At 38.3% G+C, this 114,100-nt stretch overlaps 1 protein-coding gene across 4 annotated transcripts; it reads left to right on the forward strand.

The window, feature by feature from the left end:
- Window positions 1-231: 231 nt before the first annotated feature.
- On the forward strand, window positions 232-79,277 carry LOC101740789 (phosrestin-2). Of its 4 annotated transcripts, none has more exons than XM_012692577.4 (11): window positions 232-494; window positions 41,907-41,957; window positions 45,781-45,948; window positions 49,742-49,862; window positions 50,888-51,035; window positions 53,191-53,344; window positions 64,546-64,607; window positions 66,699-66,762; window positions 71,666-71,774; window positions 77,633-77,774; window positions 78,010-79,277. In XM_012692577.4, the coding sequence occupies exons 2-11, from the start codon at window positions 41,926-41,928 to the stop codon at window positions 78,552-78,554; spliced, it is 1,545 nt and encodes a 514-aa protein (XP_012548031.1). In that variant the 5' UTR covers window positions 232-494; window positions 41,907-41,925; the 3' UTR covers window positions 78,555-79,277. The 4 variants fall into 4 exon arrangements, with proteins under 4 accessions (XP_012548031.1, XP_021205269.1, XP_062528403.1 ...); XM_021349594.3 differs by having other exon boundaries at window positions 53,194-53,344; XM_062672419.1 differs by lacking the exon at window positions 232-494 and adding an exon at window positions 4,778-4,843.
- Window positions 79,278-114,100: the final 34,823 nt, after the last annotated feature.

The raw sequence follows: 114,100 nt of genomic DNA on the forward strand, positions 1-114,100 counted from the left end.
TCGAAGTACCTATTACAATAAAACGGCAATTTCATACTTTAACCCCTAATAGAGATAAAAAGGCCGGACTGTTTTATTACACCGAAACCTTTGTCTTATCATTTAAATGGCCATATGGCCCGGGTTCACATAGGACGGCGAACTAATTCGTCAGCATGTCGATATGTGTTTATCTGTAATTATACTTGTTGCACGTTCTAACCTAGGGCTTTCAGACGTCGCTTTCAGTTCAGTTGGTTTTGGATAACAGCGGCGGCGTGACGTGCGCTAGCGTACGCTAAAAATATAATAAAGAGTATAACTTATAACTTATCGAAAAATTCAATTCGTTTGTGATTCAGGGATTTGAATTGTGATTTTATTTCGTGTATATAACATATTTGTAATTGCATCGAGATGTCGCTGTTTTCAGTTCGAGTTCTGGATGTGATTTAGTGTGTTTTTGTGTCGAAACTTTTTGGTGGTGTGGTCGAGTACTTTTCTCTTAATTACAGGTAAGATTATTAGTTTCATATATCGTAAATTAATTTATTAATGCGTAATTTTTACCTTTGTGCGTAACGTAACGTTTGTGTGTTTCGGTAGGCAGTGGCTTGGCTCTGCCCCTGGCATTGCTGAAGTCCATGGGCCACGGTAACCGCTCACCATCAGGTGGGCCGTATGCTCGTCTGCCTATAAGGGCAATAAAAAAAAAACGTAATCAAAACGTAATCATGTTTAACAGAATTAAATAATAAACTTATTTAAAAAACTATATTTTAATATTGAAAAAATGTAACGAAACGGAAAAAAAAACTTGCAAAAGCTTAATACACTATTAAATTAGTATCTGTGTAATATCCCAGCTTAGATATCTGACCTCACGAAAGCTTTTATTTGTCACGACAAAGCTTCATCCAGGTCTAGACTAGCACGGTTACTTGGAAACATTTTTTTCTTTATTTTTGTTTTTTACGCTTCACATATTATACTGTTTTGAATATTATAGTATGTACAATGCCTTCCACCAATAGGTGTATTTTCAGGTTTTTCTAGGAGGAAATCATTGTATTTGAGTAGTTTACAGTTAAATTAAAAAAGAAAAGAAACTAACTGCTCCAGATATTATCCAAATAAAATAATCGACGGTATTATGGTTGAAATAAATCACTTTACAAGTGCGATTACAAGCTTTGATAGCAATCCTGTCAGAAACAAATACATATTGCACTATGTTATTAATTAAAAAATATATATTTTTAATTATTCATTAATTATTAATTAAAATGTATATAGTTTTATTAATATAAAGTCAAGAATACTCGAGTTTGTAGGATGACCCTAGGCGTAATGTCTTGTCCTTCAAAAGGAATAAGATGGGAGTCCTCAACTGTAATCAGCCTTGCTCCTACCATTGCTAATGCTCATGAGCAACGGTGACCACTCACCATCAAAAGGGCATTTAGTCTTCACGCACAGATTAAAGACCCTTATTACCACTGAAAGCAGAGTGATCAATTCTTTAAGTACTTTTAATACTAATATGAAAACTCAAGTAGAGCAGCGCTGTTTCCTTTGAAATCAAAGGCTAGTACATATTTTAATGCATAAATTAGATGACACATGTCATGTGTTTGTGGAGTTGTCACTCTAAAATGATCCTTCAGATGTAAGCGTTAAGATCCAAATTACACATTCAGATTTTGGATAGCAACTTCAAAGGCTCAGGAGAAGTTTTGTCGCAAGGGACAAAAAGCATTAGATTTGTTTCTATATAAAAGTTTTGGATATGTTTTTTATAAAGCAATAAACTGACAGCGGAAGCGTAAAGGTGATTTCTGTTTATTTACTTAGTCATTTTGGTTAGAATCTTGACACTGTTCAACTCCGTATCTAAAATCTCCTAATCTTCAAACTCATATTTAGAGATACACTTATACATATTCGTATTAGAAAAAGTCCCGTAAAAATGTATAATACGTATATCAAAGCCAAATAAAATTTAAGAATCATGGCTATCATGTCATATTCTTCTAATTGCGAAACTTTTTTTTTATTTTTTTATTACTTATATGGGTGGACGAGCTCACAGCCCACCCGGTGCCAAGTGGATACTGGATCCCATAGACATCTACAACGTAAACCCACCTTGAGATATAAGTTCTAAAGTCCCAAATATATAGGTAGTTACAACGGCTGCCCCACCCTTCACACCGAAACGCATTACTGCTTCACGGCAGAAATACGCAGGGTGGTAGTACCTATCCATGTGGACTCACAAGAGGTCCTACCACCAGTAAAAAACTTCAATTAAAGTGCAGTGTCTAAATCTTTATAAAAGATATCGTATGCGTGTTTGTATCTCCGGTATGAAGACACAGGAAAACGTAGCCTGAAGCTGTTCAATAAGGATAATTTGTTTTTATTTGATAGATTATGCTTTATTGTCACTATTGAAGCAATTTATTTATTTTTATTTATTTAATTTACTTCAGATTTTACATCCATATTACACGTCTTCATTACATTGCATTAACATTTCATTTATACTAAAATTAAATAAAAATAATAACTAATCTCGGACTAAAACAAAAACAATAACAATAATAATAAAAATAAAAAATCAAATAATAATAATAAAAATAAAAAATCAAATAATAATAATAAAATAAAAACTCTAAATTAACATGAAAACTACCTTAGTCCAGTCCAGATCCATCCGGAATATGAACAAGATTTATTTTATTTTTTTTTATTGCTTAGGTGGGTGGACGAGCTCACAGCCCACCTGGTGTTAAGACGAGACCGTCATCACCGCCCTGTCTACGGATTTCAATAACTACGGATTCACCCAGTTACGGTTCACCGAAGTCTTTGTTCAGTTTTGCACTCCGTATCTAAGGAAATACAAAGTCGAACACATAAAGTGTATCAAAGTACATAGTTTGTATAAATTACGGAGGACCACCATGTGTGTGTTTTACGTATGTTTGATCTTCTGTTATAGTACAATTATTTACGTTCAGATTTGTTTTCACTTTTGATCCCGAAATTTCCTCAGATATAATATTAACAAAAAAAAACACACACACACATTTATTTTTATTATCCGGGACGAAATAGGCTTAGCGCTTTCTGAATTCAGAACGACGATAAATCATCGCGAGGAAAATGGACGTTCACGTGTTTCGGCGGACAAAAGTGGATCATAAGATTATATCGCCAAGGGGTGTTGAAGATTAAATCATTTGTAAGGGGCTTAAGCCGGGAAATTTTGGAATGTGCCGAATTTTCGAGCTTTTAGAAGTGAAAAAGTGAAGTTTAACTTTTTTATTTTGCTTGTATGGGCGGATGAGCTCACAGCCCACCTGGTGTTAAATGGTTACCAGAGCCCATGGACATCTACAATGTAAATGCCGCCGCCCATCTTTGAGATATGAGTTCTAAGTTTTACAACGGCTGCCCCACCTTTCAATCCGAAGCGCATTATTGGTTCACAGTAGAAGTAGGCAGGGTGGTAGTACCTACCCGCGCAGAGTTACAAGAGGTCCTACCACCAGTAATTACGCAAATTATAATTTTGCGGGTTTGATTTTTACCTACGCGATATTATTCCTTCCCCCTGGAAGTCAATCGTGAACATTGCCTATAATAAGCGTAATTTTCATTTGTTTATCACAGCAGAATTATCAACATTGTTGGGATATAGTTGTAGAACGAATTATGGCAGTTTGTAGTGAGCCAAACTTATGCGGTTTGAAATTAGGCCCCGCCGTCAATTAACCCTCTTTGTTTTAAAATCCAGTACGTTGGTCCGACCAGATCCGCATCGTTCTTGATTACACATTTCACGCCCTTCACACCGCCAGAGACAAGAATAGATTTAGAAAGATCGTGCGTGCGAAGGTGATACAAAAGGGGTGGTAACTACCCTCAGCAAAAAGGGATATGACGCAAGGAGGAGGAGTTTTATAACCCAGAAGTCAATGGTAGTCTGCTGAGTTTCTCGCCGGATCTTCTCAGTGGGTTGCGTTTCCGATCCCAGGGTAGATACTGCGAAGCACAGCTCTTGCTATGGCTAGTGTCAGCAAGCTCGCTAGGTCAGAGCCCTGTGAGCTCACCTAATCGTTCGGTGAACCTAGTATAACTAACTCCTTGAGCTTACTAGAATAGCTTAAAAACAAAAAGAAGTCAATGGAAAAAAAAAAACTAATAAATAATATTGGTTTTGTATTAAATGCGCCGATAGATATGAAATTGGGTATAGTTTATCTGGAAAATTGCTCATTATCTGATAACGGGCGGAGGGCAAAACTGAACAAAGACTTCGGTGAACCGTAACTGGGTGAATCAGAGTTATTGAAATCCGTAGACGGTGATGACGGTCTTGTCTTATTAAAAACACGAATCTTATTAGACCTTATAGCTACCTATTATATTTGTCGGAGAAGCCACAATTATTAACACCATCGTCAGACATCATAGGGGCGAATAAGGTGATCGAGCTAAGAGAAATATTGAGTACACCAATCACGTTTGTTGTCTTAGAACAATTTAGAAATCTTCTCTTGACGTTAGCAAACGAAAACGAATGACAGTTCTTAGAATGGAGGCACCGCTCTTCAAGAAGTCTACCCGATGATATGTAGGCGAAGTAAAATGTCCCTTAGAAATAAGGTGTCACTCTACAAAACTTGCATACGCCCCGTCATGACCTATGCAAGTGTAGTGTTCGCTCACGCGGCCCGCACTCACTTAAAGTCATTCCAAATCATTCAATCCCGTTTTTGCAGGATAGCCGTCGGAGCCCCGTGGTTCGTCAGGAACGTCGACCTCCATGACGACCTGGACTTAGAGTCCACCAGTAAGTATATGCAGTCGGCGTCAATGCGCCACTTCGATAAAGCGGCACGACACGAGAACCCTCTCATCGTGGCCGCCGGTAACTACATTCCCGATCCTGCGGACAGAATGGAAAGCAGTCGACGTCGCCCAAAACACGTCATCTCGGATCCTCCCGATCCACTAACGGTGCTTCTAGGTACTTCAAGCACCGGTCACCGTTCTCGTCGAACCCGTCGCTTGCGACGAAGGGCTCGACGAGTAAATTAACTCCCAGACACAGCCCACTGAGTTTCTCGCCGGATCTTCTCAGTGGGTCGCGTTTCCGATCCGGTGGTAGATTCTGCGAAGCACGGCTCTTGCTAGGGTTCGTGTTAGCAACGTCATCAGGTTTGAGCCCCGTGAGCTCACCTACAAAAGTTAGGGTTACGCTGATATAGCCTCTCAAGGCTCTCAGCTTAGGTAGGAAAAAAAAAAAAACTTCAAGAAGGCTGATTAGTAAGTGTGTAATGGCGTCTACGCGCCTCCATTGGCTAGGCTCTGTCGTAGCACGAAGTTAGCCGAGTTCCGACGATACCCCAATCGTGCTGCCATCTCCCGGGAATCGTGCTACGTTTCGTTTAGCTACCAAACTAATGACCGTCTCCGACATATTTATAAGTAGGTAAAAACATAACAGTATCCATTTCCTTTATTAGCTATTATAGCAAAAGACGAGCTGGAGTGCCTTTTTTCCACTTTTACAAGAAAACAAAAGAGAAACTGCTAAACATAAATCGTATCTCCGACAGATACTATCCAAACGAGGTTTGTGGAGAGTGCTCAATGGTAGGCAGTGGCTTAGCTGGGTCCACGGCATTGCTGACGTCCATGAGCGACAGTACCCACTCATCATTAGATGGGACGTATACTCTCGACGTATAAGGTTTTGACCACTTAACAAATAATAGCAGTGATTTTTATTAAAAAGAAAAATAACCAATAGAATAACTATAGAATAATAAATAGTGAAAACATTTTCATGCGTTATAATTATTCGTTATTCGTCGGAGAGTTATTTGGAATTTCAACCTTTGTCTTGATTTTAGGCCAATTACCTCATCTAAGCTTAGTGCGTTAGTTTAAGGGCCCTACCGAGCGTGCAACACTGGCATATTTAAGTCACAATCGGGCATCATCGGACGCAATCGGAATTCCTGAATGCGCAGGTGTCACTAGGTATCAGTCAATAAGATTCGCGCGCCAATTTAAAGTATAACATTAAAATAATATCTTCGTAACATAATATAATTAGTTACACCTAGTGATTAGCTTCTTTTTCTCCGTTTGCTGCTAAAATTTTAATACTGTAAAGTGTTTATAAAATAATGTGTTTGACTTATTTATTTTGAGTGCAAATTTCCTCCTAATAGGAGAGTAAATAACAAACCACAAAGTAGATATTGAAAATGTCTATGACTCGTCAAAGCCTCAGATAATACTATGACATAGGTTAACTTAATACTAATTTATTGTGAGGATAAATTATATTTCGACTAAACAGAACAAAGGAAATAAAAAAATAAAAAAAAACCTTGAACTCTTTGTGAACTGATTTTGTATATTTAAAAAAAAAAAAAATTCCTCAACACAAAACATTAGAGATATTTTATAAAATTTTACAATTCTTTCAACGCTTTACATTTTGTAGAGAAATACTTTCAAATGTTGTCATTCGAACATATCAAATACGCTGTTTTCCGAATTACAATCTCATTAATACTATACAATTTTGTTGTGAACCGTTTAGCATTTGAAAATACATTGGAATCGAATGTTTTGTACGAAAATTTATGGATGTCAGCTCACGCGGGTAGGAATTATGTCCTTCTCATTTCCGTCGCTTGAGTGTCTCTCCGGTCTCAACTTTTATAGCGGCATCCACGCTGTCACTCTTGTTACCACTAAACAACAAGTCTCTCAATCTAGATAAATAAATTTGCGTATTAATTAATACCTTTTCAACGAATGAGTATCCTTTTGACTACAATCAGACTGATCGAGTCGAAATTCTCGCTCAAATTTTTAATTTTTAATTTTTTTTTATTTTAATTTCAATTTTACTGGTAGTAGGACCTCTTGCGAGTCCGCGCGAGTGGTTACCACCACCCTGCCTATTTCTGCCGTGAAGCAGTAATGCGTTTCGGTTTGAAGGGTGGGGCAGCCGTTGTAACTATACTTGAGACCTTAGAACTTATATCTCAAGGTGGGTGGCGCATTTACGTTGTGGATGTCTATGGGCTCCAGTAACCACTTAACACCAGGTGGGCTGTGAGCTCGTCCACCCATCTAAGCAATAAAAAAAATTGGTTATAGTTCTTTTAATACCTAGTATTATAAATATATTATTAGAGTTAAATTGGTAATTCAAGCAGAACGAAATGCGTTTTTATTTTACCGAGATAAGGAGATGCTGGTATCACTCTGTAGTCTATAAACTACCACTCAATTTGTGAATCCGTCGGTACGTAAAATCACGAACGATTGAACATGTTTACGTTTTTATTATATCAGAAATTCCCGGTTATGTCCGGGTCACTTACCATGATAAAATTTATCCGATGAGTTAATCCAAGTTGTAAAGTATTTTGTGCGAAATTCCTTTTAGAGATTTCTCTAGGCGCTTTAGCGTGACTGAGTAACAAACATCCAAATATATAAACACGCATAGCTATAATACAATATAACAAGCGCAGATAAAATATCGATTATTGTTTACACAATACTTTTGTGCTAAAAGCTTTGACAATCAAAACTGTTGCCAAGAATTGTTCTAAGTAAGATAATCCCATAATCGATTTACTGTTGGTATCTAATCTGAACGATTTATGATATTTGGTTGAGTGAGACCATTTCGTTCTATGAACTTATCCCTTCTGAGCTAACCCGAGACAAAATCGCCTTTAGAAATGTTTATAATTAAAGGGGTTCATATCAAGATTATGATTGTGAACAAAATTTTGAATTTAGTATTAATGGGGTTTAGTTATTTATATAGTTTAGATATATTATCAGATTATTTGTCCACCCATTAAATAGTAAACGCATCTTAACAAAAAAAAAACACAAAACACAGGCGAAGTAATAATCAGCGGCGTATTGCGGGACACCAGCGCACCGTCTGGGGGGCTTGACGGGCTGCCGTTCCGAGACGGCCGACTAGACGTTTCAGAGCCTTCGATTCGCCTCGAAGGCTCCGTCGGCTGGGCGTCCTTGGGGTGAACTGCACCGTCTGGTTGTAGTGTTGACCGCGGTAACCCCCTTACCTCATCCGGGTTCTGACCTCGGAGGAAATTGGACGCTTGGGTGAAGAGTGCAGGGGAGTTGTTTAGTGGGTAGGGCCCTGAAAACATCCTTGGGCCCGCGGTCTCGAAGTCGCGGACCAGTCCCACATACCCCGCACGCCCCTTAGGCGCGGGGACTTCGCGAAAGGTGAAGGAATAATAATAGAAAGTATTAAAAATAATGCCGCGAAATGATCTAAAAAACATTTTTCGTTCCTATTCTAAAGACCTCGAGGGGTTCCATACTAGATTCACCGGGCGAGTAGGTGAGTTCACGAGCCTCTATTCTGTGGGCGTTGTTAATACTAGCCCTAGCAAGAGCTGTGCTTAACAGGTTCGACGGGAACGGTGACCGAGCAATCTAAATTGGACACGATTATCTTTTTCCTTTTCAAAACCGTTTTAGAATACATTAACAATTAGTACATTAACAGTATGTGCACCCCTAAGACGGCCATTAGTGTTCCATCAATATTTCCAACAAGACTTAAAAAATAATCGGACTAATCCAAATTCATTGGCTTTGACTTATTCGCTGAAAAAGCAATAACGATATTCCCCAAATGGAATTTTTTTTTTTTATTTTTTTTTATTAGGCTCACAACACACATCACAAGCTAAAGATACACAAAAAACACAAATAAAAAGAAACAAAATCTGGCTTGCAACATAAGACATGTGCGCACGACAAAACAAGACATATAGTGCTGAATTTATATAACAATGTTCCTTACAATTATGACAAAACAACACAATAACAAAAACTAATCTAACGAATAATGTAAGGAAAAAAAAAATTATTCACAATATAATACATTAAACAATTACATTAACCTACCTATTAATAAAGTGGAGGATGCCCTTGAACATTTTTCTAAACGTAACTAACCTACAAGTAAAAATATCTAACTCAGGTGACGACCTTGCCAGTTCGTTATAGGTACGACACATTCGGGTAATGGGATTATAGTAAGATATATTGTTTTTGTAAATTAGCAATGCAAACAAATTGTTTTGGTTGACCCTCCGAGCACTAAATTTAATGTTTAGTGAAATCTGAGATAATAGTTCAGGCGAATCCAACAGAGAGTGATAATATAATAATTTCAACATGAAAACAAAACAAACTGTCAAAACAATTTAAAACATTTCTCCTCATAAATGAATGAAAATCTCTTAACTGATGTTGTGAAGTTCCGTTTTGACGTCTTCGAAAGATCCTTAGATGGTGAACGGGAATTTGGAGATGACAAATAAGTCGCAAGTGTAATATGATGTAAGATAAATTATTAAAAAAAAAAAAGCTACTTATTTAAATAAACTTGAGAAAATGTGTGAGTACCGTCAAGAACGGCTTTATTATGAACTAGCGATCCGCCCTCGCTTCGCTTCGGAAACATTAAAACACACATGAAACCAAAAAAATTAAATAAAAAAAAATTAAAAAAAAGTAGCCTATGTTCATCAGGGACAATGTCGGCTTCTAATGGAAAAATAATTTTTCAAATCGGTCCAGTAGTTTCGGAGCCTATTCGAAACAAACAAACAAACAAATCTTTCCTCTTTATAATATTAGTATAGATTAGTATAGATATGTATACAAGGAACTACTATTTTTAATTCATTGCTTATTAATAACATATATTTATACAACGTATATTGATACGATCCGATAGTTTGGAACTTCTGGGACTACGGAGACTTCGGTTCTTGCTGTGGTCCATGGGGAGTGCTATGAGGATTGTTTAAGATAATCCCATCATCTAGATTTTACCATCGCATCGTCCGCCACCGGAGTAGAGTTCATCCATTGGTCCACCACCTGGAGCCACTGCGGTCATCCATAGTGCGTTTCCGAGATATTTTTTGCCACGTACCATCCAGTTTTGGAATGAGCTCCCCTCCACGGTGTTTCCCGAGCACTACGACATGTCCTTCTTCAAACGATCCTTGTGGGGAGTATTAAGCGGTAGGCAGCGCCTTGGCTCTGTACCATTCGCGTCTCGTTCTGGTAACCACTTTCCATCAGGCTGGCCGTATACTCGTCTGCCTTCGAAGTCAATAAAAAAAATTAAAAAACGACGGCATGATTTGACGAATAAAGATAATAAATAATTCATATTGAGTGCATTTGAACTGTAAAAACTTGGATGTTTTTGACCCAAGACAAGAAATTGTCCACGAAAATGGCTGTCACACTTTTAATTTTCAAATTGCGAGAGTGAGTCTGTTCATTACGTTTTAACTCAACCTGTTACCGTGAATTTTTATAGACATGTTGTAAAACATACAGAATGGGGCGTAGGGTAATTTCATCAGAAAAAAGCACCTATTCTGTAGAGAATTATCTCTACAGAATAGGTACTTTTTTTGCTTTTTTTACAAAAAAAGCTGCGAGTAAAGGACATTATATTGTTATACTACGATATTTATTTAAAATTTTATTAATCATACGACTTTTTTAAAAATAATAATTAAAAAATATATTTTTTTTTAAAATACTGCACAAAAATATGTTGTCGCTGATGGCGGCGTCTAAGCCACCAGTGGTTAGGACTCCAGAGTGAGAAAACCCCTCACAATACGCGCCGTATCGAGGATAACTGCCTTCTGTATCAAGCCCCAAAACCAGCTGAATAACGAAAGTTTCTCAAGGTGCTGATCGAAACTTTTCGTGTTCTTTGAAACCGTGTTCTGACACAGCTATTGGAACTATAATTAACAATAATAATAAGAATAATTACAACAATATTACTGTTATTGTTATTGTTATGCCGCATTATAATAACTTCGAGGGGTTATTTTAGATTCATCGGGCTAGTAGGTGAGCTCACGGGGCTCAACTGGGAGCCCTAGCAATAGCAGTGCTTCGTAGAATCTGCCACCGGATCGGAAACGCGACCCACTGAGAAGATCCGGCGAGAAACTCAGTGGGCGATTCTAGGGAATAGTCGAACGAATATCGAAGGATCTAGTAGCATCTAGAACGTTCGAGAAGTACAACGCCATCTATTGTCAGATAGCGGAAACACACAATGCTAGATTTTGGTGGAATATTCTCGACGATTGTAGGTTTTTTTTTTTTTTCCTACCTATGCTGATAGCCTTGAGAGGCTATTTCAGCTTCACCCTAACGTTTGTAGGTGAGCTCGCGGGGCTCAACCGGAGAGTTGCTAACACTGACCATAGCAAGAGCAGTGCTTCGCAGAATCTACCACCGGATCTGAAACGCGACCCACTGAGAAGATCCGGCGAGAAACTCAGTGGGCGATTCTAGGGATTTCGTCCTGACTATAAAAGCGTTGCACAGATGGCACGCAGTTAGTGATCGGAACTACTCGAAGCGAAACAGCGAACGGATCACTTGAAGCGAAGCGGAAGACGCGAATTGAAAATTTTAAAGTGTTTGTGAAGTGTTCAAAGTGTTGAATACAGTTTTAAGTTGTACTTCGGTAGAGTTTTATTTATCCCGAACCGCAACGCGTAGCAATATTGAATAACGTCTGCCTCACCCTTCAAACCGAAACAACAGTACATAAACAAACTTAATAAAAAGTAACAAAAAAATATTTACTTTAATTTTTTTCTCACACAATATTGAACTGTATTTATGTAGTATACTAAATGTAAGCTGTTAGGACTATGTGATACTTCATTTATGGATCTTGGTTTGGTCTAGAAAAAAAATTCCACTTGTTTCTTTCCATAGTGTTTGCCTCCCAATTATTACCACACATGCGTCTCCATCTATGGCATCCAATCACTTGACTTCACGACAATCATAGTTTTTTGACCTTCTAGCTTGCAATAAAAAATGCTAAACATTTTCCTAACAAAGCATAGATTGCATAGTGATGTATTAGCGGTCGCTATGCATGTGCCATGATTATTTTTTATATATAAACTAGCGACCCGCCTTCGCTTCGCTTCGGAAACTGTAATTTATTATTGATTTCTCCACTATTTAATGGATGTTATTATACATTCCTCATTCCTCTTCAATCACTCTATCTATTAAAAAACCGCAGCAAAATCTGTTGCGTAGTTTTAAACATTTAAGCATACATAGGGATATAGGGACAGAGAAAGCGACTTTGTTTTATACTAGTGATACAAACATGAGTACATCAATACAGTAATAACTACATCAACTTTCAGTCAAGAAAATTCTTCCTTCGAAGTGACTTCATAGATTTACTGTTTACCAAAATCATTCTATCGGAAGGTTTCAATACACGTGCCGTTTCAATTCCCACAATTAGAAGCAATGCTTGTTCAGATAATGAAAATTATTTTACCAAAAAACTAAATATATTTAGGCGTTTGCTTCGAAAGTTTATTTTTTAAACGTGTTTACTCATATGTGAGCGTTGCAATAAGTTAGCGTGGTAAATGAGGAAAGCGAAGTGGTTATCCAAACAAAAAGAATCTAGTTGATGTAAAAAACTAAATGAATGTTTGATCATTTAAAAATTTAGGAATCAACAAATCTTAAATTTCCTGATTTAAACACGAATCTGTTGAAAAGATTTTACTGTTGTATGGAGTACATTTCGACCTAATTTAAAAAATAAATTTAAACCGCAATCTATTGCCAATATTAAAACAAATCGTCAGATTTAACGAAATGTAGGTCATAGAAACAATATTAACCCAATCCAGATACTGTTATTCTATGAACTAGAGGTCCCGCAGTAGTCGAAATTCGACTATAATTCACTAGAATTGTAAGTTTTTACACTATTATGATTGTATTTTATACTTCTATAATCACAAATTTCGCCAAGACTACACTACACTATAAAAATATTAACAAAGACAAACAATATTTAATGTATTCTCAATTTGACAACAGACGTCAAGAACAAAAGTTTGACAATAAATAGTATTTATGCGTGTGTGTGTCAAATACATGGTATGTAGTGTGTGTAATGTTTTCTTTATTGTTTTAATGTAGCTTTTATGCTTTATTTAAAAAAATTATTATAATTGTGCACTTCTTCTCTATATTCTCTATAAGTGTGGAAAATTTCATACTCCTCTGTCCGCGCAATTTTCGTAAATAGGGATACAAAATTTTTTTCTTCACGTATTAATATATAGATAACTATCCGCAAGTGACGTGTGTTTAATCTTCTTTAATTTTTACGTGTTTTTAGTTAAGTTAGCTACAGGTATGTTAATGTCGCTATCCACCACGCAGAGGACAGATAAATATGGAGGAATATAGTTCGAACTCAAATGCCTAAAGGTCACGCCCTCAGCACTGAGGAACATGATACTGGAAGGAGGAGGAAGATGTGAATCTACTGGTTAAATACGCCCTTTACCTATGAAATTGCGTTTCAGTATACAGAATGTTTTAGTTTTTTTCATAGCTTATGTGGGTGGACGAGCTCACAGCCTAAAATGGTTACCAGAGCCCGTAGACATCTACAACGCAAATGCCGCCACCCACCTTGAGATATAAGTTCTAAAGGTCTCAGTATAGTTATAACGGTTGCCCCAACCTTCAAAGCGAAACGCATTACTGCTTCACGGCAGAAATAGGCAAGGTGGTGGTACCCGTGCTTCCAACCGAAACGCATTACTGCTTCACGGTAGAAATAGGCAAGGTGGTGGTACCTACCCGTGCGGACTCACAAGACATCCTACCACCAATAATTCATTTGTTTTTGAATTATTTTTATTTCGTAAATTTTAATTTTATTTTATCACAAAACCGCATTGAAAAAAAACCCAGCAAAATTAAGTGAAAAGATTCAACAAAAATACCTTCATTCTCTTCTTCGTGAATGCCTCATTAATTTTCATTCATGAATTACTAAGTCTATTCACTTGTCTAGTCATGAATATATTTTTTTAATGAAACATTCGCACAATGAACACTTTCAGAGGGAAGAATAAACGGAAATGCGGAGATCGATAGTTTGTTGGTGTAGTTCGATATAGAATAAATAACCTTGTCGTAATATCTCGAAACATTTGAAGTTAAGCTATTTTGTCGTGAGTACTCAACGGTAGGCAGCGGCTTGGCTTTGCCCCTGGCATTGCTGAAGTCCATGGGCGACGGTAACCACTCACCATCAGGTGGGCCGTATTCTCGTCTGCCTACAAGGGCAATATATCAAAAAAAGACTTTAACTAGAATAAACTCTCAGATAAATATATCTATAAACATATATTTTTTAAATGAACATAATTTATGTTAGTATCTATAAAGTAAGCCCATTTTAAACTAATGTATATCTTCATATCCCCGGTTATTAATTCTATAGTGCCAGATAATATAACTCATCGTTCATCTACCACTAAATCTGATCTGTGACTCAGAAAACGTCGAAGCGATAAAAAGTATCAACGTGATCGAAATAAAAGTCCAGACTTGTACTAAACGTTCGTACGGAGTCTGCATCGAAATTATTTAATCAAAAAACATTCATAGCTTCCACGTTTTGTTTCATTGTCTCCCATATATGGCGCTCTGTTGTAATTGGCATTCTCTTATATATAGATAGACTGTGGTTCGAAAAATGTTTAAGGGTTTTTTGGAACGAAGTTCCTTATGGGACGACGCGGAGGGGTACCTAACCGGGAAAAAACGTCCGTAACGTAAGATGTTTATTAGTAAGCACACAGTGTACGACTTAACTTTGTAATAACGTACAAATTAGTAATGCACACAGTCTACGACTTAACTTTGTAATAACGTACAAAAAATAACATATTTTTTTATCATTCATTGACCACGATCTCAGAGCGTTCGTTTGCGCAATACACTAACTCTTATGCAAACAACCGTGAATGAAGTGTACCACAATAAGTTCGCACGTTACCGAATGACCGTGGGTTGTTGCGAAGCCTCCAATTTTATTTTCTTTATACCTCGAATAGAACTTAAAATTAATATTTTTATAATAAGGAACTTCGTTCCTATCCGGTGTCCCACGACACCACACATCTTTTTTTCTTGCAAAATATTCCACATGCGTTAAGTTTATATTGTTCGTCTTCAAAGAGGACAAATATTTTTTTGATTCACTTCCACGGCTTTGATTTGGAATACTCCAGTTTCGGCTAAAATTGTTGTGTTGAAATTAAAGACAAAGATTATTAGAATCACAATGCATGAACATTGGTTCAAGGGATAATGGAAATCATTATAAATGTTGTCTAGAAAATAGGATATATGACCCTAGCTACTTCAAGCTACTATTACAACTATTAACTACTTAAATACTATTTTCTGTACGGAGTAGTAGATAATAGTAGAATTAGGGACACCAAATAGAGAGGGTAGGGTTATTGCAATAATAACACCTCAGAGTACACTTAACATTTTCACAGAGAAGTATGTAAGCTTCAATGCTGAATTTATCGTAAGCGTCAATCAACAGATCAATTTGATGTAAATAAATTCTATAATTTATTACGATTGGCTTATGATTTAATATTAGATTATTAATCATAAAGAAAGAATGATATGAATTTTAGTTTTCAAAATGTAATCGATTCTGACGTAGCATCTGTTTTCAGCATATGATTTAATTTAAGAATTAAATTATAGTCATATAGATATTCGACCATACTAAGATAGAGATCAAGAACCTAAAAAAAAGACAAGAAACTAAACACGCAGTTGTATTAAAACTAATTTATAAAAAAAGAAGACGCGTGTGATTTAATTGATCATTAATTCATCTAATGGATAATATTTATTTATATATTATATTTTTATATGTGTATATATATTTATGTATATGTATTTATTTTTTTAAGTACAGGTATTTGTATCTATAAATATTATGTATGTTATATACATATACACATATTACGTTTAAGTAATATCATTATCACACTACACCTACCAAGGTTCATCTCTGCTACCCCCTAAGGTAGACTGTCAGAGAATGCCTATGGCATTAAGTCCGCTTTTATACTGTCTAGTATATAAAGTTATAAATAAATAAAGAAATAAATAAATTTAAACATCTGAGACATAATCAAGAAAAACAAATTGTAATTTAAGGCGAGTTCGTGTTAGTTTATTGTTTTAAGCGGAGAATTGCGAGTAGTTTCAAAATCCTTTATCGGTAATTGAAGGCCTACCTCCCGGCGATCAGTCAGCGTCAAGGACAAAACCGATCGGGAACATTAAGCCTGACCTAAACCGGAAATCTTACGGTGAATTTCTATATTTAATTTTTCTTTTGGCATGGCAAAATAGTTTATTTACCATGTCTGTTGTACGAAGGTGTTTCGGTGACGGTGGTGTGAAGGTCTTCAGAGATTGCGAGAGCCTATGAACGCTCAGCATAAATGCTAATACCGTTACGCCGGTAAGAGCAACGCCATCTACCGTCGAATATTAGAAACTTATATCAAAAGAACTAGTAAACTCGAGAACCGTCGAGAAGTACAACGCCATCTATTATCGAACAGCGGAAACACATATTGAAATGACTCGACTTGTCAAGAACGTTTAGATAAATCTAGGGATATCGACTATAAAAGCGTTGCAGAGATGACACGAATTTAGTTAATAACCGGATCTACTCGAAGCGACACAACGAACGGATCACCCGAAGCGAAGCTGAAGAAGTGAATTAAGAATTTTAAAGCGTTTGTTAAGTGTTCTAAGTTTTAATTTGTACTTCGGTAGAATTTTTATTTATTCTGGGGTTCGGCCCCAGCGCGTAACAGTACCAGTAGAGACTTTGATTGTACAAAGGCTGCCTCATCCTTGAAATCCCTGCTTCTGGACAGAATTAGGCACGGCAGACAAATCAGGTAGTTAAGTTTCTAAGCTCGACATTATAATATTATGATTGCGAATAACTAATTTTTACAACTTTTCTCATTACTAAGCATTTGAAATAAAACAAATCAACCGTATGAGTAATACGTCTACGTAAATTTGAATCAAAACTAATGAAGTATTACGTATTAAGAAGTTTTACGAATTGAGGCCATTTAACAAATAATACAAGTCATAATACTAATACTCAATTGTTGGAACAAACTCGAAAGTTTGAAATACCAAGTTTGTATAATTCGAGTCCATAGAACCGTTAATTCATCAGGTTCGTTTACTTTTGAGTAGCTTTTAATTTTATATGAAGCCATATGAATTACATATATATGGGTATTATGCATAAGTTAGGTGACGTATACACACAATACATTCCAAGCAACTTTGAAGTGTAAGTATCTGAATTTGGATGAGTTATACATAGTTTGGTTGCGATAGCTAAATTCCATCGAAATAAATCCAACTTTATGGTCGTTCAATTCTAGATTTGTTCAGTTAATCTATTTCCTCCATAGATCTTCTTCTTTTCTTACCCTTGTTCCACATTATGTTAGATCAGCGCTGCAGACCCTCTTATTACCCATGAAGTAACCGTTAAGGATGAAACAATTAAAGTAAGCTCAAATGCAAAAAGTTAGGATTATCAAAAAGAATCAGTTTGTACTCGCTAATGATAATGTCTCAACTTCAATGCTAACAAAATCTTGTCGTTTCTGAGTTTATTAAGCAAAGCAAGGCATACCTTAATGCGTTCATCGCGCTGGAAATCGTTCAGTGTGCTTAGTGCGAGTTTTTTAACGTTCTCGATAGCGTAAAAGTTAACTCAAATCTGTATGGAGTTAGAACGTTTGCCAACGTTTGCCGCTAGAGGCGCTGTTCCAATTGCTTAGCTTTTACTGCGTTAACTTTTACGCTATCGAGAACGTTAAAAAAAAGACTTGTGGCACTCGGAGACTGCCGCGGTAAAGCTATTGCATAGCATTTTTTATGAACTTATGCAATTATAAATCGACAATAATAATTTAATATTAAAACAACAATAAAATAAGATCCGGCGAGAAACTCAGTGGGCTAACTTTCAATGAATCTGCTACATTGTGAGTATTCCATTTTGATCGCGCACTCACTAGAGGGCGCTACACGGGATAGAGACACGCCTTTGGATGCTAGTTCTAACTCTCATTTGCCCAGAATCAACGGTTTAGCTAGTTTATTTTTAATGCCACTCCAATCACTGAATGAGTAGTAGGAGTAGTAATAAAATTCTTCGACTAAGCGATAGAAAATAGCACGCCCAACGCATTGTAATGTGATATAATTTTCTATTCCATTCACACACATTTCTAGTCCACAATTCCGTTTGTCACCGATAGATGGTGGTTGACGCAAAAGGTGAATCGTGCTATCGAAATTATATCACATATTTTGATAGTACATAAATCGGTGTTTAGACTTCTTACTTTAAACACTACACAAGCGCAACGTGTGAATATGTTGAACGCGAGCTTCATAGTAGGCGTAGTGAGGGGTGGAAGGTTTTTTTCGTTACGGAATTTCACGATTCCGCACTCAAGCCGCGCCCAAGGCCCGCGATAAAATCTATGCAATAGCTTAAAACTCGCTCTAAGCACACAGCTCGCGCGGCAACTAGTTATCAAGATTTGACGCAAATGGACCAATATTATTTTGACGCTAACGATGAAAACTGTTGCTAATTAAGCGGCAGATTGAGCATCGTTGTATATAATGCGTTTTATATAAACCGTTCAAACCAATAAGGAGTCGTTTTTCTAATGTTTCTCGCCGGATCTTCACAGCAGGTCGCGATCGATCCGGTAGTAGATTAATTCGCGAAGCAAGCTCTTGATTTGTTAGATCTCCTTCGAAGCAAATCCCATCCCTCCTGGCTGAGCCTTTGCTTGTCCACCTGTCCTGGTGAAACTGGAAAGGTCTCGGGGCCACCAGTAATCCTTCAATCATAAAAAAAACAGTTTTAATGTTCACTCCGTACACGTCATTAATATTGTGAGCCGTTTGTGCGGTAGAGCTGTCGCAACGGAGCTCCTATTCCACAATTTCTAGTATTTTTATCGTGTCCATATTGACCAAAAAGATGCAAAATATTGTTACGCCGCGAAGAGTAACGCCATCTATCACCGAATAGTCGAAAGAATATCGAAGGACCTAGAAGCACACAGTACGCTCGAGAAGTACAACGCCATCTATTGACAGATAGCGGAAACTACTACTAGAGATGTGTAGAATATTCTCGATAATTCTAGAGATGAGGTTTCGGCTATAAAAGCGTTGTAGAGATGGCACCCAGTCAGTCAGTAATCGGAACTACTCGAAGCAAAACAGCGAACGGATCACCTGAAGCGAAGCGAAACAACCGAATTGAGAGTTTGAAAGTGTTTGTGAAGTGTTTCTCCATACACTAATGTGGAGAAATTTTATTTATCCCGAGCCTCAGCGCGTAACAATATGTAAAAAAAGAAAACACTAAGAATTCCATATTTTTTAAATAAAATTCATTTCGATTTAGAATTTATTGCTAGCCATACACATAAACTACATTCAAATTGCCAGTATTGCAACTCATATGCAGATATGGTAATAATACCAGGAAACTTCTTCATAAATATTTAGATGTAAAATGGACAGAATGAGGCCAAACGTTCATAGAATGTGTTCGTGAAATATTCATACAAAGTTTTTTTAATTGGACTAAATCAGTAGTGAATATTCTTGTTCTTTTTATACGCTTTTATTAGCTTCAGACGTATGTATTTTTGTAACGGAATCTTTGAACATGATTTTGACCCCTTTCAAAACGTCGGATTAACTCGAAATTTGGTATACTTATTAAGGACCGATGACAATTCAATATTTTCTGCTTTTCAGGATATTATCAAAATAATCCTTCTACTCATATCTGTTCATAAAATATTTATAATTACTTATACCATGCACCCCACGCTTTTTTACAATAAAATATTTTTTTCTTACACTATTTTTAATTCAAATTTATTTTCTATTTTTAGTTGGATTTTCTATAAAAGCGTATTTTGTTAGTTTTTTAAAACTAATATTTATTTTGTTGCTTGTTTTTCAAACAAAGGACACAGGTAGCGCCTGAAATATACGCTACTGTACATTTTGACACCTTTCATTAAAACGCAAAAGTCCGACGGACGTCGAGTAGATTAAAATTCAAATTTTTTAGCGCTTTTAGAGTCCGTTTGTGATAAAAAATATCGATTCTTACCGATACTGAATTACTGATTTAAATACATAGACGCAATCAGGCTCACAGCGCGCACTTTGAGTTTTATTCGCCTTCAAAAGGGATTATTTTTTATTTTTCCTCAAGTTTATTTAAAGAATGTTGTGTATTTCATCGGTTCTTGTCTATGTGATTTAATGACAATATTTGGTACCGGTAGGCCGGGATTTTTAATCATTAGGACATTTTTTAACACCCCTGCTCTCTGTTATTGGTACAAGCCAACAAAGCATTTCATATCGATATTTAAAATCGCACTAGTACCTCCGTGGACATTCAGTAATGAACCCAATCCCGAACTAATCATACTGTTTAGATTCACTTGGCTCATAATAAGCACAATTTATGTACATAGCGAGAATGAGGCTAAAACACGCACTGTGACTCACAGCTCATTCATCTTTTAATTCACTTCACCTCATAAACCCATCATGAATTAATACGGTTTGCGAAAACTAAACAGAATCTGCATATTTCTGCCGTGAAGTAGTAATGCGTTTCGGTTTGAAGGGTGGGGCAGCCGTTGCAACTATACTGAGATCTTACAACTCATATCTCAAGGTGGGTGGCGGCATTTACGTTGTATATGACTATGGGCTCCGGTAACCACTTAACACCAGGAGGCCCGTGAGCTCGTCCACTCATCTATGCAATAGAAAACAAAACAAAAATCCAATTGAAATAAACAAAGGTTACACAAAATGACTTATATGTGTGTAGCGTATTCCATTGTTTTAGTTTTTCGAGTCGAAATAATATATAGCAATGCGAGCGTGGCGTGAAATGTATTTATGGCTTGAAGTAGGTATGTTAATTGGTATTAATAATGGTTTGTACAAGGGCGGCCCGATTCCTTTGAGCCCGCGTTAAATTAGCAGCTTGTTTTGTTTCCAATATGTCCACGTAAGATTTCGGCTTGATCTACTGATATTCTAATAGTGACTGAAACTAAATTTGATTACATTATACTTTACGATAGGCAGCAGTTTGGCTCTGCCTCTGGCGTCGCTGATGTCCGTGCGCGACGGTAACCACTCACCATCAGTCGTCTGTCTACACGGACAATAAATAAATAAATACTAAATAGGCAATTACCTATTTTTTTTTTTTTTTTTATTGCTTAGATGGGTGGACGAGCTCACAGCCCACCTGGTGTTAAGTGGTTACTGGAGCCCATAGACATCCACAACGTAAATGTGCCACCCACCTTGAGATACAAGTTCTAAGGTCTCAAGTATAGTAGCGACGGCTGCCCCATCCTTCAAACCGAAACGCATTACTGCTTCACGGCAGAAATAGGCAGGGTGGTGGTACCCACCCGCGCGGACTCACAAGAGGTCCTACCACCAGTAATTACGCAAATTATAATTTTGCGGGTTTAATTTTTATTACACGATGTTATTCCTTCACCGTGGAAGTCAATCGTGAACATTTGTTGAGTACGTATTTCATTTGAAAAATTGGTACCCGCCTGCGGGATTCGAACACCGGTGCATCGCTTCAACACGAATGCACCGGACGTCTTATCAGTTAGGCCACGACGACTACTATTACTGTGTCTCACTCTTAATCTTTTAACCAGCACATCTGGTATGTAAAAGTTGTATCTACCTATACACTAATATATAAATCTACAGTGGTTTTAACGGATGTTCCGTTATAACTACTGAACCATGCATCTAATTGACTTGAAACTTGGTATCCATGTAGAAAATACATGTACTTAATGGATAGGCTAATATTTATATGAGCGTTGGACTCTCTACACCAGTTGCGGGGGCGTTAATGATGAGAATCTTTGTGGGGGTGAGTAATAATAATGTTAATTTTAAATGCCCAACGAAGCGGACGGGTAAAGCTAGTATAAACATAAAATTTATATAGATTTTTTGTTGATAAGTGTATGTTTGTTTTAGAGTCTAAATGATCTCTTACGTGCATTCATCGCTCGTTACGTGGCGCCGAACATCGTGTTGGCTGTTTCGTGTTTATTTGTTCGTGTTTTATTATAACACATGCTCACACTAAGTCGTGAATACGCGTTGAGAAATTCACGGAATTCACGTAAATTACTAAAAGCACTCTCGAATGAATGGTTCTGCTTGCGACTGTTTGTTGGCCTTGAGAAATGTGTACGACGATATATTTATCGTCACCGTGAATGTAACATGGCGTTAAGCTATTTTTATAAGTCTTATTTGTCATAATCCATTGTTTCCAATATGTCCACGTAAGATTTCGATTTGATCTATTGAGATTCTAATAGTGATTGAAACTAAATTTGATTACATTAAGGCTTTACGTTAGGCAGCGGCTTGGCTCTGCCCCTGGCATTGCTGAAGTCCATGGGCTTCAGTAACTACTTAACACCAATCCAAGCAATAAAAAAAATTACAAAATTATCGTACACGTGAGAAAATACGCAGGAAGCTATCAAGAAATAAAAGATTGCGTCAAGTCAGAGTAGATAATCAATTTCTCATACAGAAATCAGTAACGAATTAAAAAAAAGCGGGGTGATGGTACCTACCCGTCCGGACTCACAAAAAGTTCTACCACCAGTATTTTTTTATTAAAATTATTTATTAGTTATTATCTGAATATTATGCAGTAGGTACTGTTTTGAAACAAATACTAGAAAAAATGTTATTGAGATACAACAGTATTTTATTTTTATTGATGAACAAACGGAAAAAATCAATTTAAATTATATCCAGTAGCGACCCGCCCTCGCTTCGCTTCGGAAACTGTAATTTATTATTGATTTCTCTACTATTTAATGGATGTTATTATACATATAAACCTTCCTCTTCAATCACTCTATCTATTAAAAAAACCGCATCAAAATCCGTTGCGTAGTTTTAAAGATTTAAGCATACATAGGGACAGACAGATATAGGGACAGAGAAAGCGACTTTGTTTTATACTATGTAGAGATTGAACATGTCTAAAGAGCGGTTTTGTTTTCATGAAGCCAGTATACTAACAGCTTAGTGGGTTTTTCAGTAACACTTCTTCCGTCGGTCCAATTGATAATTGATATTCGGTTATCAAGGATTTTTTAAGACGAGTATAGCAGGCATAGGGGGGAAAGTTCGATAAGGCAATTAAACCAGAAACTGATTCTGACAGAGTGATCAAGAATATATTGGTAGTATTTATAGTATTTACTTAGACAGCACACAGCACTATCGTGTCTCTTCCTATTGATTGATTGAGGTATTCTCCAGAGAATAGGCGTCAGCACACCCCTCTTCGCATTTACTCGTGGTTGAACGTATTGTTATCTGTCTATTTCCGCCGTGAAGCAGTAATGCGTTTCGGTTTCAAGAGTGGGGCAACTATACTGAGACCTTAGAACTTATATTTAAAGGAGGGTGGCGGCATTTACGTTGTAGATATCTATGGGCTCCAGTAACCACTTAACACCAGGTGGGCTGTGAGCTCGTCCTCCCGTTTAAGCAAAAAAAAATTGTGAGCCCATATGCACAGTAGCAGTATTCTTCCTATTTGTGCTGTAAAGCTATGCGTGTCGACCTAAAGGGTAGGACTTCGATTTACGATTCAGAGTTCGACACCATTTTTCAAAGTTATATGCTGACCCATCAATATCTATCAATAGGGTCTATTATCTGTCCATTTAAAGTAGAAATAAAAGTAATCGATGCTAAATGTCCGTGTCCATGTCCTCCGATAAATCAGTCAATAAAAAAAAGGCTCACTTAAAAAGATCTCTAATAGCATTGCATATATCGTCTTCTTGCATTAAAACTGTATAATCTCAAAACTTACTAATTTTACAGGAGAGTGTTTTAAAGGTTTAAAACATGTGATATTTTTAATATTAATTGTCTTTATAACATTTATTTTTTATTTTTTACCAGTTACATTATCTGTCTTTTAAAGTAAGATAAAATTAACTATTAATTTTGTTAATAGTAGTGAAAACATAGGTAAATAAAAATAAAAAAACTAATACTAAACTACGCTCTTTTGACAGTATCTATGAGAAAAATACTGATGATACCAAATGATTCCGCATATTAACTCAATTTCGAATATTTTTGGAAATTGTACACTTTTAATGCGAAAAGACGATATTTATACTGTGGTCATCATCATCATGCTTTCCTATTACCCTCTGCTAGGGTGTAGGGCTCGAATCAATTTTTTCCATTTATATCGGTCTTGGGCAGTCTGTTCTAGCTCCTCCCACGTCATGCCCAAGACCCCTACCTAGCTCCTGCTCCACCGAGCGACGCCAAGTTGTTCTGGGGCGGCCTCTCTTCCTTTATACTGTAGTACAATAGCGTAAAATATTCAAAGTCCACGATGTACCACGATTACATTTAAATAAACAATAGGAGTGGAGTAAATGGAAAATGCCACGAGCGAAGGCTCTGTGCACTTCCGTCTTCCCGCAGGAAATCAGAACGCGGCCAATCGATAGCTTCAATGTTCAAACAAACAAAATGTATTTTTGTTTAGAAATCGAGACGTAGTTTTTAGTTCAAACTGTTTTACAGATGAATCGGTTTGTTAGGATCTATATTTAATTGTTTCGTTGGTGGATTTCTCTCTCTTTTTTAATACGCTTTTTTATTAGCTTCAGACGTTTTTATCAATGTTAGTATGTAACGGAATCTTTGAACTTGATTTTGACCCCCTTCAAAATGTCAGATTAACTCGAAATTTGGTATACTTATTAAGGACCGATGACACTTCAATATTTAAAAAAAATTAAATTCTACTAAAATAAATAAATAATAGCTTAAAAAAACTAAAAAATATGCTTTTATAGAAAATCTCACTGAAAAATAGAAAATAAATCTTAATAAATTTGAATTAAAAAAAGTGTAAGATTAAATGATTTTATTGTAAAAAAAGCATGGGGTGCTTTTCAGGATATTATCAAAATAGCCCTTCTACTCATATCTGTTCATAAAATATTTATAACTACTGATACCATGCACCCCATTATTTTGAACGAAGCTCCTTTACCCGTCTTTTGTTGTTGACACTTTGACAGATGAATTATCACGTAACGAAAAAACGTTTTGGTCTCTAGGCTTTTTGAAGTCGTCGTGGCCTAAAGGATAAGACGTCTGGTGCATTCGTATGAAGCGATGCACCGGTGTTCGAATCCCACAGGTGGGTACCAATTTTTCTAATGAAATACGTACTCAACAAATGTTCACGATTGACTTTCACGGTGAAGGAATAACATCGTGTAATAAAAATCAAACCCGCAAAATTATAAATTGCGTAATCACTGATGGTAGGACTTTTTTCCGCTGTGAAGCAGTAATGCGTTTCGCTTCGAAGGGTGGGGTAGCCGTTGTAAATATACTGAGACCTTAGAACTTATATCTCGAGGTGGGTGGCGCATTTTCATTGTAGATGTCTATGGGCTCCAGTAACCACTTAACATCAAGTGGGCTGTGAGCTCGTCCATCCATCTAAGCATAAAAAAAAATCGATGCGCTATTTATTAGATGCTGATATCTATAAATCTCGTGATGATAACGAAACATATAGACGAAATTTACAAAGACGAATTAATTTGAGTACCTACATTTAAATTGTGTAGGCATATTTTTTAACTAGCTGTACCCGTCCGCTTCGCTGAGCATTTAAAATTAACATTATTATTTCTCACCCCCACAAAGATTCTCATTATTAACGCCCCCGCAACTGGCGTAGGGAGTCCAACGCTCATATAAATATTAGCCTATCCATTAAGTACATGTATTTTCTACATGGATACCAAGTTTCAAGTCAATCGGATGCATGGTTCAGTAGTTATAACGGAACATCCATAAAAACCACTGTAGATTTATATATTAGTATAGATACAATTCTGAATATCACACCTATATTTTAGACAGTAGTTTTTTTCTAACCTGGCAGTTTCTGGAGTCCAACAAGAAAGTCTAAAACCAGTTACAGAATTCCACCCCAATGAAACATTAAATTCTTGAAGTATTTCCGCTATTAACCAATTAGTTTTGTTGATTAAATTTTTATTACCCACACTTTTGACAAACGACTTTTAATTCCATTTTCTATTTAATCCCCGAACCGTCTCTCTTCTGAGAACGGATAATTAGATTGTTTTCCGGAGGTTGACAAGGGACCGCAGGTTGGATCGAGTGGTATTGCTTCTGCGAGCAAGTTAATTCGAATTGACTTTGACCTTTACTTAACTTCCAGAAAAAGCGACCTAGTTTTACTTTTACACACGCCATTAATTTTATTAAATTAATTAAGGTATTAAAAATCTATATATTAATACGTGAAGCAAAAACTTTGTATCCCTTTTTACGAAAATTGCGCGGACGGAGGAGTATTAAATTTTCCACACTTATAGAGAACTAGCAAACCCGGCGAACTTTGTTCCGCCACACGGTTTGTTTCAAACACATCAACCAGTCAACTTCAAAATTCTACTATAATTAACACAATTAACCATAGAATATAATATATTACGTTTAGCTGTCAGTTGCGTTTTGTTATAGTTACCACGTTTTAGTGTCAAGTCCCACGGGAATGTGATAAAAAGTATACTATGTCCTTCTCCTGGTTCTAAGCTACCTCCTCACCAATTTTTAGCCAAATCAGTTCAGTCGTTCTTGAGTTATAAATAGTGTAACTAACACGACTTTCTTTTATATATATAGATATAGAGAAGAAGTGCACAATGCTAATATTTTTTTAAAATAATGCATAAAAGATACATTAAATCAATAAAGAAAACATTACACACACTGCATACCATGTATTTGACGCACACCCGTATGTATGCATAGGTACTATTTATTGTCAAACTTTTGTTCTTGACGTCTGTTGTCAAATTGAGAATACATTAAATATTGTTTGTCTTTGTTCATATTTTTTATAGTGTAGTCTTGGCGAAATTTGTGATTATAGAAGTATAAAATACAATCATAATAGTGTACAAACTTACAATTCCAATTAATGATAGTCGAATTTCGACTACTGCGGGACCTCTAGTAATTATTAAACTATGCTACTCTCTCATGGATACATAGCACGTGCGTATTTCTGCTGAGAGGTAGAGCTCTGGAACGATAAGGCAACTGTTATAAAAGACAATCAGGACTTTGATTTTATGCCTCAGATGGAGGGCCAAAATTCACTTAATGATATCTAAGGTAATCACTTAACATCATGTATAGATGTCCATAAATATCAATTTAAAAACTATACATAGTCAAACAATGTCTGAAGTCGTCGTGGCCTAAAGGACAAGACGTCCGGTGCATTCGTGTTCACCGATGCACCGGTGGTCGAATCCCAGGCGGGTACCAATTTTTCTAATGAAATACGTACTCAACAAATGTCCACGATTGACTTCCACGGTGAAGGAATAACATTGTGTGATAAAAATCAAACCCGCAAAATTATAATTTGCGTAATTACTGGTGGTAGGACCTCTTGTGAGTCCGCACGGATAAGTACCACCACCCTGCCTGATTCTGTTGTGAAGCAGTAATGCGTTTCGGTTTGAAGGATGGGGCAGCCATTGTAACTGTACTGAGACTTTAAAACTTATATTCTCAAGGTGGGTGGCGCATTTACGTTGTAAATGTCTATGAGCTCCAGTAACCACTGAACACTAGGCGGGCCGCGAGCTCGTCCACCCATTTAAGCAATAAATAAAAAAATACACCATAAGTCAATTATTTTTTAAACTATTAATATTTAAAATTTAAACACGAGCCTTCATTAAGACTATGCACAACATGATGATCTTTGATCTTATGATCTTTTGAATATTACTGAATTTACCTTAACAATTTATATATATTATACTTAATTACCTTAAAACTACAACAAATGAATAAATCAATAGACCATCAGAAAGGATTTTATATATAATCATGACTTTACTAATTCGGATTGGAGTTTCACTTATAGAAGAATTGGGAATGGAACAAGAACTTGACTTCTTTAGACAATAATTATTTTTTATCTTCAATAATTTGTGCGCTTTGAACTCTGTTAAGTTAGTAAAATTTCTTTGCCAATCATAATGATAGACGTAAATTATAATACAAAAAATAAGATACATTGTTTTTTTTTAAACAATTAACATGACAAAATCATTGAAACCACTGCATAAATTACTAACAAGGCAATTGAGTGGTACAAATAACCTGAAGGTTTTGTCAGTTATACTAATAATGAGGTTCATTTAATCAAAAAAATCCTTAGAAGGCTGTTCCTTACTGCGAGAAAGTAAGGTTAACATTTTACGTTTCATTGCCAAGTCCAATTTAATTGAGATTAAGTATTTTGATTGAAATTCTTAAAAGGAATGCCTCGGGGCTTTTTAAGAGTTATTTATTTTCTTGTCGTGAAAAGAGCTGATTGTTCTCTTTACTTGTTTTTTAAATATGTTTATAGAAGTTAAATTACGTTTTAAAATGAAATTTGCTTTAAATTAATGACTTGTGATGAACATGTTTATTTGCTCTTAGAATGTTTTTCCTAAATAGAATTACACTTCGCATTGATCTGGACTAAAAATTACCATACAAATCCGCTAGTTTCTATTTTCATAAATTATGTCGCTAGGAAAAAAGATATTTTTCAATAAAATATGAAACTATTATAGTAATCATACAGAGGAGGGCCGTTCGGATTGTCGATAATCCCACTCTCTCAGATCGTTTGGAGCCTCTGGGTCTGCGGAGGGACTTCGGTTCCCTCTGTATTTTGTACCGTATGTTCCATGGGGAGTGCTCTGAGGAATTGTTCGAGATGATACCATCATCTCGTTTTTACCATCGCACCGTCCGCCACCGGAGTAGAGTTCATCCATACTACCTGGAGCCACTGCGGTCATCCACAGTGCGTTTCCAGAGATCTTTTTTGCCACGTACCATCCGGCTATGGAATGAGCTCCCCTCCACGGTGTTTCCCGAGCGCTATGACATGTCCTTCTTCAAACGAGGCTTATGGAGAGTATTAAGCGGTAGGCAGCGGCTTGGCTCTGCCCCTGGCATTGCTGAAGTCCATGGGCGACGGTAACCACTCACCATCAGGTGGGCCGTATGCCCGTCTGCCTACAAAGGAAATAAAAAAAAAAAAAAAAAAAATATTGAATTAAAAATAGTGTAAGAAAAGATATTTTTATTATAAAAAAGCGTGGGGTGCATGGTATAAGTAGTTATGAATATTTTATGAACAGATATGAGTAGGAGGGTTATTTTGATGAATTCCTGAAAAGCACCTCACGCTTTTTTACAATAAAAATATCTTTTCTTACACTATTTTTAATTAAAATTTATTAAAATTTATTTTCTATTTTTTACTTGGATTTTCTATAAAAGTGTATTTTTTTAGTTTTTTTTTAACTATTATGTATTTATTTTTTATTTTTTAATTGAATTTCAATTTTCTCAATTATGTTTTTCCAAGTTTTTTTTTTAAATATTGAATTGTCATTGGCCCTTAATAAGTATACGAAATTTTGAGTTAATCCGACGTTTTGAAGGGGGTCAAAATCATGTTCAAAGATTCCGTTACAAACATACATAGGTACATGCATACGTACGTGTAATAAACGTCTAATAAAAGCGTATTAAAAACACGAATTCACTTCATATGAGTATATGAATTTAATGATATTCAACAAAAACACAGCGATTCGCTTCTGGACTTTGACCCGAAACCCCAAACGTCGATAAACTGTTTATTACTTGCGTTTTAAACAAACAAACGTCCGACCAGAGAATAATCCTAGATACAGACGTTAACGTGTATTCCTATCTCAATATAATACGGTTAAATTGTAGCTAAGCCGAGAAACGAGAAAAAAAAAGAGGAAAGTATAAAAATTTATGTAGTCAGTAAAAAAGTCGTAAATTTTGATAAATAAATAAAAAAAAAAAACAGCGCGTGCAAAGTTTAGAATAACCGCGGTGTCACGACTACACATTAAACTTGTATCGTGAAATCTGTTTATCCGGAGGGTTTATGTGTGCGTTATAAAATTTTGGCCCATAAATGTTATTAAAATACTACTATAATAACTACGTTACCAAAATAACTTTACAGAATTCGGTTAAGATTTCTTAGCGTTTGTTAAATAAATGAAAATTTACAATATTTGTTAATATGATTGTAAGTTTATTTTGATGGGCGTAATAATAACAGCATTCGTTGTATACACTGCATTATATCTTATCCAGAGTATCCCAATATTTGCTTTGAACGAAAATAGCGCCTATTATGTAGACTATACCGTTTTTTTAATCATCTACGGCCCCGACCTTTAGCATTTTCGGCCGCCGAATCCCACATAACCCTTGCGTCCCTGACCACAGGAGCTTCGAAATTTTCAATGTAAATTATGTTTTGGCGCGTAACGTACTCTACTCTGTTATATACTCTTCTATCAAAGACAAAGTAAAACATTAAGAATAGAGCGAGTGACATTGCCGTGACGTGTCGCTACTTAAGTACACCCTTTAGTTTTTTTTTTTTTCCCTACCTATGCTGATAACCTTCAGAGGCTATTTCAGCTAGCAAGATCAGTGCTTCGCAGAATCTACCATCGGATCGCAAAGGCAGCCCACGGAGAAGATCCGGCGACTTGAGGTACCTAAAAGCACCGTTAATGGATCGGGAGGATCCGTAATGACGCGTTTAGGGACATGGACTGTTTACCATTCGGTGCACAGGATCGGGTATGTAATTTCCGACGGCCACGGCAAGAGGATTTTCGTGTCGTGCAGCCTTCTCGAAGTGGTGCATTGATGCCGACTGTAGATACTGTTACGCCGGTAAGAGTAACGCCATCTATCGCCGAATTGTCGAACGAATATCGAAGATCGAGAAGTACAACGCCGTCTGTTGTCAGATAGCGGAAACACCATACTAGAGATGTGTGGAATATTCTCGATAATTCTTGGGATGAGATATCGGCTATAAAAACGTTGTAGGGATGGCATGCAGTCAGTTAGTAATCGGAACTACTCGAAGCGAAACAGCGAACGGATCACCTGAAGCGAAGCGGAAGAAGCGAATTGAGAGTTTTAAACTGTTTGTTGTAAGTGTTATAAGTGTTGAATACAGTGTTGATTTGTACTTTGGTGGAATTTTATTTACCCCGAATCCCAGCGCGTAGCAATACTTACTGACTGAGTCAAGCTCCAGGTCATCATGGAGATCTAAGTTCCTTAGGAAATATGTTTAGTTTGTATTCTTGTGAGGCTCATATATAAAACATATCCCAGATACGATTTACGTATACGATTGAACGTGTTTCCAGGGCGTGCCTCGTACGTGTTCGAATTACTACCCGAATTTAGATCAATATGTCTGTATTCGGTAAATAATTTGTTTTTCATGACTTCTTTTTAAGGGATAGATTTATTTATTTCCTTTGAATTTTCCGCGAGTCTCTACTAGACGTAATTTAAATTATTATTACGGTTTAATCTTGCGTTTTATTCTTTTTAATTAATTATTTCCGACTAAAGTGTTAAGTATTGGAAACATCGATATAGACCTTTCTCAAAAATATTTATATTTATTTCGATTTTGTTATTGCCTTCGTAGGCAGAGGAGCATGCGGCTCAACTGATGGTAAGTGGTTAGCGTCGCTCATGGATGTCAGCAATGCCAGGGGATAGCCATGTCGCTGCCTACCACTAGCTATTCCCCGCAAGCTTCGTTTGAAGAAGGATAAATATTATATATGTTACCGGAAATGTATGAAATCAAGGAATTGTATACAAATCCTAGGAAATGTGTACAATTCCGATACTATTTAGGAAATGTATAAAATATTGTTTGAAAAACTATTTAATGCATAGATATCCTAGGAAATGTATAAATTTCCTCGGAATTGTATATAATTCCAATATCGTATTAGGAAATGTATTAAGTAAATGCTTTCTGTAATAAAACACGTTGTTAATAATATTTTTTTATTATAACACTTATTGAGACAATCGAGTAACAGTCATACCGTAAAATAATAATAATATATTCATATTATCTTACTAATTAAAACTTCTAAAATCAACTATCTATTAACTTTTAACGTATCACAAAATCAACTTATATATTTTATTCTTATAAAATCAAATTTTCATTTGGCAAGTAATCAGTCTGATAATTAAGTAATTATAAATGTCAAAGTATAAAAGTAAATCTTTATATTATAATACTTGGTCAGTCCATATAGCTATTTATTTTTGCAGGGTAAGCTCGAATGGCATTTGGAAGTACATCATACTTTATTTTTAAAACACAGACATCTTGATGTAGCACAGTTTTTCTTGCAAAGGCACTTCTTAAATCCCTGGCCGGTTCCAGTGGATTGCAAGTTGGCAACTGAGTAGTGCAAGACTCGTCCCGTTGTCCCCGCGTACCCATCAATATTTTAAATGTTTTACATTTCCGATTGCTATTTAGGAAATGTATAGATTTCCTAGGAAATGTGTAATGTGTAAGTATAATATAATTTATTTCACACATTTCCGTGCGATTTTAGGAATTACATACATTTCCTAGGAATTGTATACAATGACGGATTACATACATTTCCGTTAACATATATATATATAAATCTACAGTGGTTTTTACGGATGTTCCGTTATAACTACTGAACGATGCATCCGGTTGACTTGAAACTTGGTATTCATGTAGAAAATAAATGTACTTAATGGATAGGCTAAAATTTATATGAGTGTTGGACTCGCTAATAATAATGACAATAAATAATAATAATGTAAATAATAATGTTAATTTTAAATGCCCAGCGAAACGTTCGAGTACGGCTATATTTAAAAAAAATATTTTTACAATTATGTATAAACAAATTAAAAACAACAACATTAAAAAATTTAAACAAAAAAATATAGATAAATGTATTTAGAGGTAAAAGATTTATGTATAATCCAAAATGGCCGACCATGTCATACAGTATCGAAAAGTGATTTATAATCATTGAAAGGATTATTAATGTTCATTAGTTTCTGATATTAATGATCGATCGAACAGTGTTGACTGTGCGTTGTTTAATCCTTTTGCCTGACTGTACATTTAATTTTAGATTAATATGAGCTAGAAGCTACGGTCAGAGCTTACTGTAAACTAATGGTCCCGCAGTAGTCGAAATTCGACTATAATTAATTGAAATTAAATGTTTGTACACTAATGATTCTATTGTCAAAGACTATTTATACTTCTGTAATCACAGATTTCGCCAAGTCTACACTATAGACAAATATTAATAGAGACAAACAATATTACTCTTTTTTATTTTTTTTAAGGGATTTTATGACCTGGTAACTGAGACCTTTAAGTCATGTCTTATTTTAATTTATATTCATATTTTTATAAAAAATTATATTATGGAGTGAAATAAAATGAAGATGATTAATTTGAGACATTAATCAACTGGGATGAAATTAAATGAAATGAAATGAGATGATTTGGGATGAAATATACTCTCAGTAAAATGATGGTCATTTACTAAGATTTTTTCAGTGAACTTTTTGGAGGATCCCGAGAAGTTACGTCCAGCGGTTTTGTTTCATTTTCCCACATTTGTGCACTTTCACAGATATTAAACAGTTAATAAACCACCATTATTACACATCTGTACCTCAGAGGTAAACAATAGTAACTCCACATTTTGTCGAAATTAAGTTTTTTATACCATTAAAATCGCAAGAACCAGTTCTACATAATGGTATAAAGCATTAAATCCTACGTTGCCTATGAAAAGAGATATACAATGATATATAACATTAATTGCACAAATATTAACAGGGTATAGGATCTCAAATGATGTTGATATTTTTTGCCTCTAACCACAGCGCGACGTTAATGCTGTTCATTGGATATAATGTTCTATACCTCTTAAAAAACGCGGGGGCGCTCGCGATACACGTGAAACTGTCGTTGCTTTGAGCGTATAAAATAACGCAATTAATTGTATAAAAGTGTAAAAATAATATGTTTTCACGTGGAAAATTACTATGTAATCTTGCAAATCCCGGAGAACAGTGTAATGCAACTCCTGAATAGTAAGTGCTCTTATTATTACTTCCATTATCATGAACATATTGGGTAAATAATAGAAATGTAAACAAGTGGTAATTGCATGCTTGTCGTATAAGTGGCGAGTGGCTGAGTGGCGAGCTTTCTCTCATATTGCCCGTTATTCTTTTCTTCGAACAAATTTTAATCCAACCTATGATAGTGCTCAGTAGTTGTTAATGCCTCTCGCCGTCAACCTTCTGAGACTGACCGGGCTGAACGTTGTTTAGAACTTAACGTACTTTTAGCTCCATCTCAAGAAAAGTGTACGATCGGTGTTGCTACTGATAATGGATTCCAACTTTCAATAACTGTTTTGCTTACTGATATTTCTAAAAATTTCGTACCATCTACAAACTTTCAACACAAAGGTACAGTTAAGTTTATGAGCTGAAGTTATGAGTTTATGAGCTAAAGATTTTTCACCATTAGATGAAGAATATATACCAGACACCGATGTAGACGCTACAAAGTGCGAGTATGTTGGAAACAGGCAGGTAACTATACCAGAAACAAGTAACTCATCCATCGAAGATGTAGAAAATATGATAGAAAACAGAGAAACCCAATTACTCAATCAATCAGTTAATTCCTTTAAATCCTTTCCTTCCGTTAATTCCTTTAAATCCGTTAAATCATTTTAGCGTCTGCACTATACGCTAAAAGGATTTGACAAAGTTGAAGCGAAAGAAAGCCATGGTGCCAAAAAAATTCTAACTGTAGATCTCCAAAGATGTTTACCAACACTCTATTTGACTATAGCCAAAGTTTCTATTACAGAAAGCTGTGGACTCAGTTCCAAAAGATAACTGGTGTTTTATGTGGGACGAAACCGTGGCGGGTTGAGGTGGAAATGAAATGGCATCAGGAATAGTTAATGTTTTTAACGATAGAGCGTTGAAACAAGTAATCTTATGGAGCGACAATTGTGCGGAGCAGAATAAGAATGTATACTTGATGGTGGCTTAGGTACTTCTGGATATTGACTCAAAAAGAGCATTTGTAAATAATAGACCACAAGTATTTACTAAAAGGACACACATGGAAGTGGATGTGATCAACTCAATAATAGAACGAGAAAAGAAAAAGATCCAAGAGTTTCCCATTGTTACTCCCTGGCACAGGCAGTAGGTTATTAAGAGCTGTTCAAGAAATAATAAAAGTAAAATGATTAATATGGAAACCGATCACTTTAAGGATTTTTCTGCTTTTTGTGAAGGATCATTAACTCCTTTTGTTCACAGAAAAAATCGAATGCAGGAGACACTGTGCCTTATTCAGCTATAGTGTGGATGCAGTTCCGAAAAAATTAGATGGGTTCATTTGACCAGGAAACATTCTAACAAGTCAGTTTTATTAGAAACAAAGGAAGAGCATGTTCGATGTCCGCGACGAAACCTATTGGAGAAACTCGAAAACCCATTTCAGGACTGAAATACAACGACTTACAAAAATCGTTGCAGTGGATTCCATCTGTTTCATGAATATTAAAATAATCTTCCATGAGCGGAAGTTCCTGACTTGTCTGAAGCCTGCGAGTGAGCTATTAGTCTCTTATAAATAATCAGATAAATAAATATTTCACGCACTGAGTAAGCACTAGTGTAAGTACGTACAGATCGTATGTCGAACGGATCCGTAGTAGGTTCTCGAACGAAATCGTATTATCGGCCATCTAAAATGGATACCAAACGTAAATAGAGCTGTTATTGTGTCCCTTTTTCTTGCCAGAGCTATTTCTCTTTGAGTTTTGAACAAACGTTGCCGGAGTAAATCGATTTTAAGCAACAAGCACGTGCTCTGAAAGCCTTATATATTGAAGACAATTTTCAAAACAGAAAACAGAAAAATCGTCCTTTGTAAAGCATGTTTTGATGCATGTGAAAATGTGTCCTGTTATGCAAGTTCTTTGTATAATACATCTGCCTCATAAAACCTAAATTGTATTAGTAGACTGATGTGATGATATTTAAGATGTTTTATTTGTTACTAACTGACCCGGCAGACTTCGTAGTGCCTAAGCCTAAACCTTTGTATAAAATAAATTTAAAACAAACAATCCGTCCGACGGGGGGCACATCAAAAGAAAAACAAAATTGTTATTTTTATTTAATTCCGAGCATTTTCATATTTATCTACCTTTTAAACCTTCTCTGGACTTCCACAAATAATTCAAGACCAAAATTAGCCATATCGCTTCAGCCGTTTTCGAGTTTTAGCGAGACTAGCGAGACTAACGAACAGAAAAAAAATATATATATATATATATATATATATAGATTACTGGTCACGAGCGAAACTCTTAAAACCCATCTGGTGTTGTGGTGGTACCATAGCCCACAACGAGCCGCCCCCCACCATGATACTTAAGTTCGAAGTCTCAGTAAAAACAAGATCAACACAAAAACATGTTTTAAAAAAAAAATGGAAACTAAAACAAATTTTCAAATTCACAGTCGTAGTTTTTCCGTGCTTTGTCATATTTTCGAGCAGATATTTTAATTAAATGAAATACTGATGAATGTAAATGTGATTTTTGTTATATTACTGAAGCGCTTACAAGGGAAAACAATTTAAAGTTGTCAAATATGTATCTGATGATAGTCTGATAATTAATAATTAGTTATAATTATTAATATTGGTTGATAATTAATGTATTAATTGGTTGATTTGATAATTATGTATTACGACATGAGAAATAAACCTTCGACATTTTCTTTTTCAATTACGGTTTTGAATATGCTCTGATAAATCAAAGTGATCTAATCATCGCTTTATTGCTAACGGTAAACTGTCTGCGAAAACGATCAATTTCCACCAGATATGATGTCTCTAAAAGGAGTTTCCCATTGTCTTTCCAGAACTACCACACGTCCTTTTTGAAGCGAGTCTTCAAAAATCGTGAACAGCAACTTGACTGTGTCTGTGGCGTCACTGGCTTAATGTCTATGACTTCTACGGTGAAGGAACCACATCAAGTAGTAAAAATCAAACCTGCAAAATTATAATTTGCGCAATTACTGGTGGTAGGACGTCTTGTAAGTCCGCACGGGTAGGTTCCATCACCCTGCCTATTTCTGCCGAGAAGGAGTAATGCGTTTCGGTTTGAAGGTTGGGGTAGCCGTTGTAACTATACTGAGACCTTAGAACTCATATCTCAAGGTAGATGGCGGCATTTACATTGATATAGACATAGATGTCTATGGGTTCCGGTAACCACTTAACAACAGGTGGGCCATGATGTCGTCCACCCACCTAAGCAATAAATAAATAAATAAATTAAAAAATAATGGAGACCGGTTCCAAGCAAGTGGTCTTCAAGGAAATTATCTCTGTGTTACACTACGAAATGGTGTTCAATAGCTTAGGCTGAGTTTATTAGGTAGGACGATTATCAGTCGCTACTAAATCAAGCAGCACAATAAATTAATACAGGAGAAAAAAAGAAATAAAGTATTTTTTAATCGTTCTTCTATATGAGTCGACTATTATCAAAGCCGGCAATCTGACTTTTGGACAATGATTGGTAAATCAGAAAAACGAATTATTGACTTTGTATTCCATTGGCAGTCACAAAACTCTTCGGAACGAAATCTTAGATAATTAACAGGTTAACTATTAACCTTTATTTAGTGCAGGTTTTGAACCGTATTCTTTGAAGGAGACGATTATATTCAAATCAATCTGTATTGACATATCAATAAATTTTTTTTGTCCAAATGCACAGATTGCCACCTTTGATAATAGACGACTCATATGTCGATGCTTATACCGCACTAGTAAATTGCGTTCAAAGTTTATTATTGTTTTCCAAATGGACATTCCGTGGTGCCTTCAAATGTTGACTTCCGCTGAGAGTCGGTTAGGAAACATTTTCGTGAGAATCACGTTTCCGCTCGAAAGCCCCTGGGAAAACCGTAGGAATTGAATTTCGTATTATTCTTTAGACGGTAACCCTTAATTGAAATAAATAACCAGAATTTCTTCCAAGATATTACCTACGATGCCCACGTCGATGTGGTTTCGCCATCTTGTTTCTCCTAGTGATTTCTGTTAGCAAAAACTAAAGAAAATATTTCAAATTTTAAATTCTATATTATACCTGTTAGGCTGATAAGGTTGTGTTTTGAGTGGCTTGGTATTTGAAATAATAAATAATAGTTTAAAAAACTAACAAAATACGCTTTCATAGAAAATCCAACAAAAAAATAGAAAATAAATTTTAATATATTTGAATTAAAAATAGTGTAAGAAAACATAAATTTTATTGTAAAAAAAAGCGTGTAATAATTGAATGTGGATTGATGAAATTGGATAACACCATCCTGTCTAATTCTGTAGAAAAACAGTAATAAATATCAAAATCGAAGGTTTAGACAGAGCCATTGCGAGATTAAATTTCGATAATAATTATTTTAATAATGCCAAGACAGATTGATACATTGACAGGTCCTTCCTTTGTGAATAAATTATGACACCACAAAAATACTTCATCTTCCTTATCTCTTTGATTGTGTTTAATTTCGCTTCATCGTCGATTTGAAAGTGGTTATTTTAGTAACATTGAGGCCATGAATCACTTGCAAGGACGTTAGGCGAAACGCGTAATGAAAATTTAACGCTACAAGCTACACGAGGTTGGCGAGTTATTCGCACTGGAGCTTATTGACGCGCGTTTATTTTGTTTTCTAAATTGATTTGTTGCTGTAACGCTGTGTGCCTTCCGATATCGGATTCCGATTTTAGTGGAAACTCTAAAATTAGAGAAGCTGAATGAATTTCGTTATTGTATCCGGAACGATTTGAATTGCATTTTTTTTTGGTCTTTAATATTGTTTGACTTATTGTAAAAATAACGTTTCATTTTAGAGTTTATTTATTTATTTATTTATTTGTTAAGTTGCACCAACAAAGTGATCATCAATACAAAACATTGAACAATTGACAAAAGTTCATGGCAGATGTCACCTCAATTATAGGTGCAATCGACAATGCATAACATAAAAAAAATATATTATACAGCTAAGATTTGATTACATTTCATTCATTGCTTAAGATTAATTTATATTTAATTGGGAGAAAATCCGCGACAGATTTTTCCTGTAAGTTGTGAGACAATTAGAAAAAAACATCTATTTCACTTAAAATTAGTTCAGCGCAATCGGACAACTCCGAAGGAACATTGACGGAGACCGCGCTACCGTGGACATTATTGTAGTCCCAAAGGATTCTGTTTAAGGGAGAGTAAGCACCTAAATTCGAACGAGCGGGCTTTCTTATAAACGGTTTATATTTCTTCGTTCTGGGTTAATAGATTAGGTGTATCGGTTATTCCATGAATTAATTTGCACAGAAATATACCCCCCATTAGTTTCCTCCGGTTAAAAAGAGAGTCTAAATTAAAGTGGCAAAGTCGAGTTGCTCGATATGTTATTAAATTTATGTTTTGCGGTGGACTAGCTCACGGCCCACCTGGTGTTAAGTGGTTACCGCAGCCCATAGACATCTACAACGTAAATACCACCATCCACCTTGAGATATGAGTTCTAAGGTCTCAGTATAGTACAACGGATACCCCACCCTTCATACCAAAAAGCATTACTGCTTCACGGCAGAAATAGGCAGGGTGGTGATACCTTCCCGTGTCGACTCACAATACGTCCTGCCATCAGTAAAAACCTCACAATACCTCCTACAGCCAACAATTTAAACTAAAATATTATTCATCAGGTTGTAAGTTATTTGTGAACATGTAGGTATAACATAATTTTCTTCAGTTTTCTTGAGTTTTGGACATAATTAAAACTACATTTACCTACGGTTTTAAGGACTTTTGTGTGAGTTAGCACAGTATTTAAATTTCGCCTTAGTCGTCCGTGACCACTATAACTTCTTCTTCCTATTCGTACACTCTTGACAGAGTGGTCATGGTCATGCATCAGTCGGATCCTGCGATACCGATGCTCTCGCGATGCGACGCCATGTGGCACGATGTTTCGCAGAGTGAGAGCAAACATTTATGTTGGAGTGAGTCACAGATTTTATTAGGTCGGTCAATCGTGTTGGAGATCGTCCGCAAGATCTTTTGCCCTCGACTTTCCTTTGCATCACCAACCGCTCAATGGAGTCCTCATTACGAGTGATGTGCCCGAAGAACTTGACGATTCGTAATTGGACTATTGACGATAGTCTCTCCTTTATGTTGAGCTCTTTCAGGATCGAAATGTTGGTACGGTGCGCGGTCCACGGAATTCTGAGGAGACGTCCACTATAGCTGTAGAATACCTATTCATAGTTTAGAGTATTAAACCCAAAACAGTAAGCTGCAAGTGGCTGAAGGTCTAGTACAACCAACCATTTCAGTAATAAAAAGCAGCGTTTTCCGTGCCCAGTGTGCACGGTAGCTTAGATGTGAAATATTTAATAAACTGGGTCGCGGCAGGTGTTTCGCCAAACGCCGAGCCGGGTCTCAACTTTTAACCTGGAAAAAGCCGACCTTTGTACCACTAGCCTTTACGTGTCTAGCTGCCCAACAATTTATTGTATCACCTTTTCAAACGCTTTTTTTTTTGTTACTTTCATGTTTTTTTAAGGCGAGCTACAAAAGGCCGTTTTTCTTGCATTTCATCATACCTTTTATGTAGATGCTGGGTCATGACAAGCATTACAAAAGCAGAGTATGTTGAATCGAAGATACAGTCAAATTAAGAACCTTTTTCGCGCTTAATATGGATAACAATCTACTGATATTTAAACGTTACAGTATCGCATATTCATGAATAGTTTTATTGAGATCCATCTACATTTTACTTAGTAAATTTGCTGAAGTACTACGATGTAAAGCATAAAAAGATATGTATTCAGTGAGTAATAAAATTTTCTTACGACCCGCTTTCAGCCAGAAGACCATAGTTTTATTAAGACAAAACCCACCTTGAGGCCTAGTGTTAAAGTCTCAAATTCCATATTACCTGAAATATCCACCCTTCACGCCGCAACAAATAAATGCTTTGCCCCAGAATAAGGCATAACGGTAATGCCTATAACATTGTGAGATTAAAATAGATCCCAGGAAGAGTTGCGAATTTACTAATTTTGCTTGTCTCAATTTAATTACACATTTTCCGGCCATTCGAACATGTTCCTTGTGTCTTAGATTAAATCTTGCACAGATAAAATTCGAATTAATTTTTTTTTTGTTGTTCAGCCCGTTCTGTTATTAAAATTTTCAAATTGAAACGCCACGCTGCAACAGCTTGGTCGTTTAATATTTTACTAGCGACTGAAAGATCATTGAAATGAAAAATCCGGAGAATGTTTTCATCCCAAAACTTTTCAACGATATTACTTGACAAACAGGATTGAAGATGATAAAAACATGTTTGCTATGTTAATTTTTTTTTTCTTGAATTTTTACTGCCAATCGTTTTCTTAGTTTTTAAATTCGAATGCCTATGTAATTCGAAATACAATTCGAAATTTAAAAAGAAATTTATTTCGGAAACAACAAAAACAATTTCCAAATTTGAAACTGCTTTTTCGAAAACAATGATACAATGTATTATTATCTTGTTCGCAGGTTACGGAACGTTTTGGACATGACGTCTGACAACGCATTGAATTCGCAACGGTAAGACATAATTACAAGGTCTATTTCAGTACAGCGGTGTACCTAAAATGTTGGTTCGTTGGACAACAATGGTGTGTTCGGAAGCATTCAACGCGAAGCGATCCTGGAATCAATATTGCTCGGGATTCCGATACGTGTTGGTATTGGTGTTTATTTAGAGCTGGTATCCCTAAGAACGATTGTAAATGTTGTGCTTTTATTCATTCGTGTTCCGTTTTTAATCATCTCGATATGTTTTCATGTAGCAGAATTATTTATTTGTTTGTTGAAATTAGTTTAATGGCATAGCATGGTAATTTTTCGTTAATATGTTATTCATTTTAAAAATTTTATTAGTCAGAATGGTGTATGGTGACCATGTGCTATGGTTTACAGAAAAAAAATAATTAAAATATTGATACTTTTTATCTATTATAGTATTTCCTTCGGTTGTAACGAGTCCTAACACAATTAACATATTGAACGCCATGATAGACACCATTTGTCAACGGCATATTTTTCCTTTGGACAGCACCGCAAGTAAAATATCAAGAGTGATCTAAAAATCGCTGAGGTGTTATTTCGCAAATATTGTCAAAAAATAGCTCAAATATAATGAGCAACTGATGGAAACAATGAGCACTCATAATTTACCGAGAGATTTCACCGTCACGATTCTCCTATTTATTTATTTATTTATTGGACCCTAGAACCGACTTAATGGCGACCACTAGGTCGATTCTACGTCCACTGTGACCCACTGGGCTAAAGTCTAGAATTAAAATTACTTTTAGTCTTACGTTTTTTTAAATATAATATTATTTCCCAAACACTTCACAGTTTTTGTGATTATTAACAATCTACATTAAGATTAAATTCATCCGTAAATGTACTTTTGATTAAACTGTTACGCGCTGGGGCTCGGGATAAAAAAAAATTCTACCGAATTACAAGTTAACACTGTATTAGCACTTCACAAACACTTTAAAATTCTCAATTCACTTCTTCCGCTTCGCTTCAGGTGATCCATTCGCTGTTTCGCTTCGAGTAGTTCCGATTACTAACTGACTCCTCCCATTTCAGAGTAGAGTATTAATAAGAGTATTAATAAACTATAAAAAACGAAACTCTCTTTTTACTGAATTATAAACTTCACTCCATGATACTGAAAGACACGGAAGAAAAATACTTAACAAAAAAACTAAAGGTCATCTAGGACCGTATCCTCCTTAAATATCTTCGCGGCATATTTACGGGACATATACCGTGCAAATAAAGAGCTTTTACTGTACCAAGATATGTCCGGGCCAGCCAAGCATGGTTGATACCTCTCATATAAGAAAAACAGTGCTGCTACGAACGGTCATCTATGCCAATTAACTATACATCTATATATCATATTAATAGCTGGCTGACATAATGTAGCATTCATCATTCAAGACAAACTCAAAGCCGAAAGTAACATCATTCTGATGACAGCAAAAAAAATCTCTAGAATGTTCCGCGCCAAAATTCCTATGTACCTACCATATTCTCAGTAGGCAGCGGCTTTACTGGGCCTTTAGCATTGTTGCTGTCCATGAGCAACGGTGACTACTTACCATTAGTTGGACCATATACTCGTCTGCCAGAAACAAAAGGCTGGTGTGTGTAAAGTTATTGACCATTGCTTGGGAACAAGATATCATGATCTTAAAATTCCAAGGATATTTTAGCAAACACACACCGATTTAGAGCTTGGGCCATTAAATCATTGGGTCATACCCTTATATAGGGTCGGTTCCGTAGAAGGGCTAGACATATCCAAGTGATACAAACTTCAGTTTGGGGCCAAATTTACGAAGGCAATTAGCCAGATTGATGGTTCGCGGTTTGATTTTCTTAGTCATTTATCAGAGGGCCCGCAAATTAGGACGGGGTCAAATAAAATTGCAGGTAAAACGATAGCCTCCCACAAGGTAGACTGATGACCTGTTGAAGGTCACGGAAATCCGCTGGGTGTGGGTAGCGCATGACCTGTCATTACGGAAAACCTTAGGGGAGACCATTATTCAGCAGTAAACGTCATGGGCTAATAGCACTAGTAGTGGTATTAATAAAAAAGCTTTATTTATTTGTTATTGCATAGACGGGTGGACGAGCTCACAGCTCACCTGGTATTAAGTGGTTACCGGAGTATCTCAATGTTGTCACTCACTTTGAGATATTGAAATATCAACTGTATTATGAGTCAATCTTCGAACCGGAATGCCTTACTGCTTCACGTCGGAAACAGGAAATATTATATCTATAACTATATCCACCATGTAAATGCTGCCACCGACCTTGAGATATGAGTTCTAAGGTCTCAGTATAGTTACAACGGCTGCCCCAGCTTTCAAACCGAAACGCATTACTGCTTCACGGTAGAAATAGGCAGGGTGGCGGTACCTAACTGCGCGGACTCGAGCGTATCTTAAATTTTAGAACTGTTCCAGTGTATAGAGTTACATTGTATCTATAGTATTATTTGATTGTGTGCTGCTAACTCATTTACTGTAACAAGTACCTAAAGCTTTTTAGTGGCGAACTTAAGACTAAACAGGGCAATTCTAAGCTCGTTTCAGATGTTCTGTTGTATGAAAGATATTTTACAGTAGGAAAAGTTTATTTGTCTTTCAATGGTTTTTTTTATTGCTTAAATGTATGGACGAGCTCACAGCCCACCTGGTGTTAAGTGGTTACTGGAGCCCATAGACATCTACAACGTAAATGCGCCACACACCTTGAGATATAAGTTCTAAGGTCTCAGTATAGTTACAGCGGCTATCCCACCCTTCAAACCGAAACGCATTACTGCTTCACGGCAGAAATAGGCGGGGCGGTGTCTTACCCGTGCGGACTCACAAGAGGTCTTACCACCAGTAATTACGCAAATTATAATTTTGCGGGTTTTATTTTTATTGCACGATGTTATTCCTTCACCGTGGAAGTCAATCGTGAACATTTGTTAAGTACGTATTTAATTAGAAAAATTTGTACCCGCCTGCGAGATTCAAACACCGGTGCATCGCTCGACACGGATGCACCGGACGTCTTATCCTTTAGGAAATGTGAAGGAATGGTGAAGTACATACATCTGTTCTACGGCGAAATTTATTTATTTATTTATTCAATTCAATACAAAGCCAGGCGTACAGTTTGCATCAAAACGCCTAATTCGTTAACACAAAAATGAATTACTAAAATTTTTAAGTATTATTATTATGCTAAAAATAACATTATTTTAGACAAAAGTATTTCCAAATTATCAGCAAACACGTCAGTATCCCGGATTTCTGACAGAAATTCGTTTAACACCGCAATTGCCCGGGCCGTTTTAGAAATTAGAAATGTACGTAGTATTAAATTTTATAACCGCTTTTTAAGTTATAAGTGTATTTGTTATCATTTATTTGTTGTAAGCACTGCCTTAAAATTTATTTTGAAAGGACAAATTTAACTTTTTAAGGAATGTTGATGAATGTTTCATGCTGTCAGCGCATGTTTATTCCAACTATGTAAACGAAAGGGCTGATTGAGATAAAATATTTCTCACAAAACGGATTCCGGAATTCCGGATTCTATGGACTAGTATTAAATTCGTTTCCATGTTTATCAATATATTTCTTAAGCTAAATTAGAAAATAAGTTGACAGAGAGAGAGAGAGAGAGAGAGAGAGAGAGAGAGAGAGAGAGAGAGAGAGAGATGTCTAGATAAAATTCCAAATGTGTCTAGTTGATATTGAAGTATACCAATTCGAATTTTTTTAAATTCCTATAAGCGATCACACAGGGTTGTCAATCTAACTTTTATTATTCACAGGGTGTTCAAGAAATCGTCACCCAACAATAAATTGACCTTGTACCTGGCCTCGAGGGACTTGGTGGTTGAAAACGGCAGCATCGATAGGATCCAAGGGGTGCTCCACGTGGAGGCGGATTGCTTGGAGAACAACAAGAAACTGTATGGACAAGTCACTTTGACATTCAGGTATTTTGATTTTTGGCTGGACACTTTTGGATTCCGTCGCCTTTCGGACGTAAAGTAGAGCGAGCCTTTAAACGTGAACTCGGTTTTGGTGCATTTGAAGAACCAACTCTTTGGGTCCACAATATACACTACCACCAGTAATTACGCAAATAATCATTAGCCGATTTATTTTTCATTATACGATGTTATTATGTTTTAAAACCTAGTCCATCCATAAGTTCTGTTACAAATGTAAATGCATTTTTTTTTAAAATGAAGTAATGTAATATTATTAATATTTATACTTATATATTTATTAAGATCTCAGTAAAAAATTAAACAATATTCCATTCGAAATGGCCACCTTTGGCTTTTATACAGGCCTTTAATCTGTTTGGCCACGAATCTATGGATTCACGCACTGTTTCCATGGGAAATTTTGGCACTGCTTGCTTCAAAGATTTTTCAAAAGACTCAATATCGCCGTGTCGTTTAGAGCAGACCATGTCCTCTAAAAGTGACCATAATTTGAAGTCTAAAGAGTCTGAGGTCTGGGCTAGACGAGGGCAGTCTTCAGCTCTTATAAAGTCCGGAACGTTAGTTTCAAGCCAGGCTTGGGTAGTTCGTGATTTGTGACCAGGTGCAGAGTCCTGTTGGAAAGTGCACGGTATATTTAAAAAAAGTGTAGTGCTGAGAGGTTCCACATGATCCAAGACTGTATCTTGATAAGCTTTGGCTGAAGTTTTCACTCCTTTTTCACGAAAATATAGTTTTGTCACTCCTTGATTAGACACGCCCCTCCAAACGAACACTGGCGCAGGATGATGATCCCTGATTTTTTCTGATCTTCGACAGACGAAGTGTTGTTGTATCTGTTAATAGTACGATATACGAACATACGGCTGATACCAAGCTTTTGAAGTGTCTGGAATATGACCGACGGCTCCATACCCATTTTGTGAAAGGCGATCACTGGAATCCTATTTTCTTTAACACCCCATTCCGTATTGTAATTTGATAATGAACACGAAAAATTATGTGAAATGACGCTAAATCGAAAGAAGTTTTTAAAATAGCATCGTGTTCCATAGTTGAAAAAAAAGAAAAGTTTTTATGTAACAGTATTTATGGCCAGACTAGTTACCTATATTGTGTTCCTTCATCGTAAATGTCTTTATTGTCGTACAATACGTAATCCAGCAGTCTCGCAATACTCAGTAAAAATACCACCGGCCACTTTATCCATGAAAAGATTGCAAAAAATGAAATTGTTTTCTCAAGATAAATACAAAAACTCATCATACATATCACTTCAACAACGCCAAAAAAAAAAAAGAATGCCTTTATGAAAAATTATCTCTCGAATATCCGAAATACGCGTCTTGATTTATACCTTCACTGTTTTCCGAATCTAGGGGCGTACATTTCTCATTATTCCATAACGAATCCGGGATTTGCGCGATTCAATTTGCATAAATTGTCTTTTAAGATACAGATCCCGAACGTCTCAAGTATAATGCGTTATGAATTTTAGATTTTAATTAAACATTTTAAATCGTCAATCTCTGATCCAGAATGACATTCGGTGTGAGATTCTGCACAAGGCGCTGTTTAATTTCGCGCGGCCCTAAAATATTTCACGTTCTTGGATTGCGGAGTTATTTCTTATTTATAAAATCACATTGAAACACTTTTGCTGTACCTTTTTTCTAGACGTTTACGTGATTGAATTCCGTTTTGATTTTCTTTTTTTTTATTTATTTATTAACGATCACGCCACGTTAACTGGTCCCGTGATAAGTTCGTAAAGAACTTGTGTTACAGGTACCAGATAACGGAAATAAATGTAAGATTTTTATTATAGACATACATATATTTAATATACATCCATAACCCTGGAAAAGACATTTACATTTATCATACAAATATCTTCCCTTGGCGGGATTCGAACCCGCGACCCCCTTATGTAGTGACCATGTCACTTACCACTACACCAGACGGCCGTTAATTGTTAATAGTCTTCTCACATTAAACCGGCATAATCTTAAAACTTACTAATTTTACAGGAGAATGTTTTAAAGGTTTACCATGTGATATTTTTAATAGTAATCATCTTTGCAACGTTTATTTTTTATTTTTTTACCAGTTACATTATCTGTCTTTTAAAGTAAGATAAAATTATGTATTAATTTTGTTAATAGTAGTCAAAATATAGATAAACTAAAAAAAAAAATTAAAACTAAACTATGCTCTTTTGACAGTATTTATTAGAAAAATAATGGTGATACCAAATGATTTCGCATATTAACTCAATTTCGAATATTTTTGGAAATTGTACACTTTTAATGCGAAAAGACGGGGCATTTTCGAAGTTACTTCAACTGTTTTATCCATTTTCAGTAAAATATCGATGGTTTTATTCTCCAATGAGACCATGAGTACTATTTGCAGTAATTCATCAACCAGCACACATTTTTACATAAAAATGGCTGTGACTCATCGTTAAACATGAGTTTGAAGTCTCGATTTTTCTGTACAACGGCTGGCTGTCTGTACTAAAATTAAAATGCATTTTTGAAGTGAAACTTCTTTATCGACGTAGGGAGGAAAAAACCTATGTAACGTTTTCGGTTACGCGCCATCTTAATTTCTTCCGTTACGCGCCATGTTTATTTTATTTCTATTTAGTTTGTTATCAACAGATGTCGCTGCACGTAAATTCAACAATGCCTGAAAAAAAAAAGATATGAGTTCTGAGGTCTCAGTATATTTACATATAGGTGCATATGGCTTCGCGGGAAGAAATGGGGGAGGTAGTATTCACTTATGCTTGCTCACAATATGATGCTAGGGTTGGCAATCCCAGTTTGGTACTCTACTTTGATACTTACTTTGATATTTACCTTGATATAATAAATAAATAAATAAATATTTTAAAATTATTATTTATAAATAACAATATACTATAATTTTCATAATTACTGGTGCTAGGGTCTTCTAAGCCCAGATACCACCACCCCGCTATTTTTGCCGTGAAGCAGTATTGCGTTTCGGTTTGAAGGGTGGTGCAACCGTTGTAGTATAAAACTAAGGCTTAGAATTCAAGCTTCAAAATATGTGGCGGCATTTACTTTGTTGATGTCCACGGGCTTCGGTCGCCACTTCACACCAGGTGTACCGTGAGGTCGTCCATCCATCTAAGCAATAAAAAAATTACTTGTATAATACTCATGAGTAATTTTGGTATCCTGTATCATACAATCTAATGCGCTATTTTTCTTAATACTGCATCGTCACCTACGTAAAAAAGATTTTACTTTTGTGATAGCGAAAGTCAAATCAAAGAGATTGAGGGTTTCTTAAAAGCGAGTTTAACTTCGTTGCCAAGGTCACCGTGACCTCTTAATTAATTCGACCTCGCTCTTTATTAGTTTTGCGGCAGCGAAACATTTCTTGAACCATAATGGAACTGTTTACGTAAAATTTGTAATGTACTTGCCCGAAAAATTCCTGTGCGTTTATTTTTTTAAATGCCTTACTTCTTCACGAAGTATGGAAGAGATGAAGGAGATGTATGGAAATGGTAGTGCAAGGTAGAGGGGGAAGAGGTCGACCGAAGAAGACATGGATGGAGTGTGTGAATGACTATATGAGAGAGAGGAGTGAGTGTTGAGCTGACGGCTGATTTAGAATGGAAGAGAAAAATTAGCTGTGCCGACCCCACCTAGTAGGATAAGGTGGAGAAAAAGAAGAAGAAGATAAAGCGTTTGTGGAAACTGAAATTTAAATACTTTTTTTTAATTGACACACACAGGTACGGTCGTGAAGATGAGGAGGTTATGGGTCTGAAGTTCTGCAACGAGGCTATCATGAGTCTCGCACAGGTCTGGCCGGTGCATTGTTCTCACGAGAGAGAGCCGAACACTCCATTACAGGTTCGTTTTACATATCTATATATTAATACGTTAAGCAAACACTTTGAGAAGAAGTGCATAATGCTAATTTTTTTTTAAATAATACATAAAAGATACATTAAATCATGCATACTATTTATTGTCAAACTTTTGTTCTTGACGTCTGTTGTCAAATTGAGAATAGATTAAATATTGTTTGTCTTTATTAATATTTTTCTATAGTGTTGTCTTGGCGAAATTTGTGATTATAGAAGTTTTTTTATTTTTTTTATTTTTTTTTTTATTGCTTAGATGGGTGGACGAGCTCACAGCCCACCTGGTGTTAAGTGGTTACTGGAGCCCATAGACATCTACAACGTAAATGCGCCACACACCTTGAGATATAGTTCTAAGGTCTCAGTATAGTCACAACGGCTGCCCCACCCTTCGAACCGAAACGCATTACTGCTTCACGGCGGAAATAGGCGGGGTGGTGGTACCTACCCGTGCGGACTCCCAAGAGGTCCTACCACCAGTGATTACGCAAATTATAATTTTGCGGGTTTAATTTTTATTACACGATGTTATTCCTTCACCGTGGAAGTCAATCGTGAACATTTGTTGAGTACGTATTTCATTAGAAAAATTGAAGTATAATAGTCTTTGAAAATAGAATCATAATAGTGTACAAACTTACAATTCCAATTAATTATAGTCGAATTTCTACTACTGCGGGACCTCTAGTAAAATAAAATAAATCATTCATTCATTCATTCGATAAAAATAAATGAATATGCAATTTCGAAAAGGGCACATGTTGCATATTTTGTCAAATACGTTTTTTTCATATACATGTAGTTTTGAGGCTTACCTACACCCATTTTATAATAATTTCAGTAATTTTCAATTGCTAATTAACACTAAAGTATACATCAAAAGCTAATATTTTAAATTTTACACTGCTTTAGAAAATAATCAGTTTTTTTTAATTTCCTGAACATTTTACATTTTCAGAGATGTGCCCTTTTGGAAATCGCATATTCAAATATGGTTGATATAATTGACAGGATGCATTAATAAAACGCCTCGGAGCCAACGCGTTTCCTTTCCACTTGGAGCTGACTCCACTGGCGCCGCCAAGCGTCCAACTTGTACCCGCCAAGCAGTACCACGGCGCCCCCATTGGAACCTCATACGACGTTCGAGCATATGTTGGTAAGAGCTTTACTGGTGGTAGGACCTCTTGTGAGTCCGCACGACTACCAACCTGCCTATTTCAGCCGTGAAGCAGTAATACGTTTCGGTTTGAAGGGCAGGGGCAGCCGTTGTAACTATACTGAGACCTTAGAGCTCATATCTCGGGGTGAATGGCGAATTTACGTTGTAGATGTTTATGGGCTCCGGTAACCACTTAACATCAGGTGGGCTGTGAGCTCGTCCACACATCACACAATAAAAATCACAACATAGTATAAAACAAAGTCGCTTTCTCTGTCCCTATATCTCTCTGTCCCTATGTACGCTTAAATCTTTAAAACTACGCAACGGATTTTGATGCGGTTTTTTTTAATAGATAGAGTGATTGAAGAGGACGGTTTATATGTATAATAACATCCATTAAATAGTGCAGAAATCAATAATACATTATAGTTTCCGAAGCGAAGCAAGGGCGGGTCGCTAGTAAAAAAATTAAAAAAGTCAAGCTACATTTATTCTACTTTAATGACATCCTCAACATGAATTTCGTCGAACAACTTGAGTTTTTCGTATATATCGTTTTTTTTTTTTTGCCTTTGTAGCCAGACGGGCATACGGCCCACCTGATGGTGAGTGGTTACCGTCGCCCATGGACTTCAGCAATGCCAGGGGCAGAGCCAAGCCGCTGCCTACCGCTTAATACTCTCCACAAGCCTCGTTTGAAGAAGGACATGTCATAGCGCTCGGGAAACACTGTGGAGGGGAGCTCATTCCATAGCCGGATGGTACGTGGCAAAAAAGATCGTATTTCGTAGAAATAACGAAGATTTTTTAGTTATACTCTCTGCCCGTGTCCCGGCTCCCGATGATAGGGGAGGGTCAACGACTCGATTCGTTGACGCTTACGAATAAAAGGGAATTTTATTACGAGTCTACGCCGCTGAGCAAATGGGCTTGTACTGTTTATGGTACATTAAACTCAACAGGATAATGATGAAATTCTGTCAACATTATTTTGCAGTGTAACAAATTGTTCGACTTAGACGAATACAAGTCTTGTTGAGAGTCCCATTCCATCTCATCCCACTCCATCCAATCCCATCCCATCCAATCAAAATCAAAACTAGAATTTACAAGAGATTTTTATCTGACTTAGAATAGGACAAAACAATTAAGAGCGGTTGACAAACAAGGTTAAATCAACGTACCGTCATCGCCAACCATCATTGGCTATTTATTGGAGGAACGTATTATCGTAGGTCCGCACGGGTAACTATCATGGCTTGCGTAAAGCAGTCATGCATTTTGGATTGAATATCAGAACAGTGATTATGCAATCGAATTAAAACTTTAATATCATATCACAAGGTAGGATATCCAAGGGCTAAGTACTTTACATCTGATAGCCTGTGAGTCCCTTCATCCATCTTGAAAATAAAATCGTGCACCCCGTGCTCCCTCGAAGTCATAGCTTTCACTTATTTGTGTTTTAAATGGTATGTTATAAGAAAAATAAAACAAAAGATCGCCATAATGTTTCTAGTGCTTTCATTGTCTCTGTTTTGTTTATTTACGGTTATAGTTTATTTTAGGTCCTTCAAGCACCGGTCACCGTTCTCGTCGAACTCGTCGATTAGGACGAAGAGTTCGACAAACGAACTAACCCATAGACACAGCCCGCTGAGTTTCTCACCGAATCTTCTCAGTGGATCGCCATTACGATCCAGTGGTAGATTCTGCGAAGCACTGCTCTTGCTAGGGCTAGCGTTAGCAAATTCTCTCAGGTTGAGCCCGTGAGCTCATCTACCCGTCCGGGCGTAGCTGGAATAGCCTCTTATGCTACCAGCGAACAGGTAGTACTTTACTTTACTGGTGGTAAGACCTCTTGTGAGTCCGCACGGGTAGGTACCACCACCTTTCCTATTTCTGCCGTGAAGCAGTAATGCATTTCGGTTGGAAGGGTGGGGCAGCCGTTGTAACTATACTTAAGAACTTAGAACTTATATCTCAAGATGGGTGGCGCATTTACGTTGTAGATGTCTATGGGCTCGAGTAACCACTTAACATCAGGTGGGCTGTGAGCTCGTCCACCCACCTAAGCAATAAACATTTTCAGCAGCGGACGGCTTAAGGTTTTTAGTTAATATTACAAGTGTTTATTTTCTCTTAATAGCAGAGCGGCCTGATGAGAAAGTGTCGCGGCGGAACACGGTCCGTATGGGGATCAGAGTTTTGCAAGGTCCTGGGAAGTCAGTGATACCGGCCGTGCTACCCCCTAATTCTCCGCATCACACCCTCTCCGCGCTGGCTCATCACAACGTGCTCAGGTAAGCGCCAATGCTCAAGGCTTAGGCTTAGGCTTAGGCTTAAAGTCTAAACTCTTACCGACTTTCTCTCGTGACACGTCTTCCAATAACAATAAACTATCTTGAACAGAGATAGTAACCAATGGCATTAAAACTATGGATTCTTGATACGGAGTCACAAAACAAAGTTTGTATTGTAGCATATTTAGTAGTAGACAGTACGACTAGTATAGTACTAGTCGTACTAGTCGTAGTAGAGGAAGATTCCTTTAATTTTCTCCGCTAGACGCAATACAATTGGTAGAGTTCGTTTAACTTATCTGTTTACGTGCCCTTTTAATTTTGTTCACGAAGTAACCGAGCCGTATGTAATTATCAAAGTTTTATTTACGAATTCGAGTTTCAGAAACGTTTTCCAAAAATTGTAAATCGTACAAAAATATTTATTAATTAATATTCTGAGAGAATAAGGGTATGAAATAAATTCAAAGTCGTAGGCGGTAGCATTTCCGATAATTAAATACACAGACATAATATTATGAGGTTGAAAAACTAAATATTCAGGGCGCTTATCTTCAGTTTTCATGAGTTAAATATAACTTAAATTACTTTAACGGTTTTCGAAGCTCGCGTTTATTATTTTAATTTTATTATTTGCGACATATAAAGAGAATTAGCACAATAAATGAATGTCGACTAATAACGGTCGTCCGTAATCACGAAAAATATAAAGCATTCGAAACTTTACAAATAATAGGTATTTTTTATAATAGGTATTTTTTATCTATGAAGTTACCATTTCACATTACTGGCCAGCTGTAATGTAATTTACGTGTGTGACTGGCAATCGATTCTGTAATCAAATGAATATTATTTTTAAATATAGAACTCTTTGTGTTTTGTTTGCACTACATTTGTATCTTACATGGACATGGACACGATAAAAATACTAGAAATGATGGAATACGAGTTCCGTCGCGACATCACTACGCAGCTCGCTGAGTTTCTCGCCGGATCTTCTCAGCGGGTCCCGATTCCGATCCGGTAGTAGATTCATTCGCGAAGCAACTGCTCTTGAGTTGTTAGGTCTCCTTCGGGGGCGCTCGGGTGGCTGTTAGCAAATCCCACCTCTTCTGACTGAGCCTTTGCTCGCCCACTTGTCCTGGTGAAACTGGTAAGGCCCCAGGGTCACCAGGCCATCCTTCAATCATAAAAAAACATCACTACCTCACAGACGGCTCACAACATTAATGACGTGTACAGAGTGAACACTACAAACATAATACAATGACAATAGATTATCCGCGAGAATAAACCCTAAAAGTAGTTTTAATAACGCTTAAAAATTAATCGTAAATCAAGCAGGTAAAATCGATTCTAAAAATCGGTGCTTATCACGTGTCGGTTAATTTTACATTCGAATACCGATTTAATTATATTTGTAGCAAGCAAAACCCTGAATATAGTATAACATCATATCATCATTATCCTGCCCTTCTCCCAGTCACCTGGGGTCGGCGCAACATGCTTTTTCCTTCCATACTCTTCTATCATATACCATTTCTTCGCTCACTCCTACCCATATCGTCTTTCACGCAATCCATCCATTTCTTCTTAAGTCTACCTCTTCCTCTATATCCTTCCACATTCATAGTTAACATTCTCTTACCAACCTCATTTTCATTTCGTCTCATCACATGTCCATACCATCCCAAACGCGCACTTCTCAGCTTCTCTGTCACAGGTGCCACTTCCAGACTTCCTTCAACATATTCATTCCGTATTCTATCTATTCTCTTTACTCCACACATCCATCGCAACATTCGCATCTCTGTCGCATGCATTCGCCTTTCATTTCATCCTTTCAATGTTACCAAAAATAATATTTACAATTCAAACGAATTCAACATTCCAGATCAACCTTCTAATCTGTCTGTCATTCATTTGACTTTAACGTAATTTTTCAGTCCAAAACCTCGTTTAGAATTCGTTTCCTTGTATCTGTTTTACATTAATGTCTACGGGTAGTTCCGATTGACGTAATCCGACATCGCTCGCTTGGGCGGAAATAATTCATATCATGCTACTTCGTTGGCCACCAACTGCGATTAGTACAATTTGTACGAAAACAGCGTATAAAACGCACGAAGCATATTTTCAATTGTTTTCCGATACAAAAGGATTTCTAGTTAGATAAACTGAGTCTGAATCTTCGAACCTATCACGCATTAAATAAGGTTCTTTATACGCTTTTGTTAGCTTGGTATGTATGGACATATAATTGTTACGACAACATACGAATTTGTGAAGTCGTCGTGGCCTAAAGGATAAGACGTCCGGTGCATTCGTATATAGCGATGCATCAGTGTTCGAATCCCGCAGGCGGGTACCAATTTTTCCAATGAAATACGTACTTAACAAATGCTCACGATTGACTTCCGCGGTGAAGGAATAACATCGTGTAGTAAAAATCAAACCCGCAAAATTATAATTTGCGTAATTACTGGTGGTAGGACGTCTTATAAGTCCGCACGGGTACGTACCAACATCCAACCAAAAACCAACGGTTCGAAGGGTGGGGTAGCCGTTGTAACTATACTGAGACCTTAGAACTTATATCTCAAGGTGAGTGACGCACTTATGTTTACGTTAGGCTCCATAGTAGTTGGAGTCATGGTCCAGACGGCTGGCTTATTGCAATCCTTCGGCTGGTCGTAGGACCGTCGAGGCGATTCGCCCGGTCCTTGTGGATTGGGTGAATCGTGACAGAGGACGCCTCACTTTCCGGCTCACGCAGGTGCTCACTGGGCATGGTTGCTTCGGTGAGTTCCTGCACCGGATCAGAGCCGAGCCGACGGCAGAGTGCCACCATTGTGATTGCGACTTGGACACGGCAGAGCATACGCTCGTCGCCTGCCCCGCATGGGAGGGGTGGCGCCGTGTCCTCGTCGCAAAAGTAGGAAACGACTTGTCGTTGCCGAGTGTTGTGGCATCGATGCTCGGCGACGACGAGTCGTGTAAGGCGATGCTCGACTTCTGCGAGTGCACCATCTCGCAGAAGGAGGCGGCGGGGCGCGTGAGAGACGCACAATCCCGCCGCCGTCGAGCGGGGGCCAGGGAGGCGGATTTCGCCCAAGCCCTGGCCCTCTAAGTGTTTCGGGTCCCCCCTCACATGTCGGTCTGGGGACCGGCGAGGGGGGCCTAAGAAGACGACGTGCAAGCTGCTCTGCACGCGTTTTACGCAAGAGCATCTGGGTGATGGAAGGCCGGCTATCCTCGACCCACGCTGGTTCTGGTCCAGCGGGGTATTCCGTAGGATAGCTCACTCTAACCGGCGCCATCTAGGCGGGCTTTGGATAGCCTGCCGACCGAGAGGGCTGGTGGTCTTGGCGCCGACGACCGCCGGTCCGGCGTCCCGAGGGGGAGGGTGATGGGAGAGATGTGCTCCGCACTAAACGCTTCACTTTCCCCCCTTTGCCTCTTCATGAGTTCTGTCTCATGCGAGGTTTGGACGCTGGTTGTTGAGCGACAGGAGGTTTTAGTCAGTTCGACTCTGACATGCTCCGCCCTCTATCCCCAGTGGAGGGCGGAAGTCCGGCGATTTCCTCCTGACCAAAAAAAAAAAAAGGCTCCATAGTAACCACTTAACACCAGATGGGCTGCGAGCTCGTCCACCAATCTAAGCAAAAAAAAAACACTTTATCTATTCATTGTATAGTGTCGTATAATAAAATGGGTTACTCTTCTTAATGAAGATAGTGTATCATTGTACCTTGCAATAAGCGGCTACATCTCTATCGGTTTTGTAAATTAACCCGGTAAATTCCGGTTCGCTTATGACTTGAACCCCGATTCTTGTAGCGGATATATTTGGGTCAATTTTTACCCCATAGGTAGTCGATTGAAAGCATCAACGCAAATAAGCCTTGAGACAAAACCACGAGCACTCCGGCGCCATAGTAAAATATTCTTACATTCGTCAACACAAAACAATGAGATGTTTGTCATAGCAATTATTCTCTAATGACATTCAGATGATATTACAGCTTTTAGGGTGGATATCAAATCTCTTATGATAAGTGTACCCTTTTATCTTGACAGCTTTAAGACATGGGTCTTATTATGTAGTGTATGAGGGCGGTCCTTATTCTGGGCGTCACGATAAGCACATTCAAATCTTCGTCATACCAAAAAGCTTTTCAAGGATAATTTATTTATTATATTTTCTTCATACGATTGCGTGATTGTCGTTCCACATTTTTAAAATGTATATATTATGTTTATTCAAATAATTGCGTGATGGTAATTCTACTTTTTTTACAATTTACGCATAAAACTTCAGGTTCATTTATTTATTTTGATTGTGATTTTTTTATTGCCAATATGGGTAAACGAGTTCACGGCCCACCCGGTGTTAAGCGGCCACCGAAGCTCATAGACATCAACAACGTAAATGCCGCCATTCACCTTGACACATGAGTTCGAAGTCTCAGGTTTCTCAGTACAACGGCTGCCCCACCCTTCAAACCGAAACGCGTTACTGCTTCACGGCAGAAATAGGCTAGGTGGTGGTACCTATCCGTAAACTCTTCTATCTTAACGGCCGTCTGTTGTAGTGTTAAGTGACATGGTCACTACACAAGGGGATCGCGGGTTCGAATCCCGCCAAGGGAAGATAAATGTCTTTTCCAGGGTTATGGATGTATATTAAATATATGTATGTGTATAATAAAAATCTTACATTTATATCCGTTATCTAGTACCTGTAACACAAGTTCTTTACGAACTTATCACGGGACCAGTTAACGTGGCGTGATTGTTAGTAAATCTTTATTATTATTATTTATATTATTTATTTATTTATCATACTAAAACACTGCGTAACCAAAATTTACCTGTCTTAGCACAATTTATTATCTGTCTGTTCCAAATACTGGATAATATACATATTAAAATCATCATCTAAATGATTGTCTTCATCTAATTGGCCACTTAATGGGTAGGAAACCTGATGTACTTGTATCAATGGATACGGATATGGCAAGGTATTTAGTACGTACTTACTAGTTTTACAAACTATTGAAAAATCACGAAGAAGGAATGACAAAAATGAAACTACCAGTTTTTTTTTTTCTTATTTGAGTAATTACGATTTCTGCTGCAAACAAAATAGCCAGGGTTCTACATGCGGTATCCTTAGGCTAAGGTCACTACTTAAGAGTAAATTTGTTCACAGTTATTTATTATTCATAATAAACCCCTGACCTTGTCGAAGGCCTTCGCTACATGAAGGCTTACAGCGAGAGCTTCGTCCTTGCTCTCTAAAGCTTCAGCCTACCTGTGAGTAAGGTAACATCACAACAGAAGTTGCAAGTTATTTATTGCTCCCAATAAATAACCGTGAACAAATTACGCATGATCATCCCTATGCCCTAAATTACAATTCCCTGTGTTTAAATATGGGTACCAGACACTAACATACATATGAGGCCGTCAGCGCAAAAGTAGCCTAAGCTCACAGTTATTATGGAGCAATTATGCTTAAGTTTTTATGAATTTGAATTTGAGTAGAAAAAAAAAAAATCAATACGCTCAAAAATAATGTTTAAAAAGCCATCTGTTTTTTGTGGGTGAAACTATGGATAGGCCGGACTTACATCAAAATTTATTATATTTTAAATAAATTGCAATATACATATAGGTAGGTAAGCATGATTATGAAAAATTGTGGGTTAAGCCACTTACTTTTACGCTGACCGCCTCATATATGCTCAAATATATATGTACATATCGCACCTTTAGAATTATAGAGACCCATTTCGAAATTTTCGGATTTCGGAACCTTTTTTTCAGCGACTCTTAAAAATTAAATGACCGAAAGTAGCTTAGAAAGGGACAAACTTATCCATTGGTCTCTTTTACTCCGTCCCCTTCCTCTACGTCTTTTCGGTTTGAAAACTTTATTCGATGTTTTCCAGAAACACATTTTTGGGTCGGGTCTCTATAGTTCTAAAGGTGCGATATGCAAATAATGAACACACAGACAAAGAGCCACCAAACATGTTCATCAAACGGATGTGTGTCTAATTTGGGAATCGAACCCACACCCCTAACAGGGAACAGTCACGAACGTTAATTCCTGCACCAACGACTCAACCATGCATGTATGGTGATTCCAAAGATTTCCTTAGAATTTTTTATTTTAAAAATCACGTAACAATTTCATACAATCAACACAACATCCCTTTTCAGCTACAGAGTTCTGGAAGCGTTCGGACATAAAACTCGTACCTATTTGAATTACAAATATCAGCTCTGTCAGTAAATTCCCTATTTTATTTTGTTGTTGAAAACCGGAATACTTTGCTTTTCCTTTCAGTACCGAACCGTGTATATATTTTTAGGCTAACTTGTTTGCTCAATCGCATGTGCGTTTGGTAAATGGTATCTAAACTGTGATATTCAGCTACCTTTGCTTCGAAGATTGTTATTATTGATTTTGTTTGGTTATTTGATGATCGGGCTGTGATATGTCGTTATTTTATTTCAAACTAGCTGACCCGGTAGACTTCGTAGTGCCTCAATCGGTAAATAAAAGACCTAATCTTTTGTATAAAATAAATTTAAAACAAACAAAAGGAATCCGTCCGACGGGGGAGACATCAAAGGAAAAACAAAATTGTTATTTTTATTTAATTTGGAGCATTTTCATATTTATCTACCTTATAAACCTTCTCTGGACTTCCACAAATAATTCAAGACCAAAATTAGCTAAATCGGTCCAGCCGTTCTCGAGTTTTAGTGAGACTAACGAACAGAAATTCATTTTTATATATATTTCAAATTAAGACTTCGTGTTCCAAATACAGGTATCGACCATTCGCGTAACAACTTACGATTGGATGCGCCGTGAGCTTAGCATCTTAGCTAATTAACCGCTTGAATCTAATTGGAGATGATGGTTGCTTGAAAATGTGCAACAATACGAACCGTTGAGATCCTCTTGGCTGAGCCTTTGCTCGCCCACCTGTCCTGGTGAAACTGGAAAGGCCTTCGGGCCACCAGTAAACTATCAATCATAAAAAAAAAAAAAACTGTTGAGAGTGGTGAATTTTATGCTAAAAGAAAAAATGTACCTTTAATTAAAAGTGCGACGCCAAAGTTCTGTAAAGTTTTTGATGATAGTAGCCTGCTTATGGAGGTAGAGAGAGAGAGAGAAAAAATTTACATTGAGAAACAGCCAACAGTATAATTGTACAAAGCGGTCTCAAATCTAAGAGCGATCTCTTCCAGACAATTGTTTTTATTTAAATAAATTCTGAAAAAGATACAGCAAATATGAACTAAGTTGATAGAACAATGTATGTATATATTTTTTTCAATTTAATTTCCAAAATTTTATTAATCTAATAAAAATCAAACAAAATTAAGGCCACTTTTCAAGGTGACGCATTTACGTTGTAGATATCTATGGGCTCCAAAAACCACTTAACACCACGTGGGCTGTGAGTTCGTCCACCCATCTATGCAATAAAAAAAACTTCTGGCGCAGCATTTAATTTATTTTGCGCGTTTTATCATATTGAATAGCGTCAAAAAAAAAACATTTTTGTATTGTGGGTAAAAAAAAATTACGATTTCAGTTCATTCAGAGTGCACAGACCAAAAGAAACCATTAAATTTTAATTGAAAATTCACGAGAGCTAGATTATAAATTACAGCTTAATGCAAAATGTCCAAAGAAACTTAGAGAAATATGTATCCATTATGATAAATGTTCAAAACATGATCAGCAATAATTCAGAGGGTTAATGCTCTTTAAGCAGATTGCTTCAAACAAAAGATACGTCTTGTATTCATTCCATCAATATTTCATACAATGTTCTATAGTTATTATTTTAATTTTATTGGCAAATACTACTTGAGACCATTCAATACAAAGCATATAAGATATAAGTATATTAAAAAGAAACGCCATTACCGCCTAAACTTCTTATTGGTCGGGCGCCCTGGTTTTGTAAGAGTGGTCGTTATTGCGCTGATGATGACCAGACCCAGAGGCATTCTTTAGGTCCTGAATATTTTCGAAGATTATCCTTGGGGCAATGCGTCTAGCGACTCGAAGCGTCTCGAGTACATTGGATCTGATCATGTGACTGAATTTCAATTTGAGTTAACTTTTACGCTATCGAAAACGTTAAAAAACTCGCACTAAGCACACGGCTCATGATATGTAGAATAGAAACAGAAATAAATCGAAGAAGAATCTGTTGTCTAACTAAACAGTCTTTTTAATAGTGTTTAGTATCTTAATTCCACGGTGTTCCCAGAGGATTATCACATCTCCTTGAAACAAGATTTGAAATGAGCTCTCAACAGTAATCAGTGACTTATGCCCCTACCTGTGTATCGAAAGACTTAACCTCGTCTAGCTATTAAAGCAGTAAATATTAATTAAATAACTACTATCCTTAGGAACATTATTGAAACGATTATCCATTTGCGCACCGGAATAAAAAATGTTCTCTATCGCAAAGGTGAATTCCGCGAATCTCAAAGCGCAAAGTGAATACGCACGTTAATCTCCAGCTTTAATCCTTCAACATATTCCGACGTTTTCATTTCGTACTCCATTACAAGCTGCAGATGATTATGTATTTTCGGAAATGAAAATAAACTGTTATTTGTAGGAAAGAAAATTTCTTCTTCTTCTTCGTCACTTTCTTCATTGCTGAAGGTCGTGTCCCTGAAACTTGACCGTGGCCTGTCTCGTCAGCTGTTTCTATCTCGTCCGGTCCTCAGCTTCTCGAATGGCGGTTGCGACTGGCAACCCAGTTAAGGCGGTTATTTGATCATACCAACGGCTAAGTAATCGGCCGCGGACCCTCTGAGAAGATCCGGCGAGAAACTCCGTGGGCTATACTGTATATCTTTATTTGGTATTAGTATCAACAGTTCGATGTTTTTAATTGAACTTCAAGTTAACTTCAAGTTAGCCCATTCAAATAGTCGAAGAAGTTTTCTTTTATGATCTATTTTTTTAATTTTACTTTAAATGGCTCCCTTGTAAAATTGCATAAATGTCGCTAAGTTTAGCCCATTCAAATAGCCGAAGAAGTTTTTTTTGTTATCATATTTTTTTTAAATTTTACTTTAAATGGCTCCCTTGTAAAATTGCATAAATGTCGCTAAGTTTAGCCCATTCAAATAGCCGAAGAAGTTTTTTTGTTATGATATTTTTTTTTAATTTTACTTTAAATTACTCCCTTGTAAAATTGCATAAATGTCGCTAAGTTTAGCCCATTCAAATAGCCGAAGAAGTTTTTTTTATTATGATATTTTTTCATATTTTACATGACTCCCCACCCCCTTTCAGGGCCCCCCAGTTAAGTCAAATAGCCTTTTCCCCCTTGATACCTATGTATTTCAGACAGTTTCTTTTATATGTCAAATATTTTTTTAATGTCATTAATCGAGCGTGTGGAGATGAAAAGTGTATTCCATTTACATAAAATTTCTCATCACGCATGGTAAACGATGGATGTATAATAATCTAAAGATCTGACTTTCGAATTTCGTTTTGTTTAAATAGGATCGTGGGGTAAAGTGATTTATTTTCACGGCGTAACGTATCCTAAGCCAATAAACGCGGTAGGTCGATTTTCAATAAGCTTTTAGTACTGAATGTTAACGATTTTTTTTCAATTTCTATTCGCTTGATTTTTTTGTAATTGCTTAGATGGGTGGACGAGGTCACGGTCCACCCGGTGTTAAGTGGTTACCGGAGCCCATTGACATCAACAAAACGTATTGTTTAGTAGTTTAGGCGCTAGTACCTTACGGTGCGGGCTCCCCAATCACCAGTAAAGCCATCAGTATCCAAATTATTTTCATTCATTTTTACTCATATGAGGCTTTGTAGTAAATGAATTGAGAAATTTTAAGTGGACCAGTAAAAATTGAAACCCGATATCGAAACAAAATATTGTGGAACTATAAATTTAAATGAAGCTAAGTTTTGTTTTTGAAACCACCGCTAATGATTGTCAATTACAGCTTTTAAGTTTATTGAGCGTAGTTGATTGAAACTCAGTGAACAATTATGAAGTTGAATTATTATTTAAAACGATTGTTCATCAGATATTTAGCTAATAAATAATAACATTATATTTTTCAGAAAATAAATTTTGATATTAAAAGCACTAAAATCATACCAACAGTTCAACATTCATTAGATACACAAGAAAAACAAACAAACGGACAAGATAATTTATATACGGTTAATGATATTGAGATGAACGTTTTTGGCTATAATTACCAATGCTGATTACGATAAACACGCTATCGGTATATTTAACGAAGACATTTTCAGCAGGATTACGTTGAAATACCTACATAGCTTTTTTTTATTTTCAATTGAACTCTTATGAGTCCGCGCGGGTAGGTACCACCGCCCCGCCTATTTCTGCCGTGAAGCAGTAATGCGTTTCGGTTCGAAGGGTGGGGGTAGCCGTTGTAACTATACTGAGACCTTAGAACTTATATCTCGAGGTGTGTGGCGCATTTGCATTGTAGATGTCTATGGGCTCCAGTAACCACTTAACACCAGGTGGGTTGTGAGCTCGTCCATTCATCAAAGCAATTAAAAAAAAAATTTTAAAAAATCCAAAGGTCGCTTCATAAATTTACTGCAAATATATTTGCTTCAGTATTTGCTTCAGTATTCACGAGTCTTAGATGTAATTAAAACTACTTTTACGTTTAACCACCGAGTATTTTATTTAAAAAAAATATAGTTATATAAAACGCAAGATAAAACCGTAAAATTTGTTTTAATTACATAACTATAATATATTGAGAGGAAGAGACAGTCCATTTTTATGTCCGCCATTATACATTAGGCGCAAAGCCTATGATGAAACATTTTTCTAAGTCCGAACTTAGACTTAAAAAAAGCTCTCAACACATACATAATTCGATTCGATTAAATACCTATTAACGCGTATTATTTAAATCGGTAGCTTTCTAGCAAACAACGTACATATTAGGTATACATATACCTATCTTCGAAGCTCAGTCATTATTTTTCGAGGCAACAGCATATACAAATTTCGGGCTTAATCAAAGCTTAATTTCGCAAATTAACCCTTAACTCTCGACTAACGACAGCTAGAGTCGATTTCAATATGTTCAAGATACAAAGAGATTGGTCGTTTTTGCAGATTGAAAAGCAAAACGAAGCTGGACGCAGATGAAAACTGCCGCCCTAAAAGAGACGAGATCGGTAAGTAGATTGATTTTTTTATTTAAACTTCAAAACAATTGAGGGAGGCAGCGCAAAAGTGGCCTAACTCACAATTTTTCATAATCATGCTTATATATGTATATTTCAATTTATTTAAAATGTAATCAATTTTGATGCAAAACCGGCCTATCGATAGTTTCACCCATGGATAGCAGATGGCTTTGTAAACAGTATTTTTGCGGGTATTGTTTTTTTTAAATTCAAATTCATGAAAACTTAAACCTCATTGCTCCATAATAACTATGGTAAGCTAAGGCCACTTTTGCGCTGACCGCCTCAATTATGCTCGCGAATCAATAAGTGAAAACGCCGGTTGTGATATCAGTACTTTATTTATTTATTGCTTAGATGGGTGGACGAGCTCACAGCCCACCTGGTGTTAAGTGGCTACTGGAGCCCATAGACATCTACAACGTAAATGCGCCACCAAACTTGAGATATAAGTTCTAAGGTCTCAGTATAGTTTAAACGGCTGCCCCACCCTTCAAGCCGGAACGCATTACTGCTTCACGGCAGAAACAGGCAGGGGTGGTGGTACTTACCCATGCGGACTAAAAGAGGTCCTATCACCAGTGAAAAGCACCAAGTGATGCGAGTGTGATGGCTTTCGAATCACGAAAGCAAATACTTATTTTACTAATGAATTACGCACTCAAGTCATTATACTCACGTACTCATTAAAATTTGCGTAATTACTGCCACAATTGAGATAGAGGCTTCAAGTCGATTCAAGGTGATTGACAAAAATCACGTTATCTTTGGTCTCCGGGAACCGCTTAAAATCAGATAGGCCGATTTAGGAATGCTATAATATAATCCTATTTTTAATTTTGATTTAATTTATTGATGCAGCACTCTAGAATTGTTTTGCACTAGTTTAAAGGCATAAGGAGTAATATATTGGGGAAAAAGTTTCTTTGCATTTTTTAAGAAAATTCACAACATTTATTAATATAGTTTTCGCACGTTCTTGTCGTACGTGATCCACTTTTCATCACCAGTTATCAGCTTCTTCAAAAATGGTTCGGTTTCATTACGTCATAATAAAGAATCACAAATGAGTACACGGTTCATTAGGTTCCTCTCAGTGAGCTCGTGAGGTACCCAAGTATCGAGCGTTTTTGTGTACCCAGTTTTTTTTCAAATGCGCCAAACTATTTTGTGGTCAATTCCCAGTTCTTCAGCTACGTCGTAACTACTGATTGATATTTTTTTTTTTTTATTGCTTAGATGTGTGGACGAGCTCACAGCCCACTTGATGTTAAGTGGTTACTGGAGCCCATAGACATCTACAACGTAAATGCGCCACACACCTTGAGATATAGTTCTAAGGTCTCAGTATAGTCACAGCGGCTGCCCCACCCTTCAAACCGAAACGTATTACTGCTTCACGGCAGAAATAGGCGGGGCGGTGGTACCTACGCGTGCGGACTCACAAGAGGTCCTACCACCAGTAAATAATAATATGCCGATCTGGCTCCACTTTTTAAAAAATGGCATCCATTTTATCCGTAATAGGGCGACCAGAGCGACGTGCATCTTTGACATCAAAATTTCCGGATTGAAAAAGCTTAAACCAAATTTGTGCTACTCTCACAGTCACTGCACTAGGTCCATAAACATCGCAAATTTTTAACGTGGCTTGCGTTGTGTTATGACACCCTCTGGTTCCTAGCTTTCCTTTCATCATCACCTTTCCCGAATAGCATCAGCAGTTATGATCCTTTATTAGAGAACAATCCCCTCCCTGTCCAGTCAGTCCTATTCCTAATTCCACACGGCACGGTTGCCGTCATTAATCGTCGTGAAATCTTTATATATTCATTTCGTCACTAAAATCTTTTTTAAAAAGATATTTTTTCAATTCCGTATAACAGTTGCATTTTTACATTTTTAAAGAGATTTTATTATAAGTTCATACATAATAATATACGTATAATGCGAAAAAACTTTTTCCCCAACCCATAGAAAACTAAAGTTGTTTTAGGTTAACGGTATTTCTGAACAGTCGACTTAACTAACATATTAAATAATAGTTCACGAAATTAAATGTTAGTTTGTGTTGTATAGAGAGCTCGGAACACCAACCGCCTCGGGCTACCGTCGAAAAACCCTTCCTACTCTCTGATGGCAGGTAAGTTTAATACTATCAAACAATATTGATGACGTTACGTTAAATGTTTATTTTTTTATTGCTTAGATGGGTGGACGAGCTCACAGCCCACCTGGTGTTAAATGGTTACTGGAGATCATAAACATCTACAACGTAAATGCGCCTCTCACCTTGAGATATAAGTTCTAAGATCTCAGTATAGCTACAACGGCTGCCCCACCCTTCAAACCGAAACGCATTACTGCTTCACGGCAGAAATAGGCAGGGTGGTGGTACCCACCCGCGCAGACTCACAAGAGGTCCTACTACCACTAAAGTTCTAATGTGAACTGACAGACCACCGTTTTTAGGATTAGAATTAGATCTCATATCTCAAGGTCAGTGGCTGCATTCGCCTTGCAATTTCCAGAGGCTCCGGTGAAACTCGGTCGGTCGTGAGCTTGTTCAAATGTTTACGAAAACAAGGGAAATAAATACCAATCTATCAAATACCTAATAGTTCAGAACTTCGTTACCTATGCCGATTTGTGTTATTGCAAATTTTATAGCTTTTAAATTGTATTATTTTACATCCCTTTTTTTAAGCTTCTTCAATTATTAAATTTAGTAATATTATCAACTATTTACAATGTCTTTTATTTCTTTGAGGTGACATTTATTACGTACAAAGGCTGCCCCACCCTTCAAACCGAAACGTATTACTGCTTCACGGCTGAAATGGGCTGGGTGGTGGTACCCACCCGCGCGGACTCACAAGAGGTCCTACCACCAGTAAATTTATTCAATGTTAATTTATTCTGTTTATTCAATACTATGGAATTTATTAGATAAATTTTCACACATTTCTAATATTCATCAGGTTTTTTCTTCTTCTGACTGTAGACCTTGTTTGGAAAATTAGAATTGAATATTTACTGGTCAATTCTTCAAACTCTTTTTATGGTTGGGGGCCGAATCTCTTACAAGATCCCCGCACCGTGGGGGCTCGCGGGGTACGCGGGACCGTCTAGATCAGGGGTGGCTAACCGGTAGGTCGCGATCGACCGGTCGATCGTGCCTATTAGTTCAGTCGATCGTGACTAGGAGTGGGTGATATAAATCGTATATAGATTCAATATCTATATATCGCAGCAATATCGTTGAATCCGATATCGCCCCGCACGAAATCTATATATCGATATCAGCCGATACACGATATTGCTCGATGTGATGCGCATCGCCATATCGGACCGATTCGTGAATCGAAATCTATATTTCGATATCAGCCGATACACGATATTGCTCGATGTGATGCGCATCGGCATATCGTACCGATTCGTTAATATCAGCAATATTCGTTTGGTTCGTTCGTATCGAATCGGCCAGAGTGAGTGAGCGCACGATATCATGTGATGAATGAAACAGAAACAGGCATTATCCATACAATTGTAAACCTTATATTATTTAAGTCCATATGTCTGTAGATTATTCTTAGCGTATCAGCAGGATACAAATAAGGAAAGAAGTTTCAACTTTCGACCCTAACTTGAATGCAGTATAGCCTATTTGCATCGTTGAATTTAATTTCACGCGGTTTGACCTTGAACTAGAATTTTTGGACAAGTGTTTATAAATACTTAAAAGTTTTTTGTGTTTGATTTTTAAAGTACACATTTTTCTATTTTTAGTTGAATCCAAATAATTGAGTTTATTTCTTGTGTTTGTATTAAACTTTTGAAATCTACACTCTTTTGGTATATTTTGTAATTTTAAATTAAGACACAAAATACTAAAAACTGAAAATAATGTAGCCTGTCCTAAGCCTGGTAAAAGCATGAAGGAAAGTTTTTTTGATATTTTTATTTTCATGTTCTTTTTATTACTTTAAGATCATATTATAAATTGATATCAGAAAACCAACCGTATAACGTTGACTTAAATATATATCTACTACGATATTATATCAGCGTATCGTTTCAAATCTCAAATATCATGAATCGAGAAAATCTACTAGCATCCATCAATATATAGATTCAGAAAATATATAGATTCAATATCCGATATTGATCCTCGATATATAGATACGATTCGATACGCGGCAAAACCGATATTACCCACTCCTAATCGTGACTAGACAAAAAAATATAAATACATTGAACAGACTGCGCAACGTAATCACAAATTGCTGCACGGATCATCTTCATCCTGTATCATTTGTTAATTACCATTACGTCATATTATTTATCCTCTCTTCTACACAATAGTTCTCTTTTATTATATAATTTCAGATTTATTTAATATTTTTAATAAAAGAAAATATGCTAATTATTTAGATACCGAACTACATTATTTTCATTACATTTAAAGAAAGGTCATTGGTGGATCGCAGTGTTTCGTCAGTAGATCTTAGTTCTAATCAAGTTGGCCACCCCTGGTCTAGATGGTAGCGGTCACCCCCTTAACGACTCCCCGGTACTCGCGTCGAAACGTCCGATACCCGCCGGAAACGGAGCCTATATATAACCTATATAAATCATTTCATAACACGTAAAATTTTGAACTCGTTAATTTCGATTTAATTCATGAAGCCGTTGAAAATCTTTACAAGGAAACCATAATTAAATGTAGCTACAGAGAGTACAAAATAAATTCAATTAGAGCCTTTATATTAGTTCCGACGATCGAACGAATAATTAACTAATATAAAATTCAATAAACGAATCATTTCGGAGAGCAAAAACATAAATTAATTGACGTTGACGTTAGCTTATCAAAAAGAAACATTAATTAAGTTAGAGCTTTCTGAAATTCATAGTGATTCCCCTCTGAAAGCAGTTACAAAGTAAAACGGGGTATACCTCTAATTACTATTATAAATAAATAAAAAAACTTCAGAGGTGTCAAGGGACACCCGGATGGAACGAAGTTCCTTTCGATTAATTAGTGAAGGAATTGTAATTATTTTTTTTAAGTTATAATAATAAATTACGGCATTATGAAGAAGAAAAAAACAATACTATGAACTAAATTACTATTGTTGAAACGCTATCTCGAGAAACTGTACTCATTACGCGGACCAATGGGATACGAGCAATGTCACGCGATAAGCGCCTACACGTTGATTGGTCAGAATGACGGATCGAAAAAGTGTCGTGACAACTTTTCGTAAGAATTTTTTCCGTCTAGCCCCCTTTCACAACGCGCGATAAGGAACTTTGTTCCAATAAATAAATAAATAAATAAATAATAAATATTTACTAACAATCACGCCACGTTAACTGGTCCTGTGATAAATTCGTAAAGAACTTGTGTTACAGGTACCAGATAACGGAAATAAATGTAAGATTTTAATTATAGACATACATATATTTAATATATATCCATAGCCCTGGAAAAGACATTTATGTTTATCATACAAATATCTTCCATTGGCGGGATTCGAACCCGCGACCCCCTTGTGTAGTGACCATGTCACTTACCACTACACCAGACGGCCGTTAGATATTATATGATTAATGTTTTAAATAGAATTAGCATCGCATGGAAAGGGGGATCGGTACTTTTCTAATTATATGCGCGATGGCGTGCTAGATTGAAGCAATATTTCCTCTAGTCTTTCACAATCAATTTTATTTCTTGTTTTTACTACGGAACATGTTTATGCTCTCACGTTTTTGAGAACAACCTGACGTTGACATCGTAACTATACACAGATTAATTAAACTATTTGACAGATAGATGACTGAATATCTCTGCGTTAATAATTAATTCGATTAATTTGTTTTGTTTTTATGCGGTGCTTAGTGAAACAATTAAGAAACGTGATTCATGTATATTTTTATAAAAATATGTACAAACTAGAGAATGAATTCGAGATCATTTAGACAATAATAGAGACACAAGATTTTGATTACTTAGGTACCCGAGCCACCCACTTAGAACGAGTACCCGGCACACCCGGTGTTAACTAGCTGCCGCAGTATGTCAATATCGTCACCCACTTTGAGATTTGATATCGAAATCTCAACTGTATTATGACTATCTCAACCTTCGAACCGGAATGCCTTACTGCGTCGCGTCGGAAACAGGAAATATCATATAATATAAATATCATCGTGTGGACTGTCATTACGCCCTGCGAACATGAATAAAAATGTGGTCAGGAGAACATCAAGAAACATTATTTTTCTTTAGTACAAATATCAATCACTACATAGTATAAAACAAAGTCGCTTTCTCTGTCCCTATATCTGTCTGTTCCTATGTATGCTGAAATCTTTAAAACTACGCAACGGATTTTAATGCGGTTTTTGTTAATAGATAGAGCGATTGAAGAGGAAGGTTTATATGTATAGTAAAATCCATTAAATAGTGGAGAAATCAATAATAAATTACAGTTTCCGAAGCGAAGCGAGGGCGGATCGTTAGTTAATCACTAATTTTGACACTTTAAAGGATGCCCCCTCCTAATGTCTTCTCTGATATCGTTCAGAAAATAACAAAGAGCCCTATTCTTTGCTTATCAGTACTGTCGTCACAGATTATTTTCAATATTTATAGCATTGAGGGCTGAATCGACTTCCACATACATTATTGTTCGATTAAAATATTTATAATTTATAAAGATATATAAAAATGAATTGCTGTTCGTTAGTCTCGCTAAAATTCGAGAACGGCTGGACCGATTTGGCTAATTTTGATCTTGAATTATTTGTGGAAGTCCAGAGTAGGTTTAAAAGGTAGATAAATATGAAAATATGGCAATTAATTAAAAATAACAATTTTATTTTTCCTTTAATGTGTCCCCCGTCGGACGGATTCCTTTTGTTTGTGTTAAGTTTATTTTATACAAAAGTTTAGGACTTTTATTTATAGATTGAAGCACTACGAAGTCTGCCGGGTCAACTAGTTATTTATAAAGATTTTCTCTGATTTTTTTTAACAGGGTTGAGTTAGAAGCCTGGCTAGATAAAGCTATGTACTCGCACGGAGAGCCTGTCAAAGTTAGCGTTGCGGTCGCCAATCACTCGTCGAAGACTGTCCGAAGGATCAAGGTGAGGTGAAATTACATTTGTTATTGAAGTGAAACTTCTTTAGGCGTGCTGAGAGTAAAATTTAACTCGCAACGGATTCGTTATGGCTAGAGAGAATATATGCAATTTAGGAAGAACGAGACTGAGAAAATGGAGGCGGCGTCTCGCGAACCACTCGACTGTGGAGAGAGGAAAACGACAAAGCAAGCTAGGTCGTTTCTCTTAGGTATACACAGCATTCCCTATTATAAGAGAAATTTGATTTAAGGATGAAAAATGAAGAAAACCACAATACTACAACACCGCAAAAGAAGTTTCACTTCTTCCACGTGCACATAATTTTGATTTAAAGAATACAATAATTATAATATTCCAGCGACAATATTGAAGTAAGTTTTCTTACGCTTGTGTCGGCTAAGCAAATCATTCCCGACTTACGTTTCAGCAAGGAATAAAAATAATAATAATAATAATAACTCTTTATTTATATAAACCTTAATATGTACACAGTAAACTAATAAAACAAAAGTCGGTATATAAATCGGCGGCCTTATCGCTGAAAGCGATCTCTTCCAGGCAACCTTGCAGGAAGAGGAATAACTTAACTGGACGGTGCTATATCTTAATAAACTTACATAAAAATATAAACTTAAATACACATGTGAAAAATAAATACCATATAAGATAAACTTAAATACGATTAAATACAAATAAATACTAAAAATATACTAATATATAATTGTATATCAAACACGCCAGTTTCTCCCCTTTGAAGATTGACAGTGAGTCTTGAACTGTATAGAAGTCATGATTGGATGATGGATTGGCGCGGTGTTTTCATTGTTAAATAGGTCGTGTTTTATATACGTTTAGTACCTACTCAAATTGAGCTCTGTGGTTTTGCGCTAATTGTGAACTTAATTAAAACTATCCACGAATGACAGGGAAGGATTCCTAACTTTTAGGCTGTTCAATAACAATTCTAGGTGGGGTTCGCTAAAACTACTATGTACTACATCTTTTTTTTTTTATTGCTTAGATGGATGGACAAGCTCACAGCCCACCTGGTGTTAAGTGGTTACTGGAGCCCATAGACATCTACACCGTAAATGCGCCACCCACCTCGAGATATAAGTTCTAAGATCTCAGTATAGTTACAACGGCTACCCCACCCTTCGAACCGAAACGCATTACTGCTTCACGGTGGAAATAGGCGGGGTGGTGGTACCTACCCCTGCGGACTCCCAAGAGGTTCTACCACCAGTGAAAACCTTTTTCTTTGTTTTGCTAATGAACCTTTTTCTTATGTTTTGCTAATGACGTCTTGAAAGAAAAAGAATATGCCGTTCTAAGTTTTTTTGATAGCACTTAAAGCCTATTATACATAGATAGACAGTACGAGTTCAGAGCGTGTTTTTAAACTTGTTTGAAATATGCTAAGCATGTGATAATTAATCATAAATCGTTTAAAAAATGTACAAATCAATTTAACCATATATTTACATAATTAGGACACGTGTGTATACAACAGCAACCAAACCGGCACCTATTAATAGCCCGGTACACAAACATTTTACTAATACCAAGCGTATGGAGAGTTTTAAAAATTGCATTTGCAAAAATTTTTTCATCCGAAAAAAGAATTTCCCGATATTTTTTTCCCGCGTACCGCTTCAACAAAGCGCGGCATCTCTTCAGTCTCAGGTCCATTAGACGAGCATTCAAACGATGTCCTGTTTTTCTTCGATATGCCCGAAGCCCTAGTCTTCATTTAACACCCTTTTCACCGTGGTTCTGCTTAACCCCATCTGAAGGGCCAACAGTTTCTGCTTACGTTTGGGATTTCTTTGAATTCGCGCTTTCACAGCTTTTATCACTTCTGGAGTCCTAACAGACCGAGGGCGACCACTTCTTGACCTGTCATCTACACTAGAGTCTTCATTGTATCGTTTGATGGTACGATAAACGAATCTTTTGGTTATATTCAAACTTTTCAGTATGTTAAAAATTTGAATTGGCGCGTAACCGCAACGATGCAACGCAATAACTGCAACACGGTCTTCTTTAAGCGTTCACTCCATATTTAAAAATGAGTAAAACTCTAAAAGTATACATTTTTATTTTCATGAACAATTCGAAATTCGAATTCAATAAACTTTTTTGTGGCCAGCATTCTAAAAGAAAAGTTTTTACTGTGTGACAATACTTATGACCTGACTAGTTATATATAAATATTATTACGAAATACGTGTTTGTTTTAGCTTATAAATCACAGCAACCCATGAAACGAATGTTGCATTATTCAAACGTGAACCCGCAGAAATATTACTTTACGCTTTGCGATCAAACAAGATTTATTTTTAGCTCGAAAGTTTACATGAACGTATATTGCGATATTAACTTCGACACCTGGGACGTAATTTTTTTTTTTCTAATTGAAAATTTATCGTTACCGTTTTTACAATGGTCAAACGTTGTTTATTACTGGTGGTAGGAGCTCTTGTGAGTCCGCACGGGTAGGTACCACCGCCCTGCCTATTTCTGCCGTGAAGCAGTAATGCGTTTCGGCTTGAAGGACGGGACAGGCGTTGTAACTTTACTGAGACCTTAGAACTTATATCTCAAGGTTGGTTGCGTATTTACGTTGTAGATGTCTATGGGCTCCAGTAACCACTTAACACCAGGTTGACTGTGAGTTCGTCCACCCATCTAAGCAATAAAAAAAAAGATTGCGGTCCACCATTTGACATTTCGACCCCTGGTATATGTTTTCGTTTTTTTTTAAATTATTTACATCTATTACGGTATCGTTTGATTTTTAAACTTCAACATTGCTTGATTTTGTATCACTAGATGATATTATTATCGTTACACGCTGGGGTTCGGGATAAATAAATGTTCCACCAAAGTACAACTTAAAACTGTATTTATAACTTAATACCTTCGATCTATATTGATCGAAGCTTAGAACACTCATAGAACACTTTAAAAACACTTTATTCGCTTCTTCCGTTTCGCTTCAGGCGATCCGTTCACTGTTTCGCTTCGAGTAATTCCGATCACTAAGTCACTGCGTGTCATCTCTGCAACACTTTTACGAGTATAGCTGATACCACATCCCTAGAATTATCGAGAATATTCCACACAAGTCGAGTATCGTGTTTCCGGTATCTGACAATAGATGGCGTTACACTTCTCGAGCGCTCTTGATGCTACTAGATCCTTCAATATTCATTCGGCTATTCGGCAATAGATGGCGTCACTCTTACCGGCGTAACATTATTAATAATTTGACTACTACTACGAGTAATAACTCTTCATTTCTTCAAACCTGAAGTCCGCCGTAGCGCAATCACTAGAGCAAAATGAACTGCACAAATACTTTGTTATTAAAAAAATATGTATTAACAAGTAAAATTCTCCCTTGAATACACTAATGAGCCAAAAGCAAGTTAAGATCATGCAAAAATCAATTCAGGGGTATATACTTCCAATATGATGTAAGATAATATTAATATATTATTTTCGTCAAATGATTTCATCCCCAAAATTGAATCTGCGTTAGAAACTTTTACGAACTTTAAGCTTCATTAAAAGCAATTAAGACTTTACTTCAAATCACTTTGTCCACAAAACGCAAATTTAAGATTGTATAATAAATAACGATTATTTATTATCAGAATTCAGAGTGAATTCACAAACACCTAGATTGCGCTAAAACAATTCGTTTATTTTAAAATTTAGGCCCAAATTATAACACATTACCCGAATTACTGTCGACATTATCACCAGCTCTGTACAACAGAATGTTGAAAGTAAATAACTTAATTTTATTAATTAAGCAGTACTTACTACTCTTGCTCTGAAAAATTTAAAATCTAGCCCATAAAATCTTAATTTATAAAATATCTTGTTAGACCAACGCACTAAGTAAAATAGCGGTTTAAAAGAAAACTTGTTTTAAGTTGTATTTGTTTTGAGGCAGTTTTTATCACCATTCGGTATCCCATTAGATTTTTACTTGAAATATAACACACTTTTTAAATTCAGTATTTCCATTTTTAGTTTTCTTTTTTCATATCTAATAGAGAAAGTAGAAAATATTTTGTACTATTTAATTAAATGTACTCAATCATTGCACTCAGGATCTTAGAATGAAAACAAAACGAAGATTCATCACGGCATATGGCTACGGTACACTAGTGCCTTTGGCTACTGCATTTTTTTTTATCTAATTCATCTAACCATATCAACACACCACACTACCAATATCCGCTCCCCAACGACGATTTAAAAAAAAATCTAAAAGATTTTTATCCAAATAAGTCGACAGAGACGCTTTTAAATCACCTAGACTATACCAACAATCCGAAATGCAGTTTGACAACATATAAGAAACGACAAGTAACTCAAGGCTTGCATATTCTCATCAATATAACTGGGAACAAATCACGCACGGTCACTCGGAGCCTCCCGATCTACTAACGGTACTTTTAGGTACCCCAAGCACTGGTCATCATTCTCGTCGAACCCGTCGCTTGCAACAAAGGGCTCGGCGAGTAAATTAACCCACAGACGCAGCCCACTCAGTTTCTCGCCGGATCTTCTCAGTGGGTCGCGTTTCCGATCCGGTGGTAGATTCTGCGAAGCACGGTTCTTGCTAGGGTTCGTGTTAGCAACATCGTCAGGTTTGAGCCCCGTGAGCTCACCTACTAGCCCGGTGAAGCTAATATGGTCTCTCTAGACCATCAGTTTAGGTAGAAAAAAAACATCCAGCCCAATTTAGGATTCCTTGTGTTATGGATACCGGAGACTGACATAGATAGTTATTGTGTTTTAAAAAAATAATAATGCTAAAATAAAAAAAGCTACAAATGAGACAAATCCAATGAGACAAGATAGAATATAGTACTGACAATACGTGTAGATGTTACTTGATATACGATGTTACTTGATATATGGGCCTCAATTAGAATATGAACTTGAAATTCTCCCTACCACGTAAATGGGACTGAATCGTTCAGTTGTTATTGTTCGGTGTTTGCTTCGTTTCATCTAGCATGGTTATAAATCATTCATTATTATCGAAGCGTTTGCGTATAATTTAATTTAAATTTATCATTTATTCGTTTAAAATCTATTATTCCCTGTTAGGTTGGATGATTAAATAATATAGACATATCGAATTCAGAATAAAAATGATTGAATGAATGCGATTTGTACGATTGTCTTTTTTACAAATACCTGTATGACTTTGACAAAAATTCTATTTTTAATATAAATACCTAAAGTAGAATTCTTTTGTCCATGCAGTTTGGGTCATAAAACATAGCCCGGCTAGGGCGGTGAGCATGTTGCGCGGGCGCAACGTCATTGTCGATAAAATCAAATGACTCATCGAAGACAGGTAACACGGTAGCGGGGTGGTATACGAAGGGTGGTGAGACATTGTTATGTTGGGAGTCATTTGTACTTATCTGCAAATTATATTATTTATTTATTTATTATAGTACATTATGTCGAAGAGAAATGTGTTTTATGCATATGCATTTTTATCACTAACCCACAAAATGACAAAAATAAATACACTATCGATAACACTTATCGACAACAATAATAGGCATCACTATGCCCGTCCATAAGGCTCGTGAGTGAAAGAGAGAGCGAAATACTCGCTGCACCGCTCCGATTTTTATGACCCAAACTGCACGGACAAAAAAATTCTACTATAGTATTGATATTGTTGCATAATAAAAATAAGGATATAAGAAGACTATGAAATTAATGACGTTTGTGACACAAGCGATAGATATATACGTAGTTAAGAAACGTATTTCTCCCACAATACTAAATGTTATAATTAAAATTATTTTCCAAAGACTCTAGTGGTGCAGCACGTCGACGTGTGCATGTTCTCCAACGGAAAGTTCAAGAACGTCGTCGCTCTGCTGAAAGGGATCGACACCCCCGTGATGCCGGGACAAACGCATACTGACACCTATACTCTAACTCCACACAGAGGTATGTTTCCAAAAAAATTCTAAGATTAGCCAACAGTGCTCGGTGCCTTAGGGTTCTAATAAAATTATTGACCGCTGTAAATTGAACAAGATTTTTAAAAAACCAACTCTGACTTAGTGGATCTTTTTAAATTAGAGCTAGTGAGAGTATTTTTGGCGCTCGAATTGCCTGTGAATTGGCATTGTCTTTTTGTTTAGTTTAGATTCAATATTTTCATTGGCGTCACATTCCACAGGAGTCACAAAAAATTGGATAGCCCTAGAAGACTCTTACTCGAAATCCGGCGCCTGTCTCGCTTCCACGGTCATCTCGAACAATACACCGGAAGACAGAAATGTGTTTGCCATATACGTCTCTTACTACGTGAAAGTCAAACTCACACTAAGCGCTATGGGCGGAGATCTCTCGGTCAAACTGCCCTTTGTTCTCACACATTCCTGCATCAACGAAGCGCCGACCGACAGCGTCATAGAAGAAGCCACACACAAAATGATACTCGAAGGCAAAGAGAACAGCGAAGATGAAGATAGTAAGGCCGAGAACGAGAATGATAAACAGAATAACAACAAAGACGCCCAAGCACAGGAGACAGCGTTCGGGGATGAGGAAGGCGAAGTCAAATCACCTGATGTTCATCGCTGCCTGGCAGACGTCCTAGTCAACATAGAGAACCAACTGGACAGGCCCAAGAAATTCGAAGGGGAAACTGAGGTGCGAACCGTACAACCTGATCAAGAGGAACTCGACCTCATATCAAAATATCCCGGCTCGGACACGTGATCCGACGAGGGACCCCACGAACGAGGTCAGGGAGCCGAAAAGACTGAGCCACACAGGATCCAACCGGAAGTGACAAAATGCAAAGCCGAGGACCAAATGCAGAAGTCTGGCTTCGCGGAGAACCTTAAAAAAGCTGTATGCTGCATCGACAGGAGACGTCAATCGTAGCTCTGTGAATAATTGTAATTTAACAGTTTTAAAGCTTATTTATAATGTAATTGGAATTAACTCAAAATTATTGTCGTTTAGATTTGAGTAGAACCAATCTGTATTCCTATTTGTTTAGACTAGATCAAAACGAAAAATACCTATTCTGAAATACCTAATTCTCTGCGAAACTTAAGAAATTGAAATCCGAACCGACAAAGTTAAATAAATTTATCTGGAATTTAATATTTCGAATTCGAGTTACGACTATCACTGCGTTCCTTGTAATCCTAGTGGTTGTTTCATTGTAAAAATTAACATTTTTATTAGGTAATAAGATTCGAATAAGCCGGTCACAGTCATAAAGCCTGAATGAAGATTACGCTTACTAAAACGTAGCCAGAGTTAGTCACGAATATAAATACGTTTACTTTAATTGTATAATATAATTATTTATTACGTATCTATAATAAAAAATATATTTAACGTTAGAAATGTAACTTAGAATCTAATTTTAAGTTTTATCCGATTATCTTCTAATTATTATTAAAGGAAATAAAACATTTGCGTTCTTTAGTAGTTGTTTTTTTTTTCAGAGAAAACTTTTTATTAACCTTTCTTTTTTTATTGCTTAGATGGGTGGACGAGGTCACAGCCTACCTGATGTTAAGTGGTTGAATCGCGAAACATAGAAATTTAATAACTTTTTACCCTCAACAGACACACGCTGCGGCTTAAAGGGTGGGAGAGCCATTCTACAACTTGAGATTTTCGACCTCATAATATTTCAAGGTAGGTCGGTGATATCCATGCTGTGGTGTGTCACCTATCAGATTAATAAAAAAATTCTGCAAAAATCTTCAAGCCACCGAAATTAAAAGAAATACATTAAGTACTGCGCGATAAGGAATAAATATATTGGATACGTTTGGAAGGAGTTGGAATAAGATCGTATCCGCCAAAGCTCCCCTTAATCCTTATTACGATAAGCTTACTGCGCTATCCGGACAGACATCTGCGCCTTAAAGTTTTGGACACGGTAAATCTTACTTAAAACGTACTTTGAACTTAACTGAAAAGGTTTTGAAGATAAAAATAATCACAGCTTTATCAAAAACCAATAAATCTTTGCTGTCATTCAATAAAAACACAAAATTTATTCTTTTCTTTCTTGAGAATATATGTACTTGTCAAATTTACATAATATAAACGAGTATTTATCGGGAAAATACAAAATTTTCTAATGAAATACGTCCCTAACATAAAAGAATAACATTGCGTAACAAAAACCAATCCCGCATAAATTATAATTGCTTAATTACTGGTAGGTAGCGGCTTGGCTCTGCCCTTAACATTGCTAACACTCACTATGAGGGGACCGTATGCTCGTGTGGCTCCAAGGGTAATTAAAATAAATAATAGTTTAAAAAAACTAACAAAATATGCTTTTATACAAAATCCAACTAAAAAATAGAAAATAAATTTGAATTAAAATTAGTGTAAGAAAAAATGATTTTATTGTAAAAGAGCGTGGGGTGTTTTTCAGGATATTATCAAAATAACCCTTCTACTCATATCTGTTCATAAAATATTTATAACTACTGATACCATGCACCCCACGCTTGTTTTATAATAAAATCATTTTTTCGTACACTATTTTTAAATCAAATTATTTAAAAATTATTTTCTATTTTTAGTTGGATTTCAATTTTATCAATCTTTTTTTTAATATTGTATTGTCATCGGTCCTTAATAAGTATACCAAATTTCGAGTTAATCCAACGTTTTGAAGGGGGTCAAAATCATGCTCAAAGATTCCGTTACAAACATACATACTAACATACATACGTCTGAAGCTAATAGAAGCGTATTAAAGAGGTAACAGTACCCTGTCTATATCTACCGTAAAGTAGTAATGCGTTCTAATGTGAATTGAAGAACCACCGTTCTTAGGATTTTAATTAGATCTCACATCTCAAGGTCAGTGGCTGCATTCGCCTCGCGATGTCCAGAAGCTCCAGTGAAACCCGGTGGGTCGTCAGCTCGTTGTAATGTTTACGAAAAGAAGAGAAATAAATACCTATCTATCAAATACTTCGTTACCTATGCCGACTTGTGCTAATGTAAATTTTATAACTTTTCAATTGTATTATTTTATTTATTCTCTTCAATTATTAATTTAGTAATGTTATCGACTATTTACCAATGTCTTTTGTTTCTTTGGGGTGACATTTACAACGTACTGTAGTTTTTTATTTTTTATTGCATAGAGGGGTGAACGAGCTCTCAGCCCTCCTGGTGTTAAGTGGTTACCGGAGCCCGTAGACATCCACAACGTAAATTCCGCCACCCACCTTGAGATATGAGTTCTAAGCTCTCAGTATAGTTACAACGGCTGCCCCACTCTTCAAACCGAAACGCTTCTCAGCAGAAATAGGCGGGGTGGTGATACCAACCCGCGCGGCCTCACAAGAGGTCCACCAGTAATTACGCATATTATAATTTGGCGGGTTTGATTTTTATTACACGATGTTATTCCTTCACCGTGAAAGTCAATCGTGAACATTAGTTAAGTACGTATTTCATTAGAAAAGTTGGTACCCGCCTGCGTGATTCGAACATCGGTGCATCGCTCAACACGAATGCACCGGACGTCTTATCCTTTTAGGCCACGACGACTTAGTATACACACATAGTATCTATGTATGCGGATGCTTCAAATTGATTGCTCTGTTTGTATAGATAATGAAATGCCCAAATAACCCATAGCTGTGGTGGGTTTGTTCATTTGCATTTTGTTTTTCCGTGTTCAAGCCTCGCTTATCTCAATGAGTTGTATTAATACAGATATTTTTACGGCCTCGGAAAATGTTTTTGGCGTAGTACCATCATAGAGATAGCGCACGATTCTGTTCAATTATTGTAATATTAACCGTTATAACCCGACACGAGAACCCGTGACACGCGGTCGTCTGGCCGCTAACTAGAATTCCTTCTACTACGGGAACCAGAGACGAATATATTAAAGTATTTAAGTATATTTCGTTAATGTAATAATATTAATACTGTTACATTTTAATTGTAATGTAATAGGGGTTAAAGTATGAAATTGCCGTTCTATTGTAATAGGTAATTCGAATTGACAGAGAAACTTCATGGTTTGAGATATTTCTGTGAATTTTTTTCAAATGGTACCTACCTATTAGTTTCTACTTTTAAAAAATGTGCAACATTCGATTATCGACTTTCAATTGTTTTTTTTTTATTCACCTTAGACTAGAAAGATGGATTCTTCGAAAATTCGAGTGATATTTGAATACGAGATACGAGATCCGACCCGGAACTAACGCTGCGGAAACAGCTCGCAATATCAATGTTGCGTTTGGAGAGGGGGCTGCTAATGAACGCACCGTGCGATTTTGGTTTAAACGCTTTCGTGATAGAAATTTTGATTTGAAGAACGAACCACGTGGAAGATCACCCATACATGTGAATAACAATGAATTTAAAGAGGCGGTGGAAGCCGATCCGAGCCAAACTACCCAGGAATTAGCGGCATGGTTTAACATTACCTTACCAACAATATTGACACATTTTCGTCAAATCAATAAAAGAAAAAAGAAAAAAAATTGGGTGCCTCATGATTTGACTGATCTGCAGAAAGAAACGCGTGGTGAAACTTGTGTTGCCTTGTTGAATCGATACTGAAACTTGCAGTGAAATAGCCCCGACTCATGAATCGATCTTCACCATTATCTATCCATGATAACGCGAGACCTCATGCAGCACGATAAACCGTTTTAACTCTACAGGAACTGCAATTAGAAACCATTCGTCACCCTCCGTATTCGCCAGTCCTTGCTCCAACGGAATACCATTTTTTCGGTAATTTGGACAATTTTCTACGTGATAAAAAGTTTTCTTTGCAGGAGGCAGTACAAAATGCTTTCGCACAGTCTGTAGAATCTAAATCACCAGAGTTCTATCGCAGAGGCACAAATGATCTTCCTATTAGATAGCAGCAATGTATAGAAAATAATGGTAGATATTTTGATTAAATAAATATGTTAAATGAAAAAAATAACGAATTTCAATTTTTCAGTACAAATCGGCAATTTCATACTTTAACCTCTAATAATAATAAAAAAATCAAGGATAGACCAGCAAAGCGGGTCCGATTACACTAGTAAGCTAGAATGAAAATTCTTTAAGTTTATAACAAAGAAACAATCGACAAAGCTGCTTAGAGAGAAAACGTTTCTTTGTAGGTTTTATTGCTGAAATTTTACCCGAAATGACGTACCTAGATTCTTTTGGCTACTTACTTGCCAGGAGCCTCAGGGAACTATTCGGGTTTGACCGTGACGAGCTCACATAACTCAACCTAAGAGGTTTTACTAATATCCGACCTAGCTAGAGCAGCGCTTAGCTAAATCTAGCATCGGATCAAAATCGTGAAAGGATCCGGCGAGAGATCAATAGGTTGTGTCTGTGGGTACATACATTATTTTTTAATTAAATTCAATAATTAATCATAAATATGAAAACAGATGATTTTTTGAAAAGATTTAAAATAATAACGAAACAATTGATAAAAATGTCGCTCAAATATATTTCACTAGTATCTAATGGAACAAATCGTAAGATACGTATCCACAAAATTTATGTATAATAAGAAAGATACGTATTGTGTTTACTTAAACAAAACAAAAGAAAGTCTGGTTTTGTCGTCTCGTTAGAACATTTCTGCAGATTCGTAAGTAAACAATCGTGAAAGTTATATCGAACTGCCCGGTCTGAAAACATGTTTACAATATCTCTTATATTTTGCTTGAATTTTATTTATTCGAACCCACTATGTCTTTATTGGATAACTTTAATTCGAATTACGCTATTTTTACTTCGAAGTGATCACCCGATCTAGTTCAAAGGAAGGCCTATATTTCTAAGACATATTTTGCATTCATTACATTGACATCGCATCTCAAGCTGGACAAGTCCCGTACGATATGAAGCTTTACTTTCTAGCTAAGTGCTGGTACTGGTGGTAGGACCTCTTGTGTTGTGAGTCCACATGGGTAGGTACCACTAACCTGCCTATTTCTGCCGTGAAGCAGTAATGCGTTTCGGTTTGAAGGGTGGGGCAGCCGTTGTAACTATACTGAGACCTTAAAACTTATATCTCAAGGTGAGTGGTGCATTTACGTTGCATATATCTAAGGGCTCCAGCAACCACATCAGGTGGGCTGATTTCACCCATCTAAGCAATAAAAAAAAACCATTGAGGAGCTATTTCGTGCGCCTTGGTGGGTGAGCTCACAGGACTCAATCTGAGAGAAGTCGCTAACTGGAAGGAAGGAAGAGCAGCGCTTAACTGAATCTACCAATGGAACAGAATCGCAAGTAGCTGCGAAGATGCGGCAAGACTCTTTTTTGCCCACAACGATGCTATGAAGCAAATTATCTGCTTCTAATAAAACCATTGCTGTTCAGTTTTTTTTTTTTCTACCTAAGCTGAGAGCCTTGAGGGGCTATTTCAGCGTAACCTTAACTAGTAGGTGAGCTCACGGGGCTCAAACCTGACGACGTTGCTAACACGAACCCTAGCATGAGCCGTGCTTCGCAGAATCTACCACCGGATCGGAAACGCGACCCACTGAGAAGATCCGGCGAGAAACTCAGTGGGCTGTGTCTGAGGGTTAATTTATTCGTCGAGCCCTTCCTCGCAAGCGACGGGTTCGATGAGAACGATGACCGATGCTTCAGGTACCTAAGAGCACCGTTAGTGGATCGGGAGGATCCGAAATGACGTGTTTGGGACGACTTCGACTGCTTTCCATTCTGTCCGCAGGATCGGGAATGTAGTTACCGGCGGCCACGATGAGATGGTTCTCGTGTCGTGCCGCTATATCGCATTGGTTCTGTTCAGGTTTTGGTACACGTAAAACTTTCCAGTCTTATTACCTTCTAGAAGTAACCGTGGAATAAAATAAATACCTAAAAACAGTATCTTATAATCCCACAAAAATCGTTCATGTTGTATTGCTGTCATTTATCTTAACAACGCCATAGTTTCATTCGATCGCAGACTAAGCGGCTCAACCTAATAAAAGTACAACAGCACTTTGATAAAAGCTTTTATTATACCGCGATACGAGTGGCTTATTACGTCATTATTTCTGATTAGACATCTGCGACCCGATCCGTTTTATCGCAATAATGAAACTCAATGAAACATGTGAAATATAATCTTTTGGTTGCAGTTGCGATGATGACGTCATCGATTACATCCTCTTTTAAGAAAAAAAAATTGTCTATAAAATTTAAAATTCGAACCACATCTGATTCGTCAGATCAAAGACGCCCTGAAATAAATCAACCAATCAAACCTATTCACAACGCAACGCAAGCATGGCAAGATTATGATTATGTTTGCTTTGTATCTTGATAACGAAAGAAACGATTTCATACAACGTCGCGAACCAATATTTAAATACATTATAAACTTCAGCGATACGAAACAAGTTTGGGAACATTCTAGAGAATATCATTGACAACCCTAGCTTCGTTTTAGGGTTGACATTCAAGTTACAGTGAACTTTTTAACTGAATAAAAAAAAAAACATTTAGTAAGATGTTTTCCTGATCGTTTTTTTTTATTACGCAGCCGCATATAAGTTCATCTACTGTAAGTTCTTAAAACAAACACAGAATCAAGTGTAAATTCCGAATGTCAAAATTGTTGTCGGGTAAGATCCACCCAAATGTCAGAAATCAACCATCTAAAACCTGGAGTATTCTCGTGGTTCCTTAGCTGAGAAGAATGGACGAGCACACGGCGCATATGGTGTTAAGTGGTTACTGAAGTCCACAGACGTCAACAACATAAATGTCATCACCTTGAGACAAAAGTTCTGATTTCCTGCCCAGCAGAAATCGGTTCGGCTGTGTTATCTACCCGTGCGGACTCACAAGATGCCCTACGTACTTGGTTAATAAGTATTGCGAACTAGGTAGGTTTTGCTTTGACGAATTTGTCGTCTAGTTTGATATCTCCTAAACAATAAAATTTTAACTTGACCTTACCTCCTCATATCTTAAGAGGCTTGGTCCCATTGCACGTCTATGAGCTAAAGGAAGGAGAAAGCAAGTTGCGCCGATCCGCCGTGACTGGGAGAAGGGCAGGAAAATGGATGATGAACCATCTCGCAATTTCGAAGCGCTTCCGATACGTTCGGCTTAAAACAAATTCCCATTCACTCAACTAACGTAACCCTGTTGATACGGTACGACCGGCTCATATTCCGACACTTCAAAGTTAGATACTCAGGTCTCTACGTCTAAATGAACGTTCAAAAACTTTGTATATTCGCTTTCGTGGAGACAACACACGTAAATTGCTTCTCCGAGATTGGTAAAATAACAGATTTCACACGTCTTAATAACAGCTAAAATTCGACTCTGAAATATGAGTTTCATTTCCTATGTAACCGATATAAGTTTTAAATCTTTTTTGTCCAACAAAATTATTGCGCTGATCCACCCACAGAAAGCAGCAATTTGTGACCACAATAAATTGACGATGTTAGGATCGGACAAGAAAATATTATTCAAGCCTTCTAGTACTTCAGTATGTTGTCCTTCGTATTAATGGCAAAGTCAAAAGTGGGGGATAGGTGATGGAAATTGCTTCGGACCATTTTCATGTTACAAAACTCGTTGCCACATGAATCTATTGGCACAATCAGGAATTGATTGAAAAAAAATATTAGTGTCTATCTTATCAATGTTTAACACATGGACAATTAAATTGCATCGTAGGTATGTTTTATTTATTCATTTTATATCATTCGCGACTAGTACTACTACTGTGCGGTTGTGTATAGGGGATCTCGGTTCAATTTTTTATTGAAATTAATATGCTTGTCAAGCATATTGAGAGTTTAGAGCTTATGGTCTCGTATTCATAACATGAGAAACTTCCCTCCTGAGATAAGAGGAAAAAACTCTACAATTTCCAAGGAGAAACCTTCCATAGTAGAATGCAGTAAAATCTCTTAATTTTTTTTTTATCATACGTGAGAAATGTTTATTTTTATATAAATAATATTTTTTTTTATAACAAAAATTACAAAATTAAATATTACAACCAAATCAGATTAAATGAATTATTACTTAACAAATACACTAGTGAAACTAAAAGTGAAAAAAAAAACATTCACCTAGTACTCTTGTTTATAGATTGCCAACACTGAAAATAATCCACAAAATCCTAATGCTACTGATCACTTAAATTTAATACAGAACATGATTATCTTAAAGGCATTAAACCAAATACTAACTGTAATATCTAAAGAAAAACATTTTATGATCAACAATTAACTAAACAATAGTTTGAAACTTGTTGATACAATTTCCATATGAAGTACACAATATTATTAAAAGATATTAAAACGCGTACACAAAGATCAATTCACTAAAACAACTCCAAACGTTATAAATGAGAAAAAGCGCCATCATCTATTTGTTATAGGCATCCAATATGTTATATTGCCCGTTTATACTCCAACCAAAAAACGACAAATGATCCGAGACACTCCACTTTAGTTCCTTGTTTCCGAATTTTATTAGATCGGCCCGAAAGATAAACGATGTGAAAGGTTTTGTAAATATTTTCTTAACTTACTAACTTAAGTTCAGGATAGGATTTTCTTTTTTACCGTTCACTAGACCAGAGCCTATACACATCCCAAAGCGAAGGCTACCGCCCCCAGACATTAATCTGAACAGTTTAATATGGCTGACAACTTCTTCAGACCAGAACATAAAAAATAGGCGAATGGTGATACTAACGTATGAAAAATATGGGAATGCAGCTTTGGATCCTAGAGTCATAGGTGCTTCCCGCTGAAAAATAAATAAATAAATAAATAAGTGGCGATGCCGTCTTAGCATCCAGGGCGACTCGAGTCCTTGTTTTCACCTTTCCTGAACACGGAGTGCCCAATCTCGACGGACCATTGACGCAATTCACAGGATCTTTTGGGACTGTGTGGATTGTAACTGCGGACACGTCACCTCCCCACTGGTGGAATTGCTGATGATCAAGCTCAAAGCAAGCAAGCATAAGCTTATATAAAAAAAGGATCTGTTGGGTTTTTATTAAATGAAAATAAAATTATAAAACCTTTTATTCAAGTAGGCTTTCACAGACGCTTATAAATCCTCTTGCATCTACCACCGATTCAGAAAAGATTTCACTACTTACATGAATCGGCAAATAATTCAGGCTTTCTCTGTTTCTAATCCCTAAATTCCATATGAACACTATCATATATTGTTGACTTTAAATTTGATATTTTGGGATAGGCAATGGACGAAGCTTCGATGTCGTGTACAATAGCTCAATACTCTATACAACTAAACTATAATAATAAAAAAGAAAGATAGCTACATTTCATTAATAACGGAGAAAACTTCCTCCTTCTGTAAGATCAGATTAAACTTAGACCAGTAAAGTACTTGCAAACTTAAATGCGAAGTTTCAGAATAAAACTTTATCTGCGAGAAATAAAATCAATCCTTTACTATTTATGACTCGATGGTTTTTTATTGCCCAGATTATTGAAATACACAGTAGGCAGTGGCTTGGCTCTGCCCTTGGCATGCTGAAGTCCATGGGCGACGGTAACCATTCACAATGAGGTGGGCCGTATGCTAAAAAAAAATAGCCCACTGATCACCTGGTGTTAAGTGTTATTACACACACACACGTTAATTTATAACCTCACGAGAATTCCAGTCATCTCGAGATATGAAGATCGAAGTCTCAATAGCTATCCAACAGGAACGGCCATCCCACGTTTAAAATCGGAACTCAGCTGTTTTTTTATGGTTGAAGGTTTATTGGTGGCCTTTCCAGTTTCACCAGGACAGTGGGCGAACAAAGGCTCAGCCAGGAAGGGTGGGATTTGCTAACAGCTGCCCGAGCGCTTCGCGATTGTGCCGCGACCTTGTCAGCCTTTAGCCAATCACATTAATGTTTAATTAAAGGCTGTTTATAAATACATACATAATCTACTGACGTAGGACGTCTTGTAAGTCCGCACGGGTAGGTAACATCACCCTGCCTATTTCTGTCGTGAAGCAGTAATGCGTTTTGATTTGAAGAGCGGGCAGCCGTTGTACTGTAAAAACTGAGACATTAGAACTCGTGCCTATGGACTCCGGTAACCACTAGACACCAGGTGGGCTCGTCCCTTATAAACATTAAAAAAAAACATAGCTTTCCAAATTTTTCCAGAAACAATCTCACTGTGTAGCAAAACGCTATTTTTTATGGTGAAAATTTCGGGGTTTATCTACACATAATCATACACTTACCTGAAATATTTGATGAACATTTCCAAGATTGTTCCGGCTAGCCGTTGAAAAGCCTCCGTGGAAACGCTGACTCGACCGACATAAAAAGCTGAAGCCGGGGCCGTTTTAGCTGTAGTATTTTTTTTCATTAGGGCAGTACTAGGTCAGCTGTTCTGTGGGCGAGGGCAAATTTTCAGTGAATGAGATATTATATTGATTCTATAAAAACCAAATAAATTTAAATAAAATAATATTAAATATTATTAAACTAATAACAAGAGCTAATCAACTACCCTACCAACCCAACTAACCTACTTACTAATGTTTTTTGGCTCTTTCAATCTTATTGGGGGCTTACGTAGAATAAGTGATGGGGGTTGATTGCTTCCCGCTTCCGTAGGTTTAACCCGCGATTCCCTACAAGTGACCCCTGGGTGATGCAAAACGGGAGCCGAATACATAATCGGTGGTAGGACTTGTCCGACTGGCTGGCGACTACCCTCCAACTAGAGTCCGCCGCCAAATAGCCTAGCTGTGTTCCGGCATGTGGGTTGGAGAGCCAGTGTTATTCCTTCCTTTTCCTCTTCCTTGTTTGGGGTGAATCTTGGCGATACCTGGAACATGCGGAGCAGACGTGCGTGTGAGCTCGCGGGACGTGATTGTTTGACGGGGGTATAGGGAGACCCAGTGAAACGGTGTTCGCCGCCGCCCGCCGGTCAGTTGGGGACCTGAACCCGGGTGTCACTACTAAACTCCGCCCCGGGAAGCTGTCCCGCCAACCGGTGAAAAATCCTGTCGTGCGGTCGTCGTGCCGGAGTCGGAGACCGGAGTGGATCCCGGCGATCGCACGCAGGGTGGACTGGGGGCCCTTCCATGCCCTGCGTCAGTCGCTCACGCAACCCGTGGTCGAGCACGTACTGTGCTCCGCGCTTTATTCAGGTATTGTCACGATTTCGCCTCGAACATCCTACCTCACCCAATCCCACTCTCCAAATAAAATTAAAAAATAATAATATTGAAAGTTCGAAAAAGGAAAAGGGTTTTGTCGGCGATTCCCCATTCCACATTTAATGTGGATTTCAGCAATGTAAGGGGTCTACATAGCAACCTCGACGCCGTACACCACCATCTTGAGACGGCGCAGCCTGCCCTCCTTTTTCTGACGGAGACGCAGATATCCGCTCCGGATGATACTTCGTACCTTGAATACCCCGGCTACGTATTGGAGCACAACTTCCTGCGTAAAGCCGGGGTGTGTGTATTCGTCCGGGCTGATGTCTGTTGTCGCCCTCTACGAAGCCTCGAACAACGGGACCTGTCCCTCTTGTGGCTGCGCGTAGATCACGGGGGTTGTACCCGAGTCTACGCGTGCCTGTACAGGTCCCACAGCAGTGATGCAGGTTCAGCTCTGATAGAGCATGTGCAAGAGGGGACTAACCGCGTGCTTGAGCAGTACCCATCTGCGGAGGTGGTGGTTCTTGGAGACTTTAACGCTCACCACCAAGAGTGGTTGGGGTCCAGAACCACTGACCTCCCGGGTCGGGCTGCCTACGATTTCGCCTTGGCCTACGGCCTCTCCCAGCTGGTGACACAGCCCACCCGTGTCCCAGATATTGAGGGGCACGAGCCTTCTCTGTTGGACCTTCTGCTGACCACCGATCCAGCCGGATACAGTGTGGTGGTCGACGCTCCACTTGGATCGTCTGATCACTGCCTTATCCGTGCTGCCACACCACTCTCTCGTCCTAGTCGTCGAACGACGACCAGGTATCGAAAAGTTTGGCAGTATTTGTCAGCAGATTGGGATGGATTGCGTGAGTTTTACGCATCCTACCCATGGGGGCGGTTCTGCTTTTCCTCTGCTGATCCTGACGTCTGTGCGGACCGTCTTAAAGACGTGGTGCTCCAGGGGATGGAATTGTTTATCCCCTCCTCTGAAGTGCCCGTTGGGGGTCGCAGCAGACCCTGGTATAACAATGCCAGCAGGGATGCTGCACACCTCAAGCGGTCCGCATACGTTGCATGGGATGATGCTAGGAGACGTCGGGATCCTAACATCTCAGAGGAAAGGCGGAAATATAACGCCGCTTCCAGGTCCTACAAGAAGGTTATTGCCAGGGCGAAATCGGAGCACGTTGCTAGAATTGGCGAGCGACTGAAGAGCTATCCCTCTGGGAGCCGTGCTTTTTGGTCGCTCGCCAAAGCTGCAGAAGGTAACTTTTGCAGGTCTAGTCTCCCACCACTACGCAAGTCAGATGACAGTCTGGCCCATAGTGCGAAAGAGAAGGCTGACCTTCTGGTCAAACTCTTCGCCTCGAACTCGACTGTGGACGACGGGGGTGCCACACCACCGAACATCCTCCGGTGTGATAGTTCCCTGCCGGAGATCTGCTTTACACAGTGTGCAGTCAGGCGGGAACTCCGACTCCTGGACGTCCATAAGTCGAGCGGGCCAGACGGCATCCCTGCAGTGGTTCTGAAAACGTGCGCCCCTGAGCTGACACCTGCGCTAACGCGTTTGTATCGCCTCTCTTATTGCACTAACAGGGTTCCGTCTTCATGGAAGACTGCCCACGTCCACCCTATCCCCAAGAAGGGTGACCGGTCGGACCCATCGAGCTATAGGCCTATCGCGATAACTTCCTTGCTTTCCAAGGTGATGGAGCGAATAATTAATATACAACTCCAGAAGTATCTGGAGGATCGCCAGCTGATCAGTGACCGACAGTACGGTTTCCGTCACGGTCGCTCAGCTGGCGATCTTCTTGTATACCTTACTCACAGGTGGGCTGAAGCCTTGGAGAGCAAGGGCGAGGCTCTTGCTGTGAGCCTTGATATCGCGAAGGCCTTCGACAGGGTCTGGCATAGCGCACTTCTGTCGAAGCTACCATCTTACGGAATCCCCGAGGGTCTCTGCAAGTGGATTGCTAGCTTTTTGGATGGGCGGAGCATCACGATCGTTGTAGACGGTGACTGTTCTGATACCATGACCATTAACGCTGGCGTTCCACAAGGTTCGGTGCTCTCCCCCACGCTTTTCATCCTGTATATCAATGACATGCTGTCTATTGATGGCATGCATTGCTATGCGGATGACAGCACGGGGGATGCGCGATATATCGGCCATCAGAGTCTCTCTCGGAGCGTGGTGCAAGAGAGACGATCAAAACTTGTGTCTGAAGTGGAGAACTCTCTGGGGCGAGTCTCCAAATGCGGTGAACTGAACTTGGTTCAATTCAACCCGTTAAAGACACAAGTTTGCGCGTTCACTGCGAAGAAGGACCCCTTTGTCATGGCGCCGCAATTCCAAGGAGTATCCCTGCAACCTTCCGAGACTATTGGGATACTTGGGGTCGATATTTCGAGCGATGTCCAGTTTCGGAGTCATTTGGAAGGGAAAGCCAAGTTGGCGTCCAAAATGCTGGGAGTCCTCAACAGAGCGAAGCGGTACTTCACGCCTGGACAAAGGCTTTTGCTTTATAAAGCACAAGTCCGGCCTCGCGTGGAGTACTGCTCCCATCTCTGGGCCGGGGCTCCCAAATACCAGCTTCTTCCATTTGACTCCATACAGAGAAGGGCCGTTCGGATTGTCGATAATCCCGGTCTCACGGATCGTTTGGAACCTCTGGGTCTGCGGAGGGACTTCGGTTCCCTCTGTATTTTGTACCGTATGTTCCATGGGGAGTGCTCTGAGGAATTGTTCGAGATGATACCGGCATCTCGTTTTTACCATCGCACCGCCCGCTACCGGAGTAGAGTTCATCCATACTACCTGGAGCCACTGCGGTCATCCACAGTGCGTTTCCAGAGGTCTTTTTTGCCACGTACCATCCGGCTATGGAATGAGCTCCCCTCCACGGTGTTTCCCGAGCGCTATGACATGTCCTTCTTCAAACGAGGCTTGTGGAGAGTATTAAGCGGTAGGCAGCGGCTTGGCTCTGCCCCTGGCATTGCTGAAGTCCATTGGCGACGGTAACCACTCACCATCAGGTGGGCCGTATGCTCGTCTGCCTACAAGGGCAATAAAAAAAAAAAAAAAAAAAAGTGAAGTAAACATGGATATTCCATTATTAGGCCGGTTTTATTATTAACAGTGAAATATTTTGAGTAAAAACAAAAAAAAAGGTATAAAATTATAGCTTATCACCTCATTTGATTTCTCTGTTAAAATAAAACATAATTAATAATCGATTTCTCCGTTTATTTATATAAAACGTATACCATAATAATATATTACATTATTATATATTAGCCCGCTCCCCTTATTCCGACTCTGTCGAACCTTCATAAAATTGAGCTACAAAGCTCCGGTATTACGTTATGAGTCGTTTGGTTTTAGATTCGGCACACGTGGCCCGAATTTAAATTTGTACCCATGGAATAAACCAAACTCAGCGGTTTGATCTTCCCAGAAGTGAGTTAGGTAGCTTGAACTAGCTATTTCTATTCCAGTCTCTCCAGATTCCTTAGCAAGTAAAGACTGTGACGATGTACGCCGATGCCTTTCCGGAAATATAATTTACAAGTGTCCGCGGCTTAATAAGCAAGACGCCCAGTGTAGTCAAAAATACTCAAATTAAATTACCATAATTGGAATAAAGAAACATATTGTGATTTTTTAATATTAATTATCTTTGCAACATTTATTTTTTATTATTTACCAGTTACATTATTTGTATTTTAAAGTGAGATAAAATTGTGTATTAATTTTGTTATAGTAGTCAAAATATAGGTAAAAATAAAACTAAAACTAAACTACCCTCTTTTGACAGTATTTATAAGAAAAAAAACTGGTGATACCAAATGATTCCGCATATTAACTCAATTTCGAATATTTTTGAAAATTGTACACTTTTAATGCGAAAAGACGACGATTTCTATTCTAAAATTTGAGGCGTTAATCATGATAGTCAAACTTCGAGCACTGTGCCAGAACTATCACTAATACAAAGAATGTTTGAAACTGGAGATCGAGCTAATTTTATTTATTCATATGTATTCCAGTGAGAAAGTCGAGACAACCGATATTACAATTTGTTGTCGTAAGGTTGGCGGTCTACTCGGTTGATAGTTTTATTACGAGCAAGTGTTTCGGATAAACTAATGATTTTGATTTTATTTATTTACCTACTCTACCAGTCAACCAAAAGTAGTGCAGAGAAATAATTTAATTGGCAGGAGTAGGTCAATCAAAATCTCAGACAATAAAAATCACGAAAATGACGAAAATGACGAATGACTCCACGAAGTTTAAAATTTATAGGCCAATTATTTATACCTTTCATTCCATTGTTTATACCAATGGAGATTGGGAAAAAATTTGTTAGTTAACAATTGAATAACTTTTTGAAAAATGATGATTAAACTTTTTTTTCTTCAGGGCTCGATTCTTTCAAGTGTTAAGAAGATAGTAGAATTTTTTCAAATTTTTAAAATCACATTTTATATTATAAAAAAAATATTTTTATTGCTGAACTCTCTTTAGCGGCGGCGCGCGCATGCTGTAACAGCCCTATTTTCAACGTCTAATTAAAATTATAAATAATCGAGATAGAGTTCCGGGAGTTGGGACTTTTTTATTGGAAATTTCCTCCTCTTTAACGAGCTTTTTTCAAAATTGCTTCAATGTTAATATTTTTCAAGTTATTAAAAAAAAACGAAATATCATTTTTTTTCATCCTATTTTGTTAATAACAATTGCAATTTTTAACCTGCACCAAAATCCTTCAAAAATCATTTTTCTAGAGGTGATTCCGAATCCAATGAGCCATCGCTCATATTTTAGGACGTTTATCTCTATTTTTTACGTTTTTGAACTTGTTGACTAGACTAAATGATAATTTTAAGCAATCAGTAAAATAAAATTTAAAATGTATTTAGCGAAGTGGCTGGTTCCATGTTGTTTCTAAAATGATGACGTCAGCGTCGTTGACGCCAACCTTTTCAACATTATCATTGCCTTCTATAGTGACAGTAATAAAATTAAAAATTACTTTTTCAAACAATTCCTTTTATTGTATTCCAAGACAATAACCACCGTTCGGCTGCCTGATTCGAAATGTATTGTGCGACAAAAGTTCATTAATTTTCCTGAATACCGTCTTAACACATTGACTGCCGTGTAGGTCACTGGTGCCCTACGCGACGCCCTGAAGTAATTATGTCTTATAATAATTGTTACTAATTAGTTAATAGTATTTAGTAACTAATTAGTAACAATTTGACGTCGTCGTGGCCTAAAGTTTAAGACGTCCAGTGCATTCGTATTGAGCGATGCAACGGTATTCGAATCCCGCAGGCGGGTACCAATTTTTGTAATGAAATACGTACTCAACAAATGTTCACGATTGACTTCCACGGTGAAGGAATAACATCGTGTACTAAAAATCAAACCCGCAATATTATAATTTGCGTAATTACTGGTAGTAGGACCTAATGTGAGTCCGCACGGGTAGGTGCCACCACCCGCCCATTTCTGCCGTGAAGCAGAAATGCGTTTCAGTCTGTATCTCAAGGTGGAGGGCGAATTTACGTTGTAGATGTCTATGGGCTCCAGTAACCACTTAACACCAGGTGGGCTGTGAGGTCTTCCACCCGTCCCAGTAATAAATAAATAAATGTGCATTTCCCAAAACAATTTGGTACTACTCGTATAGTTTTCCGATGGACATTTACTCGTTGTATTTAACGCGTTAGTTCATACAAATATTTTTAAGCGAGACATTTGGTACAACATCAAACCTTCGCTGGAATCTCATTTACGATTTACGTATCACCGAGATTCATAAAACATGATGCGAGAATATGTCAAAGCCTTTCCATCTGCAAATACATTCAGCTGTATACGCGAAGGTGAGAATGAAATATGCTAACAAATAAATACAAGTATTGGAGAGGACTTGCGAAGACGACGCGAGAATATCCAACGAGAATTTAAGGTTTACATATTTACATACAGTTAAGTTGGATTCTGTTAGCGTTTTAGATACCATTTTTCACAATCTATACTAATATTATAAAGAGGAAAGATTTGTTTGTTTGTTTGTATTCAATAGGCTCCGAAACTACTGAACCGATTTGAAAAATTCTTTCACTGTTTGGAAGCTACACTATCCCCGAGTGACATAGGCTATATTCTTTTTTTATTATTTTTCTTTATTTTTTATTATTATTATTTTTTTAAAATAGGGATCCTTGCTAAAACTCCAATAATGTAACCCAAGATTGTTCAAAACTATCTTTATAATTTTCTTTTTTAGTAAGCTGATGCAAATAGAAGGGTTGATGTGTGTGTATTTATGATTGTTAATTTGGATTTTTTTATTAAAGACCCGAGCGAAGCTGGACCGGGCCGCTAGTTTATTAATAAAACCCGGACACTCTAAGAGTATTTTGACTATGTATTTTTTTTATGAGGCCTTTCTGGTTTCACAACGATAGGGAGCGAACAAGGACTCAGCCAGAAGGGGCGGGATTTGCTAACAGCTACCCGAGCACCGTACCAAGGGAGACCTAACAACTCAAGAGTAGCTGCTTCGCGAATGAATCCACTACCGGATCGGAATCGCAACCCGCTGAGAAGAACAGGCGAGAAACTCAACGGGTTGACGTTTAGGTTAGTATGTATTTGAAATGTAATAAATAAATTTACAAATATAATATAATTTACTTTACGCTTTGTACTTCGGTGGTACAATCCGTCCTCTCTTCTTAGCCTTATCCTACATATGTGGGATCGGCACAGCATATCCTCTTATCATCATCATTATTGGTAGGATTTTATGACTAACCCTCTGCCTGAAGTCAACCCTCCCTGGGTAATATCTCATTATAGGCAGCGGCTTGGCTCTGCCCCTGGCATTGCTGAAGTCCATGGGCGACGGTAACCACTCACCATCAGGTGGGCCGTATGCTCGTCTGCCTACAAGGACAATAAAAAATAAAATAAAAAATGTCTATTGCAAAGTGCCATAGAGAGCAATTTTTTCTTTCTTTTGGTTCATCCGTTTTTGTCTCTATGATTTGCATTTTATTATAATTAACATTTATATTAAATTTTAGATTTTCAAATACTAAAAAGATAAAAATTAGACTCCTTTTTCTTTATTTTCATTTGTCATTTTGACATTATCATGATACAAACCGTCAATAAAATACTAATAAGAACTAAACCATCAAACCCATTTAACACGACAAGCACAATTAAACAATGTAATAAAAGCGCTTCGCGATTTCGCTTCTCGTACAGATTGAATAATAGTAATAATGGAGATTTTAAATAAAATTTAAATCCAAGACCGAGGTTTTTCTCGTGCGTGCTCCAAATATTTTTCACGATGACACTGCCTGCGATAGGGAATCCAGCCTACAAGGGCCTGTCATTTATAATCTTAAAATACGTTCATTTGATCAAAATTTGGTTGAAAAGTTTCGGACTCACTAGTTATAGAAATTATTATGGGTTTTATTTTGACTTTTTCAAACTGCTACTCAATGATCACAGTTTACGCCGTAACCTAAGTTTTCAAACATGTATTCCGAACGCTCATGTTACATTTTTATTTCGTTAAACTTATCTCATAGTTGATTCCCTCGGGTGTATACTATAAATGACTCCGCTGCAGGATAAAGATTGTTTAGACGTCAACAGCATTGCCCATAGGAGAATGTCGTTGATAATAGCACTACGAAGATAACTGCAATAGGCCTGCAATATCTAGAATAAAATAAAAATGAATTGCTGTTCGTTAGTCTCGCTAAAACTCGAGAACGGCTGGACCGATTTGGCTAATTTTGGTCTTGAATTGTTTGTGGAAGTCCAGAGAAGGTTCAAAATGGTTCATTCGGAATGAAATAAAAATAACAATTTTGTTTTTACTTTGATGTGTCCCCCGTCGGACGGATTCCTTTTGTTTGCTTTATGTTTATTTTATACAAAAGTTTAGGTCTTTTATTTATAGATTGAGGCACTACGAAGTTTGCCGGGTCAGCTAGTCTAGAATAAAATACGTTCCTTTTTTATACTATTTTCACTGTCTTTTAAGCTAAACAAATTCAGTGCGTACTTACATGACTTGTGCAATTTTTTATTTTTTTCTACGTATACTTTAGATATGTGTATGTTTACAAATATACCTAATACTATTTATAAGTACAATTTTGTAAAAAAAATTTATTTGTAATTTACGACTTTTACGTTGGTTTTTTTGTGTCTTGCGTTTCTCAATGTGGTTACACATAGATGTCTATGGGCTCCGGTAACCACTTAACACCAGGTGGGCTGTGAGCTCGTCCATTCATCTAAGCAATAAAAAAAACCTGAAGTGCCTAGTACTAAAATAGCAGATGTATAGAAATTCGTATAGTTTTCTTTTTTGATTATCTTTTATTATTAGAATAGAATCACCATCCGCGTCACAAAAGCCCCTCTTTCTGTGATTATAATATCAATTATCAAAAATCTAGTCACAAATTCCGTGTCACGTAATGATTTGACCGGATAACCTCGTCAATCGAAAAAAAAAAAACAATGTTAACTATATCCAAAAACATTGAATTTTAGAATTTTTCGCCGTGTTTGTTCTCTTCAAATAAGCAATAACTCATAATACACCTGTCATATTTTGATAACATAAAAGGCGATTAATCTGGTGAACAAAAGTAATTTTCCGGCAGCGAATTTTATCTGAACCCATTTATTATCTAAATCCCGCATTAATGCTATCCGGTATGTTACTCATTTACGAGCTTTGGCAGCAACAGAAAAATAAGCTTCCCTTCGCTTTTTGTTAAAAAAAACTAGAAGATTTGTTAGGAGCTTATCAAAACCGTTTTATGCCTGTAAACATAGGAAGTTCTGGCTCTACCGGATTTGAGATGATTACCGGAATCCATAGATAAGGTAAAAGCTGCCACTGTACCTTGAGACATGAGGTCAATTTCATATTTTTGCTGTGTAACTGCTTTACACTTCAAACCTCAATGTATGGCTGCATCGCGCCAGTATTATTCAATGTAAAAGCTGATCGTAAGCGTGTGTAAGGTACGGCTTTAGTTAAGAAAACTGGTTCCCTCTGTGCTGTTTGCTCCGGTATGGTCACAACACGATCATACCTTGTTACATTCAAATTTATTTGTCAGAGAGGTCCACAATATCTTATCCTTGTAGACAGACATACGGCCCACCTAATAGTGAGTGATTACCGTCGCCCATGGTCTTCAGCAATGCCAGGGGCAGAGTCAAGCCGCTTTCTACTGTTACCGCGTGGTGACACATTGCAAAAATCCGGCCGAGAAATGATATGAATGAAATGGTGTTTTAAGTTTTACAATTGATCACAACACAGCTCCTAAGTTAGCTACGAACAATGAAATGATAGTAAAACGGACCAGTCTGCTTGCCACCCTTACTTTATTCTACTCCATTTTTATTCTGTAAACTAGCGACCCGCCCTCGCTTCACTTCGGAAACATTAAAACACACACGAAACCAAAAAAAAAAAAAAAAAAAGTAAGTAGCCTCTCACTACAAGCACCCCAGTCCCGCCCGCTGCCTCCGCCCCCGTCAGATATGGATGAGGGGTGGAACGTGGTGGCCCGGCGGGGTACCAAAAAGGCCCCACCGGCAGCTCCTCAAACGAGTAGAGCGCCGGTGGCCATGGTGGCTCAGGGTGCACCCCAACAGGGTCGAACGCCTGTAGCCGCCAAGAAAAACAAGAAGAAAAAGAAGTTGCCGCGCGCGCCTCGGTCGGCGGCAGTGGTTCTTACCCTACTGCCAGCCGCTGAAGCCAAGGGCATGACATACAGAGATGTCATTGCCCGGGCGCGTGCGGCAGTTGACCTGGGCGAGATCGGGGCGGAGGAGGAGGGCCTCCGCTGCAGGCAGACGGCCAACGGGGCCAAGCTGCTAGAATGTCCCGGTGCCGATAGTTCCGGCATCGCGGAGCGTCTGGCGGCGAAGCTCCGTATGGTCCTGCCTGAGGAGGAGGTACGGGTGCACAGGCCGGTAAAAATGGCCGAATTAAGAGTAACCGGCCTGGACGACTGCACCACCAGGGATGAGGTGACGGCGGCCGTCGCTGCCCAGGGCAAATGCGCACTGGAAAATGTCACAGTAGGCGAGCCGCGCCGCGGTTATACCGGGGCCAGCTCGGTGTGGGTGCGTTGCCCGGTGGAAGCGGCCGCCTCCCTGGCTGCTCCTCCTCCCGGGAGACCTTCGGGAAATCCGGGCATGCTGCGCGTGGGCTGGATAGCGGCCCACGTGCACTTGCTTGAACCACGCGCCTGGCGATGCCTCCGGTGCTTTAGCACCGGACACGGCCTCGCCAGGTGCACCAGCTCGGTTGACCGCAGTGGTCTGTGTTTCCGCTGCGGCCAGCCGGGACATAAAGCGGCGTCCTGCACGGCTGCCCCGCATTGCGCTCTGTGTGCTGCGGCCGGGCGCAGGGCAAGCCACCGAACGGGAGGCAAGGCGTGCTTTTCGTCCGGTAATAATACCGAACGCAACCGGCGCCGCAAGTCAAAGCGTCGGCAAAACAGAAGGTTGGCCAGAGGAGCACTGGCCAACGCTGTAATCCCCGCTGCGGCGCCGGTGCCGGAGGGTGGGGGCAGTGGTGAAGGGGAGGGGGCGATGGATGTAGTCCAACAGTAATGGACCGCACCTATCGCTTCCTCCAAGGAAATCTGAATCACTCCGCCAGAGCTCAGGACATGCTGTCTCAGAGCATGGCGGAGTGGTCCATAGATGTGGCTGTGGTCGCCGAGCCGTACTTCGTTCCCCCGGCAAATGATTGCTGGTTTGGGGACGATGGCGGCCTGGCGGCCATAGTCATAAGAAGAGACGCGGCGATCCCCCCCCTGGCGATGGTGACCAGGGGCCAAGGTTTCGTCGCGGTGCAGTTGGAAGGGACCGTCGTGATCGGGGCGTACTTCTCTCCAAACAGGCCTACTGTCGAGTTCGGGCATTTCCTGGGCGGGATCGGGGCGATTGCTCGCCGCCTCGCTCCCCGTCCAGTGATTCTCGCGGGGGACCTCAATGCGAAGTCTGTCGCATGGGGTTCCCCCCGCTCGGACGCTCGTGGTAGGCTGCTGGAGAGGTGGGCGAACGTGGCCGGCCTCTGTTTGTTGAATAGAGGTTCGGTTGCGACGTGCGTGCGGTGGCAGGGCGAGTCTATTGTGGACGTTACGTTTGCGAGCCCGGCCATCGCGCGCCGTATCCGCGACTGGAGGGTCCTGGAGGGGGCGGAGACACTGTCAGATCACCGATATATTCGGTTTGATCTCTCCGCCCGCTCCGCAGTCGCGGACGTCCACAGGGACCACCCCCATGGTGCGTCCCGGTCATTCCCCAAGTGGGCACTGAAGCGCCTGAATAAGGAGCTCCTGATGGAAGCCTCTATGGTGGCGGCGTGGGCGCCCATGCGTCCACACCCGGTCGAGGTCGAGGGCGAGGCAGGGTGGTTCCGGGACACGATGTGTCGCATTTGTGATGCGTCGATGCCCCGGATTGGCCCTCGACTTCCTAATCGCCAAGCGTACTGGTGGTCGCCCGAAATTGCGCAACTCCGCGTGGAGTGCGTTCGGGCGAGGCGCGAGTGCGCCAGGCATCGCCGCCGCCGCCTGCCGCGACGCAATGATCCGGTTGCATTCGCGGCGGAAGAGGTCCGGCTGCACGGCGCATTTCGCGTCGCGCAGAGGGCATTGCAGCTGGCCATCAGAAGAGGCAAGAACCAACACATGGAGGGTCTCTTGGAGACGTGGGGGCGGCCCTATCATATGGTGCGCAATAAAATGCGCCCATGGGCCCCCCCGATCACGGAGCGTCTCCAGCCTCAGCAGCTGCGGGACATCGTCTCGGCGCTGTTCCCGCAGGAGCGGGATGGATTTATCGCTCCCGCTATGGACGCGCCGCCGGAATACGACGGTGAAGTCCCTGCTGAGGTGCCCCATATAACGGGGGCGGAGCTCCGTGTGGCCGTACGCAAAATGTGCGCGAAGGACACTGCACCCGGCCCGGACGGCGTCCATGGTCGGGTTTGGGGCTTGGCTCTTGGTGCCCTGGGGGACCGACTCTTGAGGCTTTACAACTCCTGCCTCGAGTCGCGACGGTTTCCTTCATCGTGGAGGACGGGCAGACTCGTGCTGTTGAGAAAGGAGGGGCGCCCGGCGGATACCGCCGCCGGGTACCGTCCCATCGTGTTGCTGGATGAGGTGGGCAAGCTGCTGGAACGTATTCTGGCAGCCCGCATCATCCAGCATCTGGCCGGGGTGGGACCCGATCTGTCGGCGGAACAGTATGGCTTCCGAGAGGGCCGCTCAACCGTAGACGCGATCCTTCGCGTGCGGGCCCTCTCGGAGGAGGCCGTCTCCAGGGGCGGGGTGGCCCTGGCGGTATCACTCGATATCGCCAATGCGTTCAACACCCTGCCCTGGTCCGTGATAGGGGGGGCGCTGGAAAGACACGGAGTGCCCCCCTACCTTCGCCGGCTGGTGGGTTCCTACTTAGAGGACAGATCGGTCACGTGTACCGGACATGATGGGATCGTGCACCGATTCCCGGTCGTGCGCGGTGTTCCACAGGGGTCGGCGCTCGGCCCTCTTCTGTGGAATATCGGGTATGACTGGGTGCTAAGAGGTGCCCTCCTCCCGGGCCTGAGTGTAATCTGCTACGCAGACGACACGTTGGTCGTGGCCCGGGGGGGGAGTTTTGCTGAGTCTGCCCGTCTTGCTACCGTTGGGGTGGCGCATGTCGTCGGCAAAATCAGGAGATTGGGCCTCGACGTGGCACTCAGTAAATCCGAGGCCATGTGGTTCCACAGGCCCCGGAGAGTGCCACCTATCGATGCTCAAATCGTGGTTGGAGGCGTCCGTATTGGGGTCGGGGTGCAGTTGAAGTACCTCGGCCTCATTCTAGACAGTCGTTGGACCTTCCGTGCTCACTTTCAGAATCTGGTCCCTCGTTTGTTGGGGGTGGCCGGCGCGTTAAGCCGGCTTCTGCCCAACGTCGGGGGGCCTGACCAGGTGACGCGCCGTCTCTATACAGGGGTGGTGCGGTCAATGGCCCTATACGGGGCGCCCGTGTGGGGCCAGTCCCTGGCCGTGGGGGTAGTAAAGTTGCTGCAACGGCCGCAACGCACCATCGCGGTCAGGGTCATCCGCGGCTATCGCACCATCTCCTTCGAGGCGGCGTGTGTACTGGCTGGGACGCCGCCTTGGGTTCTGGAAGCGGAGGCGCTCGCCGCTGACTATCAGTGGCGGGCTGACTTTCGTGCCCGGGGCGTGGCGCGCCCCAGCCCCAGTGTGGTCAGAGCGCGGAGGGCCCAATCTCGGCGGTCCGTGCTGGAATCATGGTCCAGGCGGCTGGCCGATCCTTCGGCTGGTCGTAGGACCGTCGAGGCGATTCGCCCAGTCCTTGTGGACTGGGCGAATCGTGACAGAGGACGCCTCACTTTCCGGCTCACGCAGGTGCTCACTGGGCATGGTTGCTTCGGTGAGTTCCTGCACCGGATCAGAGCCGAGCCGACGGCAGAGTGCCACCATTGTGGTTGCGACTTGGACACGGCAGAGCACACGCTCGTTGCCTGCCCCGCATGGGAGGGGTGGCGCCGTGTCCTCGTCGCAAGAATAGGAAACGACTTGTCGTTGCCGAGTGTTGTGGCATCGATGCTCGGCGACGACGAGTCGTGGAAGGCGATGCTCGACTTCTGCGAGTGCACCATCTCGCAGAAGGAGGCGGCGGGGCGCGTGAGAGACGCGCAAGCCCGCCGCCGTCGAGCGGGGGCCAGGGAGGCGGATATCGCCCAAGCCCTGGCCCTCTAAGTGTTTCGGGTCCCCTTTACACGTCGGTCTGGGGACCGGCAAAGGGGGCCTAAGAAGACGACGTGCAAGCTGCTCTGCACGCGTTTTACGCAAGAGCATCCGGGTGATGGAAGGCCGGCTATCCTCGACCCACGCTGGTTTTGATCCAGCGGGGTATTCCGTAGGATAACCCATTCTAACCGGCGCCATCTAGGCGGGCTCCGGATAGCCTGCCGACCGAGAGGGCTGGTGGTCGTGGCGCCGACGACCACCGGTCCGGCGTCCCGAGGGGGAGGGTGATGGGAGAGATGTGCTCCGCACTAAACGCTTCACTTTCCCCCCTTTGCCTTTTCATGGGTTCTGTCTCATGCGAGGTTCGGACGCTGGTTGTTGAGCGACAGGAGGTTTTAGTCAGTTCGACTCCGACATGCCCCGCCCTTCATCCCCAGGGGAGGGCGGAAGTCCGGCGATTTCCTCCACCAAAAAAAAAAAAAAAAAAAAAAAAAAAAAAAAAAAAAAAAAAAAAAAAAAAAAAAAAAAAAAAAAAAAAAAAAAAAAAAAAAAAAATGTTCATCAGGGACAATGTCGGCTTCTAATGGAAAAAGAATTTTTCAAATCGGTCCAGTAGTTTCGGAGCCTATTCGAAACAAACAAACAAACAAATCTTTCCTCTTTATAATATTAGTATAGATGTATACATTAACAATGTTTGTATCTCGTTGAACTCCTAATATTCTCATAGGTTTTCGGGGATCGCAGACATAATTAAAACTACTTTGACTGTTTTTATACTGTAATTACATATACTGTATTACTTTAGACGTTTTGAATACTTTACAGTTTTTGTGGACACTCAGGCAACTGTAAGCTAATCCCACCCCACATCCCTGAGCCTTTGCCCGCCCACCTGTCCTGGTGAAACTGGAAAGACCTCCGAACTACCAGTAATCCTTCAAACATAAAAGTTTTTGTGGTCTCCCGGACGACTGTGACCGGACAGCTGTAAGCCAATCCCACCCCACCTCGCTGGGCCAGCCTTTGCCCGCCCACCTATCCTGGTGAAACTGGAAAGGCCTCCGAACCACCAATAATCCTTCAAACATGAAAGTTTTTGTGGTCTCCCGGACGACCAAAGTGTTATTTGTCGACAATTATTAAATCGTAAGAGTAGTTTTAATTATAATTTTACTCATATCCCGTATTCGGTTTATGCATATTGTTACGCCGGTAATAGTAACGCCATCTATCGCCGAATAGCCGAGACGAATATCAAAGGATTTAGTAATATCTAGAACGCTCGAGAAGTACAACGCCATCTATTGTCAGATAGCGGAAACACACATCGAAGCTACTCGACTTGCCCAGAATGTTCTCGATAAATCTAGGGATGTCGCATCTACTAAAAAAGTGTTGCAGAGATGGCGCGCAGGCAGGGAAGGGATCACCTGAAGCGAAACGGAAGAAGTGAATTAAGAATTTTAAACTGTTCTGTGAGTGTTCTAAGTCTAATACAGCTTAAAGTTGAACTTTGAACACCAGCGCGTAACAAAATATATAATTGAGATAGGTGATTACAAGACTAAAAGGATATTAACATTGCTGCAAAACGGACATAAGAGGGTTAATGACAAGAAAAAGAAGACCGAAAGCCGGACGGGTGGTAAAGGTACGTTGGTAGATGCTGTCACAGGTATATCTCACACATATACGAAGACACGCCACGTGTCATACTCATTAGCCTTTAAATTGTTTGAAGTATTGCGGGTCACTGAACTGAGAGATTAAAGGACTTTTAAAGGTGATTATCTCGATCCAATTACCGAGGGAAATAGCTCTAAACTTATGTAATAAAAACAAATTAAAAAAAAACGCTTAAGCTTTCTTAGTTTACAGAGTACAGATATTATCAAACCGAGTTGTCATTGTGAAATACAAAATACTAATGTAATAACCAACTATCATTGAAATATTATGAACTTTAACATTAAAAAATGATGAGTAGCATAGTTAAAACGAAATGCTCGGATTTAATTGTGACGTATAAGATTTTTTTGTTATCTAATTAAATTAATAGGAAATTTATTGCAAATTATTAATCGATTTCATAGCCCTCATTGGTCATTGGGTGACTTTGAACCTTTTAATGAGGCCGATGATTAACGACCATATATAATTTTAAGCATACTTACTTATTTAATGTTATTATTATTTATTATATACGTCTTATATAAAAATTTTAGAAGGAGCCTTGAGTGTTTTCTGATGCATCTCAGTGGTGAAACTCAATTCCAAATAGGTGTTAGAGGCACCGAGATTAAGACCCGCCTGTAAAAACTTACGTAAATAATGAAAAAGAAATATTTTTAAGCTATTGCATAGATTTTATCGCAGGCCTTGAGCGCGGCGACCGAATCATGAAATTCCGTAACGAAAAAAACTTAACAACCCTCACTCCGCCTACCATGTAGGTCGCGTTCAGCACATTCACACGTTGCGCTTGTGTAGTGTTTGTGAATAAGCGCGTGGCGTGACGTCACACTGCATGCGCATCATGAAAAGTCTGCCCATCTCTCTCTCGCGCGGTCTAGCCTATGAGTATGGAGGGGACAGTTAAGGTTTTGCTTTTATTAATGTTTAATATAGCGTAGTCTTGTTTTATTGTTTTAATATTAAATTATCATTGTCTAATTATAATTGCATAAGTTGATAAAAAATACTGTGCAATAGATTTACCGCGGCAGTTCCCGAGTGCCACAGGTTTTTTTTTTATTTCGGTTTGAAATGTTTGTAAAAAAATTTAAAACGTTATTCCAAGCGCATTTTCATTTCAAAAACCAAACTTACTCCTATTCCAACCTTATTCCTAAAACCTACATACGTTTTTCTATATTTTTCTGAAGTACGATGTCTTCTAATTACGTTTCTCGTCCCTCGCACGTTTTCCTACTTCGTCCAATACCCGGTCACGTTGAGAATGCCAAAAGAAACTCGTTAAAGGAAAAACTATGTGAAGGTATAGAGACGTTTTAATCAATTTTAATATTAGATTAGGTTTGAACCGTTACTGTTTCAGTTTAGAGGTGATATAAGTACTGGCTTGAAAGTGGCAAATAACACTTGGTGTTGGGTCCAAAAAGAAAGAAAAAAAAAAGTACTGGCAATGCAATGGACAGTAATCTGATGGATTTGTGACTGGAACGAAAACAAAGTTTTAAAAAAAGGGTTTTCGGGAAACACGTTCAGCACGTTATTTTGAAAGCGAAAGTACATGATCTCTTTTTCAAAACACAGATAGCTTGATTGTTTTGTAGTATGTTGTGGTTTGTATAATCTATATGTCGTGGATAACGACTTTTAGTTGACGTGGATAACGACTTTTAGTAATATTAAGACGGTGGTTTTGATTATTATTTTAAATGATGAAATGTTGTTTTGATAAATATCACAAAATGAAGGGTAGACTTCGTAACGCCACAGTATAAAATGGCGGTGCGTGGACAGAGTCGTGGCATTCCGTGTCAGACAGTCATTCCGTCCGTCTCAGTCAGTGAGTCTCTGACAGTCAGTCAGTCAGTCGGTCTGTCGGTATGTGCAACGAAACTGTCGGTTTATCCTGTCATTGTGAAAGTTGTGTGTGTTGAGTTTCAATAATTATTATTCAAAAGGTTTTATTGACTTTTTATAAACTGAGTTCAACCAAATACGAGTGAAGACGGAAACTACCGCTCAGCCATCCCTGGCGCTGCCGCCGACTTATATATTAATACGTGAAGCAAAAACTTTGTATCCCTTTTTAAGAAAATTGCGCGGACGGAGGAGTATGAAATTTTCCACACTTATAGAGAATATAGAGAAGAAGTGCACAATGCTAATATTTTTTTAAAATAATGAATAAAAGATACTTTAAATCAATAAAGAAAACATTACACACAATACATACCATGTATTTGACGCACACACGCATGCATACTATTTATTGTCAAACTTTTGTTCTTGACGCCTGTTGTCAAATTGAGAATAGAATATGGTTTCTCTTTGTTAATATTTTTTATAGTGTAGTCTTGGCGAAATTTGTGATTATAGAAGTATAAAATACAATCATAATAGTGTACAAACTTACAATTCCAATTAATTATAGTCGAGTTTCGACTACTGCGGGACCTCTAGTTTATTTTATTTGATGTGTATTTTTTCTTATCTATGTATCTTTGTATGTATGTATCTATGTATTTGTTTTGGCAATGTAATTTATAACCTAGTATTCATTTTACTCATGTCTAATGTAATTCTTTAAATCATCGCCGTGTATTAACTTCATCACAGCTACACACTTCTTAAACCTTTCAATTCATCAACGAGGGTTAACTGAAAGAGAATGCCTGCATGGCGTTAACTTCGCCTTTCTACAATATTTTGTGCAATAAAGAATTTTCATTCATTCATTCATTCATTCATTCATTCAAAGTTCATACATGCCCTGTGAATGTTTCTCTTAATTGCAATCCTTGAAAACCTAACCGTACTTACGAACTGATTTAGATCCAAAACAATGAAAAAAAAAGGTTTTTAATAATACTTTCTCATTTACTTAAATTAACTTACTAATCAACTGCTCTTGAAATGGCTTCGTTAAGACAAATTAAAATTCTTCTGGCGGGTACCCCTAAATTCTTACTTTCGGTAGCCAACGGCAAATGAAATCCATCTTAATTATCTCCACCCTGTTTGAGTTACCTGCTCTTTAATTAAGTCACTATAATTAGGTACTTCTGTATAAATAAATGAATAGGTTCATTCGTTTGATTAAACCGACGCAAATTTTATTCGAAATTATTTGTGAGTTTCCTTGTTTCACAGAACAAAGATATGTTTTGCTTCATATTTTTTTTTTAAATTAATATTTCATTTTCTATACTAATATTATAAAGAGGAAAGATTTGTTTGTTTGTTTGTATTGAATAGGCTCCGAAACTACTGAACCGATTTGAAAAATTCTTTCACTGTTTGGAAGCTACACTATTGCCGAGTGACATAGGTTATAATTTTTTTTGAAAAAAATTAGGGATCCTTACTAAAACTCGAATAATGTAACCCAAGGTGTAAAAAAATACCTAAAATATTCTTTACATCGCGTGCCCTGCGAAAACTATTGATGATAGAATTATTTTATGTACTACGACTTTATAGAACACATTAGTGTTTACAAAAAGTGTCGCGACAGCATATGTCTAACTATTATAGTTATGCCGCAATAAGTGTTCTTTTATTTAATAAAATAAAACAACATCAAATATCCTTGAAGTTTTGGTTAAAGACCCGAGCGGAGCCGGAGGAGGCCGCTAGTATTTTATAAAAGTGTCTGTTTGCGTTATCATTATACTCGTAGATGACGACAAATATAGCTTATAGCTTGTTTTATTATTATTTTTCATTTTTTTTATTGCCTTTTGATGGCATCGATAATGTAATTTTTAAATAAAAAAAAGGATTTCAAGGCCATTGGTTATTTTTGCGAAACTTTCGTATGGTTAATACAAAAACCTCTATTCTTAAAGGTACATAAACTCTATATACTAAAAATCGTAGACGAACCTTTAGTCGCGTCTTCGGTCTAGAGATAGCCAGGATCAAGATAATCTTATGATCGAGCTTAAATCGACAAGGATAATCCACTATTGGCGTACAATAAACAACTGATGCTAGAACGTAGAGGAAAAATCTGTTATTACAACCGCAGAATCGATTCAACATTTCTCGAATTCTAACACAGCTCGATTGTAGGAGAATAATAAAAAAATAAAAACGTGTGGCACTCGGGGACTGCCGCGGTAAATCTATTGCATATCATTTTTTATCAACTTATGCAATTATAATTGGACAATGATAATTTAATATTAAAACAATAATAAAACAAGACCACACTATATTAAACATTAATAAAAGCAAAACCTTAACTGTCCACTTCACATTCATAAGCTAGACCGCGCGAGAGAGAGATGGGCAGACTTTTCATGATGCGCATGCATTGTGATTTCACGCCACGCACAAACACTACACAAGCGCAACGTGTGAATGTGTTGAACACGAGCTACATGGTAGGCGGAGTGAGGGGTGTAAGGTTTTTTTCGTTACGGAATTTCATGTTCGGTCGCCGCGCTCAAGGCCCGCGATAAAAGCTATGCAATAGCTTAATAATACAATTTTTAAACTTTAATTCTTTAATATTGACGACAGGTTGATATTTGGCAGTCCCGGCCCGGAAACCGTAACATAGGTTCAAGGCTTCACGCATTCAATGTTTTTATATTAAAATTTAGTTTATAATAAACCATTCTGTACTCTATTCTGTACGCAATGTTTTATGCGTGACTTTTAATACACCCTTGACACCAAGACTGTATACGGTATAGCCGCCATAAATTATTGTTAGCGGGTAATGAAAATGTAAAACATATTTCATATTACAATTAAAATATTCAAGTTTAGAAATATGTTTATTAGAACAATGAAAAATGTTGATGTTTCTTTTGTGATTAGACAAACGACGTATCAGATGACGAGTAGTCACGGATAGTCAATAAATAGCACATTCAAGCAATGGTGGAATCGCATTGAAATATATTTAGATTTTTTTTTATTGCTTAGTTGGGTGGGCGAGCTCACAGCCCACCTGGTGTTACTTGTTTGCTGGAGCCCATAGACATCTACAACGTAAATGCGCCACCCACCTTGAGATATAAGTTTTAAGGTCTCAAGTATAGTTACAACGGCTGCCCCACCCTTTAAACCGAAACGCATTACTGCTTCACGGCAGAAATAGGCGGGGTGGTGGTACCAAGCCGCGCGGACTCACAAGAGGTCCTACCACCAGTAATTACGCGAATTATAATTTTGCGGGTATCATTTTTATTACACGATGTTATTCCTTCATCGTGGAAGTCGATCGTGAATATTTGTTAAGTACGTATCTCATTAGAAAAATTTGTAACCCGCCTGCGGGTTTCAAACACCGTTGTGTCACTAAATACAAATGCACCGGACGTCAAGCTTTTTTTACAATTAAATCATTTTATCTTACACTATTTTTAATGTTTTTTAGTTGGATTTTCAATAAATGCGGATTTTTTTAAGTTTTTTTTAAACTATTATTTTCTACTATTGTTATTATTATTTTTTATTACTTAGATGGGTGGACGAGCTCCACAGTCCACCTGGTGTTAAGTGCTTACTGGAGCCCATAGATATCCAGAACGTAAATGCGCCACCCACCTTGAGATTTAAGTTCTAAGGTCTCAAGTATAGTTACAACTATTTAGTTATTATTATTCGAGTCCACAAAACATGGTAATAATCATATAGATTAAAATTTAACTCAAACGAGACGCGCTCACCGACAACACAAGGTTCCTCAATAGCTTCACCGAGATTCGTTCCTGCATTTTCCTTAGAAGTTCAACTAATTACTAGTTACGTGAATAAGGTAGCTGTCGTATTGGCAACTATGTTAAAACTGCTGCTTTATTCTCATCAACATGTTTTGTTAATTCGCTTGTTACGTGTTTTGTTTCGACGCTATCGAGACAGTCCAGTGTGCACCAAAAATCGTAATCTATAGTGTTCGCGCGACAGCGCGACGTTCGTAAATGTTCGGCTCAACTCGGGTGCCGTCGCCCGTACGCACCCCGCACCTCTCATAACAGTGCGGTACATGACGGCACGCGGAGATACGCTCGTTCGATATTGAGTAAATTGTGCGCGCGCGCCTTTCGATACTAAGTAAAAGGTATAGTGTGAACCGGTGAAAAGGTGTATGTGCCACCCATCGCAGAGGAACACCACTACGACCGTGATAGTGCCAGCATCAGCCTCCAAGTAAGTCCCGTTTTCCTACCTACCCTTTCGTGTCCGCTCATTCTCCGCAGAGTTCATATGCCCCCTTTCAGCTCATCAGCTCACGTTTAAGGTGACGCTCACCTGCGTCACCATTTTTTGGTCCTTCGAGCTTTGAACCCTAAATCCTTTGGATACAATCCATTGCCCTCCATAGACCCACCCAAATTTTGATATACAAACGGCTCAAAAAAAAAAAAAAATTGGCCCTTTTGTAGGTTTCAATCGGTTATAATCAGCCCATTATTTAACTCTAAAACTTATTTACTATAATAATATCTTCATTTCGTTGTTTATAATAATTACTAACACGGCAAAAGTATATAAATTGTCTGCCCATTATACAATCACTTCATTCCATTTTACCCACAACAATAAAAAGTTATTAAAAGTTAAAACGAAGAACGTAAACAAGTAGGGACTTATCGTCTCGGCTCATCGAATGAATATTATATATACCTATCTAAATATATTTCTAATCATATAGACCTCATTAGTACATTAGTTTGATTTTTAAAAGTGTGGAACATTGATGATTTTTTTCATTAAATTTGTTGTCAAAGCGTATCGTGATTTATGTCATTTCATTATACTTTAACTTTTATTGTAATTACATACTTGTAGGTACTTACAATTCCTACGATATTTAGGTGCTTGCGCGCCACAGTACAGTTCACAACAGTAAATCAACTGTAACTTTGATTTTTGCCATAGTTCGGTGTAGAACAGTAGGTCAAAAGCTTTTGAAAAACAAACAAAAAAATTGTTTTCATTTACATTATCATTACACAGGGTAGGTTCAGTATACAGGGTGCCCCATTTTGCCTTTTTATTATAATTTTTTTTTTTAGAACACATTTTTTTTTTCTTGTCTTTTTTTTTTCTCTTCATCTTTGTTTAGTTAAGTCCATATATTGTTATCAATGCCGTCGAAATCTCAGGCAGCTATTTTTCGAGAAGCAACAAAATTCATAACATTATTAAAGGAAATTGCCTTGTCCATACTGGCTGGGGACAGAATAAAATATGACATGGCCGATTTGTCTGCTCGCTTGCCTAGATTGGATACCAATAAATCTAAACTAGAAGATGTATATTATGAGATCCTCGATGACGAGGACCTCTCAGAGGAGCAGGAAAAAATGTACACAAAAAATTATGAGACCTCGATTGCTGACTACCATGATATCTTAGTAGCGTGGGAAAAAATAAACTCGAAGCCTGCTTCCTCACCCAGCTCTCAACCCTCAACTTCTAGTACGCTGACGACTGTTCTGCCTAAAATTGCCCTCCCCAAGTTCAGCTCAAAGGTCGAAGATTGGCCTTCATTTATTACAATTTTTAAAAGTCTCACGGATGATATGCTCACTCTCTCAGATTCTGTCAAACTCCATTATTTGTTTTCATGCCTATCGGGCGAAGCGCTTGGTATGGTGTCTCATCTCAAAATTACTAATGAGAATTTCTCCGTTGCCTTGGACATTTTAACCAGGCGCTACGAGAATCGCCGCGTGCTGATTGATAGGTTTGTGGACATCATAATGAGCCTCCCAAATATACATTCACGCTCTAATATCCGCACACTCTTTTTGACACCTTTGATTTCCGCGCAATCAGCCCTTAGTAATCTAGATCTGCCCATGAAAGACTGCGATTATATCTTTGTCTCGATAGTGGTGCGAAAACTCAAAGGTGAGCTCCGCACTCTCTTCGAGCGTAGACATGGGTCGCGTCAATCTTTACCCACTTTAAAAAATTTAATCTCTTTTTTAGAAGAACACGCGCGCTGTAATGAGACCGAATGGTCTAATACAACATACTCCCAATACAATCAACCTTCTCAAAAGTCTGGTTTTTCTCGTAGGCAGTCTCCGACTTCGCAGCCCCTTCAAGTTTCACGACAAACACAATATCAACAGCGTCGGCCCTTTACCCCAAATAATTCCCGCCCAGAGTATCTACCCCGAACTACTGCCCCACCATGGCAAATTAACTCAGCTCATCCTACTCAGCTCTCCCAAAATAATAACTTATATTGTCCATATTGCAAGACAAAAGGGCACAAACTAATTACGTGTACTCGCTACAATGATCAGCCGATACAGGGTAGATGGGACTTTATTAGAGCCCGCGAGCGTTGTCAACGCTGTCTAGGACCGCACTATGAAAACGAGTGCAAAACCACGGGTGTGTGTAAGGAATGTGGAAGTGCTAATCATCACACCTCACTTCACCGCCATGGCGCATCGTCTCCAACACAGTCATCTGCACATCTCCTTCCCCTGAATTTACGGGAGCAGCCTAGGCAGCGCCCTACTCATTGTCCTCGGGCACGCTCGTCACATGCGACC

Source organism: Bombyx mori, chromosome 15, assembly GCF_030269925.1.
Source record: "Bombyx mori chromosome 15, ASM3026992v2".
Lineage (NCBI taxonomy): Eukaryota > Metazoa > Arthropoda > Insecta > Lepidoptera > Bombycidae > Bombyx > Bombyx mori.

Excerpts from the sequence above, each read along its gene's own strand:
- LOC101740789 (XM_012692577.4), top strand. The coding sequence starts at position 41,926 with ATGACGTCTGACAACGCATTGAATTCGCAACG. Across the intron at positions 53,345-64,545 it reads GCTCATCACAACGTGCTCAG|ATTGAAAAGCAAAACGAAGC; the intron begins GTAAGCGCCAAT and ends TCGTTTTTGCAG. Across the intron at positions 64,608-66,698 it reads CCCTAAAAGAGACGAGATCG|AGAGCTCGGAACACCAACCG; the intron begins GTAAGTAGATTG and ends TGTGTTGTATAG.